A 144,179-nucleotide genomic window follows, 5' to 3' on the forward strand; every position below is an offset into this window, starting at 1 on the left:
CATCAAAATCCTTTAATACTCATCCAAGATAGCCTCATTTAAATCTACAACCTTTTATAAGACAAATCTGTCCTAAAATTCACACCAATCTCTTCCTCCCTCCCAAGCTCCTTGATTCAAATTATCTCTTTGATGATTGAATGTCAAATTAAACTAGGCTTGTTGCTCACTCATCCTTTGAGATCTTCAAATTGATGTTACATTTTTATTTTCCAAATCTACCATCATGACCTGAGAAAGTTGGGTTGATATAAATCTTTATGCTCATTCCATCCAAGCAAGTAGGCAGAGTACTTTCTTTACATGTTCAAGAGATAGATATTTACAAATCTCCTTAGATAATCATTCTCCTAATATTATCAATGAAAAAACTAAACTTAGAAGATGATTAAGAACTATAATAATCCTTGTTCTATTAAAAAATTAAGCCAACATCAAGTCCACTCTAATTAGATAAAATATTGTACTTCTCGGTATATCACAAATTCTAGATACAATTCTCACCAATACTTCACCCTTCACAATATAAGAATAATGATTAAAACTTACTTAAGAGTAATAATAAGATTCTATTGAAGAGTAATGATCATTTAATAAAAAAATATCTTCAAAATGTATCTGTACATGGATAGCTATTTGTGTGGCAAATTACTATAATTTCAGGATGTGTTTCAACTTTATTCCCCAAGCTAAGAGAGTTGATCAATAGGGAAAGGGAGCTTATGATGATATGGGGATAGAAAAAGAATAAAAAAATCGAGGAGTTCTAGGTCCATCATTTGCATTTTGTCTTTTCTTCTTCTGGTTTATGTGCATTTTGTTTGTGCTGGTAATTCAATTAGTTGTATTCAATTAGAGGCTTCATGGACACATGTTGAGAGATATCTTTAGAAGATAAAACTAAGCTCAAGTTGGAGACCAATTTTTGTTGTGCAATCCATTTTTTTCTTATTTTTGATAGATTTTTGAGTTGTAATGCCTAGATGCACTTTGTAAATGGATAAAAATATGTGCAAAGTTATAAACTAGTATAGGAGTAGTTATGCATATAATTTCATACATTTGCACTATAATTTTATTTTTATGCATGGTTAGAACACTAGCTATAGTTTCTTAGTTTAGGAATTGAAGCATTATATAAACAAGTATGTAAAATGTAAATAATATTGACAACTTTTTTGCAATAAAGCTTTTTGCAATTGGTGCTTCACTCATGGTGTGAGAATGCTTATATCTATGTGAGTTTATTGATTAATTATTGTTAATTTATGAATTTCAAAGAGCTTATATCTAAGGAAATAATGACAGACTTTCTTGAGGCAAGACTTTGCATATTATAAAATTTTCTTTCAATCTTTTAAATTGGAGCCTAAGGATTGATGACTTTTCTCTTCTTAGGTACATCAAGTAGATTTAATTGAAAAGTGTATTTGAACCCTAATTGAATATGAACACAAAAAAATTCAACAAAAAATATAAGAATCCTAGGGCTATAGCAGGGTTTGGTATCATCTCTTGAAGTTTTTGCTATTGATTGTGAAGGGTTTTATATTGTTGAATATTATTTCTATATTGTATCAATCAAATATAGAACTTTAAATCAATTTGAAAGTAATATGCTCATCACTGTTTCTAATGTTCATCAATTTTGTGTATGTGATGATCCACTTTTTTATCCAAATGATGGCTTGATATAATGGCCAATCTGATTTTTATCGCTGTTTCTAATATTTAATCTCATTTCTTATGTGATTTTCTTGTTAAGATCATATTTGATGTTCTTATTAAGATCATCCTTTCTAATTGAGGCTATATGCACATGCAATATTTATTTCTTACCAATGGTGGATTACTTCCACCCTCCTTTGTTGTTGTAAGGCTCTTGGAGTCCTCAGTATGGTACTAAAATAAGGTTTGATAACTAAGTCCAAATATTCATGTTACTTTGGGTTTCAATTTAAATGTTTCAAAAAAATTTAAGAATTAATGAAATTTTCTAAAGCCAATTTATTTATGGTCATTTAAACTCATTCTATTTTATGTTAATATTAGGATTAAATGGAATTTATAGAAGCAAAAAGTACTATCTAACTTTGTGTTTCTATGTTTGTTTTGAAGTGTAACTTGCATTTCTTGGAAGTGTTCCACAACATAGATCTCCTTCAACAAAATTATCTAGGCTAGGCAATTGGTAACTTCTTTTATTTCTATGGAAGATTGTAATTGACAAAATTTAAGACATTTATAAATACTGTAATGAAGCTTTTAATGATATGATTTCTCATTAGATAAGTGGATTATTGAAACAAAAAGACCAAAATATTGTGTGTTTTCATTTGGGTGGCTTTGAAGATTAAATGTTATTTTAAAAGTAATAACCTTATTTCTTCACAAGAGCATGTATATAACCATTACAAATATCTGGAACTACATTTTGGATTATAATTAAAATTAACATTCACATCTTCTATTTCAAAATTTTGAATCTATAATATATGATTTTGATATCCTTCACAATCAATGAATACCATAAATTTGTCTTCAACTCAATTTGGACTATTACTATACTTTCGTTCTACTTATTTTTACATCAACTTATTGTGGAAATTATAATCAAATATTGATGGTATTCTTTTTATATAAATTGGATAAGTGGCACTAGTGGAAGTTAAATAATCAACAATTCTTTTCTTTTCAAAATAGAGTTCAAGCTTCATTGCATCAAAGTGTACTTAAATAATAGGAGCTAAGAAACTAAAGATAGTACCTATGCCTTTCAAAGTCAAGTTGCACTATAAAATTTGACATATAATACCAAATTGAGTATATTGATATTTCAACTAGTCACTATAATTATTTGTATCAAAATGTGTCACAAAGCTAGTAAGCATTCTATTTCTTTTAAAAAGTGAAATTCTCTTACCATATGCAACGAGACATCACCTTTGAATTGATTTCTCTAATGAATGGTCTTTAGAACCCTCTTGTTAAATTCAACCAAATCTAAGTTAAGTTTTTTGGGTATTCTACTATCTTCATTACTTTTGAAGAACAAATATTAGTTTTGTTCAAGGTTAAGTGAGCTTTATTTGTCTCCAAGTTTGTAAAATTATCATCCATGCAAAGTATGTGAAAAATACTTTGTTTGTGTTGGATGCATCCCTATAATTTTTGGATTTTTAGGTTCTCTAAGCCATATCAAAGTGGTTTTTTGATGTTACAAGTGATTTTAGATTTCATATATTACTTAAAGCTCTGACTATTCCATACACTCCTTTGGTTCTGACTGTTCCAACATAGTGACCTTCAAAATGACTTAAAAACCATGAGCTTACAAAGAAACTACACTCTATTTGTATCCTTATCACTCCAAATCATCAACAAAGTCATGATCAATCTCATTTATGAAGCATATTAAAAGCTAAGGATTTGGAGTGACTTTGTCATTTCATTTTTTTCCACATCTTTTTCAAACTATATAATGCAATCTCATCTATGAAGTTTATTAAAAGCTAAGGATTTGGAGTGACTCATATACAGTTCATTTTTTGTCATTCATTATATGGTTTGAACAAGTGTGGAAAAAAATCAAATTTTTATTATGAATTTTCTGTTCAACAATCTATGTTAAACTAATCAGCAAAGACTTGGTCCTCTGAGTTGCAAGAATTTTGATAAAAAACCTAAATTTTAATCACCATATCTTAAATGAATCTTCATGTTGAGGTGATCTGAGTTTGATCAATTATTCTTGATACAAGTTGGTGTTGAGTTTCTTTTTTATTATTTTGTAGATTCGTTGCTATTTATTTAATGTGCAATTGTGGAGAACTTTTTAGATTATTGACTTTTGTGTTTCTGCGGTTTTCTTACAAGTAAGAAACATTATTTTATTAAAAAGTTCACAATGTCTTTTAGAATCTTGTGGGGTAGATGTTAGACATCCACACCCTGGAGAAGATTCTAGTCCATCAATAGCAGCAATAGGTTTTCAATATAGATCATTGTTTTTTGTTGTTCTGGTTCACACAATTCATATGAGAAATGCTTATCTTAATATTTTGGGAATTTGGTGCAAATGTTAGGTGGTTGCATCCCAAGACTGGCCTAAAATCACAAAGAATTAACTTGGGGAAAACTTTTACAACTTCACACACCATGGATTAGGGACGTGTTCTAAATTACTAAATGATGAAGAGGAGAAAACCCTCTAGAGCACAATTTCTACCTTGATTATTAGGAAATTTGAATGATTATTTCACTTTGATTCTTTGCAGGGAGCTACTGATTTATTTTTGTAGAGCAACAGGACAAAAGTCTCTGCGAATCATATTTTATAGGAAATTTATTTCATTTTGATTGGTTTTTGTGGTGAGATTTAGTTCTGTATTTCTTATGTTTCCTTACTGACAGGTTTGGTATTTATTCAAAGATGGTGTAAGTGAAGGAAATTTTTACCAAGTTCTACTTTATGAATTGGATGCTATTCACAAGGTCAGTTTCCTAATACTCACTATAGTACTTGCTATTCAATTGAGATAGACATGACTCATTAGTTTGTTTGTATTCTCTTTGGATTTTGTTAAAGAAGATAGTTGAATGCTATATGAACTAAAAGTTCTATGGTGTTAATAGGCTTGTGCATCTCTTGAGCCAAATTACTAGCCCCAGTGACATTTGTTGTTGTTCAAAAGCGGCACCATACTAGACTATTTGCAAACAACCATGTAGATAGGCATTCTATAGATAGACATGGGAACATCTTGCCAAGTCTTTAGTACATAATAAAGCAACTAAATTTCATAAATTAATTTTTTGATAGTGGATTTTATTAAATATTGCCCATCAAAAATTACTTAGTACATCTCATCTTTTATCTGCATAGGAACTTGTAGTTATGAAGAATTTGATAGTGAAGAATCTGAAGAAGATATTGTAGAAAAGGTATATTTGGTGTTCTTTTTAAAGTGAAAATGTGACTAGAAATTTTGTATATTGTCATATTTCACATGCAAAAAGGTAAAATTGTAAATAGAGGTGAAGCTATATGGATTTAAATTTCTTCTTCATAATTTATAATGCTCTCGATTCCTCCTTTGTAGCTATAAAAATACTTGTTTATTTTCACCTTTCCAGATACCCTTTACTAGGTTCTTCAAGATTCCAAAATATCTTGGGCTGACCCCACTCAAGCATGTCCTAACTCCTACTTGGTTCACAAACCCAACTCCTTTTTATAAATGTCTTCCTCTTACTACTCCATCTATAGGTTGCAAACAAATCATCCTTCTTCCACCAATGAGTCATTCCATTCAAGAAAGACCATGTTTGACGATATCAATGGACAAAAAAATAGGGAGACAATTGCTAGACTATGGTCTAACTTTAAAAGAAAAGGTGATGGAAAATTTTATTGTCCTTGCAAAATGTGTAAGGTCTTAAAGACTAGAAGATATCTAATCACAACAGCTGAGAAACATTGTAGGCAACATGGTCACATTGAAGGGGGAAATAAATATCACCCATTGGTATGTATTTTAATAGTTTATAAATTACATAAGACATGATTTGATGATAACATCATGGTCATGGTTAATATAAGGTCATCATTTTCATATAGGTCAATGTCCCTGAGTTTCATGTTATGGACCATGATAATTTGGAGAATGTGGATTTCCAAACGAGGGAACATGGAGGTGTGAATATTGAAGTAGAAGGTAATGATACTAGGGAAGAAGACCAAGATGATGAAGATCACAATGACCAAAATGATCACGATGATCAAGATGATCACGATGATCAAGATGATGATGATGATGATGATGATGATTATTATTATTATTCCATGTTTGCAATGATTATTCAGATACAATAGCTTGGCACAATTTATGGATTACCATGCACGCAATAGAAGTCAAGATGACATTATGAAAATGCCTAAAAATGGTTCGACATTAAAGGAAATAGAGGAAAAATGGCCACACTTTAAAGAAGAACCTCATAATCTCAAGCTTTCATTGGCAACAGATAATGTCAATCTTTTTAGAGAGATGAGATCTACTTACTCGGTGTGGCCTATTTTTGTTATCAACAATAACATACCTCCTTGGTTGTCCATAAAGAGAGAGCACATAATGTTGACATTAATTATTCTAGGTTTTTTTTGATTTAGTGGTCATCTAAATTAATTTAATATTACTAATCCATCAAATGGTCATAATAATTATGTAATATTTTTTTTCATTTAACTAGGTAAGTACCAAGTTAAATATATCAACGCATATATTGAACCCCTTATCAACAAGTTGGTGGTGTTATGGAATGGGGTTACTATGTATGACATCTATAGAACAATAGGACAAAGACAATTTTAATTTCATGCAATGCTTGTATAGACAATGCACGATGCCCCTGGGCTAACACATTTTTGTGGTATGTTCTCTTCTTGACACCTCTTTTTTGGTATGTTAAAGTTAACACATTTAATCCAATTATACATGATCTTGTAGGTCTTCAAACAAAGGGAAAATTTGCATTTCTAGTTTGTGGTCCAAAGATGAAATCTCATCATTCAAAAAGTTTAAGAAAGTAGGTGTTCATTGAGAATAGACACTTTCTGCACAGAAATCATAAGTATCGAATTACTAAAAATTATCTTTTCAATGGAAAAGAAGAGACTACATCAAAGCCACAGAGAATGACACCTTGCCTATGGAAGTTGGCATACAATAAAATAAATCATTGAGGTAATGTCATTCCATTTGATGGTTTTTGTTTCAAATTTATATTTTGATATTGTGTTTTGTTTACTGATGATGTGATTGATGCTTGTGAAGGTCGTCAAGGCATCAATGACCAACTTCCAAAAGGACTAAAAAATTATCCTATGCAATTTACTAGGTTGCTGTACTATGGGCAACTCCCAATTGTGCATTTGTTTGATCTTATGCATATTGGAAAGAATGTAACATAGACATTATGGAAAATATTGGATGGAAGGCATGACAAAGATCAAATTGTCAAAACTTGTAGTGACATTAAAGATTCCAACCATGCTATGAAAAATGGCATTTGATCAAATAACAATGGAGACCAGATTGATACAAGTGCCCTTAGTTGGTTATTATCAGAGCAACAGAGCAATGCTATAAAAGAAGTCATAAAAAAAAATGATTTCCCACAGGATTTGCTACGAACATAAACAATCTCATATTAAAGAAAAGCGAATTCGGGCCAGGGTTGAAAACACATGATTGGCATACATTTATTAAGGTAATTCATGTTATTTTGTATTCACTATATATTTATATACTGCATGTAATTTTAATTGCATTCTTTTATAAAATATTGACAAGATCATTTTACAAATATTGTAGTATGTTCTACTTCTATCTCTCTCACACCACTTTGCCAACAATGTCAAATAGGTTATATATGATCTTGGAAAATACATGAGGTGGTTGTCATCTAATGAAATCAATAAAGAAGATATAAAATATTGGAAGAGAAACATTTCTCTTCTGATGTGTGAAATGAAAAAATGTCTACCTTCAAGTTTTTTCAATGCACAAGAACACTACCTCATACATCAAGTTGAGGAGATTGAATTGTGTGGACCTATACCAATAAGGTCAATGTGGATGGTTGAGAGGCACTTGAAATTTTTGAAAGGCTTGGTTTGATAGAGAGCACATCCTGAGGGTTCTATGGTGGAGGGATATATGGTATACCAGACCATGGTGTACATTAGTGAATATTTTCTTAAGTTTGCAACAAAGATCCATGTAGATCGTATTTGGGATCCCAACTCAATTAACAAATTCAAAGGGGAGTACTTGATGGGAAAAGGTAGATCGAGGAAAGTGAGAGGTAAATTTAAGATGTTATTGTAGTTAATTAATTCTTATAAATCTTCAATATAAGTTATTTTTAATTGGTGTATTTTTTTGAAACAGGTGGTTGAGAGTGGGATGCAATACATTTGTCTATTGCAAACAATCTTGATTGGATGACATAATGGATTGAACGATGTTAGAAAAATGGTTTCTCATTAACATGGGAAGGTGTTGCTTCATTGGTTATAGAAGCTCATCGTAATGCATATTCCAATGTTATGCCGATGGTAGTTGATCTAGTAAAGGGTTTAAGAGGTGGAGAGGTATGTAGAAATTTATTAATGATCATAACTCGACATATGTATCATATCAACTCATAATAAAAATAATTTACACACACTTCAAAAATTGCAGGTCAAGCATCACAAAGCTATGTACTATCATGGCCACAAATTTTGCATATAAAGGTTGGATGGCACAAACAAAACTTGTGATTCTGGGATAACTGCAATTTTTGAGGTCACCAATATATCATCTAGAAATGACATACATCCTCAAAAATCTCAAAATCAATACTATGGCATCTTGGATGATATAATTGAGTGTGAATTTAACACCTTCAAAGTAGTTCTATTCGTTGTCAAATGGTATAGGTTACAAATAAATCAAAATGATCCAGATAGAACGGTTATTCAACATGATAATGGATTTACAATGATCAATACAAGGTTTTTTGAGCCAGTTGGAGATGAGCCCTATGTTCTTCCAAGCCAATGCGAGCAAGTGTTTTACTTAGAGGTTCCACATAAATAGGGTTGGTCATTTTTTGTTAGACATGATCCAAGAGGAAGGCTGATAAAGTATAATGTTATGGAAGAAGAAGATATTGAAGATGATGAAGAAGTAGATGATGAAGATCAAGATAATAGTGATTATGATGGTGATGATGATGATGATGATGATGGTGATGATGGTGATGATGATGGTGATGATGGTGATGATGATGGTGATGATGGCGATGATGATTGCGATGATGATGGTGATGATGATGATGATGATGATGATGATGAATAAGAAGAAGAAGAAGAAGAAGCTAATCAATGACTACAAACATCATCACCCCTTCTGTTGATGATCTTGCATTCCATATATAAGTTAAATTTGTTCATGTTTATGATGTTGCATATTGTTCATGTTGTCTTCTAAGTTATTTGTAGCATACATGTATCATGTAATTTTTAGCTAACTTAAGATAAATGATTAACATATGCAAGAAATTTGATGACATATTTATTATGTTCATTTCTAATGATTACAACATATGTTATTTATAGTTACCAACATTTATGTTGTTTTTAATTATGACCCTTTTTGAAAACAATCAATTGACTATAGGTACATCATCACCCCTTCTGTTGATGATCTTGCATTCCATATATAAGGTAAATTTGTTCATGTTTACGATGTTGCCTATTGTTCATGTTGTCTTCTAAGTTATTTGTAGCAAATGTGTATCATGTAATTTTTAGCTAACTTAAGGTAAATGATTAACATATGCAAGAAATTTGATTAAATATTTATTGTGTTCATTTCTAATGATTACAACATATTTTATTTATAATTACCAATGTTTATATTATGTCTAATTGTCACCCTTTTTGCAAATAGTCAATTGACTATAGGTACATTGTCACCCCTTTTGTTGACAATCTTGCATTCCATATATAAGGTAAATTTGTTCATGTTTATGTGTATCATGTAATTTTTAGCTAACTTAAGACAAATGATTAACATGTGCAAAAAATTTGACCCGTTTGGCATGGATCATGCACAGTGACATGGATCAGCAGGTGTAAGTCAATAAATAGACATAATTTTCTTATATTATTCTTTTTATCATTGAGCACGTATGTTATAAATAGAAATATTATATAATCATATAATGTATATATAGAAAAAGAAGGTCCCGTGTAGAAATATAATTGTATAATCACTTTCAACTTACTACATTTTATATTTTTCACTTTCACTTTCCAATTGATGGATTGCAAGACCCACCAAATAGGTACTTGTTAGATCTATCTACATCGAATGAGGAAAATGAGGAAATGGAAGATGAAAGCTCTACATGTAGTATGGCTAAAATAGAGAGATCAACTAGAGGTCAAAATATTAGAAAAAAATTTGATAAATGCATGCAATTTTTCCTTGCTAATGGGGGGTCATGTTCTTATGATGATGAGACAAAAGGTGACATCAAGGTGCCCTTTCGATACACACACATTGAGAAAGAATGGGTACCCAATGAGATACATCCAATTGACATAGATTTTTGTGTTAATGAGAGGATATATCACATTGCTCCATCCTCATTACATGGTTTGGGCCTATTTTCCATGGATGGGATAAAGGTATGTTACAAAAAAGTTGTCGAATTGTTCAAGTATGTCGGTCCATGTTACAATTACAATGATTGGATGCAGATTGTTCTATATAAAAAATATATGCGTAGGTATGTACTATCAGCTAATTATATACAATGGAAAGAAAATTATCAAAGTAAAAGATTTGCTATGTAAATTGATGGGAGACCAAAAGCAATAGGTAATATTGCAGGTTTTATAAATAGTACACAACTTTCTTCAACTAGTAATCAACCCAATTGCATATTTGAGGCACGTGAGGGGAATGAAGTTTTTTTTTGTGTGATAAAATCAATAAGTGTAGGGGTGCTAATAGATTACCATTTAAATCACATAAATACAAACAAAGATACTATCATGAGGGCTATAAGTACTATTTACTATTTTGTTAATAAGTTATTTTTTGCTGTCTATTTCTTTCAGTTAGATGAATTTTTTTCTGTTTAATCTTTGTGACAAGATGATATGGATCCAATAGATTATAGAGGTCACTAGGATGCTACTCCCACCCCTTCTTCAGCAAGGGTAAACCTTTTTGAAATTGTACAAATTAGATAGTTGAAAAATGTTAAATTATTACATTATTTTATTTATAGTTTTTGAGTTTTTATGATAGTTTTACTAATATTCCTCTCACAATTTGATGTTTAGGATAAGGGTAAAGCACCAATAATAAGTACCAAGCTCGTAGTTATGCCTTATGATGAGGATATTGCTGAAACTCCCAATGTAACAAAAATGTTGAAGAGAAAAATTTAAAAAATTAATTTAGAAATAATGAAAATTTTGGATGAGGCAAATATGGAATTTGAGGAGATGATGAAGAGGCTATTAGATTTGACAGCACAAGCTTGTCGTTATGAAGTAAGTAGTAATGAATCTTTAGTTATAACAAAAGTTCAATAAAGATTTATATTTTATAATCTTTTATGTTGTGAAGTAAAATATGTAATATGTGCAAAAATACTTTATTGATGCAATTTTTTTAAAGAGTTGTAAGAAACTTTAACTACTAAATTCTTGTTATACATGATTTTTTGGCAACTGATCCACAACTTGAATGACAACGCGGTGAGGCCAGTAGTAGCAGAGCTCTGACTACCACTGGTAAAACAATCTTTTAGTTGACAAGTTAGAAGGATTTTTTTATTTTGAACATTCAAAACTTCTTAACTCTTACTTTTATTATTTCAGAATGTCTTTGCTAACAATGTATTGTTCAAGTCATCTAGTGCAGGAGACTCCTACAAGGTTGATGGATGCATGTACGAGATTGCTGATAGCAATGTTGGCAACAAGGGGACAACCAACTGGTAAATCCTTGTTTTGCTATATTTTGTTTTGTGTTAATTATGAGTTGATAATTTGTATTTTAATCTTGGGTGCATCACATAGTGTATTATTTTTTTTGTGGTAGGAGATGCATCATTTGGTACACTACCAAATGCAGATCATAGTGTATGTATCGGTGATAATTCACTGTCATTTCCTGGAGCTACCCATGTTTCTAGCACAGGAGCTACATAGACATCGTTGTTGATTGACGATAATGAATCAATGCCTTTCAAATGTCCCAAGATTTTAGGTACTTTAAATAATTATTTTTTATATTGTAATAAGGATTTTCTTGCAAGACGTAAACAAGATAGGAAGTGGTGAATGCAAGGGATTTTGATGTGGAGAGATGCCTCATGACCTTCTTTAGTATGTCATATTGTGCAAGTTGTTTAATTATTCTGGAATTCCTTTTTATTAGGGGTTTGGAAGGATCATATGAATTATCAATGACCTTTTGTCTATACCAGTAATTCTCTAGTTTAGTAATTTGGTACATTGCAATTTCATGTTTTTAGAAGAAGATACTAACCAATTTTTCTATAGAGAACCAAAAGTGGGAGTCTTCTATCATATTCAATGTTCAGTTTTCAATGATTTCCAAAATCATTGCTATTGCCTATTAAATTTTTAGAGTTCTCACTTTCAACTTCACTATCTATTTTAGAAATATTTGTTTTCCATAATATCCCAGGTATGATCAGTGACAATATCAATTAAGAATGAAAAAAAATGAAGGTCATGGCAAGTTATATGCATTATGAACTATATTTTTTTCAAGGTATACTGATTAATATAGTCACAGTACATTTTTAAGTTTTAGAATATCAGCAACAATACCCTGGTAGAGTTTGACTGGTTTTAGACATATTAAAATTTTTTCCAAACTTCTTTTTTGGTCAATTTTGGTCAAGTTGACCCTCCAACCCTGAAATAGATCACTAAAAAGATGAAATGTATCTCATTTTATGTATTTTTTATTCACTATGAAAAATATTCTTCGCATGATTTATTTTAATGGTTCTTACTATTTCCCATGACATTTTTTGTAGGAAACAATACATTTTATAGGAGGCTTTATGACCTCATGTTGCGAAGATTCAGGTCCACCATACGTAAAAGGTGGAACATCATAACTGAACTAATTTTATCCCACTAATTTTTTTCATATCATTAATTGGTGCAACTTTTTTCCTTTCATTAAGGTCTTTTCTTATACAAGCTATATCTAACAATTTTGTGTTTTTTCTTAAAAGGTAGAACTACCAAGATCAAAAATTAAAAGATGAGCTCATCAAAGATATAGAGCATGAGTTTGGTAGTAATATTTTTGATCATAAGAAATTGTTACAAAAAGCTTCCAGACATCTTAAGGTTGTGAGGGACTCATATAGAAAGAGTCTTGTCCTAAACTTGAAGTACAAGCATCCTCCCTTTGTTTTAGTGAGGGATTAGAATGAGTTCATTTTGGATGCAAAGGAGAAAGGGGAACGTCCAAAAGAAAGTACACCAAAAAATTTGAAAAAGTATGCAATAGTATTAACTGCTAGTACATTAATGAGCAAATTTAGGGTTCAATTTCAGTATCAACAATTTCAACTAGCTCAATTTAATCTATCTATTGATGAAAGGTATGTAATTCATATTCCGACACAATTGATTTCACCCTATTATGAATGCTCTCTAAAATTTGGGCATCTAATAAACTATGGTGGTTGATTGCACATAGAATGCTCGTATACAATTGTATATATCTCAATCTAGGCATAAATCTTACATAAGATATAAATAGTGCACTTATTAATTCACATATAGCTATATTATGTCTTGAAAATATAGTAATGCTCAACTACATGTACCATAGTTGTATGTGTTAGCAGTATAGGTGTTAAATGACATTCAGTCAATGTAATGACAAGTACAATTTTTTTGAAAAACTTTGCAAGAATTTTACTAATGGTCACTCTCCTAAAAGTAATAAGCATCACGTTCAATGATAGAAACACAAGTTAATGACAACTAAGCACTCTCATGATAGTATGGTGTAGTTAAGTTATAGGATGCTAAATTGGTATTGTACCTATAGGTGTCTAAGATGTATTTTTTCCAACTACACTAGTACCTAATGTCTACTAAGATGCATACTATTTGATTGATGGTCTACCAATCATATAGTTATGTGCAACAAAGATAAGTAACGAGTGAGAGTGACTATTAAATTTGTGAAGTTTCCACAGTCCTTATGATTTCAAGATTTTTTTCCCTTTTGTATTAGACCATCTACATTTTTTGTTGCCTACATTTTGGATCAAATTCTACGATGCATCATTAGGGCAGATGGCAAGAGAAGAACTGACATTGTTTGAAATCCATATGGTGGCAAAAATGCTATCAGAAAATAACTGAATATGATTTTGGCATGAATGTTTTGGTTCACTTTTTGTGATCTATCAGATTCATTATCAAGATGAGAAATGATATGTAGATGGTAGTTGTTAATTTTCTATTTATATGTTTGTTTTGTTTAGTTTATGTTCTCATAAACCATACTATAAAAACCCTTTGATGAATATTCCTTAATTCAATCAAAATATGTTTTACTCCCCAAGCTCTTAGCCCAATTATTTCTTGGACAAATGTACCACATACAAACATCTACATGTGGCACTAGCATCTCACAAAAAATCCGCAACTAGGTTGAATGTTGAAACATTTCACTTTCAAGTGTTTTGGCAGTGTAACACCTCTGTCAACCCTCCCAGGCATCACAAATGAATCTAGACCTACTATATTGATGGTAAAACCTCTATTTTTTTGCTATTCAATCATTGATTAAGACTCTCTGAAGCTCCTTCACAGCTGCTCTAGCATTTATTTGCATTGTTGCTCCTCTCCCACATGCAACAGCATATAAGAATTCTTATTGCCACATTGAGATAATTGTTGAAGTTTTGAGATAATCCTTTCTTTCTTGCAAAATTTTTGTGAAGGCAACTCTATCCTTGGACACTTGGTTTTCCTCTTCTAAAGGATTAGTAATTTGCACATTTGAAGCTTTCTTAGGTGATAATACCTTGTGTTTTATTTGGTATCTCTAGCTATCTTTGTTGTCCATGGAGGTGAGAACACCAAAGCGGTGATTTGACTATGGCAAGATCCTATTCAATCATCACAAAATTTCTCTTTGGTCTTTGGTGTGCAGATCTTAAAGGGATCTCTCACTAGGAAAAAAACCACAATCCTCTTTGATTTTGGGTGATTTCTTTTCCCTCATTTCCTTTGTGTCATTTGCTTCCCTTTCATAATTTAATAATCTGTTATTGCACCCTGACACCTTCTCTCCTCAAAAACCATGTAGAATACATATGGATCTTGCGATAGTCCTCATCCATACCACATTGCATTGACATCCAGGACAAAGAGTTTGATTGACTACCCAAAAAGTCTCTGTGATCCATATATTTAGTTTATAAAGACCTTGCAAATTAATTCTTCTCTATGCTCACAATACAAATAAAAACCTCCAAGACTTCCTAAATTAAACCACAATCTTATAATTAATTGAAATCCAATGATTATTTTTCTAAGTGTATTGTAGGATTTTGAGCTCTCAAAAGATACTTATCCTTTGTAGTGGTTCACTTCCCACAATCTACAAGTCATGCAATTGTAAGAGATTGGATCAATTTTTTTAATTTGTTTATTATAGATTGTTCTAAAAATTATCCCCTATATGTCATGAACTCCATGGATAGATAGCATGATTACACATGTCACTAGAAATGAATGTCATGAGAAATGACAGAAAAATTGAAAGAATTGAGACTAGCTCATCAATGTGGCTGATATCTTTAACTTGAAAACTACTAACATACCTAGATTTCCCTATAAATTTAATCTTGAATTGTCTACAATATACATTTCTTGTATTATATATCCCAACTCATATAGGCAGTGAAAAACAATTATTTTTTCATTAATGTCTTCCACCATACTTTGACAGTCGTGTGCTCTCTCTTATTGAAATATGTGCACTACTCCCTGCAAGCTCAACATGATGACATGAGAATATATTTGAATTTGTTATTTTAAATTTTTGAATCTATTGTGAATAATGGGTAATTAAAGATCAATTTAAAAGGCATATATGTGATGTTGTTTAGTTTTAGAAGCTATTTTATAATTAAAGGTTTGATGCTATAATTTCTTCCTTTTTTTCATATTTTTGGTGGAACATGCTACTTTATGCTAAAACCTTCATACCAATATATAATAATCCACTAATTAGTATTGATCGTTATATCTATATCATCTAACATATTTCAAAATTTTCATAGGTTGTAGGACACATCAAAGGCAACAAAGGTGAGGCTGGAAAAGGTTGGGCAACACAGACTTGGCTTTGGGGGATATTCAAAAATCAAAGCATGTGTTGTAAGTAGTAGTAAATGAATTGCAAAGAAAAATTATTTATAAAATGAAAATAATTTTGTTAATTAATAAAAAAATGTAGGGAACTGATTTTAATCTGGAGGCCACAAAAGAACACAAAAAAATTGCCTTCAAGCAAGGCTATGCAGTAGTGGCTGAATGCCTACGGCAAGCTGCCATTGCCCCAACCGAACAGTCTCCTGCATCATGTGTATAGGTAAATATGCCAAAAAAAAAACTTAAAAATTGAATACTTGAGCAACAATTTATTTGATAATAATGTGCATGACATTGCAATGCAGCCTGTTAATTGTGACACAGATCATACACAACATCATGAAGCCCTTGATGTGCATCATACTATCAATGGAGGTGCTCATTTGTTATTTAAAACTAATTATGTAATTATTAATACAATTTTACATCTTTAATTGAAATTGGTGTAACCTTTTTGTGTTGAGGATATATAATCATGTCGTGCTAAATGAGTGTTGGAGGATGTTTAGACTGATCAATAGGTAGATCACGTCCCACATTCAGGTAAAGAAAATCTATGTTTCTTTCTTTTAAATTAATTTTTTGATTTATAGTTCTTTTACTTAAATAAAACCTCATAATTCACTAATATAAAATGGTGTGAATTTAACTCATGGAGTACTTGTTATTGCAGTAGACCCCCCTTTGGTGCAACGGCCTCATGATGTTCCTGAATGGATGAGGAGGAGACATGTGTTAGAACCAGTAGAGAGGGGGATGATGAAGAAATTGATATTCCTCTTAGAAATTTTATGAAAAAAAGAAATGACAAGAAAGCAAAAATGAAATGATTATTTATGAATGACTTACTCTTGAATATTGTTAATGAATATTGTGTTAATGAATATTGTTAATGAATATTACTCATTAATGTTGGGTGTTAATGAATATTGTGTTAATGAATTATTCATGAATGACTCACTCTTGAATGTTGTGTGTTTATGAATTTTATCTATTAATGAATATTATCATGTGATTATAATGATTGAATGTTATATTTCAAAAATGGATGAATGAATGAATGTTATTAAATGTTAATGGGGAATTTAGGGTGATGTTAGGTGGGGGGCGGGGGGTGGGGGTGCCAAATGAGCTTCCACCTTCAAGTGGTTGGCCCTATTTAGTAGAGAATATTTAACTATTCTCGAAACCAAGTGAAGCTCAAACTTTAAAGATAAGCTTATAGTTAATAGTGACAACCAATTAGCAAGTCAAAATGAAGTTCTTCCTTATAGGTACCTTTTAGTTTTTAAAGCATAATGTCATGTTTTAATATTGTATAGTTTTTTCTTAAGTTAAAGTAGTTTTTTACTATAACAACATAATTTATGACCATTTTAGTAACTATTCTAACATCACTTTACGAAAAATCTTGTTTTGGCAAAGATGGTGATAAGTGGTGCTATCTATTCTTTCGGAGATTGGATTGCATAGGTCTATATCTCAAAATAATTTGCATGTGGTAGAAATGCATACTTACAACCATTACATTCTACATTTAAAAACATTGATGATAATATTGCTTGTTTTAATTTATATTTTTGTCTATAGTCATTATAAACGTTGCAACCTTGGTTAGCTTTTATAGGCTATGAAGAGCATAGTTGAATACTACAATAATTTTGTGGTTAGGCAATGATAGTGATTCTTCTAAGCCAAAAGATGAGACAACTATGTTTCATCTTAAGATGGTAGCAGAGTTATTCATGTATGATTCCTTTCTTTAATGGTGATTTGGATGTTATACTAGTTCTATAGTGCCTATTCAACCTTGTCTATGTATACTAATTTTTCTTAGTGTAAAGTATATAATAAACATCTTTTTGCTGCTCAAATGTTCAGACAGGTTGGGAAATACTCTATCCACATGCATATTATATAGCAGACTACCTTTGCTTGTCTTTGGTAACCTTGGTTTCTTTGGCTTTTTGCTATGGTCACGATCATTCAAAAAAAATGGCTATAAAAATATCTTGTGCCAAGATAAGTATTGCAAATATGAAGGTAGTTTGACAATAACTCATAACTACCTCTTGTATTAGACACAACTAGCTATCTCATTTCTAACCTATCAAAAATATGATATGGTTGTAAGAATTCTATAAGGTATAGTTAGAAAGCATACACTTTGATAATCATTACTTATTCCCTTGCTTGAGTCTTCAAAAGTGAAAAAATACTATAAATTTTGAGTAGGTCAACTATCAAACACATAATTAGTAAATGGGCAAAGGGCAACCATTTCAGTTGAGAAAATGCAAGCATGATACAAAATATCTGAGAAGATGGAAAAGAATCAAGCAAGGTGAGATATTAAGGATTAGACTGGAGACACCAAGAGGTGTAAGAGGAAACACATACATGATTGATTGGTTCTCGGAGGAGTGTAGGCCTAGTCGAAGCTACAGAAAACATCAAATTACTATTTTGTATTGCTTAAGGAAATGTTTTATCTTAAAGTTCAAGATTTAGTTATTCAATACCATGGTAGAGATCTTTGCATAGAAGAGCTAGATCTCAATAGTTCAGCTTACTTCATAGTATCAATAACATCATATGGATTTTTTTTTGCCTAGTTGCATTTATTATTATTATTTTTCAATGAGCTCTTTCTATTTGAGTGCATTTTGATTTACCATTCAAAATTCTTTGAGATATTGGGAAGGCTTTCATGTGCATCACGACTTTAGTATTTCAAGACTCATCAAGCTGGTGGCTTTCTTACAATGCGTCATTTAGAATATTGATATAAATATAATATTTTACTTCTGGCCTTTGTTTTTGAATAAGATCAGTTGATTTTGATTTTAACTAAATAAATAACCATCTCTAGCAATTTTGGTCTAAAGCATGCTAATGGTTGTTTCTTTTTTGTCCTATATTTTTAGTTTAGAAATGCTTGTTGGTCTTGATGGTGAGCTTCCTAATAAGCTACATAACTTGGAACCATGTCTAATAGAGCATGTCAACAATGAGATAATGGACCAGGATCCCAATGTTTGATGGGATGATATTGGTAAATTTAATATGGCTGAATGAATTGATGATAATATTAGTCATGTTTATTTCTATGTACCTATTAACATTAATATTTATTTTTCCAAAATTATACTGAAGTTGGGCTAGAGCATGCCAAAAAGTGCGTGACAGAAATGGTCATATGGCCTCTATTGTGACCTAACATCTTTCAAGAATATCTCTCTCCAGGCAAAGGGCTCCTATTATTTGGCCCTCCTATAAGTTAGTCTGATTTATTCTCTATTCTCTATATGTTGGAAATTCATTTTTGTTTACAATAAAGTACATTTAATTTTCTCTTAGGGTACTAGGAAAATGATGATTGGAAAAGCTATTGTAGGAGAAGCCAAAGCTACTTTCTTTTATATTTTTGCTAGTTCATTGACTTGTAAGTGGGTAAGTTCCTAATAAAATCATGCTTTCAAGTTCTTTTATTCTTTTGATTCTTGAATGCAGAAAGCCTTTTATAATTGTTTTTCCAAGGAAGCACTTATGCTTAACGAAAGTCTTACATAATAATGATAACATCAAAAAATATAACAAATGGTTTCTGTTTGTGATAAATTAGACACATATAAGGAGTGCATGTGTAGGTGCAATTTCTAAAACATATACCATGGTTGTTTCTAAGATCCAATAACTATTTTGTCCCCTCTCTCTACCTACTAGCCTCATTCAATGAGGAATTGAACCATTTATTTCCTCAAAGAGATTCTATTTCTCATTATTTTGGTAGGTACCTATTGCACCCCACCAATCCAGTTTGGGGCTTGATTACTAGATTCTATCAAACTTATCTAGCTCATACAGAACAAAGGATAGGTCTGTAGATCAAAACATATGATCTTGGGTACTTCCCACATATATCAAACTAGGTTTTGGCTTGTAGTCAGAAGAGAAAAATTCTACCCAACATATCTCATAGTGATGAATTGCTCAAACCTACATATGAAAATAGATTTGTAAAGAAGCCTAATGTAGTCTGAGTAACCTCTCTAGGTTTTGGGTACTATGAAAGAATCAGAGACTTGTGTTGGGAACACCCTACCGTACGTGGTGTGAGGCCCCGCCTCGACCCATCCTAGCCTCGATGATACTATATATTATTTTTTTTTATGGCTCGATATGTCAGAGCATTATTTGTGGCACTGAACATTATTTTGCTAATTATGATGTATGATGCTTTATTTCAGATATTTGATTTCTGTAGTTTAATGTTTTATAACGTATATGCTGATAAAATGAATGAATGCAAACTAACACTTTGAATCTCCAATTTTAATGAGTAGAATGAGATGAATGAATAGATTATGGAAGAATGGATGTTTTAAATTTCATGAAATTGTTGATGCGTATTTTTATATTTATATATATACATGTGCTTCTCGAATTACTGACGTGTGCAATGAGTGTGCAGGAAATTTAGCCGGGAAATCCAATGGGAAGACAAAAGCTGAACCCCATGTTTATTTTGTGCTATATTCTTTTTTTTTACCTAGTCCATCTTTAAGGTGTATTTCTTTTGGTAGTTTGTTTCCCCTAGTTTTATTGTCCTTATTAAATCCTTAAGCCTTAAAACTTCAAAATTAATTACCCTAAGGGTAAGGGTTTGGGTTGGGAGTGTTTTCCACTCCCCAAGTCTCCTTGGTTGACCTTTATGGTCACTCAAACACTCCATCTTTGCTTGAATTCGAAATTGGTTGTCACTTCATAGGTAGGTGACCTTGACTCCACCAAGGGGTTACCCTAAGCCTAGTTAAGTAGATTCTTATTTAGAGGCACTTGGGAAGTAGTGAATGGGGGGTTTTTTTTACCCAATCTCTAGTTTGGAGAGAGCAAGCTTGAAGATTGAAGGAAGGAGAAAGGAAAGAAGCTCTTCTCAAAAAAAACTTCCATTGTTGCCATAACACTTGTGGAGGTAGGAATTTCTCTCTCATGGGCTTAGTTTTCCTTTTTGTTGATCATGTGTGAATCTTGTTATAGTATTGTGAAGGTTCTTGTCCTTTTATGTTGTGTGTATTGGGAGGATATTGAAGGGAATTTTACCTTGTTTTGGATTTCATTTCTTGCTTTGTTGAGACCTTGTTCTTTGAGTTTTCATGGGGATTGTGATGGCATCACTCACCCTTGGATAGGGAAGAAGTGGCCATGTATGGGGGTAGGGCTTTAGTTGGACCTCATTGGTGAGAGTCTCCTTTCATGGTGAGAGGAAGGAAAAAGGGTAGGGTGTATGGGCCCCTACTTGTCATCACCTTCCTTATTGATGTTGTGAAATCATGTGTATGAAGAGAAAATGAGTATCCTTGTGATTGGAGCCCCGAAAGGGCCTTATATAGAATGGAAATTCTTAAAATTCAAGCCCCGAAAGGGCCATGTAATGGAATGGTGATTGACTTCTCCCATTGGGAAAATCCACCTCCCCCCTTGTTTTGATTCCATGTATAGATCTATTGTGCAAACCGGGTTTGGAGTGTATGTTTGATTTGATGTTGTTGTGATTATCCACCTTGTTTTAGTTTTGTCTTCCCCATTATCCTTTATTGTGATTTTGAAGTTATTTGGAAGGTAGCACATGTTAGAAGTTTGTAGAGATTTATGTGAGTTGTAAAATGATGTAAAATGGATTGGAAACTTGGAAGTATTGGGCAATGACCTTGGGTTTTCTTACTGGTTCTTTCCCGAGTGGAGCCTTTGAACCAGGATGAATAATACAAAAAAAAAGAGATTATGAGAAATTCCTTGCATTGCTCCTATGTTCTTTGGAAAATTTGCGTAATGTAAGTTAAATGGTCTTCTCATTTTGTGAAACTTGTTATAGCCAATTCAACCACCTTTTTGTTCATGCATGTTATTGTGATGGATTGTGAATGGTGAATGTTAATCTTGTATATGAAGGAATTATGTTAGGAAAGGCTGAGTTCCATTAGACATTAGAATGGTATGGAGAAAATATATGCATATGAAATTATAGAGAATTTAAACACCCATGGTGATCTTCCTATTTTCCATTCCCATGGAGTAATTAGTTGCATTATGTATAAAATTGGATTCATATGCAGTTGTTGCATTTGTATGTGAAAGAAAATAGAATTGTATTGATCCAACAACAAAGGAAGAGGAACTAAAGTTAGTTTTAAAAAAAAAAAAAAAAAAAAAAAAAAAGGTTATAAGCATATCATTTGATTAATGTATGGTTGTGTTCATGATGTAATATGCAATGTATAGATTCACCAATCTATTGACACCCATGTCTCAAGATCAATGGAGAAATTTGATAAAAACTTAATCTTCAAAAAAAAAAATAGAGGCCTGTAGGTGCTCAAACTTGCTGGAAAATGTATGGGCAAAAAAAAAAGGGGAGACCCCTCTATTACAGTCAATAAATTATAGTAAATCACCCTCCTATTATAAGGCTTCAAAGGGTGGGCGACCTACCTTATTTAATGCAACCCATCAAAAAAAAAAAATAAAAAAAAAAAAAAACAAAAAAAAATTTTGAATTTCGGGCAGAGCCTGCGGCTCGTACCCGGCGGCCAGTCCACGTACGCGTGGAAGACCCCACGCATACCCATGCGTGAGGACCACGCATTTAAATGCGTGGGATCCCCACGCATGTGTATGCGTGAGGCCCACGCATATATTGCGTGGGATCCCCCACGCATATATATGCGTGGGGCGGCGTTTCATTTTTTATTTATTTATTTTTTTTAAAAATTTTTTTTATATAGTTTAGTTTAAATGAAATTTTCATTTATTTAGTTTAGTTTAAATTAAATTTTCATTTATATAGTTTAGTTTAAATTAAATTTTCATTTATATAGTTTAGTTTAAATTAAATTTTCATTTATATAGTTTAGTTTAAATTAAATTTTCGTTTATATAGATTAGTTAAAAATAGTTGTTAGTAGTTTTTATTTTTATTTTATTTAATTATTAGTTTAAATGATAATGTGTATTAATGAAGTTCATTAACAACTTATAAATTTAGTAATTTTAGCTTAGCGAATTTAATAATTAATGAATATTATTAATTAAAGAATCGTTCTAAAATAGTTTTATCTGTTTATTTATTAATCGTTAATTTGTAACGTTAATTATTAAATTCTGTGAATGCAATATAGTTATTATTTAATATAGTTAAGGATAACTTAATTAAGTTTAATTAGTCAATTAGCAGTTCCTAATGGGAAGTTTTATTTTCGGGATTAGTAAAATGTGGTTTAAATTCATAAGCCTTAAACATTAGAATTTTATAGTTTAAAATTGATCTATGTCTATTGGAGGGTCATGCAATCCAGATTAACTCATAAAATGAATGATAATTTTAGTTTTACTCCTTGTCGAAGTAGACGACAAATTCATATGTAAAATTTAAATAAAATTGTATTTAAGAAATTTACTAATGTTCTTAGAGTGTAAATCTTTTAAAGGGATTTATTAAATCTATCAAATAATTGGGTCTTCTAATTAAATAAGAGGGGTTGTTAACTGAATCAATTGATTGTTAAGAGTTCGTGTAACCGCCTTCTTGGCATCCATGTTTCATGTGAACTTACTGTATCAACTTAGTGCACTTAAGTTTAAATAAATACATTTAAAATATTAAAAAAAAAAAAAAAAAAAAAAAAAAAAAAAAAAATTTGGTGTGTTTTTTGGCCATAATTTTTGGGCATGACACGTGGGTAGATTGTGAGTGTCTTTCAGCCTAGTCATGCAGAATGACAACACACTAAAAATCAATCTCACAGTATGAAGGCATGGGTAGAAATGTATCTTCTTTCTCTTTGTGATGTACTTATAATAAGCCCATGATCCATATTTGGATATGTAGCTCAAGGTTTTGCAGGCATAAAACCTTTGATTATGTTTAAGCCTAAAAATGACACTGTTCTAGATCCACCATGTCATAAAGTCATGTCAATGGAGCCTTGCTTTCATGCACCTCCATTTTATGATTATCAAGAAAAGAAAGGTATAGATACTAGAAAATTCTTTCCATATGTATGACATTGTGAAGATTTTCCTTGGGGTCTCAAAGTGGTAGAAAATGGTGAACTTTAGGTGTTTCTACTTTTGGGATTTGAATGATTTATTGCAGAATCCATTTATAGAGATATGCATATTTAATTTATAATGCTACAATGAAGCTTTATGTACTTTGTTATGTTGCATGCATAAACATGTTTAAAAGGAAAAGAATAAGATTATTGTATCCAGAACACTCTACTATAGATAGGCTACTTGTGAGGATCTTTCAGCCTCGCCATGGAGATTGGTTGCAATCTAAAACCAATAATATTTGTAATCTGGCTTCTCTATCATCTATACCAATGTTCATTTTTTATGATAGAATTCAATGTATATTTCCTGGCTATGAATTTACAATATTTGTATGTCAATATGCTAAAGTTGCAAGTCTTATGGTAATTTTGAATTTTTTGTTGGTTCTTCCTTGAATGAATAAGATATAGGGAATGGGAAGAAAAAATAGTGCGAGTTTTTTAGCTATATGAGGACAAGATATAATGAATGGAAAGTTATAATGTAGCTATTCAACAAAATAGGAATCTCACAAGCATCAATGGATGAATACCAATGAGAGTAAATCTTGGACTTTAGCTTTGAAGCAAAGATTAGGCCATCATTAACTTAACAAAATAGGGATAATAGGAAGGCTTGGATTGGTTAATAGATTATATAAATTAATAATTTGAAGCCTAGCAAGAAAATACTAGATTAGATAAAGTGAACAATCACCAACATGTGCTCATTTCTCTCAAGCGGTTATCTTTGCTAAAATAACACATGCTAATCTCTTACAGAATTTAGATCGTGATGATAAGTACACCCCAATCATCCTAGAAATCTACAAAAAATCTATCAAAGTTTATGGCCTATCATTATTATGAGATTTATAAGTTTATATAGTTCATTTTTTGTTAAAAATTGCTATTACATTTTGGTTTTCTTTGTGTTGTACATAATCAAAATTAAACCCATTTATTTCTTATTATAGGGCCGCATCAACCTTATGCTCAAAAAAAGAAGAGGAAGCCTCATGTTATAAAGAAGAGGAAGCCTCATGTTATAATATTAGAACCACAAGAGCCATAGGAGAATGTTGAAGATAGTCACAATGTGCCTATTAGTAGTAGGCACATCATGACTATCTTTGATTGATAGGCACATCATGACTATCTTCGAAATTCTTCAATCAAGAATTCTCTTTTAGTTGAGAGCTCGCAAGGGAGATCAACTAGCGAAGATGCTCTATTAGCACCTTTAGAATCAGCAAGAAAGTGGGGTATGGGACCTCCTCTAGAAAATGGTACCATTGGATCAAATCCAACATTAAGAAATCAAGGTTTAGAACCAGCTCCAAGGTAGTTCATCATATTAGAACATGGAAAATGGTGCCTTGTACTACCTTTTTATGTTTATTGCTTGCCTATCTACAACACCACAATTGATATTGACAGTCTCTTGCCCTCACTGTACAACTAAACTACTTTACTTTTATTGATGTAGCTAAACTATGAGTGCCTTTTGTGTTCTTGACAAATCGTAAGCTTTCAACTTTTGTGAAGCCATTACAGATGCAAATGAACAACGGTGAGGTGTTAATTTTAAGGCAATTTTTTGATTCTATAACGTAGAGTTCAATAACTAGAAATATTTCATCTAGATTGTTAATTGATAGATTCTTAACTTTTCATGTTATTTTCTACTTTGGTTGGGTAGTTCTCCTTGCATTTGTAAATCTTGCTGTAGTCTTTAGCCTAATAACAGTGTGGTATTACATCTAGGGTGATAACATAGTTGACTTAAAACTTTGCATTAAAGAAAATATCAAAGGATAATTTTTGAATTGTGGATATTTGTAAATTATGTTTCTTTTAGACATAGTTATAGTTATATTTATATATGCACTCTTATGATGATGTGATTGGGACTGTAAGTTTTTTTGTCAAGTTTATCTATTTGAAAAATAGATGAAATTATTCGCTTTCATTCCTAATAAATAATCCTTTCCTAATTTTATTCTTCCCTACAGGAACCAAAATTTAGATGGGTTGTGCCAATTATTGCAAAGGCTTTGCTCTCATAGGAGCCTTTTAAATTGCACAAAATTTGAGTTGTAAAGCATAATTTCTCGGTGGAGACTCAGGATATCATGCACATTTTTTCTTCCTTCCCATTGTTTTGTATGAAATAAATCATGTGATGAACAAAAAAATGGTGTGGAGGTAGAAATTTTCATGATACCTTGACTCTCATGCATCGAGCAATTATGCTTTAGGATCAAATTTTGTGCAATTTAGAAGGCTCCTATGAGAGAAAAGCATTTACAATAATTGGGATAGCTTGTCAAAATTTCTACATATCTTGGTCTCAATTTTGATGCAAATGTCTTCACTTTGACATCGATTCTATGGTGCCAGCATAGAAAAGTAAGGGGGTTTTGTCACAATTTTGACGCCAAATTGGTGTTGGTTTACATCAAAATTTTGACCAGCCATGCCCACAAATGAGAAAATAATAGTTTAGGTTGAACTAAGGAAATCAACGCAATTTTCATTGGTAAATCCACCTTTATGAAGTCAAAATTTTGATACAAAATGTTTGTGTCAAAAAAATTGACCAAAAAGATCGACAACAAGATTAGTCACCTTATCGACCTACTCTGGTCAAAATTTTGACATTTTCACGTCAAAATTTAGGCCTAAATTTACTAGTGCATATTCATCTCATTGTTGCCCTCTTCGATGCATGCAATTGAATTGATGACTTGTTAATCAAGCCATAGTTTTGTTGTTTTGAACTAGAAAACTAATCTAAAAATAAAGGACTCATAAAGGTTCCTAGTTTGAGATCATCCCCGACAATAGCACCAAAAATGTATGTTCCATAATAGATCAAGATAACCACACCATTATTCCTCTCTCAAGGGTACTATGTCAATTTTTTAGAACTATCTACTCCATCATGAAAAATACACTTGAATTGTCAACCCAGGGGCATAGAACTTGAAATGGGTCAACACGATATATGCACTAAGTTCCTTAAAGAGTCTCAACATCTATGCTGCAAGAAAGTAAAATGCATGAAAGGAATCTATACTACTGATATAGATTAGTAAACACACTTATACTAACAATAGATAACTGTAAAAACTTTTAAAAGGGAATTCTAAACTAGTTAACAATTCAAACATCCACTATGATCATTTTCCACAAGTGTTGTAGGAACTTTCATAGTAACTATGCTGTAGGACCAATACAATAAATCTATCTTAAAATAGGAAATTGCAGGAAATGAATCTACTCTACCTAAATCTATTCCACCTCCCAAGTGGTCCCCCTTGGTTGGCTTCAAATAACTAACAACACAATAGGTATTCTAAAATCACTTTCTCATTAGAATTCTTCTTTGATTACATGACTGGATAATTCATGAAAAATAGGAAAGAGCAACTTCATAATCTTAAACTAGTAATGTTCTATTAAGTTTTTCCATCCCCTTCAAGATGATCCCCTCTTCCTTATATATAGGGGATTCAATACTTATTACAAAAATAACATAAAAGCTACAAACAAACATCACCAGAAAAGAAGGTAGAATGTTAACCATGACATAAAACATTGATTAAGTAACATAATAATAGTTCACAAGAAATATAGCAAGTCAAGTCTTCCTAATTTTTCTAAAACAATTACTCTTCTTGCAGACATGACTTATCATCTAGAACTGATTTGCGCTTCTTTTTCCATGAAAAATCTTGATTACTTCCTCCTTTAATATAATGATCACCACTCTTCGTGCCAATTCCCTAAAAATTAGAAACATTCAGAACATATGCACAACAACATTTCTACTCTTACTCAAATATTAGAACATAGCTTAAAATATTTATATGAAATATTGCACATTATGTATAATATTAAGCATGGTATGTCATATCCACTATCCATAAGTTTAATAGGTTCTAGCCATACCTGGCATAAATTCACAAGATATTTAAAACAAATATGTTGGGAATGTTTCTTTTTTTTTTTCACAAGGCTCAAAGAATAAGTTTAAACTATATAAAAACTATATCAAATTTGAGACAATAATATGCCTCATCACTACCCCTAGAGGAGATAGACAAAAATATAGACAAAGTGGTGAAAGATCTACAGAATAGGGTTGATAAGTTAGGGAGAAGTGTTTTGGGTATTGAGAACACAATGAAAAAGATTGCTAAAAATAGCTACTCAACTTTATAGGCCACTGTTGAAAATATAATGATTCTTCTGGAAAAGCTAGAATAGGGGAGAGAGGACCATTGAAATAAGGAGTTAAGGGATGATCAAGGACCTAGTAAACATACTAGGGAAAGTTCAAAGAAATATGAGGCTATGGATGATAAAGAGTTGGATGAGCTAAGGGCTTCTATGATTAAATTGAACATTCTAGCTGATCAGGTAGTAGACCTATTGAAGAATTTCTACCTATTCTTTTTCTATTTTTCTTTGGTTTTTTTGTTTTCTTTATTGTTTGCACTTTTGTTGTGGGTTCTTTGGTTCTTGATGCTACTATTATGGATGTTATTGCATAGTTTCATTTGGAATTTTAATGTTTATATGTTTTACTCTATGTTAATGGTTTCAAGTCTTATCAAAAACTATTTTTACTTAATCAAAAAAAAAATAAAAATGTGTTATTTTTACAAGCTTTTGTGTGATTATGAACCTCATGGCCCTAATGCTTTAGGTGGTTCAAGAAGATCACATATTTTATGTACCACTTGTGTTTTCAATTGCATGTGTGTGTGTGTGTGTGTGTGTGTGTGTGTTCATATATATACATATATATAGAATTGATCATAATAAATGATAATATGTTCAAACATTCTTTTTTTAATTCTCTAACAATCTTGTCCATGCTAGTCCACAATTTTTTATGCTCTAAAAATCTTGTTGTTCAACACCTGTTAATGATCCTATCATGACACCACCTTTGATGAGGAACATAACTCTAGATGTATTTGTTGATATTAGATTGATTTTGACAAGTGAGTGTTAACACACTTAAGCCATTTAATTAGTTCATGCCAAACTAGTTATACATGTTAAGCACAACTATAAATATTAGACCATGCTGAGTTATAGTGAGTGTCAAGCCACTCATGTGCTAAGCAACTCAAGTGTCGAGTAGATAGACCATGTTGAGTGATTTAGGAGTTGAGTAAAAAGTGGATGTTGAGCAATGCAAGTGCTAAGTCATAGTAGGAAGATCAGTGCATGCCAAGTATCAAAGAATTCAGATGTCAAGTAAGACAATTTTTGACATATTTTTTTGTAATGGCACAAACAACTATATAACTATTTTTGAGCCAAATTAAGATTGTATTTTAATATTTTGGAGATAAGGATGACTCTCTAGTTAGATTCCCTAAGTAGTTATATGTAACCAATCAAAAAATGGGAAGGATTAAGTGGAAAAATGGATGAATCTCAACAGTAGATTCATAACTAACACTAAGCCACCAAAGTCTTCTTAAGGAAGATGAAACCCAAAATTTTTTATGAATGAGTGTGTAAGGAATTCAAAGCGTGACGAGAGAAGTTTTCATGCACAAATAGAGCATTCATGGTGACTTAGAAGTTATGAAGAGAGAGTAAATTACAGAATCAGTTAGAGAAGAATAGAGGATAGAGAAAATGATACATCATTGAGACATCTGATTGATAAGGATAAAGAACACATTGTTTAGAGGTGATCTGTTATCAAGCAAGCAAGTGCCAAATGTAGGATCAATGTTGAGACATTCTAATAGGCAATTTTAGTCAAATATCTTAATAGAGTAGTCCTAATAGACTGTATGAAATCCTTTAATAGGGTGCTTGCTTAGTTGTATGTTGAAGTCCTCTAACAAGGCACACTTCTAATAGGGTGTTGAAATCCTCTAACAAGGTGATACCTAACAATCTTTATAAGTTGTTAACAAGGAAAACCTTTCACGAGGTAGATCATGTTTCATGGTCAAAATATTGTAGCCTTCATTGGATACACTTTATTACTGCAATAGTGAAGATTTATGGGTGTCATTTCCACTACGGTTTTACCTTCTCACTTGGAGGGTTTCTAGGTATCATATTTAGTGTTATGTGTGTGAATTCTTACATTTTTACATGATTTATATGTATATTCTTTACATGTTATTTTAGTTTACTCACTGAATGCATGAGATAGATGTGTGGTGAAAGTTTTATGGGTTCAAGTTTAAACTACTAATTCAACCCCCCCCCAGAAGTTTACCTTTCCTATTGTAATTCCAACAATTGGTATCAGAGCTTTGTTCTCTAAAAGAGAATATTTTCAGCTTTGAAAAAATATCTTAAAATAGAATTCAACAAGTTGGGAAAGACTATTTAGAGCTAGGAGATTGAAATACATCTCAAACTACATCTATTGAATCAAGTAAGAGAAGATCTAAATAATTCCTTGAAGAGAAGGAAATAAATTTCTATTGCATAGAATAACACACAATACAAAGTGATAGACACTATTGAGATATTTGCAAATGGAGTCTCCAATGAATTTGATTTAGCAATTGCAAATCTAATGGAAAAGAATAGAGTCCAAGCTAAGGAAATCATAAATCTCATGCTAGAGTAAGAATCACAAGCTATGCTACTATGTGAGGTAACAAAAGAAGAAAGCTATGGAAGAAAAAGCCATGATTGGAGAAGAAAAAAGAATTTTGGTCAATAGACTAGAAGAAAAGTCAATAGAGCTAACCAAGATCTACAACTTGCAATTGGATACTCTAAGTCAAATGATGAATGCCAACAATGAATTGAATGCTAAGGACATTGAGATAACTACATTGAAGTTTTAGAATGAAAAATTGCAGAGTGACCTAAAGAGAAAATGATTTTTTTGAAAATTTCAAGAAACCAACTGAAGCCATCAAATACTTTGAACAATTATTGAGACCCCCCTAGATCTAAGAATGATACATTAGGAATGGGTTACACAAGCACTGAAGAAGGAGAATCATCCAAAAATGCAGAAGAAATAAACAACAAAGGTAATAACTCCAAATATACTTGTTATAATTGTTTTAAGAAAGGACATACTACTAATGTGTGCAAGAGAAAGACTACAAATCAAAATGCCAAGGCTAAGAACATGATTCATTGTCATAAGTGTAACAAGAAAGGTCATCAGGTACATGAATGCAAGACTAGGACCATGCATACACAAAGTTTTGAAAGATATTGCTATGATTCTTAGAAGTATGGACATAGAGCTTTTGAATGCAAATCCAAACTCATGTGGTCATCAAACAAGCTAACAAAGGTAAGGAATAATGGAAACTCTTATAACTAGGATTATAATACAAGATATAGCTATCATTATTGTCAAGAACATGGACATGTTCCTAAGAATTGTATTAGGACACACTTCAATGATAATTACAAAATATGGTTGAATCAAACTACATGTTTCAGCTATTTGAAGACAAGTCACATTGGTAGGTATTGTCCAACTAGATAAAAGGCAATAAGTTGTGAATTTGATAAAGGCAAAGGCAAGGAAGATGTTGAACACATTGGAGATGAGATGAACAAGACATAGAAGAGAAAGGATGTTTGCAACACATAAAATGGAGAAGGCATTAATTCACCCAATGGGTCAAGTGATCACACCTCATCAAACTAGGCAATCAAGAGGTATGTGTGATTGATATTTAAAGGATGTGTCATACATCAGTTTCAAAATGAGATAGTACTAAAAATACCACATTAGCATGAATAAAGATGCAAGATGTTGATATTAATTCAAGATAAATATTTAAGTTTTTCATGTTGTTGCTGAGCATGAAATATTTCTTATGTATGTTGAGTGGAATGTTAGAAGATGCTAAACTATTAGACTAGGTAGTTGATGTTGAGCTTGTAGTGGTTTTTGAGTGATGGAAATGTCAATGAATTCTGAGTGAGCCTAAAATTGGTTGATGCTGAGCTTATAGCTATGTAAGAACTCAACATTAAGTGCAAGGTTTTTCAAGGGTATTTGATCAATTTTTGCTCATTTTTCATCATTTAAAATTTGAGAAAGAGAAAGAAAAGTAGAAGGCAATTTGGAAATCTATTCCAAGCATTTGTAGAAGATTTTAGTAGTGATATCATGCCAATTCATTAGATTTCACAAAGTATTTATCAAGAGCTGAGCTAAGTAGTTTAAATTTTTATAAACCCTAGTTTCACATTATGGCATTGAGTTTAAAGAATGTTGAAGGGGAGGAAGATTTAAAGGTTCAATTAGTGAGTAATGAAGTTAAGTAGCCCATTTTCAAAGCCATTCCTAACATTGCATATAAGAAAGACCCTTTTGGTGCATTGTCATGATTCTACCAAATGTAATAATGGTACAATATGTGAGAAAATGCTATAACTACAAGATTGGTAGCATTGATGACATGGAGATTAGGGAGACATATAACAAACTTTGTGAAAATAGTGTTTTGAAAGAAGAGTTCAAAATCATTGATAGAAAGTGATTAACATGAGCCCTAGATTTTTTAAATGTGTTTAAGATAGAATGGATCAAAATAGTGCTTAGCCAAATCCATGATGGTTCCTAATGGCTAGAGAGAAGACCTATTAAAATTAACTAAGACAATAATTCATAGGGTTACTAGCTACCCAACCCTAGATTGACCTAAGACACTGAGAAGTGATTTCGAGGAAATTATTGGAAAGAATACTAGAGTCGTCTGGAACAAAAGATGTATGACAATAGACACAATCACTGATCCTCTTATTAACTTTGTTGTAAGGGTAATATCACACAAGTTATATCAATCCAGTAGATTGAATAGTGTACCCTATATAGCTATGGATGTTAGATAAAAGATTGTTAAGAAAGATCATACATATGATCTAGCATAAATACAATTCCAACAACTGATGGAGAACCTTAGAGAGTTGAAAAACATTATAATGATGTATATTTTCTTGTGGATGTTGATTATACATTTTTACAAACAACCACACCTAGGGTAAGATGGTTGAGACCCTTAGGCTAAGAGATAAATATAGATGAAGCCTCTATAGCTATAAAAACTCTACTAGTAGAAGAGGTAGATAAAATTGAAAAAGTTTTTGGAAACTATGAGATAGTAAAGTCCAAGATTACCATGGATTTGAAAACTACATTAGTTATTAAGAAGAAGGATAGCCTAGTAAGGAAATTTAAAGCCAAATTTGGAGAGGGTGTCGATGAGGAAGATGAAGAAGAAGAAGAGGATGAAGAGGAAGAAGGAACTCAAGAACACAAACCTTTAGCATTAACATAGGGCATGGGAGAAGATAAAGAAGGGGAAGACAATGAAGGTGTTGAGGGAGAAGAAGCTGATGAAGCACCTACTTCTACCAAGAAAAAGAAGAGGAAGCCCAAGGTACAACCTATGGAAAGGACTAAGAAAATTGGCAAACCAAGTCAGCCAAAGCCCACTACACCTACAAAAAGAGCTAGCACACATGCTACAACACAAAAGACCAAGGAAAATATAAAGAAAATAGAACAAGGAGGTCAAGAGCAAAAGAGACCAAGAAGGAAGTATGTAACACAACTAGAATCTAATGAAGAGAAACTAGAGTGAGATGAAAACAACCAATTTAAGGTGGTGAGTCACAATCCTCTCTCAGATCTTGAAAATTTATGTGAAAATGTTAAGAACAATGTAGATCTATCAGGATTTACTCATGTTGATTTTAACAAATTGGGTAAAGAGGAGAAAAACCAAGTGGAAGAGGCCTTATATACCATGATGGAAAAATTCAAGACAACACCACTAGAATTTTCCAACTCTATACCTAAGAATCTATATGAGATAGTTGAGAAAAAATGGCATTATTGTCTAAATCTAGAAAGAAAAATTAGGGAAACCACACTGACCCAATTAATGCCTAAGTTTACTAAGGGAAAAATTGTTAAAGTTGTAACGAAGTATGTAATTAGGTTCACACCTAAATATAGAGCTTTAGCATTCTACACAATAATATTTAGGATATTGTCAAGAAGTCAAAATAGATATGGAAACTCATTTATGGGTTAACCATAGTAAAGAAAGGATAAACTCAACCTTCTAAGGTTGAGGATGATGTTGAAGATGATGATGACAAAGATAATACTATTGGAGGAGAAATATAAATGAAAGAAGATGACAAGGAAACAATTGAGCCCAAATAGCAAGAAGAACAAAGTGTCCATGACACACAATTGCTAAGTGTCAATCCTCCACATGACACCATTGAGACAATTGAAATGATAACTATCAAGGATGTTTATGATCTATCAGCTTAGAACATCAATCCTCTTACTAGAGAAGATTTGAAGGAAATATTAGATCAGTCCACATTACAGGCCAAACTTTGTGGCAATCCAATTTTGGTAAGTGTAGATGAACTACAAAAGTTAGTGACTGATGTTACAAGGAAAAAGGTGAATCCACAAGAACCACCTTCTATCATCCCTTCAATTACTAATGTGCAACCTTTGGTCCAAATTCTAGAAGCTACATCTACCAAGGTTGATACAATTGTCAAGGTTGGTACTATTGAGAAGAAGATAGTAGAAGAGCAAGACACCACTGTAGGATAACATGAAATAGGTTAGAGAGACTTATTTGCACCTACATCACAAGGACAAGGTACAAGTCAAGTCATAGTGGCAGACCAAGGCAAGCCTAAAGAGACAAAACTAACATCAAAGGTGGAGGAGAAAGTTTCCATCTAAGATTTGGTAGCTTTACTACATTTGGCACTCCTTCCACACAAACTCTTTAGAAGCCAAGCATAGATGCTATTCCATTGCAAATCTTAGTGTTGAGCCCAAATTCATCAAAGGTTGAAAAGGTAATTCATTATGGAAATATAAGCCTTGATGAAGAAAATATTATACCTAAATATGACTATGATACTATGACATTAGAAAAAATAGGCATATTACAATAGGCCTTAGAAAGGAAAAAGCATCAAGAAATGCTTAGGAGAGAACATAGGCAGAAGTAGAAACTTCATGAAATTAAGGACATCTTTCTAGATGCATTTAGTCTACCAACTCTTGAAGAGACCAAGCCACTAATGGAACAACTGATAGATATAGTGGAGAAGGTTAGCAATGAAGACCTTGATACTGATGCCAAACTATTAGAATGGTCAGAAAAGAAGTTCCAAAACAAAGTGAATGAGAAAATATCTGGTGACATAGCACTTACACAAGTTGCATTGGCAACTAAGGTTGAGGATGTGAAGAAGGTAGTTGAGAACATATTCTCATTGTACACAAAATTATGTAATCCAACACTCTTCACCCAAGAGACTAGAAGTCACATCCTGAGTCTAGAGAGCTAAATTTCTATATCAAGTGCAAGACTACCAACAAATCCAACTCAGAGTGAGAAGCATTTTAGGAAATTTCTTCAAAAATAGAGTCAGTTAGCTATATTCATAGTAGATGAGGCTAACATAAGAGCTAAACTAACTAGCATACAAGCAACCCTCACCCCACATATGGAAATTTTGCACAAGGAGCTAGACTATGTTGAAACTCTATTAAATAATGATCCCAATATTTCTACTTTAGATGGTCTAGTTCATCTTACTTTTGAGCTTTCCATCCAGCTCAAGTCATTGGATGTTGCATGTGATAACTGGGATGCAGCCCTCAAGATCATATTGGATGTCCATAAATCCTTTTTAGACAAACACACAATAAGTGTGTAACCCATTTGAGATAAGTGTCAAAAAGGGGGAGAAATATTTTTGGGGAGAATTAAGAAAAAGGGGGAGATATGTATTTTTGAGGGAGAAAGAGAAAAATGGGGGAGATATCAGCTAAGGGAGAGCATGAAAGAAAATAGAGCATGAAGTTAGCGTTGAAGACAAAGTGTATCAACAAAGACACATTTACTTAGAAGGAGCACATAATTTTGGTTATAGAATAGAATTATCAACTCAAGGGGAGTTATCAAATTTTGAGGTATCTAAGTTATTGAAATTTTTTGAAAATTTGAAGTTTTGTATATAAGCCAAGTCATGGATATGTTATCTCATAAGATTAAGAATGATAATGTATACTCGAGTGTTTTTAATTCTCATGTCAAAGGGGGAGATTGTTGATATCAAATTGATATTGACAAGTGAATGTCAACACACTTAAATCATTTACTTAGTTCATGCCGAACTAGTAATACATGCTAAGCACAACATGTAAATACTAAACCATGCTAAGTTATAGTGAGTACCAAGCCACTCATGTGCCGAGTCACTCAAGTACCGAGCAGATAGACCATGCCAAGTGATTCAGGAGTTGATTAAATAGTGGATGCTAAGAAATGTAGGTGTTGAGTCACAATAGTAAGATTAGTGCATGCCGAGCATCAGAGACTTTAGATACCAAGTAAGATAGTTTTTGACATATTTTTTTGTAATGAAACAAACAACTATGTAAACCATTTTTGATCCAACTTAGGATTCTATTTCAATATTTTGGAGATAAGGAGAAATCTCTTTTCGAATTCCCTATGCAATTACATGTAACCAATTAGAAAATGGGAAGGATTAAGCAAAAAAATGGATGAATCTTAACCATAGATTCATAACTAACCCTAAGCCACCAAAGTCTTCTTAAGGATGATAAAACCCAAAACTCTTTATGAATGAGTGTGTAAGGAATTGAAGGAGCAAAGAGAGAATTTTGCATGCATAAATAGAGTATTCATGGTGACTTAGAAGTTGTAAAGAGAGAGTGAATTGTAGAATTAGTTAGAGCAGAATAGAGGATAGATAAAAGGATACAACATTGAGACATTTGATCAAGAAGGATCAAGAACACATTGTTTAGAGGTGATCTATTATCAAAAAAGAAAGTGCCAACCGTATGATCTATGTTGAGACATTCTAACAAGTTATTTTAGTTAAATCTCTTAACAGAGTAGTCCTAACAAATTGTATGAAATCCTTTAATAGGTTACTTACTTAGTTGTAAGTTGAAGTCCTCTAACAAGGTACACTTCTAACAGGGTGTTGAAATCCTCTAACAAGGTGAGACCTAATAGTCTTTTTGATCCTTTAATAGGGAAAACCTTTCATAGGGTAGATCATGTTTCATGGTCAAAACATTTCAACCTTCATTGGATACACTTTATTACTATAGTAGTGAATATTTGTGGATGTCATCCCCACCCTAGTTTTACCTTCTTACTTGGAGGGTTTCTGGGTAATAATATATGGTGTTATGTGTGTGAATGCTTACATATTTATATGATTTAGATGTATATGCTTTACATGTTATTTCAATTTACTCATTTAATGCATGAGATAGACGTGTGGTGAAAGTTTTATGGGTTCAAGTTTAAACTATTGATTCACCCCCCCACCCACCTCTCAAAATTTTACCTTTCCTATTATAAATCCAATAATATTTTCAACTGCAACTTCAGTGGTACTTAGATCCCTCATTTTCTCTCTGATTTTTTAGGTGTTTATATCTCTTGAAGTATTCTTTCTTGGGGGCATTTCTTAATATTGGATTATTTTATGTAGCAGGAGATGCAACACATAATGAATAATTTCCTTGATGTAGCTATATTCATTGTACATGAATGGTGGAGAATTATGTTGATGTAGGAGCATCTTTGGTGTAAGGGCATCTTGCATCACACAAAAATATTTCTATTTCTAGTTTTCTAATTTTTTGCTTTCAATAAGAGTTATTCTTGTGCAAAGTTGCTGTCTTAGGGGTCTTTCTAATTTTAGTAAGTTGATATTATGTCATTAGATTATTCTAATCACATATATAGAGGTTTATCTTAGACATATTATTAATCCAAATGAGTTTCATTCTCTTATCAGATGTATTAGTGTAGTTATTTCAGATTTGGGTAAGAATTATGACTATCCAAACTTTATGTCTAGCGATATAGGCCTAAATGGCTCCAAAACGAGGAAAATGTTTGGTTAATGGATGCTTGCATCATTAAAATTTCTTGATTTCTAGTCGAGGGTTCCAAAATGGGGTTATAATAGACCATTGGTTCAATGGTTTTCTAGTTATGGTCTCTAGAACAGGAACCATCCAAAAATGTACTTTGTAAGTTGTCTTGAGTCAATCCTATATAATAAAGTGTAATGAAATGATATAATATGAGGTTGGTCAATCTCAAGGGTTAAGGCTTAATGTCTAGAACATTATTGGGTAGTTAAAAGTACCTATAAGGAAGGTCTATAGGTTGTCTAGGGTAGTTCTGGGTGATAGTTATGACTCTATGTTATAGACTATTGTAAGGAAGGCGCCCATATTGGTTTGCATATTGTAATTCTATAATTTCACATATTCCATGATGATAAGAATCTTATTTTAAAAAAATATCAATTAGTTTTTTTTCTCTATTTCTAACATTTTTTGTGGTATTTAGGAGAGCATCCCTAATCAAGTGGTATCAGAGTGAGAGTTTCTAAGTGTATAAAAACTCGTTGATTAGGAGGCAATTTGCACCAGGACTATGATTTGAGCTAAGTGTGTGGTCAAATCACTAATTGTGAGGAAGTCTACACTAGGGTTTCAGTTGAAGTATGAAAATGCCTCCATAAAGTGGGCATGGTGGAAGAGCCATAGGTGTTACAACTAAAGGGTTTTAGAGCCCTATAGAGATAGATGCAAGAATTGGAGGAACAAATCCACTAAGGGATAAATCTTTCCATAAGAGATGAAAGTGAGGATGAAGGAGAAGAAGAAGCAAATTTGAAAAAGAGACAATTATGAACCTAGAAGAAGAGACGCTTTTTAGTGCCATCTCCAAGATTGTAAAAAGACCCAAATTTGAGGTTCCCACATTTTTGGGAAATCTTAACCCAAAGGAACTGTTCGGTTGGATCAATGAATTGGAGGAATACTTTGAGTGTGAAGATATTGAAGATCTAGATAGGGTCAAATTTGAAAAGGCCAAATTGAAGGGTCATGCAAAGATCTTGTGGTAGGACATTATATTGGAATGAAATAGAAAAGGCAAAGAAAAAATTGAAAGTTGGGTCCAAATGATAGCCAAAGTGAAGTGATAATTTATTCCCATGGATTATGAGCTTGATGTGCTAAAGAAAATATAGGGGTTGAAGCAAGTGGGAAGACTAATTCAAGAGTATAATATAGAGTATACTATAGAGTTATACCAAGTTCTCATCAAAATACGCTATGTAGAAGATGACAAGGATAAATTTTTTGATTATCTTAATGGGTTGAGGCCAAGTATTTAGGAAGAACTAAGTCTGGTTTGAATGGACAATATTCAAGAGGGATACTAGTGTGGCCTAAGAGTTGAGGAAAAGATGAACAAGAAGTTTGATACTAAGAATAAGGGAAGAGGTCACAATGGAATATTTGGTGGACAGTCTTATAGAGTCTGAAACGATGATTAGAAGAATAAGGATTAGGTGGGAAATAATAGTTAGAACCAAAGGAGAAACAATTCCAATCATTTCCATGATTAGAACAAAGAGATTGAAGAAAAAGGGGAAGAGGGAAAGGATCTAGAAGAGAAGGTTTATGTGGAATTTTTTTTCACTTTAGAGAAAGAGTGTATAGAGAATTTGAGTGTTCCCAATGCCAAGGAAGAAATGATAGAAGAAATAAAGGCCAAACTAAAGTAGAGCATGTTGATTTAGATGTTGAATCATCACTTTTTGAAGATGCTAAAAGATGAGAAGTCCTAATTAATAGAAGAGTCTTGTTGAGTAGTGAGAATGAACGTGATCAAAGGAGAAGTTGATTCTACACAAGGTGCAAATATAAAGATAAGTGTTGTGATGTGATATTTGATGATGGTAGCACTAACAATCTGGTGTCAAAAATGATGGTCACAAAGTTAAATCTCAAGAGGCAGAAATATCTATGTCCATACTATATTTCTTGGGTACAAGATGACCACATGGTCATGGTCAATGAGTAGTTCCTAATGCAAATGAATATTGGAAGCTACTAGGATAAGGTTCTTTGTGATATCATACCTATGGACATATATCGTATGTTTCTTAGTAGACCATGGTACTTTGAAAGGCATGTTGTACATGATGGGAATGCAAATGCCTACACTCTAAAAAGGATGGAGTTTCAACATAAGTTAAAGTCATTGAAGGAGAAAGAAGAAAAGGTATGTGGTGCTACTAGAATATATTTTTTTAATAGAAATGAGTTTCTCAAGGGTATGAGGCATGAGCATATGTGTTTTGTTGTATTCCCAAAAGATGGTAAAGAAGAAGTAGAGGAGGTATTTGTAGAAGTTGCATATTTGTTGGAAGAGTTTTTAGATATTATGTTAGATAATCTAGTTGATGGATTATCCCCAATGAGGAAGATAAATCATAGATGTACTTGATTCCAAAAGTTAAATTTTCAAATAAAGAAATGCATAGAATGACACCAAAAAAAAGTGAAGAGTTGAACAAATAAGTTCATGAGTTGTTAGAGAAGGGGTTGATTCAAGAGAGTCTGAATCCATGATCTATAAAAATAGTATTAGCACCTAAGAATAATGTACATTGGAGGATGTGTATAGATTCTCAAGCTATCAACAAGATCACAATTAGGTACCAATTTTCATTACCATAGATGGATGATATTATGGACTATTTGAGTGGAGTTATGTACTTTACAAAGATAAATCTAAAGAATGGGTACCACTAGATTCACATTAGAGAATGAGATGAGTGGAAGACTACCTTCAAGACAAGGAAGGATTATATGAGTGTCTAGTCATGTCTTTTGAGCTAACTAATGCACCAAACACTTTTATGAGCCTCATGAATGGGGTATTGATGGAGTTTCTAAGTAAATTTGTCATTGTTTACCTAGATGATATTTTTTAATATTTAGAAAGACATTGGAGGAGTATTAGACACACATTCATAAGGTATTTGATAAGTTTAGGGAGGAAAAGTTACTGATAAATTTGAAGAAGTGCAGTTTTGTGAAGAAGAAGTTGGTGTATTTTGGATTTGTAGTATCAACAGAAGGTTTGAATAATGAATGTTGAGAAAGTGAAGGCCATCCTTGAATGTCCTACTCCAAGGAGTGCAATAGAGGTAAGATATTTTCATAGACTGACTAATTTCAAGACAAATTTTTTATTAGAGGTATTATCTATATTTGTGGACCTTTGACTGAAATAGTGATAGGAGATAGAAAATAATTTAAGTTGACTATAGGAGCTGATAAAAAGTTATAGAGTAGTCTATTTTAGCACTTTCAAATTTTAGTAAGGAGTTTCAAGTAGCCTATGATGCTACTGGTACTATAATTGGAGCTATTTTGAGAAAATAAGGTAGACTTGTTGCTTATTTTAGTAAAAAGTTGAATAAGCAAAGAAGTTATAGAGAAACCTATTTTAGCACTTCCAAATTTTAATAAGGATTTCCAAGTAGACTATGATGCTAGTGGTACTATAATAGGAGCTATGAATGACCAAATAAGGGAGACCTATTTCTTATTTTAGTGAAAAGGTATTCTTAAAGGAAAATATTCTTTTTATGATCAGGAATTTTATGGTATAGTTCAGGCATTGAAGAAGTGGAGACACTAAATTCTTCCTAAGGAGTTTTATTTGTATACTAATCATCAAGCTTTGCCATATTTGAATAGTGAAGGAAAGTTGAACCAAAGCAATTTGAAATGGATTGAGTTTTTGCAAAGTTGTGCATTCATTTTCAAACAAAAGAGTGGGAAGTCTAACATAGTTGTAGATGCTCTTGTGGAAGACAAATTTTTCTAATAGAAATGTAGATTGAGGTGGTTGGGTTCAAGGAAATTAATAATTTGTATTTGGAGGATCTTTATTTTGGTGAGGCTTGGAAAGCTTATACAGAACCTATTACACTTGATAGGAAAAAGTGGTTCAATTTCATAATCCAAGATGTTGTTAAAGGGAAGTCAATTGTGCCTTCCCAAAAGTTCTATGGAAGAGAATAAAATCAAGAAGAAGCATAGTGGAGGATTGGCTGAACAATTTGGTAGAGATAAAACCATTTCTTTAGTTTTTGAGAATTATTATTTTTCATAGTTGCAACATAATATCAAGAAGTTTGCACAGAGTTCCTCAGTATGTTAGATGGTGAAAGGAGTAAAGAATAATAAAGGGTTTTATTAGCCATTAAATGTACTAGAGAAGCTATGGGAGGATGTTAGTATGGATTTTATTTTTGGTTTATCAAGGACACACTGAGGGCATGATCCAATATTTGTGCTGGTTGACATATTTTCAAAAATGATACATTTCATTCCCTACAAGAAGACTAGTGATTTTGTTCTTGTGTGGAATTTTTTTCAAAGAAGTGGTGAGACTAAATGGTCTTCCAAAGAGCACAATTTTTGATGAAGATACCAAATTTTTTGGGTATTTTTGACATACATTATGGAAGAAATTAAACACAGATTTGAAGTTTAGTTCATCACATTATCCATAAATTTATTGACAAGTAGAGGTGGTGAATATGAGTTTTGAGAATTCACTAAGATGTTTGGTTGGAGATAAGCCAAAGGGTTGGGATATGATTTTACCATAGGTAGATTTTTCATATAATAATTCTAACAATAGGAGTATTGGTAAATCACCATTCTAGATTGTATATGGGAGTAGTCCCAGAAATGATTATGAATTGAGGCAATTGGATAAAGAAGATATAAATAGATCTAAAGTAGAAGATTTTGATGAATATTTGAAAAACATCCATGAGAATGTGAGGAAGCACATTACAAAGATGAATACATAGTATAAGGATAAGGAATGTGTGAAAAGGAAGTATAAGAAATTTCAAATCGGAGATGAAGTCATTGTTCATTTGAGGAAAGAGATATTTCAATGGGTACATATAATAAGATGAAAATGAGGAAGTTTGGACCATGCAAGATAGTGAAAATGCATGATTTTGGAAATGCCTATGAAGTAGAGTTGCCAACTAAACCAAATATTTCACTAGTATTCAACATTTTAGATTTGATAAAATATAGCGAGGGAGGTGATGTAGATAAAGTTACAAAAGCATAGTGAGTATTTCACCATCCACTTTAGCTACATAGGATATTGAAGAGATATTCGATAGTTGTGAGGTAAGAAGCACAAGGAATAGAACATACAAAGAGTATTTGGTCAAATGAAAAGAAAAGCCAATAAAAGACTCATCATGGCTAGCATGGGAGGAGGTTGACTATCTTACTTTTCCTTTGACTACATAAGATGTGATAGGGTCACTTATCAAAGTACATTAGATGTTTGGTGTAGGAGCATCCTAAGTGTAAGGGAAATCTTGCATCACCCAAAAATATTTCTATTTCCAATTTTATAGTTTTGTATTTTCAATAAGGGCTATTCCTGTATAGAGTTGCTATTTGAGGGAGCTTGCTAATTTTAGTAAGTTGATATTATTTTCTTATATTTTTATAATCTCATATGTGGAGGTTCATCTTAGACATTTCATCCTAGTAGGTGAGTTTCATTATCATATCATATGTATTAGTGGAGTTATTACGAATTTTTGGAACAAATTTTGGCTATCCAAACTCTAGGTCTAGAGATGAAGGACTAAATAGCTTTGAAACAAGGAAAAAAATTGGCTAATGGATGATTACATAATAAATATCCAAATATTTCTAGTTGAGGATTCTAGAATGGGGTTATATAGTCCATCAGGTCAATGGTTTTATAATTATGGTCTCTAGAAGTGGATCCATCCGAAAATGTACTTTGTAAATTGTCTTGAGTTGATCCTATGTAATAAAGTGTAATGAAATGATATAATATGGGGTTGGTCAGCCTCAAGGATTAGGGATTAGTTTCTAGAACCTTCTCAGGTGGTTAAAAGTTCATATATATAAGGAAGGCTTGTAGGTTTTCTAGGGAAGCTCTATCTTGCATACTATTGTAAGGAAGGCATCCATGTGGGTTTGCATATTATAATTTTATAATTCCATATTTGTGGCAATAATAAGAAACCCATATTTTGTTCTCTCAAATTTTTTTATTCTCTATTTCTATTTTTTGTTATGGTACTAAGGGGATTACCCTTCATCATGTGTCTTGATCATGAGCAATGAAGATAGATTCCCTTAAAATTACCCAAGCTTCTAGGTTATTTAAAGATTGGTCCTTTATTTTACCATACAATCTTATACTCATAATATAATGCAATAACTATGCATTCCCTTGGAATAACCAATGATCTGTGAGGCCTCACTTGACTTGCCATAGCATAGATAACATATTTGCATTATGATACTTCTAATTCTATGTTTTGATACACTATTGAGACTGTAGGGTTATTTCATTTTAATATCTGCATTTTGATGATCCACACTTATGTCTGCACATTAGGACCTAGTTGATATATTTAATGATTTCATTCCATGTTCTAAAATATTTCAATTGTTTTAATAGAATCTAAATTGTAGAAATTCTTGACATGTCAAATTGTAATGTTCAAGTGGAAATTAGTGTTAAAGGACAAATTGAGATATGCAAACAAACCCAACTCACATGCTTGGTAACTTAATAGTCATGGATTCAATATTTCATTATTATGATAGAAAATAGATTTTGAGGTTATTCAAAATGTTAATCTGATCATGTTACATAAGTGTCAATGTTGATATGTAGGGATTGATATTTTAATGTCTTATACGATAATGATTAGAAAAGGGAAAGTTAATTGGAAATGATGAAATATGCATGCTTGATGTTGAATGTGAAAGTGATTTATTGCACTTATTTATTTCTTATATGGTTTTCTTAGACTATTGATGCTAGAGTTTAGTGTGCACAATTTTAACCATGGGCTTTAACAGGGAACCGAGGCTCAAGCCCATGTCAACATGACATAGCCAACATTGAATCAGTGGAAAAGATTCAAACCTCATTGTAATGTGTTTCATTTTGTAAATGTGAATTGTATGAGTGTACAATAGTTTACTTCATATATAATTAGATACTTGTCATTATAAATGTAATGTGTTATTTTTATGTGCCACTTGACACTTGCGTTGTCCATGTGTTGATGACTTATCATTTAGATTTTTGGGCAAAAGTCATCTAACCTAAACCTAACCCAATGCAATACCCAAGTTAACCCCTTATGGTAGATTGTTAAGAGAAGTCTCCATCAAGAGAAGTTCGAATTCCAACTTTCCATTAATTTTGAGGGGTCAAAAAGTGGTCCAAGGGGGTCATTTTGGTGAAAAATAAGTACCCTCAAGATAGTAGTATGAGTTAGGGGTCTAAATTTAACCTTTAATGGACCTAGGTGGCCTTGGAGACCTTCCTAACAAGTCACTGTCATAGAATTTTGAAATTGAAGAGTTCAAATGTTTCTCCCACTTGGTCAAGATTACAATTTTAGAAAGGGGCAAGAACGCAAGAAAGGGGAGGCTTCTTGTTAGGGCCAATTTTAACTAGTGGGAAGTTAGAGGCCTTTTTAGAGGGCTTTGGGGAAATTAGTGAGTTGTCTACCCACTCTCTAACTTTAGAGACTCTTAGGTTTTGGAAGCTTGGGAGGGAGCTCCTCTACAACCATTCATTACCATTTTGCAAAAGGATTCAAGGTTGGTTTCTTCTTGCCCATGTAATATTTTTCTTCAAAACTTGCACAGTGGTATTGCATTCATGAGCATGAAGGAGTGTGTGTTCATATTGTAAGTAGATTTCATGGTATTGTATTGTGATGTATTATTCATGTAAATGTTTGAATGGTGTTCCATGTTGTGGGGAGATTGTGATATTGTGGGGTTGAGATGAAATGTGTTGTTGCATTTGATTTTCTCCTTGTTTCTCCATTTTGTTATGTATGTCGTTTATGGGTGCAAGGAGTTCACTCATCCTCTGGGAAGGGAAGAGAAGTCTAGGGTGAAGGGGTTAGTTGGGCTTGAAAATGTATTGTGAACCTTGGAGTATGGGCTCCATTATATTCCATGATCATTCATATCTTGTTGAGGGTGATAAGGGAAGTATGGTGTATAAAGGAAGTTTATGAAGTATGGGCTCCAAGGAAGATATAACTAATGGTAGTGTGTTTGGAGGATGATTGTGAAAGCCTCTAAAGGGCATGGAATTGATGATTTGTGAAAGCACTAAAAGGGCATGAAATTGGTATATTAAAGATATTATTTGATATGGAAAGTCTCCATTTGAAAAGCACACCTTCACCCTATGTTCATGGTTCCATTGGTGAACCATTGTGAAATATCCTTGGGATGGAAATTTTCAAGTGTTTAAATGTGATGTGTATGCATTTTTAGGATTGTATGTGATACCCATTTTTGAGCCTTGATTCCCCTTAACTCGGGGGTGGTCTCTTTGGAGTTCTATGGTTGGGAGGAGAGTACCCATGGTTCTTGTTGTTTTCTTTGTGGTGCATTTATAGATTTTGAGGTCATGGGAGCAATGGAAACAAGCTTGGAATGGTCATCTTGTAGATGTTGCTTGAAGGAAAAAACTTGTCTTATGAATTGTACATGTATTGGAGAATCTTCCTCCATATTTTCATGTTGTTGGTTTCATAGTAGGAGGAAGGGATATGTCATTGTGTAATAAATTTGAAAGGAAGAAATCCTTCTCTATGTTGTGGGATATTGCATTGTAAAGTTGAACCCCTTTAGTTATTTTTTTTTTATTGTATTGTAAAGATGAGATTTTCATGTTATGTACCATATTGAGAAGAATGGGTCCATGAAAGAAATGAAGAAATTTGGATATTAACATGTGTATTTGTATTGTAAAATTCAATGTCATGCATTTAGTTGCATTGAAATGGAAAAGTTGACAATCATAGAGTCATAAATGGAATGTAAAAGAAACTCATTTAAAAAGGTATCTCATTGTTTGATACTCATCTAATGAATATGCATTATTTATATCTTGCTTATTTTAAATCATGATTCAATACATTTCCAAAAGATTGTTCATGTAAAGAAATCTCATGTTGCCTTAGTTCAATAAGAAATATCATTTCAAGTTCCATTATAGATAGAATAGACTAACCTATTAGTTTCATATGTATTCTTGTTTTAAAGGCAATTCATGTATTAAGTACTTAGTCAGGTAAATTCTAACATATCCATTTGGTTTTTACATTGAAGTATCAAACTAATACCATTGCAAGATTCACCACAACATAGTTGAACAGAGGAAATAATTCACATAGATACTAGAGAAAAAAAAATATAAGGGACATACTATTACAACCTAAAATTATAGTGTTGGGGGAGTGTTAATGGATGGGGAGTGGGATTTAATCCCACTATTCAGATCTCAATTATAGACCCATTATAATAATCCTATAGATTTCAAAAAAAGAGGGTCCCATGGGGTTGTCCATTCAAGTCAAAAAAAATAATAAGATGTTCCCTATCTAAAACTCACCTCATTGGTGCATATGGTAATGGGGAAAAATAAAATAAAAATACTATATTATAATTCTTGCATGTAAATGGAGAGGGAAAAGGATGTGGTCCCCACAGATCAAGGACCCCTCCTTGATCCCCTCCTAATTGCTCTATTGGTCACTAGTACATTTGCACTTATTTTTCTACCAAAATTTTGACCAAAGTTATGATTCCATTTTTTTTTCATTCCCTCATTGGTCGAAAATAAAAATTCTATGCTCGATTTGGTCAAAATTTTGACCAACCTATGTTTTCTTAAATTGAATTTTGACCAACTCAATGTTATAACAAAAAAAATGTTTCATTCATTCACGAGTAAAAAAGAAAAAGTTTCATTCATGGCTAATACTGAAGGTATGAGCATGGGTGGTAGAAGAATTGGGACTTCATTCCCATGAGGACAAATTCACCTCTATATTGGGTCTTTTCCCATTTTGGCTTTGTGCAGATCAGTTAGCATTAGTGAAGTCTTGGGTGTGGAGATGAGCTAGAATTCTATTGTTTTAGGTTCTTCACATTATCTTCCTATGTTATTTTCTTGGATGCCCTTGTTCTGAGTGTTGAGATTGAAGAAAATAAAAATGATGCTAAAAGCTTTGAGGGTGGTTTCATGGTTGTTGAGCTTAAACGAGGAGGAGTAGAATCTAGCCCTAATTAGCAAGATTCAAAGGACAATAAGAAAGGATGTTGCCTATGGGGGTAAGAAATGGAAGAAAGAGGATTTAGTGGGAAGGAAGGACTTGAGAGGATTTTGTGGGAGGAAGGACTTGAGCCACATCAAGTGTTAGCTAGAAGTTTGGGCACTTTATTGACTGGCTTCTCAATGTCATGTCCATGGGATCATGTGGAGGCCCAACTGGCTATGAAGCTTAGAAATCATCAAACCAAAAGGATTCCTAAATGTGTCAAAGCTATTATATGGGGTTTTCATCTTGTAGAAATTTTTTATGTCTTTCTCTCTCATTGGGATGTCTACTATGTTTCAAATATTTGAATTATTAATTTTCTTGTGATAGGAGTAGCAGTGTAATCTATACTGCTAATTTTAGTTGTGCTCTTTCATTAGCAATGATTGATTTAACAACTACATAAACTAGATTTGCTAGAGTATATTTAGGGATTTAGTGTTATTCTCTGCTTCAAATATTTAAGCTCCCAATCTTACATGAGGGTGATTTTAACAGTTAAACTGGATTATACACCTATGACATACATCTTCCTAATCAAGCTCTAAAATTGATTTTTATTATAGTTTTTAATATTAATGAAATTTTTACCTAAGGCATTCCTTAGATTAGTAAGGTCATGTGCAATTATCAAAATAATGGCTGACAACTATTTTCAAAAATTGCAATACCATAGAATTCATCTTGGCTAGACATTGTTGCACGAGATAGTCATGAGTGGACTATCAAAACTATTCTTCCCATAGATTTTAAGAATATCAATAGTTCTTAATTCATATTAAAAATTTATTGTACAAATTGAGGGTTTCTTATGTATCTAGCAGATTAACATGGTGACTTCACCCCACCCCACTCAAACCCCCCCGTATATTGGTTGAGGATGTCCTCTCATCAGTGACTCACATTCCCAAGTCCCCCACCAATGCCTTTGTGTTACCATCTCCCTATTGGTGGTTCTACAAGAAAAAGTTGCAACTACAACACTTGTGATATAATTCTAGCTACCATAAATATCATTGCTACACACACACACACACACACAGACACACACACACACACACACACTACATATGCATATTTATGAATGTATGTACATGATTTTGCACATGCTTTCTACCATGCTACTCATTGTAATCATCTTTATATTATTATTGATATTCATGTCACAAGTTTTATAAGTTCCAAGTATTTAGCATTATAATTTTAAATCTATCAGTTCTTATATGATTATGCATCATTTGATAACTAGGCTTTCAAGTACTATATGTAAAGTATATTATGGCACATATATTATAGGTCTGTATGTTGCCTGTATTTTACACATCACATAAATGTACTATTATTCTCTATCTTAGGTATTACTTGTCTATTCATTATTTATTTATTTGTTTCAATGTTAGTACTTTTTGAAACACTGATTTTGGTCATAGGAGAAACATAGGAAAAGAAGAAAGGCATGGGAAGAAAGTGTACAATGCAGAAGAGAGCTCTTTTGCATACCATGGTGGGCCTGATGAGCTTCCATATGATGTCTTTAGGAAGAAAATGGAGGATAGACATGAGGTATACTCATTATTATCTTACTAGAAAGTTCAACTTTTAGTTGTAATCATCACATATTAATCACTAATCATTGATTCTTAAGAAGATTAATGTATGCTACTAATAATTGAATTATCAATTTGTTAGTCCCTATTGCCCATAGGTGGGGACTAATGTTTTCACCTAACTTTTTCATTTAATCATGCCTTAGGAATCATTTAAAAAGGAAATTAATCCCATCAAATAAACATCATTTATCATTTTCTATTAAATATTAGTTTTATTCTTAAATTCATAGCTGTCTCATTGGTCTAAACTTATTTTCTCAGTAGTCTTTTATTTTTTGGAATGCAAAATTTTGCTAAAAATATGTATGCCCAAGTTGTGGAAAGAAAACCACATTTTCTTTGTACAACCCACTACACATGGCTTTGGCATGCACTCATCACAATGGTGTCAATATTATTACTATAGCTATGTTTAATTATTTTTGCAAGCAATTCTACTTTTGAAATGCACAGAATGCAATTCATATCAGCAAGTATGGCCATTGGGCTTTTTATCTTTAACGAGATGGTTCTCATTTCTTTCTTATTTCCATGGTAGATGAAAATCACCCATTCGTCCTCTTTTTCACTTGTGTTGCAAATATTTTTGTGATCAAAACACTAGTTTGAATGTTTCCCCTTCCAACATTCTTCCTTAGCACCTTTCACACTTCTCCCATGTGAACTTTACTTCCCCATGCCATAGTGCACAATAAATTTTTTTGCTAAGGGTTTAAACTAATAAATTACACCTGTTAAATATGTTCACTTATTTTGATAAGCCATTCAAAAAAAATTGTTGTGTGTATTGCATGCAAGTGTCTCTCTTCATAGCAATGTCATTCCATATTTGTTTATCATTTAGAAATGCAAAGGATTCAACATTCCTTTCAAATATCTTCTAGAATTGGTCAAATAGTATTGAAGATTAATTCCTTTCTGAATTAAGGAATTGAAGACATAAGAAGACATTGTCCTAGAGTTGGGGTTGATAGGAGGTCATTGGTTGATACCTCCTTTGAAAATTTGGTCATTTTTATGCAATGAAAATAGAGGGCTAGTCATGGTTAGGTTTATTGATCCAAAACAAGCATATGAAAGTTTTTGATGTTATAGAACTCTGAAAAGAGTGTCTATAAATGTTATCATCTTGTCAAGTGTTTTGTGGGAAGATGAATTTATTACCATCCTAAGTCTATTGTAGGGTTATTGGATAGCCTATTAGGCCTTTGGAATAGTTTGAAAGAAATTTTCTTCCATGAATGATCCTTGTTATGTTGAATGCAATGTTTATCTTCATATCAATATAATACTCAAATAGTTATTCAATATTGATGTGCTAATTGGTTATACACCAATTGGATATTCTATTAATTGTTGAATTAGAAATGGTAATTCCCATAGACCACTTTGAGTAATCTCAAGATTTTGTTGAGAATGATTTCAACTTTGAGCTTGAAGAGTCTACAAATTCTCATAATGAAAAACCATAAACAAGAAGTTAAACTAGAATAAATTGATGAAACATCTCTGCAACATTCATCCATTCATTCTTGTCCTCTATATACTTTAGTGGAAGAACTTGCAGAAGATGTGGGTTAGAAAAAGTAAATCTTAGTTTAAGGCTAGGCATATATCCAAACTCCTAACTCCAAACTCATTGCATCCCCTTCACTCATCTGCATTTGATCGAGTACCAATCCTCTCTATTCAAAATTGCCCCTCATTAATTTTCATGGTTCATATTAATACTCAAGGGCCACCAAAGGATATAGGCACAACATGCCTAATTAGTTGTGTTACCATTTACTCCTACTCCATTACTATGCCTAATAAATGTCCTTGTCCTGTATAGCTCAACTCATTTCATTTTTTCTCTTTTAATAATTTTAGTCATTCTTTCAATATCCCTCTTCTTCAAAAAATTGGTTAAGATCCTTGGCAAATTGAACTAACATGGGGATGTGATAGACCTATTGAGAAAATAGATTACAAGAAGCAATAAACCATATAAGATTTTCACACAGACAAGCTATGGCTATTTCACAATAGATAATAATGATCAACCAAACTTTTGTTTCTTCCAAATCCATTAGTATGGAGGTTGGATTGCAAGTCTTTGAGGATCGGTGAGTGCATGCAAATGAATAAAGAGAAGATATGGGTTTGTCTTTCAATGCTAGACCACTTTTTTTGGACAAGGGTGATTTGATGCTCCAAGATCTTCCTCCCCCTTCAGAAGATTTGGCAAGCTTGGAAGGCCTCTCCTCAATGAAAAATGCTTTCCATTGCAATAAACCAAAAAGTTTAGGACAATTAAAACTAAAGTCAAATATTGCAAACAAAAATATGTGTCATAATAAATTGATAAAAGCTCTTAATCAAACATGAGTCCTCCCCTTCCCACTTGGTTAGGAGTTAGCTTTTGTGAGCTATGTTGGCCTAGGTGTTTATTATGTGTGGCCTAGTTATAGAAAGCAAGAGAAGTTCAATACCAATGTTAGTATGCAATAATTTTGCAAGCCATGTTGGCCTTATTAGTTAAAATGTGTGGCTTAGATTTGTGTAGTGGTGAAGTTTGGCACTAATTTTAGAATATGATAATGTCATTCTTATACCTTAAAGATGAGGACCCTATTAAACAATTAATTGATCTAAAATATAATCAGCAACCATGAAAATCATCAATATTCAACGTAAAACCATAAAAGGCAACAATGAGAATCAAGGCTCTCTCAACAATTTAAAGACTTTGTTGTTTAGTATTTACTACACTAGCAACAATTTACCATTTACTACACTAGCAACAATTTACCCAAAAAAAGAAGAAACAACATAGCTAATAAACTTGAGTTGAATGCTTTTTAGAATGAATTCCAAGATTCAAAATGTCTAAGATGAATCTCAAAATTGTACATATTAATGTCCTATTTCAACAGAAAAATGAATTTCAATATTAATCATGCTTTAAAGCTACATGTTTGGCAACATTATATCCCAAGTCAAAATCATACAACTATCAACTCTTAAAGGATCACATTGATAGCTATGCAATGGTCTAGATAATTACAACTAGGTATATAATTTATTAGAATGGATTACCATCCATACAAAGCATTAAAACTCCATTTTATTACCTCATTTATCACTCGCACAAAGCTATCATACAAAAGAGCATCTCAAAATGGGGAAATGAAGGTATCAAGATAGCAGATCCCCTAGAAAGATCTATCATGCTATGTACTATTTGGGAGAACATTGAGGAAGGTAACTAACATAAAATTGCAAACAAGCTAAAAAAATTGTATATAACTTGACTACTGAAATATAAAAGCTTAGCTATTAATTATGTATTTTCACACTAAAAGCCAACAAGAAGAATATTCATAAAAATACAACTGAGTAGAAACAACACCTTCAAGCATTGCATATTCAAGAGATAGAATGTTCATATATTATATAGTCCATGAGCAATAAATATCTTCAAAAAGTTGCATAAGTTGCATTTCAAGATTGAATATACAAGTGCCACATTTTTTGCATATCAACATAATGAGAAAACTCACATTAGATTTTTCAAATACCTAGATAACTACTACGCTAAAGCTCAAATGCATCAAGCAATGAACAACATCACCATTGAGTGTTCAAATTTAGCCAACCTGAGTTTTAATCCTCCTACATCAACAATAGTTTTCAGTAAAAGGTAATAGTTGTGACCTACTGCTTATGCTCTCCAAAATAATCTAAATGGCATTGGCATCTCTTACCATAACTCTCTCCACATCGAGAACGAGATCCACCACTAAAGATGCCCTATCCCTTTTATTTCAATATGAAGGGCTAGGATCACCATTAGTCAATTTCTCCCTCTCTGGAGGCCTTAGAACTACTTTTCCATCAATAAACCATTCCCCTAAATGAGATCAAAAAGGTTAATTAAAACCAAGCCATCATAAACACTCATAAATCCTATCTTATTTCAAGAAAAAAAGAAATAAAACGCACATTACACCAATCTCCATAATCTTTATTAACTTTATCAACATATGAATCTTGCCATTCATACTAGACTTTAGGTGTATCTGCAAAATATAGACAATAAATAAAATCAATGTTAAGGATGCTGACAAAAATAATTGACAAAAATAAGAATAACCTTTGTAAATAGGATTATTTATTCATAGACACATGCCATGAAATCATCAATAATATGTGAAAAATTAAAATCATAAACCCAAAAATTGACTCGGCATATGAAGGTGTTGAGTGATAGTTTTTCTCGGCACCAATGGATGCCGAGTGATAGGCATAGGGTGCTGAGTGAGCTCAGCACAAGAGGAAGTTGAGTGAACTCAGCACACAAACCAACTCAACAAGTGTATGCCTAGTGAGCTTGGCAGTGTGGATGCCAAGTGAGCTCAATCACCACTGCAGGGTGGAGGTTGGTAATAGAGGATGCTGAGTGAGCTCAACAACAATAGTAAGAAGAGAATTCGGTCAAAGACTAGACCAAGTGGGCAGTATAATAGACTTCCATTAAAACGTAGAGAGCCAAAGGATGAAGCTTTCAAACATGAAATTTTCAAATGCAAAATATTATGCAATAAAGAATAGAAGAAGGTAATACTAAAGATTTGTATGCCTACTTTCTTGCTTTCTTTCTTTCTATTCAAATACTATAAACTATTACAAAATCTAGGAGCATTTGGCTTCAACCAAAAAATCCTAAAATCTTCAAACTAGTAAAACTTTAAACTTATAGCTCTAATGGCTGCATACAACATGCCTGGAGCAATCACTACTTCACAAGACAAATCCAATAAACAACAGACTTACAAAATGACAAGAGAAGAAACACATGCAACTAGAGGCATGAGACAAACTTCCTTCTGTCTTCTATACTTAGATTGATATGTTGATCGACTTTTTTTCTTCCTTCTCTGCTTTTCTTTGCAACTCTCTGATATGCTGAATTCTTCAACTAACTAAATGAAACAGATTCATTCCTTTTGTCTTTCTTCAAAAATAATTTCCCCCTCTTTTCCAAATTTGAAAACTCACCTACTGAGCATTAAAACTTTTGACATGGTCCAGGTGGTAGGTGGGCATTTGGCTTTAGGGGAAAAAGTCTATCTGCATTTAATATTTCAACACTCCCCCTTTGTCTCGAGCCAAAAAAACAAGAATCATTGCTGATCCAAATCAATTATACCTAGACACTCTCTTAGGTGTACAAAAGTTCCAATGCCTAAAGGCTTAGTAAAAATGTGTGCTAGCTGCTATTCAGACTTGCAAAATTCCATTTTGATATCCCCATTCTCCACCAACTCTCTAATGAAGTGATATCTGATATTTGTATGCTTGCTTCTACTATGGAAGACTAGATTCTTGGACAATACAATTGAGGAGATGTTGTCAAAATAAATTGTGTTCCCGTCCTCTTGCATTTCATTCAAATCTTTCAAGATCCTGTTGGAATTATGGTATATTTTTCATTAGTGCAAACACTTATTCAATTTTGAATGCGTATCTAGCTCATCACTTAGTCTACAATGTATACTGAGCATTCAGTGGTTACCTTATAAGTTCAACAGGTAAACAATTCTCACCGAGCATTTTAGAGGATACCGAGTAAATGAAGAACTCAGTGTTTACTAAGCAAAGCAAGGTAAATGAAGAACTCAGTGTTCACCGAGAAAAGCAAGGTATATGAAGAACTCAATGTTCACTGAGCAAAGCAAGGTAAATGAAGAACTTAGTGTTCACCGAGAAAAGAAAGGTAAATGAAGAACTCAGTGTTCACCGATCAAAGTAAGGTAAATGAAGAACTCAGTGTTCACCGAGAAAAGCTAGGTAAATGAAGAACTTAGTGTTTACTGAGTAAAGCAAGGTAAATGAAGAAGTTAGTTTCTATTGAGTGGCACTATATCTACCGAGCCACCAATGGTTACCGAGTTTCAAGTAGTGTTGTGTGGCTAGTATGAACCGAACTTCTACTTCTACCAAGTGCATGACGATGCTAAGTAATGTAGTGGATGTCGAGTATGAGAAGGTCATCGAGTTAGCTTGAGGAACCTGAGTTTTCTACTATCTGGCTGACTCAGTAATGTTTTGTTCACTTATGTTTTGGCCAACCTTGTAGTTGTAAATAATGAAATGGTATATATGTAATGTATGATATCATTTGTAGTATGATACATATGAGGGGTTTGAAAAAGATATAAAAAGGAAGAGATTGATGTTCACATGTAAAGAAGGAATTACAAATTAGAAGCAAAATAAAAGGGACTCGACAAGGTCAACATAGGAGCAGAAAAGTTATATCTATCACATTAGGTGATCAATGCAAAAAGGATCTTATCAGCAAACAGTTGTAAGAAGATCCACTACTTCATCCTAACAGATGAATTAATTTATAAATCCTTTAACAGGGTAGACTTAACAATCTTTCTGTAAATCTCCTAATAGAGTGTATAGTTTACTGTATGTTTGTAAATCCTCTAACAAGGTGGATCTAGTAGTCCTACTTGCTCCTAACAAGGCAGATCACTAGAAGTGATCATTATAAGCCTTCACAGGCTAACTTTATACTGCAGTATTGAAGTTTTGTGGGCATCATCCCCACCCTAGTTTTACTTTCTATTTGGAAGGTTTCTGGGTCACCAAATCTCTGTGTATATGTACAATGAATGTTTGTTCTTTTAGTTATGCAGTAGATTAGATGAATAAATGGTGAATGGTTAAAATACTGAATTACTTGAAAGTTTTATAAGTTACTGATTCACCCCTCCCCTCTTAGTAACTTGTCTTATCCTAAATATTTCCAACAATTGGTATCAAAGCTTTGTGGTTCTCAAGATAAAAGTCTGACAACTTGAGCAAAGATCAAGGACAATGGAGATATTCAGACTTGAAAAATCTATTGAAAATGAAAAGCTAGATTTGGAAATGGCCATGGCTCAACTCAAAGAAAAAAAGGAGCATCTTTCTCAATCTCTAAAAAGAAGGAAGGGACTTGCAAGAAATGAATGATCATCAATATGTTGAAGAAAAGATTGAAGACCTTTTACCATCAAGCAGTTCAAATGAAGCTAAAGAAGCAATCAAGGAACTCCTAGCAAAGAATGCTTCTCTGTAGGAAGAAGTAAGGAAGCTTAAAAGAGAAAAAGAAATCCAATCAATCAAGCTATGTGAAGCTTTGGAACAGAGAAACAAGGAAAATAAAGACTTAGAGGTAAGGAATAATCAATTCCTTCAACATGAAAATCTTGTAGGTCAACTATCTAATGCAAATGAAGAAATTTTGAATCTAAGATCTGAGAATGAAAGTTTGATAAATGATTTAATCACTGAAAGACAAATCAATGCAAGCTTACAATGTGATCTAACATCTGAAAGAAAAATCAATGAAAGTTTGGAAAATGACCTAATCACTGAAAGACAAGTCAATGAAAGAATGATGAAATCTCAAACAGACATGAACCAATTGAATCAACAAAATGAGTAGAATCTTCAGAGACAAAAAGGTAAAACCAGTCTTGGATACAAGGAAGAAGGTGAATTTTCCAAACAAGGTGCTCAAAGGAATCAAAGACCCACTTGCAATCACTATGGCAAGATAGATCATACATCAAACAAATGTTGGAGTAATGGAAAAGGAAAATTCAATGGCAAAGGCTTCAACTACAATCAGCATGGTCACAAAGCTAATGAATGTAAAGTGAAACCAAAATTTGAAGTCAAATGTCACAAATGCAAGAAACAAGGTCACAAGGCATCTGAATGTAAATCAAAAACATTCAATCCAGCAGAACAAATTATCAAAGCAATATTTAGTTGGGACTACAATACTTGGTGTAGGTGTCACTATTTTGGAGAATATGGACACATTGGGATAAACTATGCAAGACATCACCTAAGAAAGAAGGATACAACTATAAGATGCTACACATATACTGAACTTAGTCATATAGCTAAGAATTGCATGAATACTGGAAGAATTGAAGATGAAAAGAAAGCTAAATCTGATAACATTCAAAAGTAGATGAGACAACAATGGATTCCTAAATCTATCGAGCAAGACAGTTCAAATGATGGTCATATCACCCAAGAAATGGGTGACTCCACCATTTCCAATTAGATTTAAGAAGAATCAAGAACTGCATCCTCTAGCCATATCTTAAGTAGTTTCAGTGTAAAAGAGTGCAAATGGTTAAAATCAGTATTTTAGATACAAGGACCAAAGAAAATTTATCATTCACCATGTTGCATTTACCAGGCAAGGTTAGTTAAAGACCTTACCGAGCTAGGTCGGGAGTATCAAAAATTTTGTTTGGACATCGAGTTGGAAGGTTTTACCGAGTAAATCAATGATAGACTGGAAAGCACTATGCCATCTCATCTACCTTTGTACCGAGCATTAATGAAAATATTTCCATCAAAAGGTAGAATTCAATTTCATTTTTCACTATGACTTAAGAATACTCAGAGCTAAAAGATCTCCAGTGAATCCAGAGCAAATTCTAGGCAATTCCAAGCAATTTTCAAGCAGAGAATTTGTTCAAGATTTTCTTATACTTACTGAGAAGCTATGGCATCCGCAAGCACCAGCAGTACCAAGGCAAAAAGAGGTTCAAAAATGTTGATAAAGGGTACAAAATGGAAAGTGCCCAGCTTCAAGATTATTCTGGCCGTTGCAGAATCACTCGACCCAACTAGAACTCAATAAAAAATACCTCCTAAGGTACTTCTTATCAATGATATTCGTACTCATTTCAAATTTTCTATTCAAGAAATTATAAACCTAGAGATGGACAGTGCCCTAGGTGAAATGAGTGTAGATGGCTCTCTGAAACCTAAGTTCAAGCATCTTGAAACCAAAGGCTTGACTCATATCTCGCATATGCCTAGAAACTTCCAAACCAAATGGACTAGGTATATCTTGAGTCGGGTGCATAATGGACAATTATGGTTAGAGCAGCCAATGCTAATCAAAAAGAAGATTATTCATAAAGTCATGGGTCTCCCTATGCTTAATAAAGCAAAAGCCACCAAAACCCTAAGTCAGGAGGAGCTACAGAAGCAAACCCTAGCCAAGTGGGATGGTAGAGGTTTGAAGGTAAACACTATATCTAATGTCAAACTAAGATTTGGCATTTATGTAATTGCATATAAATTATATAGTTCCAGTAGATTAAATAGTGTACCTTGTGAAGCTGTGGATTTGGCCCTCAAGATTGTAAAGAAAAACCTTGAATTTGATCTGTCTGAGGTATTGCTGAAACAATTGAATAAAAATATGGATAGTATAAGGACTTCCAAGAATAACTCTTGTAAATTTTGTTCTCTGTTGATCTATTTATTTTTCTACATTCAAAAATTCTTTCCATCGAAAAAAACTCTCGTATGGAGAAAAGACATTCCAATTTTGTATCAGATGAATGAGTTTGTAGCAGAGATGGGTGAAAAGTTTGATAGCATTATGGACAATTATTTTGAAGACTTCAAGGAGAGGATGAATAATAGGTTCAGGATTCCTCTTAAGCTTTTTGAGGATTACAGAGTTGATGTATGCTTCATGGTTGACTGTGATAAAGTGTACATCCAGGCAGTCAGACCCCAAGTTTCATGGGTAAAACCTCTTCCCTATGAGGTAAATATTGATGAAGCTAGAGACATCATAGAAGCACTAGTAAATGAGCTAGTAGACCCAAGGCAACCTAATTTTGGAACCTATGATGAAGCAAAGGCTAGAATTGAGCTTGAAATCAAGCTACCACAAGCCATAAGCAAAGGCAAGAGGAAGATAGCAAAATTGAAAATTACATCTGGCCCTCTTATGCTAATAGAAGGTAAAGGTGAGGACAAAGGAGATGATGAAGAAGAAGGAGGAGAAGAAGAAAAAGAAGATCAAGAAATTGAAGAAGAACCTCCGAAGAAGAAAGGTAAGGTAATAATTACCAAACCTAAGAAGAAGCCTACTACAGTATTCACAAGAAGAACCAGAAAAGGTAAGTAGGAACCTATACTAGTTAGGCCTGCACCCACATTCGAGCAAAGGCTTAAACAATTGGAAGAAGGAGCAGGCATCACAAATTTCAAAGCATTGAAATTTGAAACTAGAACAGATGATGAGAAAATGCAGATAGAGGAACTGGTACTCAGCAAGATGGGAAAATGAAAATACTCCTTAGACCAGCTTGCCTCCCAAATCTCAAAAGAACTATTGGCGAGATTGCAACTAAGATGGGAATCAGGCACCCAAATGGTAAAAGACATCTATGAGCAATCCCTGAAGAATCTTCAACCAAGTCTCACTGGAGCAGAAGTAAAAACTGCAATGAAAAACCATGAAGGTAAGATGATGATAAGATTTCACACATGTTTGATTTTGATCAAAGACATTGAGCATGTTGTAAATGATGCTACAAACATGTGGAAAATCATCTATCATCTGCATAAGCCCAGTGAAGACCTAGTGAAAATAAAGGATGATGACAGCAATGACAATGATGATATTGATAGCACTCCATCTATCATAGTCTCACTAGGAGAGCTGCATGCATTAATGGAAGAAGACAAGGAGGAAGAAGAAATGAAGGAAGAAGTTGAAGAGGAAGATAAGGAGGAAGATGATCCAATAAAAATTGTAGTAGCAGTGATTGCATCCCTTCCTCACTCTCCACCAAAAACTATTTCATCCACTAAGGAGATAGCTTCTACAAGTGATATTGTAGCACAATTGCCACATCAATCGCTCAATCTTCACCGACCTCCTCCTAGCTCTAGGTATCTAAGACAGATGTGCCAAGCACTTCATCTACCAAGCTGACTATTAATTCTTCAGCTACCAAGCCAATCTCCTCAGCTCCATTGTCACCAATCAGTGTAACAGTAAGTTGTACAATTTTGATTCCAGCTTGTTCTACAATTTTTTCAGCATTATCTACATCTACTTCAAATCCAGTTAGTTTAGATACTGCATTAACAAGTGTATCATCATTTTTGGGAAGTATTCCAATTTTTGATCCAATAAATACTCCTATTGGCACTCAATCCTCAAGTCTTATCCCAGTTTTCACTGCTAGTCCTTCCATCTCTACTATTATGTCTATTCCTAAGGTCAAACCAGTCATCACATAAGTCAAACAAAAGCAACCATTAAGACTTTTGATCACTTGAAAGGAATTTTTTGAAGATATTGACTTAGACACAGAGATAGTGATTCCAAAAAATAACTATGAAAATGCTACCATTGAAGAGATGAGGTATGCTAGTCAACTAATAGAGATGAAGGCTACATAGAAGCAGTTAAGGTCTAAAAGGGATAAGGAGTACAAAATAATTGAGAATGCCAGGAATATAATTACAGAAGCTATAGGTATTGAAGTAGATTCTATTCAACACATTTTGATTCAGTTAGAAGAGACTGTAAATAAATTAAATGAGGACACCTCTGGTCAAGAAAAATTGATTGAAAAGGCTGAAAGAAAATTTGATAATAAGGTGCTTGAGCACATTGCTCAGTACATTGCAATAAAACAGGTAGAATTGTCCACAATTTTGGTCAATCTTGAAAATTCTTTTAATAATGTAACTTCACCTTTTGCCAAACTTTGTGATGTTATCGAGTATACCAAGGAGATCAAACAAAAATTAAGTAAAATTGATGAGGATATGAAGGTCAGTGCCCAAATGCTACAACTTGACCCCAATTCAAGTTCATCCCATCATCTCCAAATCAGATTTTTGTCAGAAAAGCAGGTAGAATTGTTGAGAGAGGAAGCAAGGATCAAATCTACCTTGATTGACATTCAGAATATGATCCTTCTTGTCATGGACACAATGCAGAAACACATTGTATACTCTAAAACATTGATCCATGACAACAATTTTTTAGTTGCAGATCATGTGATTGAACTTTCAACTGAAGTTCATATAGCACTCTCCACCTACAAAATTTTGCAAGAAAATTGGGATAAGACTTTGGCTCTTATTCTCAAGGTACATTTTGAGTTTATCTCTCATTTTGGTGTTTTTGTGTAAATACATATTGTTTATTTTGGCATTATTGTCAAAAAGGGGGAGATAGAGTACCGAAGAAGAGATAGAGAAAAGAGATAAGAGATAGAGAAAAGAGATGGAGATATATGTAAATAAGGAAGCCTTGCATAAAGATAAAAATATTTGTAAATATTCTATGCATATTGTATGGGGGAGATATATGTAAATCAGTATGACAAATTTTGCACATAAGTTTTGGCTCATAAGTATTTTTTTCACTAATGTCAAAGGGGGAGATTGTTGGAATCATGGTATATTTGTCATTAGTGCAAACACTTATTCAATTTTGAATGCTTATGTAGCTCATTACTTAGTATATAATGTATACTGAGCATTCAATGGTTACCTTATAAGTTCAACAGGTAAATAATTCTCACCGAGCATTTCAGAGGATACCGAGTAAATGAAGAACTCAGTGTTCACTGAGCAAAGCAAGGTAAATGAAGAACTCAGTGTTCACAAAGTAAAGGAAGGTAAATGAAGAACTCAATGTTCACCAAGCAAAGAAAGGTAAATGAAGAACTCAATGTTCACCGAGCAAAGCAAGGTAAATGAAGAACTCAATGTTCACCAAGCAAAGCAAGGTAAATGAAGAACTCAGTGTTCACCGAGCAAAGCCAAGTAAATGAAGAACTTAGTGTTCCCTGAGCAAAGCAAGGCAAATGAAGAAGTTAGTTTCTATCAAGTGGCACTATATCTACCGAGTCACCAATGGTTACCAAGTTTCAAGCAGTGTTGTGTGGCTAGTATGAACCGAGCTTCTACTTCTACCGAGTGCATGATGATGCCAAGTAATGTAGTGGATGCCGACTATTAGAAGGTCACCGAGTCAGCTTGAGGAACCTGAATTTTCTACTATCTGCCTAACTCAGTAATGTTTTGTTCACTTATGTTTTGGTTGACCTTGTAGTTGTAAATAATGAAATGGTATATATGTAATGTATGATATCATTTGTAGTATGATACATATGAGGGGTGTGAAAAAGATATAAAAAGGAAGAGATTAATGTTCACATGTAAAGAAGGAATTGCAAATCAGTAGCAAAATAAAAGGGACTTGGCAAGGTCAACATAGGAGTAGAAAAGTTATATCTATCACATCAAGTGATCAATGCAAAAAGGATCTTATCAGCAAATAGTTGTAAGCAAATCCACTGCTTCATCCTAACAGATGAATCAGTTTATAAATCCTTTAACAAGGTAGACTTAACAGTCCCTTTGTAAATCTCCTAACAGAGTGCATACTTTACTGTATGTTTGTAAATCCTCTAACAAGGTGGATCTAGCAGTCCTACTTGCTCCTAATAGGGTAGATCACCAGAAGTGATCATTGTAAGCCTTAACAGGCCAACTTTATACTATAGTATTGAAGTTTTATGGGCATCATCCCCACCCTAGTTTTACTTTCTATTTGGAAGGTTTCTAGGTCACCAAATCTCTGTGTATGTGTGCAATGAATGTTTCTTCTTTCAGTTATGTAGTAGATTAGATGAATAAATGGTGAATGGTTAAAATATTGAATTGTTTGAAAGTTTTATAAGTTACTAATTTACCCCTCCCCTCTCAGTAACCTGTCTTATCGTGAATATTTCCAATAGATCCTCCTTAACCAAATAGTTTGACATGCTATTGCATTCACTACTATATATTTAGCCTCTATTGTAGATTGAGCAACAATAAGTTGCTTCTCAGATGCCCATGAAATTGCACATGATCCCATATGGAACATGTATCCAAAAGTGCTCCTCCTATCATCTAAACTTCCAACCCAATCACTATCTATGTAACCAACCAACTTGAAATAATTTTCTATGGTATACAAAATTCCAAATCCCTTGGTACCATTCATATACCTTAGGATCCTCTTTCCTGCTTGCCAATGGGAATCCTTTGGTGTTTCTATAAATTTGGAAATCAAACTTACTGCATGAATTATGTCTATCCGAGTTGCAATCAAATACATCAAGATTCCAACCATACTCTTATAAAGTGTTGAATTCACACTTTTGCTACAATCTTCCTTGCTCAACTTCATATCTACTACTATTGGTGTTGGGGCTGCCCTACTGTTTTGCATTTGGAATCTCTCCAAGATTTGCCTTGCATGTTTTTCTTGAGAGATGAAAATTCCATCATGCATTTGTTTTATTTCTATGCCTATAAAATACTTCAAGAGACCCAAGTCTATTATTTCAAATTCATTTTTCATAGCCTCTTTGAACTCACTAATTAGGAAATTGTCACTTCTATTGAAAATTAAATCATCTACATATAAGACAACAATCAATACATTACCATTTTCCACCTTGATGTAAATTGTGGGCTCACCATCACTTTTGCTAAAGCCATTGCTCATCAAATATGAGTCAATCATGTTGTACCATGCCCATGGAGCTTGCTTGAGCCTATAAAGAGCTCTCTTAAATATATACACCTTGTGTTTTGTACTTGCAACTTCATAACCAGGTGGCTACTCCACATACACTTCATCCTTTAATACACCATTTAGGAAGGTGGACTTCACAGCCATTTGATATACCTTCCATTTGTGCGGGGCTAAAATTGCTATGATAGCACACATAGTTTCCATTCTTGCAATTGGGGCATATGTCTCATCATAATCTCTGCCATACTACTGCTTGTACCCCTTGACCACTAAACATGCCTTATGTCTATCGATTTTTCCTTCAGCATTGCACTTGGTCTTATAAACTCATTTCACTCCAATTACTTGTTTCTTGAGAGGCAATGTAGTTAACTTCCATGTCTCATTTCTTTCAATAGCATCTATTTTCTCATCCAAGGCATTACACCATTTCTCTTCATTCATAGCTTCCTCAAAATAAATTGGACCACTATGAGAAAATAATGCAAAATTTACACTCTCATCATAGTCTTCTTCATACCTTTCATCTTGGTATATCTCCCTTAGACTCTTGGTCTTTCTTGGAAATAGGGAGGTGAGAGTGGGATTTGAGTTTTGAGTATTGCTACTGCTACTATTTTGCATACTAGCTTGAGGCTATCTTGAAGTGCTTGGAGTTGTTCCTTGGCATGTTAAGGGCTGCTTGCCTTTTAGCCTTTGTCTACAATCCATGTTAGTTGCTCCATCTTCTTGCTGATCACCAATGTCATCTTCTTCCTCTTCAATAGTAGGCACTTCTCTTGAAGTACTTGAGGATTCATCTACCGAGCCATCCCATGACTAATTTTCAAAAAATTTCACATCTCTTGAAATGATGATCTTCTTGTCAACTGGATCATATAGCCTATAGGCCTTTGATTCTAAGCTATACCCTATGAAGATGCACTTCACACCTTTGTCATCTAGCTTTTTCCTTTGTTCCTTAGGCACATGTGCATATGCTACACATCTAAACACTCTCAAGTGCTCAACTACCCATCTATTCCCTGACCAAGCCTCAAGAGGTATCTTGTCATGAACTAATTTTGTATGACACATATTGATCAAGTATACTATTATTGCTACAACTTCTTCCCAATATTCAGTTGTGAGCCCTTTTTCTTTCATCATGCTTCTTGCCATTTCAACAATGGTCCTATTCTTTTTCTTAGCCACTCCATTTTGATGCAAAGTATAACTGGCTATAAGCTCTTCTCTTATGCCATTTTTCCTACAAAAAATTATAAACATATTGGAGGTATACTCCCCTCCTATATCTGATCTAAAGACCTTAATATAGTGTTCACATTCTTTCTCAACTAGGGCTTTGAATTTAAATTTTTTTTCAAAAGCTTTAGATTTATTCTTCAAAAAATACACCCATGTCCTATGATTGAAGTCATCTATGAATGTCATAAAACAAGTAATCCCCCAGTAGAAGTACTTTGCATAGGGCCTACCAAATAAGAAAGTACCAATTCTAATGGTGCTCTAGCCCTTCTAGAATTTATAGAATTAATGGGAAGCCTATGTTACTTATCCAATATGCAAGCCTCAAACATGTCATATGAATCTACAATGCTTGGCAAATCATCCACCATTCTTTTTTTGGACAAAAAATTTAAACCAACAAAGCCAAGATGTCCATACTTGAGATGCCAAAGCTTGGAGGGGTCTTCAATCATGCTCCTAAGAGTTGATTGCTAGTGTATTAATTTACATACATGCTTGGGGGATGTAGCACTAACTTCAAAAGAGAAACATGTATCTATCCTCAATGGGAACATCTGGTTCTTTTTCATTTGGATTGTTGCAAGTAATGTATTACTCCCATACTTCTCATGAATGACACACTTGTCATTTTCCATCAACACCTTGTATATATCCATTTTGGATGAGTTGTCCAACACTAATCGAGCTGTGCTTCATACTAGGGGAAAAATACACATTTTGTATTTCCTTCTTCTCACCTTGCTTGGTGCAGACCATAATAGATCATTTGCCCATTATGGGAATAGTTCCATGATTTCCCATCTTAGTTTCAAACTTAAAAGTCTTATCAATGAAAGCGAATAAACTCTCATTACCACTCATGTTGTTGCTACAACCACTATCTAGGTACCATACCTCAAGGCTTCCTTCTTCACCAATGTTACACATGATGAAGGCTATGGGATTGTTTGCATTTTCCATGTTCATATCAGCCATATTAGCATTTTTCTTTAACTAATCACCCTGCTTCTTCTAGCATTCACTTGCATACTTATGAAATTACTAGCATTCAACATTATTCTTATTGGAGTTGTAATTCTTCTTACCTCCTCTAGATTTTTTTTGAGAGGTTCTTGCTCCCTCTTGGTTGCTTGATCTTCTTGAGCTTTCTGCACCAGCATTCCTTTGACCATTCCTTCCATGACATCTACTTCTTGAGCCTCTATCGGAGCCATTTCTACCTCTCTCCCATCTCATGAATTCTCTTGAGCCTTCAAATATTGCTTTTGGGAAGTAGTAGCTGATCTGGTGCTCATGGGTTTGAAGAGTTCCCATCAACTCATCCATGGTCAATGTGGTTAGCTCCTTTGCTTCTTCTATGGTCATGACAAGATTGTCATATTTCTAAGGCAAACTCCTCAATATCTTTTCTACTATTTTTTGCTCATCATAGTCTTCTCCATTTAATTTGAGTTGGTTTATCAAAGTGAAGATTTGTGAGCTGAAATCTACAATAGGTTCATTGTCCCTTATATGAAGGTTCTCAAACTCTCTTATGATCATCTATAACTTCACTACTTTGACCTTATCAGTTCCCTTGAAGTTCATCTCAAGGATGTCCCATGCTTCCTTTGCATAATTTGTTGCTGCAATTTCAGGAAAAACTATCTCAATCATCGCTTCCTTAATTAGACTTAATGCCTTAGCATCCTTTCTCCTTGACTCTTTCAACTGAGTCTTTTGTGGATTTGTGAGAGAAACATACTAAGTTGGGTCTATCACATCCTTACACCCATTAATTAAAAAATCCCATAAATCATTTGCAACCATTATGGTTTTCATCTTCTTTGCCCATGTATCATAATTTTGTCCATTAAAGGATGTTGGTTGTTGCCATATCTTTCCTGTATCTCCTGCCATGTCAAATATCCTAGAAGAAATGCCCTAACTCACTATGCATGTGGGGCCTCAAAGCTCTAATACCATGTGAAAAATTAAAATCACAAACCTAAAAATTGACTCAACACATGAAGGTGCCCAGTGACAGTTTTTCTTGGCACCAATGGATGCCGAGTGACAGGTAGAGGGTGTCGAGTGAGCTCAACACAAGAGGAAGCTGAGTGAACTTGGCACACAAAGAAACTTAGCAAGTATATGTCGAGTGAGCTTGGTAATGTGTATGCTAAGTGAGCTTAGTCACCACTATAGGGTGGAGCTCGATAATAGAGGATGTCGAGTGAGCTCAAAAACAATAGTAAGAAGAGAGTTTAGTCAAAGACTAGACTGAGTGGGTAATATAATAGATTGCCATTAAAACATAGAGAGTCGAAGGATAAAGCTTTCAAACATGAAAATTTCAAATGCAAAATATTATGCAATGAAGAATAGAAGGTAACACCAAAGATTTGTATGCCTACTTGCTTACTTGCTTTCTATTCAAATATTATAAACTATTACAAAATATAGGAGTTTTTAGCTTCAATCAAAAAACCCTAAAATCTTCAAACTAGTAAAACTTCAAATTTTAAACTTTAAACTTACAACTCTAATGGCTGCATACAACAATGCTTGGAGCAATCACTACTTCATAAGACAAATTCAATAAAAAATAAACTTATAGAATGACAAGGGAAGAAACATGTGCAACTACAGGCATGAGACGAACTTCCTTCTATTTTCTACACTTAGATTGATCTTTTGATCAACTTCTTTTTCTTACTTCTTTTATTTGCTCTACAACTCTCTGATCTGATGAATTCTTCAACTAATTGAATGAATCAAATTCATTCCTTTTGTCTTTCTTCAAAAAATTTTTCCCCCTCTTTTCCAAATTTGAAAACTCACCTACCGAGCATTAAAACTTTTGATGTAGTTGGGGTGGTAGGTTGGCATTTCGCTCTAGGGGCAAACATCTATCTACATTTAATATTTCAACATAATAGTCAATTAGGAAATATGTCAAAATAAAATAGTAAATAATGTGTCGTTGAGATTCACATTCAATAACAAAAAGAGAACTAATTCATTAGTGCTACTTCTACTAATTGAGAGTTTTAATATTCACATCATCCAATTTTTATTGGTTTTAAATGGATATAGATTCTTTAGGAGCCCCAAAATCAAAATAAGGACCATAAACATGATTGGAAAATGTTTCTTCTTTTTTGAATATAGCAGATCCATAAGTTATCACACCATACCAAAAAGCATGACAATTTGTTTAACTTCATATTTTTTTGATCAATAAGCATGTTGCTTAGTAGTATATCATACCCTGATAGAGTATAGCTACTACAGTATAGGTAGTAATAAGGTCACAACTCCCTTTAACTTCTCTTAATAGCAAGTTGTAGTCAAAAGCTCATATATTTTGCTTAAAAAATTAAATTATACATAACTAAATCAATGAAAATGGTCAAACATAAACTACAGAAAATGGGAAATTTGGACAAGTGTAAAAACTTTGCCTCAGTAAAATTATAAAATATGATGCTAAGATATAAGAAGAGAGTAACAATTTAAAGGAGCATAAGAGACTAGAACAAGACCATTTTAGGATTCTCTAGTGCTTATTTAGGAAATATAGAATAGATAAGAAAAGCTGAAAAAGTAATGCTTTCCTCAAAGGGGTGACAATTTTTTAAACATACAACCAGAGCACCTAAAAAAAAGATGATAAAAATTTACACAAAACTACTTGCTCAAAAATTATACCTATTGATGCAAGATTATTTCACACTCTCAGTAATTTCAATTTGTAGAGAACGATAGTTGCGAAGGAAATGTTTTGACAAGATGAGCCTATTACTATACCTTGGAAGTCAAGAGTTCGAACACAATTGATAATGTCAAAGCCAAGATATAGGAAAAAGAGGTTATTCTACTAGACCAGCAGAGGCTAATATTTTCTGGCAAGGAACTAGAAGATGGGTGTACCTTAGCAAATTACAATATCCAAAAGGAGTCCACCCTTCATCTTGTGCTTTGTCTTTGTGGTGGGATGTAGACAGCAATCAGATTGTCCTTTGGGATGAAACTTTTGATTAAAGCTTGCAAAGAAGAAATTTTCATTTCATATTTTAGTATGTAGGCCTATTTATGCATGAGCCAGAATGGTTGATTCAACTATGATGTTTTTAAACAGTATATAATTTGATTATTTTTTGTAGATATTATATAATGCGATACTCACTACTAGATTTTTCATCTTTGATTTTCACTTGATATGGAATTAGTGCATATCATTAATTATTTTTGTTTGATTTTCCTTAGAAGATGTGTTTGACATGATTGTTTTATAATCCTAAAATGTCTTGTCTTGTCTTCTTTTATAATCCTGAAAGTACTTTCCATATAGATCTGCTCTTTATTATTAACATTATTATTTAGTTGGTGCACATATTTAGCCTACATCAATGTCAATACTATAGAATAGTTCTTATTTTTAAACTATATTGTTTTGAGAGATATGGTAGATGTGAAATTATAGCTGGACTCTTATTAGAACTATATTGAGCCATAGCAACCTTTATCAATCACGGGAAATTTTAATGCAAGGCTATGAGAGAAGGCACACCACATAAAAGTGAGGCAATCATTTGAATTTTAAGCTATATAGAGTATGGCCTCACTTATGAGGCCTAAGGAATTTCAAGCTAACCATTAGATTTCTACTTGTTTTTCATTCTACTCCAAACTCATTAGAGCATAATGAAACTGAATCCTAGTATGCACATTTTTGATGGAATCAGTAAACACCAAACTTGCATATGGATGCACATCTTAAGATGTTGAATAAGCTTTTATATATATAATTGATCAACAATTAAGCTGAATGATAATTGTTGAGATTTTAAATTGATTCAAAACATCTGATGATATTTCATATGTGCTTTTGCAAGCTAGATGTTGGAAGGGGATACTTAATCAGGGCAAGCCTAAGAAGAAATAGGCCCAAAATAATGTACAGAGAAACTGTGCAGCTTCAGTTAGAGTCTAGACAACAATGTGCATGGAACCAATATTTTAAATTAGTTCTTCTTAATGGTCATTTTTGGAATTTTATCAGCATCTATAGAAATTTCAAGTTTTCCAGGAGGTGACAATGTGTGTCTGAGGTACTTCTTGAAGGTAACAATTTAGCACAATCAAATAGATTTTTTACTTCATCATTTTTAAAGTTGCCTACATTTCCTACATTGTTAGTCTATGCCTAAAAGAAAATTAAGTGTTGAACTAGACTTAGATGGGGGTAACCACTTTCTAATGAATGCCACAAGTGCCATGGTTAAATGCCACAATCAATTTCATGTTAACTAGTGGCAGAAGTGTCAATTTCCTCTTCCTCAATTACTTCCAAGTTTTCCTTAAATAATTTCTTGGTTTTCTTGGTTGGCACTAATGGTAGGAAATCTTACATTTGATATTTTTTATTAGCCAAACATAGAACAATGTGATAATATTTGCAGAACATGGAGCTTTTGTTAATGTGTATGATGGCAGAGAGAGCAACACCAGTAAGGGTGGCAGTAACCAGAATCAAGTTTTTAATTCTTACCAACAACAATTGTTTCCAATCATATCCAACTAGGTTAATGAAAGATGCTACAGTGACTTAGATCCAAACCCAAGTTGTGCGGTCCATGTAATAGACTCCCACCAATAGCATAGGAAAACTAGAAGCCATTTACTAAAATTCTCCAAAATTATAGATATATCTTTGTTTGAAACATCTTGCCTTTTTGTTATCATAGATGGTAAAGTCCCCTCCATATAGATCTACGTTTTACTATGAGATGTTAGTTTTTGATTTAGATTCTAGTTTAAATTTTGGTTTGACATTTTCTCAAAAGTTTTTTGGTTTGAGTTTTCCATTCAAGATATATATATATATATATATATATACATGTATGTATATATATACATATATATATACATATATATATACATATACATATATGTATATATATATACATATACATATATGTATATATATATATACATATATGTATATATATACATGTATATATACATATATACATATATGTATATGTGTATATATATACATATATGTATATATATATGTATAGATATATATGTATGTATATATGTATATATATATATGTGTATATATATATATGTATATATATATATGTATATATATATGTACATATATATATATATATACATATATATATATATATACATTTATATATATATATATATATATTTGTGTGTGTGTGTGTGTGTAAAAATATGCTACAACAAAGAATTGAAGGTTTTGGTCTGAATTACCTCAACAAATGTATTTTATAATCCTAAAACTTTTTATTTGTCCATTATTGTAGATTTTGAAGCAATCCACAAATAGAACTACTTTGTTACTGTTAAAAGCATTGTCTGTGTTGGAGGTTAGTTATAATGCTTTATACAGTTATTTATTATTTGATAGCTTGCTATCTGCTAATTACCCTCAATACACAATTCTGATGCAATCACAAAATTTCAGTAAATAGTAGCTTAGTAATCTTGAAACTTAGTCTTCCCATTATCATAGATGGCAATGTACTTTTCATATAGATCTTCATTTTATTGTTTGTAGTATTATTCAATTGTTTCAAAGTTTTAGTCTACAACGATGTCATTACTTTATAATAGTTCTTGTTTTTAAACTATAAACAAGAACAAGCTTAGATACAATTTGCAATTTTATCTATAGCATTTTAAGAAATATGCTAGACATGAAATTACAACTAGATTTTAATTAGAAATGTGTTGATTTCTATCAACTTTTCTCAATCATAAGAAATTTTAATGCAACGCTATGAGAGAAGTGCACAACACCTAAAAGTGAGGCACAATATTCTCCTAAAGCTGTTGCAAACATCTAAAACTTGAATAGAGTATAAGCTATCTCAAGGTTATGGATTTTAGACAAATAGAAACCTTGTGGAACTGTATAATTCACATCACAATGTTTAGCTCCTATTTTTATGAATGCAAAACCATGTTTTCTTCACAAGATATATTCTCTCCCTTTTTCCTACACAAGATTTATTCTTTTTTTTCTTCTCCAAGTGTCCACATTATGAAGTATCTATTTGAGGATCTTTCTTGGAAGACTTTATCTACTCTTCCAAGTTGTGCAATATGGCACGATGACATTTCTATTTACATCTCAATGTAGCCACCAATTAGTGGTATGCAAGCATAAAAAGTAGTTTTCATGCAATTTTCTTTAGTAGAAATTTAAGTGATGAAGTATCATTCATGATTAGAAAAATGTAAATTTTCATAGATTGATTTCAAACATGACAACTTTTAATTGACACTAAAATAAAAATATTAGGTAGAGTTATAGAGTATTATCTTACTAATTAGTCTTATGGAATTTCAAGCCAACCATTTGGATTCTACTTTTGTTGCATTATGCTCCACCCAAAAATTGTTAAAACATCACAAACAAAACCAAATCCTAGTACACAAGAGTTTGACATAATCAATAGCACCAAATCAATCAACAATCAAATAGAAGGATAATATTTGAGATTTTAAAATATCTTGAACATTTGATGATATTCCTTACTTGTTTGTGACAATCTAGATGTTGGTAAAGCAATACTTAAGCAGAACAAGCCAAAGATATAGGTCCAAGTGCTATAGAAATTGTTGAGCTACATTTAAAAAATGGTGCAAATGGTACCAATAGTGTAAATCATTTTTCTCAACATTGCTAGAAATTTCAAGATTTCCATGAAGTAACAATGTCTCTGAGGTGCTCTTGAAGGCAATAGTGTAGCCCATTCAAATTATGGTTAAGCATTTAGTTAATCATTTTAAAATTTTCCTGCATTGTTAGTCTATGCTAAATAGAAAATTAAGTGCTTTGAACTAGATTGAGATGGGAGTTACCAGTATCTAATCACAAACAATATATTTTTAATCACTCATGATGCATGATAATAGTTGAATGCCACAATGAGTTTTTTTAAAAATTGGTGGTAGATGTATCAATTTTCCTCTTCCTCTTTTACTTTCAAGTTTGTTTGAAACATTTTCTTCCTTTTCCTAGTTAGAACTAATGGTAGGAAATCTTGTATTTGATAATGTTTGTTAGCCAAACAAAGAACAATGTGATTATACTTGTCACAATGTGTTCCTTTGGGCCTTGTTTGAAGGTAGATACAACAACACCAATAGAGAGTAGCAGTAACTAGAATGAGGGATGAGACTACACCCTTCACTTTGTGCTTATTAGTTTGTCTGCTAATTCTTTAGATAAAGACAATACCTTAGAAGAAAGAAGGGTAGACTTGGTAAGCATAATGGTGGTTTTCAATTTTTGAGAGTAAATTTTTCTATAATATTGTTAGATACATAAGACTGCTCATTTTACTTCAATGATAATTTTTAGTGCTTTTCGTAATTGAACTATTTATTTTAACATATACATTTGGCTGCAACTATCTTGGACAAAAATAATTTAGTGAAATATGATCTAAAAAGTGGATATTTCCAAGTTAATAATCTTGGATAGATAGCTAGTTATTATTACATAACTCATGGGACAATTGCTACTTATAATGAGCTCTTTCATCCACATTCATTGGGGGATTCACCCACTCTTTTTTTTAAAAACAACTTAGTTTTCAACCAATCAATGGTGATATGGTACACTATTTAATATCTCTTTCTCAAACCATAACAAAGATGAAGATCGTCAGTCTCTGGTGCAAGTTAATTAGTGATGAAGTAGATAATGAAGAAGTGCCCTCTCCACAGCCCTTACAACCACAATGTTGACCTCGTGGAGATTAGAAACCTTATATTAATTGGTGGCTTTGATCCCAAAAAATTTGGCTGCAGCTGCATCACTCACATAATTGATGGTGTGCTATGCATAAATGTCAATTTGTTCCATGTTGTATCAAGCAATTGTTTCTTATCCAAGCCATTTAATTTGCAACCTTGTAAATCTTTGCAAAGATAAAGTTGGAGAAGGAGAATTTTTCTTCTCAAAGGTGTCTTTTGATTGTAAAATGTCCATTCCATTATCTGTTGAACTAGATATTTCTTATTTGTTGAATAGATAATGGAATGGATTCTTTACAATCAGAGGACATTATTGAGAAGAAATTTGTTCTTGCTCCAACTGTATCTTTGTAGAGATTTAAAAGGTTGCAAATTAAATGGCTTGGATAAGAAAAAATTGCTTGATACATCATAAAAAATAAAAATTCAACCAAACATTGGTAGAAATTTTGACCAATTCTTGATAGTTTTCTACCAAGACTTGGTCCAAATTTCCACCAATTATTAAAAAAAGTTGACCAAACATTGGTGGAAATTTTGATCAATTCTTGATAGTTTTCTACCAAGACTTGGTCAAAATTTCCACCAATTTTTTTTAAAAATTGACCAAACAGTGGTGGAAATTTTGACCAATTCTTGATAGTTTTTTACCAAGAATTGGTTGAAATTTCCACCCATTCTAAAAAAATTTGACCAAACATTGGTGGAAATTTTGACCAACAATGACAAATCAGAGCTAGCAAAAATTAAAAATTTTCAAAATGTGTATTGGTCAAAATCTTGATGAGAAAAACTCCCACAAACTGCTTGGTCAAAATTTTGACCAACTTGGGTCAAAATTTTGACCAAAATTCATAGAAAATTGAGTTCAAATTTACTAGTGGGTGCACAGAGTCCCACATGACTCCCTAAGTGCATAAGGGGATGTGATCACTAATGTAAAAAGAAAAGAAAAAAAAGGTGGCTTTGGAATGTGTGCACCAGCTCCTCTCATTCTCACATATGCCCCAAAACTACCATACTCTCCTCCATGTTACATGCCCTCCATACTTTCCATCACTCACCTCCATCCCAAGTGTCATTTATGCATAATGCACTCTGACTAAAGTTAGAGATAATCATACATTTCACCCTAGACTCAGTGGCCTCAATTCCTTAGACCTAGAAAATAAAGTTGACTAGATAAGAAGATGCACACAGATAATGTAAAGTGCTTGGGAATGGTTCCTGGAAGAAAGTGCCTAGGTTGAAGGAGTAGAAAGGGGCTTAGGAGGTTTGTAGTTTTAGATAGAATATTTTTTAGTTATAAATTGGATATTAGAAATATTGAATATTTGTAGATGTAAGTTAGTGATCTACGAAATTATGGTAGTTAGGATTGGATGGTAGATAATGTTATTAGATAATAAAGACAATGACTTTAAGAAGAATTATTATAAAAATTGATATTATTTGATTGTATAAGAATTTGGTACTTCATAATTATATTGACTTTAAACACAAGTTATAACAAATTGATTTAAACAATTGGTATAGGATAATTTTATATCACTAAATTTATACAAGGGTTCTTAGTAAGTAAAGGGGTCACGTTGATAGATAGGTTAGAAATTGTTAAATTAAAATGGGATGTTGAGGTTAGTGGTTAGTATGGGTGGTAAAGGATGTTTAGCAAGTTAAGTGAGTTTGTGAGTTTTTGGATAGGAGTTAATATATAAATGATGGGTGAGTATCAATGGGTGGTAGTTAGGAATGTTTTAAGTTGATATAGATTAGTTATGGCATAATTATTTTTAGATGATATTTATTGGATATATATAAGTAATGATATATCTAACCTATGTTAGTTAGTATAGATATATTTACTATTATGATTATATATATATATATATATAATAACATATTTATTAGATGTTATTTATTTGAAATTTGTGAATTGTAATTTTTTTGATATAATATAATAATAGAGTAGAAGGGTCAAGGTGTCGTAGAATTATAGTATCTAAGTTAGTGTGGATATTTCTAATTGTTAATGGGCATATAATAAATATTATTTAATGTTAACATTAGAATGTAAAATGCGATGAAGTGAATTATATAGAACAATATCTTGGATGTTAATATATGTGTGTGTGCATGCAATATTAAGATTAGATTGCATTGTAGATAAAAGTGAAAATTGACTTCAAAATGATTGGTACTAAGGTGGCCATAGATTACTTGAAATACATAGTAGGGGAATTATCATCTTCTTATAAGGACTACGACATTGAAAAATAATCCATTCAAGTCACCATTATGTAGTATAGTTAAATTTGTATGTGTGAAGATGTGATGTTCCTATATACATATAAATTTAATTAGATATTTGATGTAATCAATAGTTGGTTTTATTAATTCAAATCATTTTGTAAATAGATTCCTTAGCTTGATTTGTAATTGTCACATCATCGTATAGACCCCTTAACTTTATGTAGATTATTATTCATCTAGGTGTAGTGATCTTGATGTACATGATGAATATTATGAATACATTACATCATGCAAATGAAACTATATAGTGTCCAATGGTAAATATGGATAATTACTTATCTATATACATCCATTTGAACACACTTCAATTGTGAATCCAGGTTTAGATAGTTCTTGAACAATAATTTATAGATGCAATACTTACCCGAGAGAATACATTTCTAAATTAAATAATTGATATTCTATAATGGTAATTGTACAACAAGGTCTCGTAGGTATACGTCTCTTCTGAAATCCATTATTATCTAGCTCTTGTGTATAACCTGAGACCTAATAAATGTAATTTGATCTCCCATCAAATTATTTATGTTGTGATATTGGAGTAACAAATGAAATGAATCATTAGATGGTGTCATCAAACTAGAAGTGATATTCAATAAAACTACTAATCGGGATGATGAAATCGTAGTCATGAGTCAAATCCAAAGATGTTAGGAACAATATGTCTATGAGTAGATGTATTTGATAACCCTACTAACCAAAACCTTAACTCCAACTTGGCTATATGTGATCAACCTATTTACAACTTATATATTAGTTAGAAAATTCTTAAACTTACCTAAAACAAAACAAAAATAATAATTATTAATTAATTTAAAAAAATAAAAAATAAAAAAAAATTGGAGTTGTGTTTTTGCCTTGAAATTTTGGGCATGACATGATCCCACATTTATTTTGTAGGGAAAATTGTTTTTAATGAAAAACTTAGTGATGATTCCTTGTGTATATTCAGGCCCACCATACATATAGGGTGAAACATTATATCCAAACTAAAACCCCAATCCACTATTTTGATTTCATATCATTTCTATTTTAGATTTCATTTTTATCAATTTTGTTAACAATATTAAAGCTAGCTTCACTTCATTTATGAATCTAAAAGTTTTTTTTGTTCTTAAAAATATGGAACCTGCAAAAGAAGAGTTAAAGGATGCTCTCATTAAGAGTATGAGAAACTATTTTGGAAATCATGCATTTGAGAAACTTAGGTTCCTTGAGAAAGAAGAGATATGCTTGAGGTATATTAGGGACTACTTCAAGGCTAAATTAGAAAAAAAATTTAGTACAAGTGCTCCCTTGTATTCCTGATTTAGAGTGGAAAAATATTATGTTGGATGGGAGGAGAGAAGCCAAATACATAAAGGACATACACCAAAATATGACTAACGATAGTATCTAATACTATTAAGAATGCAATTATGTATTAATTACTCTTTATATTTATATGATCTAACATATTTCAAACTTAGTGTAGATTTCTTGACACATCAAAAGAAATAATGACAAGATTACAAAAGTGTGGGAAACACGAGGTTGACTCTGGTGGTTATTCAAAATATTTTGCCTAAGTTGTTGTTAGAGAAAAAGGTTAATTCAATTTAATTTATTAAATTATCTTTTCTCCCTTCTTAATATTTTTCTTTGTGCACATTTTCATTCATATTTAATAATTAATTAGTAATTATTAAATAGCATTTACCTTTTAGGTTACCCTTTTTGGGTTTCAATCTCCTTCTCTAAGGATAGATCATTTGTAAGTATCTTGTTAGAAATGCTCTAGACTAACTGAGAGGGGGGAGGGGGGGGGGGGGGGGGGGGGGGGGGGGGGGGGGTGGGGGTGGTGTGAATCAATTATTCAAGGTCCAACATGTCCAATTCAAACTTTCTCACTAAGTGTTGTAATCCTAGCCAACCATACATTCATCCAGGCTTTAATATTCCTATTCAACAAGTTACTATAAATCAATATGCAAGCATAACACATAAGAAAATTAACACATAACACAGTGATTTATTAGAAACCCAATTTGGGAAAAACTACCAGTAACATGCTACTCAATTCTCACTCTTCTGAAGTGATGCACTATGAAAGGCTTGCCCTATTGAAGGCTACAACACACTATTAAATGTGACTTGGTTAAAGGATTTAACCACCCCATTAGAAGTGAGCCTAGTTAAAGGACTTTAGAAAATTCACTTGGAATACCACCCAATTAAAGGATTTACAAATGACTATTAGGCCATCCTAAGTCCATAGGATTTTCCTTCTATCCTAACTGATACAATTGCTAGAGAGTAATAATTAGGGAATTTGACCTAATTACAAAATACAATTCAACTTGTAGATCTCAGATCACTTCTTAGCTCTTCTTCATCTGCCTGGCATTCAGTCTCTGCAACTCTTGACAACTTTCCCTCCTTTCAAGCTTAGTCTCCTTGAGTCTCCATGCTCAATGTACCAGTGCAATCATCTCTTCTTGACCACTTGTAGAAGCAAAGTCTCTATGCTCTATTCTTCCTTCTCCTAGATGTCTTCTCCTTGACACCCTTCTAACCACTTTGCAATTTGGCACTCCAACTACTCTTGCTTCTTGGTCTATGGCTTCTTAAATAGTAGTCTTGGAGTTCCTTTCCCACTCGATTCTTCCCTCCATTAATTTCAATTCATATGGATTAGGTAGGATTCATTGTATCTAACCCATATTATGTTTCTTCTAGAAACATCATGAGGAATCCTCTTGAATTTGCTCCAAAATAGTTTACATAGAATTTTGTGCCATCAGCTCATCATCCTTATCCTTCAACTATTTCAAAAAATTATAGGTAACAATTATGTCAGCTCAGATTTGGTGAATCTTCATTTTTTCAATAATGCAACAAATTGGCACTATTGAAATCTTGATGCTCAGCACACACTGTGTTACTCAGCATCAACTATGTTTTTACTGATGCTTGACACCTAAAGTTCACTCGGCACCATCTAAGATTTTCTAATACTTGGCACCTAATACTTTTCTTAGCACTTGAGCTTCACTCAACACCTGAAGATCACTCAACACACACTAGATTTTTTTTTTGCTTGACTCCAACTGAAAATTTTCTCAGCTTCAACTAGCTTTTTTGACACCCACTAATGAACTTAGTTCAAGCTTCACAATCAACCTTGTTACAACTTATCCCTCCAATGTTTCTAAGTGTAACCAACCTCTATATCTTTGAGTATGTTATCAATACATCATTTAACCATTGTCTTAACTAATCCTTGCACTTCGTTAAAACATCATAACTCAACCTTTCCCTTAGGTTCTTTTGTTACATCTTGTTGATCAAATCCTCTTCATCAATCAACTAAGTGATAGTACTTGGATCTTCTAAGAAAATGTCATTCCTACAAATAGTAGGTTTGACATCAATGACAAAACAATGATTGAAAACATTCTTTTAACAACAATCTCCCTCTTTGATCTTCAACAATGAGCTTTTCAATCAGATTTCCAATAATCTCCCTCTTTGGCATTGATGGCAAACCAAAATGATCAACCATTAGACTAAACTATTTAAACAAACAAACTAGGTTAGAACAGTAAGTCAAATGCCAAAAAGTAATTGTGTAACTATTGTCATCAGTTTTCACATCTCCCTCTCTTGATCTACTATCTTGATTGCTTCATTTCTACTTCTCCCTCTTAGCTGATGTATCCTTTCTTTTCTTCTCTCCCTCTATTTTTATCAGCTTCTTCACCTTCTCTTTTTCTTCCTCTAGATTTGACAATCTCCCTCTTGCTCTGGATTTGATTAGTTTCTGCACTTTCTCCCTCATATTGTTGATCAATTTTTGCACTTTACTTCTCCCTCTTTGACAAAAATGCCAAAGACATACTATTTCAACATCTTAATATGCAAGTGTAGCTTTTGCAAGTTCATTCAATTTATCCTTATGTTACCTTGCTTGTGACTGATTTGTAACTTCTGCACTTTGATTACTCCAGGCATGAATCTTAAAGTAAACATCCTTTGCATCAATGTATAAAATCTCCAACAATTAGCTCATTTGAGGTAGGGTAGTCTTGCTTATTCTTAAGTAGCCCTTGCTAGGGGTATCACCCCTAACTTACCTCTAAGGTACTCAAAAGCATCTTTAGGTAGTGCTTTTGTGAAGATGTTAGCAATCTATTCTTTTGAGCTAACATATTTCATCTTCACTTGTTTGTCTTCCACCAATTCTCTTACATAGTGATACTCAATTGCAATGTGCTTGGTTTTAGCATGCATTATAGGGTTTTTTGATATGTTGATAACACTTGTATCATCACAATAAAGTATCGTAGGCTCATTTACTTCTTCTTTCATACCTTGCAATTTTTTTTTGATCCATAGAATATTGCTGCAATTTATAGTAGCTACATCATATTTAGCTTCTATAGTGGACTATGAGGTACAACTTTTCTTTTTTCTGGTCCATGTAATCATTTTTTTCCCAAGAAAAGTGCTCCTCCACTGGTGCTTTTTCTTTCATCAATATTACCTCCCCAATCTACATCAATGTAGGCTTTTAGTTCAAACTTTTCACTCCTCTTATGGTACAAACCATAGTCATCAGTTCCTTTTAGATACCTCAGTATTCTCTTCATTGCCATCATATGATTTTCTCTTGGATTTGTAGAAAATATTACCACTATTCCAACAACTAATGCAATGTCTGGCCTACTATGTACAACATACTGCAACTTTCCAATCATTGATCTATACAATGTCTGATTCACTTCAGCAAACTCATCATTCTTGGATAGCTTATGTCCTGTTGCCATTGGTGTGCTAATTGGTTTTGAGTCTTCTAATCCAAGTTCTTTGAGTATCTCCTTGATGTATTGTGATTGGGTCACAAATATGCCATGCTTCAATTGATGTACTTGCAATCAAACAAAGAATTTGATTTCTCCAAACATTGACATCTCAAACTCATGCTTCATTTGATTAAAAAAATCTTTGAATAGAGCATCTTTTCCTCCAAATATTACATCATCAACAAAAAATTTTAAATCAAAATGTCTTTACCTTTTTCAACCTTGATATAAAAATTGTTGTCATCTGTTCTCTCAAATCCTATCTTTACAAGATATTTGTGCAATCTCTCATACCATGCTCTAGGTACTTGCTTCAAACTATAAAGTGCCTAGTGCAGTTTGTAAACCATATCTTTGTTCTTGTCATCAAAAAATCCCTCTAGTTGTTCTATGTAGACTTCCTCTTCAAGAATACCATTCAAAAAAGTAGACTTTACATCCATTTGGTAGACTTAAAGACCTTTGTATGCAACATATGCAAGTAATATTCTTACTCTTTCCATTCTTGCAATAGGGGCAAATGTTTCCCCATAATCCAGTCCTTCTTCTTGTGCATAGCATTTACAAACTAATCTAACTTTGTTTCTAGTTATCTCACCATTCTCATCAATTTTTTTCCTAAACACCCATTTGGTACCAATTACATTCTTATTAGCTAGTCTAGGAATTAGGGTCCAAGTTTTGTTCTTTTAAATTTGATCTATCTCCTCTTCCATAGCTTTATACTAGTCATCATCTTGTAGTGCATCCTTTACTATTTTGGGCATAACCTTGCTTATCAAACATGATTCATTCCTTCGTCTATTCCTTGTCAATGGTCTGGCATCCTTGTCACCAATGATTTGATCTATAGGATGATGTCTTCTTACATACTTGGCTAATATTGGTTTTTTCCTTCTTTCCATGTTTGATCCTTCAACTTTAGAGTCATTTTTCTCTTCTCCATCTAGTATTTCATCATTTCTTTCATGTGTACTATTCTAAAAATTAGAATGTGCATTTTCTACATTCTACAACTTGGCTTTTGAATGCAGTTTGACATTCATTGGCTGTGACTTGACTGATAATAAAATTTGTTTCTAATTCCCAACTTGATTGGTAGCATTTTCTTTAATAGTCATTCCTTCATAGAAGTATACAAAAGATCTATAATCATCTAATTGTTTAGTCCCATCAATTTGAACTTTTGCATGCCAATCAAAATTTAAATTTTCACTCTACACAATCTTGTTAGTATTAGTGTTCAAACATTTAGGTGCCTTACTTCTAGTGGAATAGCCAAGGAATATGCTTTTATCACTCTTTGCATCAAATTTCCTGTTTCTAGTATCTTTAAGAATATAGCATTTACAAGCAAAGAATTTGAAATGTTTAACATTAGGTGAGTGACCATACCACAATTCAAAAGGTGTTGCATTTGTACCTTTCTTGACTTGGACTCCATTCAATGTGTAGACTACAATGCTTATAGCTTCTCTCCAATACTTCCATCATCAAGGTTCTGGCATAGTCTATCATTGATCTATTCCTTCTTTCAGCAATACCATTCTATGGTGGAGTTCTTTGTGTTGATGTTTGCCTCTTGATACCCTTTTCATTGCAGAATACTTCAAATTCTTTTGATGTAAACTCACCTCCTCTATCTAATCTTACGTACTTTAGACTCTTTCATGTTTCCTTCTCAACACTAGCCAAATACCACTTAAACATTTGAAATACATTAGATTTTGGCTTCAAGAACTTAGCAGTCATCATCTTGGAATAGTCATCTACAAATAGAATTATGTATCTGTCTCCTAGATAACTTTGCACTTCTATTGGACCACATAAGTTTGTATGGACTAACTCTAGTACTTCTTTGGAAGTGTATATTTTTCTTTTGAAACTAGACTTAGTCATCTTCCCTAGTTGACATTGTTTGCACATTATGTATTTAGGTTTCTTCAATTTGGGCAACCCTTTGACCTTCTTCTTTTTGCTAATGTTAATCAGATTGTCAAAGTTCACATGACACAATCTTTAATGCCATAACCACACACCATCAAGTCTAACAACAAGATAGTTGCATCTTCCATATCTAGGTAAAATAAGTTACTCCTAGTTTGTTCACCTTTTCCTATTAGATTTTCATAAGTGTCATAAATTTTGGCAGTTTTGTTTCCAAACCCTACTTTGCAACCTACATTGCCTAACTGGGATACACTCAACAAGTTTTAGTTTAGTACTTCAACATAGTATGCATTATCACATGAAATTTTCTCAGTAAGTTTAATGGAACCTTTCCCCGTGATTTGACATGGAGCATCATTTCCAAATCTAACACTATTTCCATCATACTAAGTAAAGGTAATGGACTTACTTTTATCTCCTATCATGTGATGTGAGCATCCACTATCTATGATCCACTTGTCATTCTTGTTCACATAGGTTACCAATATTGTTGCTTCATCTTCATCTTCATCTGATTCATCCTTCATGGCCACATAGACTACTTCATCATCATTCTCATCAAAATCTTCTTCAACAATGTAGCATCTTTTGCCTTTGTCCTTGTAATCTCTACTATCATCTTCTCTCATGTTCTTGTACTTGTTTCCTTCTTTGCAGTTCTTCTTCTGTGTACACCTTGTAGTAATATGACCTACTTCATTATAACTAAAACATATGATAGGGAGCTTACCCTTGAATTTGCCTTTACCTCTATGGAATCTCCTAGCCAATAATGCTTCCAATTGTTCCACATCTTCCTCATCCATGATGCTATCATTGGATGCATTTTTTTCTTTTCTTCTCTTTTTGCTTGATGTCTTTTCCTTAGTGTCTTTTATCATCTTGGCCTTGAAAGTAGATTCAAGGTTCTCAGTAGTTATCAAATTTGGACAATTCAGATGTAGTAAGTCTTCCCACTATTCCTTCAAAGGTTAGTATGTTTCCTTGGTTCTTGGATGGCTCAAACTCTAATAGCATAGATGGGGAGTAGGGTTCTCAAATATTTTTTGTTGACAGTCTCCTCTTCCAATTGACCACCTAGACTTCTTATTGCACTTACCACTTCTTTCATTCTAGAAGCATATTGGGTAGCATTTTCTCCTTCCTCCAATTTCATGTCATCAAAATTTTCCTTTGAGGCTTTCTCTCTTTGCTCTTTGGACATTGTGATCTCCTCCATAGATATCTATTAGAGCTTTCCACATCTTGAATGTAGTGTCACAATCTTTGATGTCATCATATTCTGCATAGCTGAGTGCAGAGGAAATATCCAACATTGCTTGATTGTGCTCCTTCCTTTTGCTCAAATCATCTACAATAAGAGGTCCAACTGGGTCTACATGTTATGTTCCAATTGAGGTTTTTGAATAATCACCTATTGATCCAAGGTGTAATTTTATCAGACTCTACCATGCAAAAAAATTGTCTTTGTTGAGCTTGGGAACTTCTCTCTTGGACATCTTGATCTTCCTACTTCTAGTACCTTGAAACTAAATCAATAGATGGCTCTAATACCAATTTTTAGAAATTATTTAGAATAACTAAGAGGGGGAGGGGGTTGAATCAATTATTCAAGGTCCAACATGTCCAATTCAAACTTTCTCACAAAGTGTAGGGAGCCTAGTCAACCATACATTCATCCAAGCGTTAATATTCCTATTCAACAAGTTACTGTAAATCAACATGCAAGCATAAAACATAAGAAAATTAACACATAACATAGTGATTTACATGGAAACCCAATTTGGGAAAAACCACCAGTAACATGCTACTCAATTATCACTCTTCTAAAGTGATGCACTATGAAAGGCCTACCCTATTAAAGGCTACAACACACTGTTAAATGTGACCCAATTAAAGGATTTAACCACCCTATTAGAGGACTTTAGAACATTCACTTGGAATGCCATCCTATTAAAGGATTTACAAATGGTTGTTAGGCCAACCTAAGTCCATAAAATTTTCCTTCTATCCTAACTAATACAATTTCTATAGAGTAACAATTAGGGATTTTGACTTGATTACAGAATACAACTCAACTTGTAGATCTCATATCACTTCTCAGCTCTTCTTCATCTACCTAGCATTTAGTCTCTAAAACTCTTCATAGCTTGCCCTCCTTTCAAGCTTAGTCTCCTTGAGTCTCCATGCTCAATATACCAGTGCAATCATCTCTTCTTGACCACTTGTATAAGTAGAGTCTCTATGCTCTATTCTTCCTTCTCCTAGATATCTTCTCCTTGATACCCTTCTAACCACTTCACAATTTGGCACTCTAGCCACTCTTACTTCTTGGGTTGTGACTTTTTAAATAAAAGTCTTAGACTTCCTTTCTCACTCAATTCTTCCCTTCATTAATTTCAATTCATATGGATTAGGTAGGATTCATTATATCCAACCCATATTATGTTTCTTGTAGAAACATCATGAAGAATCCTCTTGAATTCACTCCAAAGAAATTTACATAGAATTTTGTGTCATTAGCTCATCATCCTTATCCTCCAACTATTTCACCAAATTCTAGGTAACAACTATGTCAACTCAGATTTGAAAAATCTTTGATTTTTCAATAATGCAGTAGCTCGACACATACAATGTCAATCAGCATCAACTACATTTTTACTAATGCTTGGCACTTGAAGTTCACTTGACACCATCTAAGATTTTCTAATGCTTAGCACTTGATACTTTTCTTGACACTTGAACTTCACTTGGCACCTAAAGATCACTCAGCACACACTAGATTTTCTTGTTGCTTGTCTCCAACTAAAAATTTGTATAGCTTCAACTAGCTTGCTTGACACCCACCGATGGACTTAGTTCAAGCTTTGCTGTCAACCTTGTTACAACTTATTCCTCCAATGTTTCTAAGTGTGACCAACCTTTGTATCTTTGAGTATGTTATCAATACATCATTTAACCATTATCTTAACCAATCCTTACACTTCATTACAACATCATAACTCAACCTTTCCCTTAGGTTCTTTTGTTACATCTTGTTGATCAAATCCTCTTCATCAATCAAGTAAGTGATAGTGTTTGGATCTTATAAGCAAATATCATTCCTACAAATAACAAGTTTGACATCAATGACAAAACAATGATTGAAAACATTCTTTTAACAACAATCTCCCTCTTTGATCTTCAATAGTGAGCTTTTCAATTAGGTTTCCAACATATCTTGCATCTTTTCATTTTTTAAGAATGTAATTTGCATATTATCAGAGAAAATCCTCACCTCTTCTTGTCTTCTTCTTCTCTATGATAGGTTTATTACATGCAATTTTTTGAGGGCTTTGTGGATTTTCATTGTGTATTGCTCAACTTCTTCATGGTATCAAAGTCAGATCTACTATAGCTTGTTTAGTATTTGGAAAAAAAGGAGAAAGAGGGTTTGATAGAATAGATCTAACATTTTTTGGGCATTTTCCTTGATTTTTGGAGGTGTGATGATGATGATTTAAAAAAAACTAATTACAGAGGTGATTTTCAAACAATGATATCTCACTCATATAGACTTCCTTTTTTGAGCAATTTTTTTTTTTGGGGTAGAATTTCATGATCTACACATTGGTGCAGGGTTTTTTGATCTCTATTTCTAAATTTTTTTGAAAATCACAAATTCCAATATTTGCAACTTTAAATGCTTTTTTCGAGCTCATATGGACACATATTCAAGTGCTATTTTTCTAAAAAGTGCATGTTTTATTGTCTAATTTCTAAAAATGGTATTAGTTTACAATAATATTGAGTGAACATAGTACTTTCAATTTTTGGTCATTTTTTGGCTTACAAAAAGAAAAGGTGTTTGTGATTCATATTTGAATCTTTTTCACTCTTCTCTCATTTACTTCTTCCTTCTAGTAGCTGTGGTTTCATGTTTTGCATTGTGGGGGGTGTTTTGTCATATTATTTCTATTATTTACTTATGTAAACTAGAAATACATTAAAAAACAATTTAAAACCTTCTAAAACAATGGATGAGACCTCTTCTTGTCTATAACTTCTAACCCCTCATAATTATCACACATCTAAGACCTTGATGACACGACTTCTCTAGTGAAAAGGGTTGTGGTCTTGTTTAGATGCAGTGCAACTAGTTTTATAGAGGCCTTTTGAGGTCATGCAACATAGGAACAAGATGGATGAGGCAATATGATTGATTTTTTGACAAGTCTCTAATAGTCTATAGTTTCATCTTGATGGGTGCAATAGCTAGAGAATACCCCTCTAGCTATGTGGACCAAGGTTGAAACCTTATTTGGTATAGTAAATGAGTTTAGGGAACTTTAGATTGAGGTAGAGCTTACCTCACTTATTTGAGATTCTTTTCCCTCCATTAAGGACTTCTTGATGAAATTCAAGCAATTGAGATCTTTATTATAGGGTTGTGGAAAAATAAAGACTAACACTGAGTGTATCTATCTAATTCTTCCTAATCTTCATGGAAAATTTCATATTTTTTCTTCTACCTTCTATTCCACCAAAGATGCTTTGGGTAATAGATTTACCATACCATCCTTTGAGCTATTTTGTGATCAATTGACTCGAGAGAAATCTAAGCTCTCTCAATTGGATTCTCTCACGAGCTCATAGAGTCATGCATTGGTACCTTAGACATCTTTAGGGAAAAAGGAGAAGACTCATGAATCTAATTCTATAGAGTCTTAGATTGATTCCAACACTCATAGTTCATCTAGGCCACCTCATCCTAAAGGGGTATATCAAAGCTAGAAAGAACAAAATGTGTTTAATTTAATAATCCTAATCATGATTAGTCACATTGTTATGAGAGTTAGATGGCTATGCCAAACAGGTTTTAGATTTGAGAACTCTCCTTTAAAAGAACAAAATTGATATTCCTTCTACTTCTCATGGACCTTCTTCATCATCATCATTTTAGTAAGATGGTAAAGATATGGGAAAGGGTCACGCATTATGTGAAACTATTATCCCTCATTCTTCTGGTTAGTTATTGGATTTAGGTGCTTCACACCATATGGCATCTTCTTAGGATTTGTTCTCTTCTTTTGAGGCTTCTCCTACTCCACACATGTTGATGGGGAATAACATTATTATGATTGTATGTGGGAAAGGTTCTATTGACATTGATGATGGCACATTTCATGATGTACTTTGTGTTCCATCTTTGTCCTCTAAACTACTCTCTATTTATTAGATTACACACAATGGGATAGGGAAGACAATTGATTTCGCACAAGATTTAGTGCACATCAAAGATAGTGAGACAGGCAATATTATTGCTACAGGGATTATTGATCATGCTTCCTACCTATATTCCTTCTCATATTTTGGTCCACCATCTCCACTATCAAAGACACTCTTTTTTTTTAAGAGAGTCTACTAAGGTGGAGTTAGGTTGTTTGAACTTGTGTGTTGTTCCTGAGAACAATATTATGACTTCTACACCTCCAACTCCTATTTAAATTCCATCTCTTATACAAGGTAATATTCTTCAACATTTCCTATTAATGCATCTCTAGTCATCAAGCCACCTATTGTAGTTGTTGAGGATATATCAGAGGACACACATCTCTCAGATGATAGATTTAGCACACCTATTATTTCACATTCATTGGAGATTCCATTTCAAGATTCTCATGCTTTCTCCTTTGAGCATCAGCTAGGACTTCTAGCTACACCTTACATAGATGGACTTTGTCATCCTTGTCCACTACCTTTGTTTCCTTTAGATTGGAGCCACATTGGTATGTTTATCAACACAAGAGTTTTGCCATTCTAGGGGGGGTTATGGAGTCTCAAGCTTCTATCATGGAGGCTTTCATTATACTTATGGTCTTGAGATCTTTCATTTGTGCATTCTTTTCTATCTCTTTTTGGAGTAGATTTTTTCCCACTGGGTTTTCTCTATCTCTGTATTTCATAGAGATTTGATTATGATTGGGTACCTCATCAAGCCTTGTTGCTGGGACCCAAGTTTTCTTTCTGCATTCTTTGTATTTTCCTTGCTCTTTCTGCATTGTTTCCCATCTTAAGGGGAGGTGTTAGAGAAAAAGGTTTATTTAATTTCATTTATTAAACTACCCTTTCTCCCTTCTTCAGATTTTTCTTTATGCATATTTCCATTCATATTTAATAATTAATTAGTAATTATTAAATAGCATTTACTTTTTAGGTTACCTTTTTTGGGTTTCAATCTCCTTCTATAAGGATAGATAATTTGTAAGTATCTTGCATCTTTTCATTTTATGAGAATACAATTTGTATATTTTCAGAGCAAACCCTTGCCTCTTCTTGTGTTTTTCTTCTCTGTGTCAAGTTTTTTACATGTAGGTATTCAAGGGCTTTGTGGATTTTTTCTATGTATTGCTTAAATCATTTAGTTGTAAGTATTAGTAAATAAAAAATATGTGTAAATATTTATAAATTACAATCAATTAAATTTTGATGAAACAATGCAATATAAAATTTTTATACCAAGAAAAAATGTAGGCCTTGGAGTTCAAAAGAAATCTCTGAGAAGAGGACAAGAAATTAGCCTTCAAACAAGGACATCGAGTCATGATAGAATCTTTACAAGAAATGAGTGTGCAAGGCTCTATTGATGGATCCATCATAGTAAATAAGCCAAATAATTTTTATTTTAAATTGAATACTTTAATGATAAGTGTATTTGATGTTAAGTTTCAACATAAAGTGAGAATATTTGTTTTACATAAGGAAATAATGATAATAATGCACATGACATTGGAATGTAGCCTGACAATCTCCATACACCACTCATGCATGATGAAGTTGTTGGTTTAGATGTGCATCACAATTGTTGAGGTATATATTTTCTATTCAAAATTTATATGTAATTATTAATACAAGTAAACATCTTAGATTGGTATAGTAATACAAATTTAATTTAAAAAGGTGTTTGGATTAACGTAACATTGTGTATTACAACTGTAGAGGAAAAATATGCCAATGTTCATGCTGAGCACATTGAGGTTGAGACCACCAGATAAAATATTCTTGAAGATGGTGTACATGGATCAAGTAAAGAGCATCATGGTTATGTTCTTTAAAGTATTGAAATGCTTGTAGCAATTACAATAAAATATTTTAAATTAAACCCTTTTATTTGTTATTGTAGAGGATCCCCCTTTGCATCATGAGAAAAGGACTAGACATGCACCATTAATGTCACAAGAAGAGGGAAGAAGAACTAATAAGGGGGGAAATGATCATGATGATGTGGATGTTCCATTTAAAGATTTCTAAAATTTAAGAAAAGGAAAAAAATTGATTGTCATTTATGTAACTTAATTGATAATGACATATTTTAATGTGCCAATGAATTTAATTATGCACTACTAAGTGTTCATGAATTATGAATTATATAATATGTTAATTAATATTGATGAATTTTGAATGCTAATGAATGTCAATGAATGTTATCATATGATAATTAATGAATGTTACATTTTATTAATGGATGAAAGAATTAATAGATGCTAGAGAATTTAGAGTGATGTTGGGGGGTGGGGGGTGGGGGTGGTGGATGAGCTTCCACCTTCACATTGTTGCACTTGTTTACTAGAGAATATTAAACTATTCTTGAAAGAATGTGAAGCTCAATAAGGTTTTTCCTTATCTAGGGTCTGAAATGTACCTTACGTGTTAGCAATTTCATTATAATAGGAATCAATTTCATTATAATGTTATCATTTTCTAGGGTAGAACACCTCATAATTTCATTCAAGGCCTCATAATATGTAGAATTCCTTCCATGGACCTTCTTCTAGGTCCTAGTCTTCTTCCTTCTTTGTTAAAGTTTCCATCAATAAAGACACAAGGGTATGCAACACTTGTATTATGAAATATAAATGAGCAATCTTAAAATCTTGAGTATAATCCCCTCCACATTCCTCTTGGATTTCAATATTTTCATCACAAGTTGGACTCCCTTACATGTATCCAACTCCTGACCTTCAAGGATTTACAAGAAAGTTGAATTTTTATGACACTCAATGGTTTTCCTTCTTAATACATGGATTTGGTTTCCAAGAATGCACTACATAAGATAGAAAATCCTGAACCCTACGAGCACCAATAAGAAAGCTATAATGTTCTAGAATTAAAAAACTCAAGACACATCAAGAAATTGAACCAAAAAATTAACAACACTAGAGGAAAATTAAACAACATATTTAAATTATTTAGTATCTATTATCAATTATAGTTTCTTCTTATAATTGTTGAAATGCTTGCATTCAACCTTTAACTAAAATAATTTTTTTTGCTAGCTAGGTATCATTCTAAAGCACAAGCTAAATGCCAAACACTAATGGAAAATTTCAAAGAAGGAATTCTAAGGTGTTATTATAGACTATTCATATTCCTTGACTTGTGGCATATCATTGACATTTGTTCCTTTGGGTTTTAAGGGACATGAAGCCTCACAATTTTCTTGTGGATAAAGAGAAGGATTTGGTCAAAGTTGAAGATCTTGGATTGGGAAGGGCATTCACCATAAGTAAAATCATGAGGAAAAAATTTGATCTCATTTGATTAAAATGTAATTAGTTATGTTTTAGATGAACAACTAACTCAATTTATATAATTAGTTTTCCAAGAACATAAATTTATGATGCAATTGAATTTTTCAATTTATGTTTCATGGTGAAGCTTAGAAAAATATTTTTGGTGGATAATAACATTGAATCAACTCATTTTTATGATTCTTGAATTATATTTTTTCATCTTTATTTTACATCATGTACTAAATTTCTCTGAGAAAATCAATTCTTTGTTTTGTAGTTGAAAGTCTAGAATGCAAGCTCTCTTTCAGAGAGATTCAGAACTACAAAAACTTCTTCATTAAGGTATATCTTAGATATGTTCCTTTTACAAATAGATCATGATTTTTTTCTTTTTCAATTTCATTTGAAGGTTTGTTGCAATGTCATAGATCTGATAAATCAATCTCATCAAATCTATTTTCTCACTTAAGGCACACCAAACTATTAGTATCAATGAATGTCTTTATTTTCAACCAATGAGTCCTCTTATCATGAGTAAACACATTCAAATAAACTTACATTCATAGTTAGCAAAAAACTCTACTCAAAGATCTTTCACTCCCTCAAGGATCATAAATCTACATTGTCCACTATCACTTTTAAGACTACTCATAATTCCAAAATTTTATAAACTCCCTCAAGTATACTAAGAAAAAATTATTGATCACATGGACATGATTCCAATTCCTAATTTCTCACCATATTCATACCATCTCCAAGCACACTTGGTTCCCCATATAATCATGTCTACCTTAAATGATGTTCCTCTTTGTTCATTTGCTGACCCAACTAGCTTCAAACAATTCCTTCACCAGTTTCAAGTGAAGGGAAGACTTGCATAACAAAGAATCTTAGTCCATAATATATACCCAACAAATAACACATCCTCAAGTAGATACTTGGAGATGTTGATATCCACAATAACACAAAGAAAAGTAGCATGGCCAAAGTCTAACATGAAATCATCCTCTTATTTAAAAAGAACCAAAAGAATTGAAAATATAATTGATAATAGAAACTTCCCAAAGTATATTGGTTACTCTTACCTAAATAGGCATGATACTTGAGGATTTAAAGGGTTGAAGCTAAAAAAATGCATGATTTGAGTGATTATTATCCTCACAACCAAATACCATGCTCTAACACTTATATCCTATCATTTCTTTATTAGAACTAGGATGTAAGGAAAAAAATCCTAGCACAAGGATATGGTTCAATCTTGTCCCCAATCAAAGGCCACCACAAATAAAAATCCCATTTATCCAATTTCCAAAGAGAAGGCTAAAAACACTTGAATCTACAAAAAAATCTTCTCAAAGTTTACAATGTTCATCATCTATAACTTGAGATGAGTGTGACTTAACAAATATATGTTTAAGTATTCCCCCCATTAGGCACATGAGAGGAGGCACAAGTAGCTTAATGGTGGCTAGGAACATTATTTGGTTTGAGGTAAAAGAAATGTACTTGAAACTAGCAACAAGATCACAATCCATTAATGGTAGCATCACAAGCTTGTCATACCCCAACAATTAAAAAATCCACTTCTTCTAGGCATGCAAGTCTTGAACAATTAATGTTCTCAAAGCAGGAAATGTAAGACTTTAGATAAGAATGAGTAATAATTGTTTAAAATAAGTTATTATCATATCATGTTCTAATTTAGGCATGATGCATGGAAAAAAAGGCTATTAATTATTTTTAAATTACATTTGTAGAACAAGCATTTTATCTATACAAAAAAATTGTTTATAGTTGATCTTTCTACTATTGTATCTTGGTGTTTTTAATCCAGTGTTATTGGATCCTATAATATGGAAGGAGAATTATCTTGGGCTTGGACTATTGAAATTTATTTGATTTCTATTATTAATTATTTTCTTGTCATTTTAGAAGAGATTGAATATTTGGAAAAATCCTATTTATGAGACAGGTAGTTTCAATTTGCATATTAATGAGTAGATGGAGAGAATAATATATGTTTTGTGGTTGGGTTTTATATTAGTAGTTCAAGTGTTCTTCTATTCACATTAGGTATATGACACCAACCTTATCGATGTGTGTTATGATTTGAATATTTATACAATCATGGAGTAGAATCATTAATTTCATTGAATTCTTATAAGAGTCAAGACCCACCATAAATGTTTGTGTATTCATGAGATGAAAGGATATGCTAAGGAATAATTCATTTTCAATTGAAATGAATCCTTTGATTTATGTTAATTTTATAGATGAAATTGAGCCTAGAGTCTAAGTCTCCTAGCTACTCTATCACTTGAAAGGGTAATCATAATGAGAAGACCTCATTCCCATATCTTGGATTCCAATGGTTTCATTTTGAGATGGAAAGTAAATTAATTTTATAATTTTATTGTAATATTTTTCTCTCTAGAAAATGAGAATGCATACTAGTGTTTAATCCCTATCATGAATAAAACTCTACCTTTTCTCTATGTATCTATCGAAAGTCTAATGGGAAATTGAGATACTGAGAAGGGGGGTGGGGGGGGTGAATCGGGATCTTTAAAAAAATTATGCTTTGAGACAAATTTCCAATCTTATGTCTTTCACCTTAAACCCTTATCCCAAAAATATCATAAATCACATAAATATTTACTATAATGATGTATTAGATCTAACAACTAATCACATCAATGACATATGTAAGAAAATAAACAACACATAACAAAAATATTTTGGTTACCCATAAATCCTATAAGGTGAAAGTAAAACTACAGTGGGAATGATACCCACAAATCTTCACTACTTCAATAATAAAGTTTTGTTGTTAGGGATACAATTTTGATCACTTCTAATGATCTACCCTATGAGAGGCCTACCATGTTAAGATCTTACAAGACTTATATAGTATACCTTGATTAAAGGATTTATGAATCACTCTATTAGGAGATTTAGAAAGGTCTGTTAGGACAACTCTATTAAGATATTTACCCTAAAACACTTTCTAGAATGTACTAGTACATGATCCTTCAATTTGCACTTCAAATACTAATAATGGATTTTCTCTTTATAATCTCTAATTTGATCTCTAATTGGATATATATGCATTCTACCCTTCGCTACTCTTCTTAGTCTCTATGTCTGGTTTATCTTCACACTTTGCCTCTAACATCCAAACTCACAACCTCTCCTATACATCTTTCTAAAATTAGGGTTTGGATCCTCTTCTTATAACCATATGTAGAGGTTTCCAAATAAAAATCAATGATCTAGGTTCTTCACTTTTTCTGCATAGTCCTTCTACTTTTTTTTATTGTTTGATTACTTGGCATAGGGATTGATGATCATAACAAAATGTGTGATCACCTATGTAGTTGACTCTTTTAAAAAAATACAACTCTCATTTAGAAAAAAATAGTTTAGCTTAATTTTTGTGCCATTCCAAAAACTATGTCAAAATTGGTTTATTGAACATTTGATCATTTTGATGCTTGGTCATAATTATTATGGATACTATCACTCGACATTTACTATCTAGGCTTATACTACATGACTCAATATTTATACACTTGACATGAACTATATTCTAGATGACTCAAGATGTATTAGAGTACTCAATAACCATAGACTTGCTCAGTAGTCACTACTACTCATATCATACATGAAAGATATACAAGTCTAGTTACAATGCCTGACCTATATAGGATGACTCAATCGTAGTGATGACCAACCAACTCTACCAAATATACGACTAAGTGTTTGAAACTAATAGACAACATGATTTAGGGATCACAAATCTCCCCCTTTGAAATTAGTGACAAAAACACCTTGTCATGATCTCAAAATATCAATACAAAAGTACTCCCTCTTAGACTATAATCTAGAAATCTTCTCATAATTTTGACTTCTTATGATTCCAAAAATAATATATACATCAATATAATCTCAAAATTTACAAATATGATTAGATGTCATATATGGATGTTTACACTATCATACCTTTGATCATGCATCACACTAATTCTCCTTGTTTTGGCCATAGATGTTTTGACATGTAATCGGGGTCCAGGAATTACTCCATTTTTCTCCAAAAATGATCTATGGGAGTTAAGAATCATATCCATTGTATTCTACTAATTTTTATTCAATTCATCAAGATTGTGTCTTTGAATTTCCAATGTGGCTACAAGATGAACTATATTGTCTCCAATAGATTATTATTGATTGCTTCGAATTAAATCTTTAGCGATCTTAATGTGCTTTTACAAGACTACCAAATGTGGAGTCAACAAAGCCTAGATTTTTAGTAAGCTCAGTCCACATATTGACCTCTTCATGTAATAATTTAGACTGCTTGGTTTGCAAAAATCTTAGCTTGGAAAAATGAAACGAACTAGTCCTAGCATCAGAGGTCAAGGTAGTTACACTCTACTGTATGTCTACACCGATCTTATCTATTCGTTCTCTTATATCCTTGGTAAATGCTAGTACATAAAAAAGCTTTCCAAATAAAGAATTAATGTTAGATGTTGTCTTCTTGACATTAGTAACTTTGTTAGATAGCACAACCATTTTTACAAATATCTTATTTGAGACTCTCTCAATTAGCTTATGTTGAACATCAATATTTAGATCATTTATTTTATCTATAATATTTACCAATTGGTTAAGAATGGGAGCATTATAATATAAATCATTCATAAAAATGGTATCCAAAAGAAAATATTTTTATCTCAAAAAAAACTTATTTGTTTGATGATCCCCTTTGAGTTTAAATTGTAAATAATTCACTCAAAATTATCATTTTGTCTTCTATTATAGTAGACTTCTCCTAGTTAGGTATAAAAATGTCCTCATCTAAGGTAACCAGTTTGCCTTTGATTCCTTGGGGTGAGTATTTAACCTTTTTCTTCAACTTCTTTTTTTTTGGAATCAAGAGTATTAGAACTCAACAATGCTATCTATATAGTGTGTGATGAGACATCCATATTTGGTCTCTGAATTGTCATAAGAGTGATCTATTCCTCCTTTAAATCTAGTCTCTATTGATCAGTTGTTGTAGCACTTGGTTGAATTCTCTTCTTTATTCCCTCACTAGAATCTATTCTTTCTATTTATCTTCTTCATTAGTAATGTATTCAATTTGATCTACCTTTAGCAAGATATTTTTCTCTTCTCTCTTCAACAACTGACACACTCTATTTCTTGAAATCTATTACAATTATCTTTTGCAGTAATAGTGCATTGTAATATTTAGTAATTGTAGGTTTGTATGTGATAGTAACTATTACCTATTGATTCTGACCTTTGTATCCACTTGTAAGATATTCTTTTATTTGCACAATTACAGGACTGGCCTTAGTCAATATATCCTTGATTGACTTTGTAGCATGTTATTTCTATTGCTTGGTTTTCCTAAAAAAATTTGACTCTTCTTCAAAAGTAGTCACATTTGACTTTGTATATTTAGGCAACTCATCTTTAATTATGATAAATTTAGTTGGCTTCACAAATTCTTATGCCATTTGCTACATAGTTTCTACATTTTTCTCAACACCAGAGTAGATATATTTTGTGTTATCTTGTTCAACTCTATTAGCTTCCTTATCTTCTTCTTCTTCTTCTTCAGTTGTAGCCACCAATCCAAAAAATTTCTTCCAAATTAACTTTCTCTCTTGTAGAAAATCCTCAACTTTGCTCCTCAAAATTTTATATGCCCTTGTCTTTAGAACAATTTTCTTTGTGTAATACCTCAAAGCTATAGTCACATGCAATTTTCTTAAATTAGGTATAGTGTGGACCAATGTAGTTTCCCTTATTTTCCTCTCAGTGGTTAGAGTCCATTTCCACTTTGCATCAATTTTATTTTACAACTCTTCAAGAAATTCTTTTCCTAACTCTATTGGTGTATACTTAAAGTTCACCATCATATCAACTAATTCTTGCTCAATGTTTTATTTACCAACTTTATCTAAAGTTTCATATTTTATATATTTGAAACTAGTTAAGCCAGCTAGATTTCTTATATTTTCACATGGCCTTTCGATTATTTGTAGTACTCTCCATGGTACTATTTGATACTGAATCAAGTCATTTGACTTGGTCCACTCAACCTCATCATCTAGCTTAACAACCAATTTTCTTCTGGGTCTCTTCTTCTCCTAAATTTGACTAGTCTTAGTAGTCTCTAATGTCCTCTTCTTAAGACTCTTACCTCTTCATTTAATATGGTGCTCCTCTCCAATAGATTTTCTATTACTACATGACTTTTACTTGAATTTCCATCATCAAATAGACCTTTAATGTCTTCTTCTTGATGTTACGTATAATTCTATAGGATTTCCATCTCCTTTCTTCTCTTTAAGAATTTCTTTAGTTCCTCTCTTGCTTCTTCAAGTTGTTGTAGTGCAAGTTGTATGTTAAGCTTCTAATTCTCAATAATTTTTCCCAACTTGTAGGCCTCCATCTCCAAGATCTTAACTCTCAAATGGTTAAACTTCTTCTAAGAGAACTTGTGCTCTTATACCAACTATTGGAATTCTAATGGGAAAATGAGATACTGAGAGGGGGTGAGGTGTGAATAAGAATCTTTAAAACTATTATACTTTGAAATAAATTTCCAATCTAATATTTTTTACCTTAAACCCTTATCTCAAAAATATTATAAATCACAAACACTTACTATAATGATATATTAGATCTAAAAACTAAACACATCATTGAAATATGTAAAAAAACAATCAATAGATAACACAAATATTTTGGTTACCCAGAAACCCTCCAAGGTGAAGGTAAAATTGGGGTGGGGATGAAACTAACAATCTTCACTATTGTAGAAATAAAGTTAACCTATTAGAGCTACAATTTTGATCACTTCTAATGATCTACCCTATGAGGGGTGTGCCTTATTAAGAGCTTACAAGATTTATATAATCTACCTTGATTAAAGTATTTAAAGTTTACAACTAAGTAAGAACTTTGTTATGAGATTTAAAAAGGTCTAATAGAACTACTATGTTAACAAATTAACCCTAAGATGCTTGATAGAATGTATCACTATTGGATTCTTTAGTTTTTAATTCAAATGATTATCATGGATCTTCTCTTTACAATCACTGGTTTAATCTCCAATCTAATATATATGTATTCTACCCTTTACTTCTTTGCTTGGTCTCTATATCTAATTTACCTTCACACTTCACATCTAACATCCAAATTTGCAACCTCTCTTACATGCCTTTTTGAAATTAGGGTTTGGATCCTGTTCTTATAACCATCTATAGAAGTTTCCATATCAAAATCAATGATCCATATCCTTCACTTTTGTTGCCTAGTCATTCTATTTTCTTGATTGGTTGATCACCTTGCATAGGCCAAAATGACATTTGATAAAAAAATGTGTGATCACCTCCGTAGTTAACTCTTTGAACAAAAAAATGAATCTCTAGATTAGAAAAAATGATTTACCTCAATGTTTGTGCCATTCCAAACAACTATGTAAAAATTGCTTTAATCTGTACTTGAACATTCTAGTACTCAGTCATAACTATTCTACATGTTGTCACTCAACATTTACTGGATTGACTTATACTATGTGACTCGACATCTATACACTCCAAATGGACTATATTTTCAATGACTCAACATGTATTAGAGTAATTAGTGACCATATACTTTTCTTGATAGTCACTACTTATCAGTTCATACATGAAATATATACAAGTCTCCTTACAATGCTCAGAATATATAGGATGGATTAGTTAGAGTGATGACTGACCAACTTTACCAAATATATGACTAAGTATTTGACACTAATAGAAAACATGACTTAGGGATTGGCAATATCATGATGACTTTACCTACTAGAACAATTTTTTTAAGTCTTGTACTTGTGTTTCCATATTTGGTGCAATGAATTTGCATGTCTTGAATACCTTTTTATTTTTTTCACAACATCTAGAGTACATATTCATGTAGTGTGACTTATTGACATTGCATTTTCATCACCAAATACAAAACATGAGTTTTTATTTAACTATTAATGTCTTACATGAAATATTGATGCATTCCAAATATATAAGAGAAATACTTCCGCCAACACATAAGAGAGTGCAAAAAACTATCTCGGAGTTCAATTAATTTTGTACTTCAAAAATTCTAGTACCATTTGACTAGATGCACTTTATGTGAAATATGTAGAAATAATGAAATGTACTTACTTGATTATTATTTATTTAGAATCATATCGTAGCATGCTTTTAAATTGTCAACAATAATATATAGTATCTTAACCTTGTTGTCATCTTAGAAAATCATTAAGACATTGACATGTTCTCTTTTTGTATTTAGATAGGTGTATATTTATGAGTTACTGAATAAGATCAAGAAATCCACTTTTTGTCATGGAACTTCAAAATGAGAGGAAGGTTAAAAAGATACTAGTTTCAACACTTGGCTAGATGCATCAATGGCTCAAAACATCTTAATCAAAACCTTTCCATCTATTTTAGCAAGAGACACAATATATATTCACTCCCGAATCTTGAATAAATGAATGAATTGAAAAACTAGGTGCGGTCATAAGTTAGAATAAAATTTAGATTGACTCAATCTTTAGATGATCATATAAAATGGAAATGGGCATGTGAGTAGAAAGAAACTAGAAAGACATTCTGTATAGATGAAGTTATGAAGTGGATAATTTTGGAGTACTCAGTATAGACACTCAAAATTTAGTTTGTATAGACACAGAGCCTAGAGACCCTAGGTCTATTGAGAAGCATTAGGAGGAGGTCCAATGCTCATCTACCTTCCATACTTCAAAAAAATATCAACACCCATTGATACTTTGATTCTAGGAAATTTTTGTTGATGGAAATTCTAATGGGGTCTATATAGGATTAATAGAATTTGCAATGACTAACTAAAAACACTATTTGATGGGAGTGTCATCAATAATATAGCATTCCCATTGAAAATGTTGCCACAACCTATAGTTGAGTGACAATAGATGCCATGGAAGCTACTAGGATTTATGAAAATTTTTTTTGTCAATATTCTAATGGCCTACCATAATTTTCAATGGTACATGCATCGTGCATGTTTTCTGACCTACCCATAGTTTGTGATGGGAAGAACTATCACAATTTTGATGGCAACCTTATCTATCACAATTTTTGATGGAACAACTTTGATGACTTTTATTGTCACCTTTATGAAAACTAGGCATTAAAATACCAATGGTCAACCATAAAAACATGGCATTGAATGTACTAGTGGGGAATATATAATTTTATCTGACTAGTTGCTATGGTTAATAATTTTTTCTAATTTTAAATATACACTAGAAAAGAAAAGAAGGAAAAAGGTATTTATTTTATGGTTAGAAAATATAGGGCATGAAACAATAGTAGATAGTTGATCCCTTAAATCAATTATTCTTACAAAATATAATCTAATAGATTCACCCTTGTTAATAATTATATGATGTAGCAGTTTTTTTGGTGTGAGGGTTCTACTGGTATTCTTTATCCAATACATGTTTTCTAAGAAGGTAAACATGGAATATGTGGTGTCCAAATTTGATATAGCTAGAACTATATGATCTTTTATTGCATCTACTAGAATTTTCATAGCTTTTTTGTTGTTATTTTTTCTTTGAAATTTCGCATTCTCTTCATCTAGTATAGGTACACACTTTTCCACAAATGAGTGTAATTATTGTTCTCTAAGTTCCATTATTATCCTAAGTTTTCAAGAGAAAAAATCTATAGCACCTTTAAGTCTATCTTTGTATCTAATTCCACTCACCAATTTCACAAATTTCTTTTGCTAGAATTTTATATTTTCCATTTAATTTTATATAATCTTGATATTAAAATGCTCAGATGCCATGTGAAGGAAATAAGATTAGATTGTAATTCCTTTACACACACACACACACACCTTGATGCGATGACTATGCTCTCTCTTAAATCTCCTTGTTGATATGATTGATTAATTTTTTCTTAAAAAATTATTTAGGTAGTTTTGTTTGTTAACCTGTAAGTATGTTTGTATGTTTTCTTTGAAGATGAAATGAAAATGCATCAAATAGAGACAACTACAACTTATAGTAATAATGTTGTAGTTATGAGTGTTTTAAGTACTTGAAAGTGTTGTAGTTTCACAATGTACACCCCATATTTGAGTTGAAAATAGGGACCCCCCACTTTGCTTAATAGGATAGAGGCACCCACTTCCAAGATGGGGCATCTCTTGACATGCCTCTAGGAACATGATTGCTATAGGTCAATTCTAGGGTTTTGGTTGGTTGACATTGTTCAAAGTTTGGTAGTCAGACAATCACTTTTTTTCTCTAAGAAAAAAGGAAGTGTACTTGTACACCTAGTAGACATGCACACCTATGTAGGTGTACTACCCTAATCTTGTCATCCTTCCCTATACCTTACAAGGAGGCATAGTTGTACACCTCAGCAAGGTTAATAGGGTGTGTTGGCCTAGGGGTCCACACCTCTAAATACGGGGATCCTCCCATACCTATGGTTATTATCACCTTTGAGCTTATAGTTGGCACACTTTTGTACCCCTATATCCATGCAACCTTGACAAACTCTAACATTCTACAAAGGTAATTTTTGGCATGGTAGCACATGTAGCACACATGTGCATGTTCTATAAGTGTGCAACATGCACCCCCATAGACCCAATACACTTTTCTGTGAGACAAACTACTCTATGTAGTTGCATACATTGCACACATGCACAATGTATACAATTGCCTAATGTGCAGACCAAAAAAAATCTCCTATTACACATTCTGTGCACTTCGCACACTTGTGTAGGTTTGTTAGGTGCAATGGTGTAGAGTTTTTATTTTTTGATAAGTTTTCAACTTTCTTGTTAGTTTTTCATTAGTCTTGTCTAGTCATCAGATATCATTTTTCCTTCCTGATAGTAGTATACTAATATTTTTCTATTGGGTAGATAATAATGACACCCTAATCTTCTGTAGAAACAAAGGTCATCCCAATACTGGTGTAGTTCATGTTTCAAGGGGTACTTAAGAAATCTAGATTTATAGATGCACATTTCAAAATCTAAGATATAGAGCTTGACCATATTGACTGGAATGCATTCGTCATGTTCTACAATAAGCTACATGAGAGATCAAATATGATATACTCCCTCATTCTAAGAATTTTGGTAAATGTGACATCCCATGAGATGTTGGTGCAATCTTCCAGGTTGATCATGGCATTGGCTCAACAAATACATGCCTAAAGAGAAAGTGATCAAGAGCATGACAAGAGATATTGTACTAGACATAAGGCCAAAGAATATTGAGAAGGTCTTCTACCTACCTATTATTGATCAATATAAAAAGATGGCATATGACATGGTGGATAGATGGTATAGGGAGCATGATCAAGAAGCAAAGGACCTAGTGCAAGAGAAGTACCTTATTGCAAAGAGACTATCAGTAGAATTTGCAGCTAGGGTAACACATATGGTATGATATTTCATCCAATTCAACACCTTCACCTACATATGGGTATTTGGAAATTTCTTCTGCCCTAAAAAATTACCTTGTTATCCTTCTGATGAGGTGGTGATTTTAGAGAACACTAGGAAATTAGCCTCAACATATGAACAGGTTTGGAAGTTTCACAAGAAAACATGGGTATAGCCAATCACTATAGAGCATTACGAGGTGAAGCAAAAGAAAGACATTGCCACTTATGAGATAGAGTGGGACAAGTATCCTTTAGATGATTACCTGGTACATTACCCCTACTTCAAAAATATAAGGATGATCTAGCGAACTATAAGGAAGGAGTTCATCTTAGATGTTGTCATTGAAGATCATTAAATAAATTGTGTAGATGATTATGAATTTAAAATAAAGAAATATTATAGGATGAGTCTATCCTTAGAAGAAAAGACACAAAATTTGCACATATCTCTCATGGTATGGAACAAGGATAGCCCAAATTTCCTCAATCCATTGTCTAGAAAAGGCAAGATGTTTGATCATCCTATCATGAACGTAAAGGTGGCCAGAGAATAAAATGTTGACATGAAACATCAGGCTAGGCATACCATTAAGATTACAAAAGAATGGGTGAAGAGGCCTTTTTCATTTGGATGTAGTGTTAAACGTTCCAACTGTACAAGTTCCCACAAGGCCCAAAAAAGGTAAATTGACCAATGTCATTGTCCCTACCTATGAAGAGAAGTCCCCAATCTAACCCAAGACCATATAAATACATGATGGGGATATGACGTACATCTAAAAAAAAACTAAGGTTAAGGGTAAGAAGATGAAGTCCATTGAAATTGAATAACAACCTACCAAAGAACTTAGGTCTAAGTTGAAGCCTCCCTATCAACACCCAAGTTAGAGAAAATAGAGATGGTGGTTATAGGGACTAATATGAGGAAATTAAAGAAGAAGACTACTACTTCACCATGGATAATTTAGACTTGCATAGAGGCTAAATAAGAAGTGAAAGAAGAGTATAGGATTAACAATAAATCTCTCAACAAGATAACACATTCAACATGGGAGGTTCAAAATGAGATAATGAGAAGTGCCATCCAAACACCCCTATCCATGCAAGACCAACCCATCTAGATTGATGATGTAAAAGAGCAAGAAATGAGGGATGGATTGAGTCAACATTAGAGAGTGGATCAAATTTGTTTGATTTTTCTAGTTTTGATTTTATCCCTATAGAAGCACACTTCGAGGAAGAAGAGATAAGGGAAACACCATGCTAGGAGTAATTAGGCAATGAATGGAATTAAATACTCCTCTCCCAAAATTTCTAGTTGATATAGCTCCTCTACCTCATAGAAGACTAGAAAAACATCCTCTACCACTATTAGAACAAGAAATAGTGTAGGTGAGTCTCTAGTGCTTGAAGAGCTGAGCCATAATAGTATAGAGAAAGAGTCAAAAATAGCCCACATAGAGGTAGTTCCATATGAGGGTTCAGTGGTTACAATAGAGGAATGATCTCCCTCTATGGTGCAATCATCCTCCTTTATCCCTAGGACAATAATTTTTACATCTAATGTGGAATGGATGGGAGTAGAAGATACCTCAAGTAGTGTGGATAAGGGAAAGGGATTGGCAGTCATGATAGTCTCATTGGCAAGCCAAAATATGTATTTCTTGGGTACAAATCTAATCTAGTTAACATGATAAGTGGAGACTTAGTAGAAAAGGTATGTAAAAATAGAGGCAGAGTGAATATCAATATTGACATAGGCTATGCGAATGACAACATTCCCTATGGGGGAACCACATCAAATGATCTTCATCTCAAATAATAGGAAGGATGACATGGCCACACACATATTCATTCCTTTGTTCCATACCTAACCTAAAGACATTACACCCCAATATTTTGAGATATAAGAGTTCATGTTGGGGAAGCCTACCAAGGACAATGCTAAGGCATTAACAATTCTAGGTCTAAAGAATGTGTTCCAAAAATTAGATAGTGGAGAGGAAGAACTCTAAATTATTAGGAATAAAAATGAAGTTTTGAAGGGTTTTGTGAGAGAGGTGGCAGCTCCCATTGATCCAAAAGTTGCATTAGTGGCTTCCCTCAAAAAATGAGCTCTAGCCCCAAAACCCATTAACACATTTTTGAATGTGTAAGAGATGACGCTATAGTTTTGAGGATCAAAGATTATATACTATAGAAGATAACATGCATATAGTGCATAGTGTTTAGAAGAATGTGAATATCCTATCAACAAAAATCAACCAAGATTTTGGGATGATAGAAAAAATATTCACTTGGATGAATGACTTGGAAGCCTTGAAGACCATAAAGGGTAAAAAACTTTGGATGCTACTGCATGTCTATTCAAGGGAAGGGATAGATAAGATCAATGATTGAATTGATAATATAAAATCAAGAAACAAGGTCATGTTGGCCTTAAATGAGGACATCCAATAGACATAAGCTAGAGCTCAGGTTCAAATCTTGGAAGCCAATAAGTATTATGGGTGACTAGTCTAGAGATTTTCCAAGATGACTCCAAGATATATCTATGTTCAATGGAAATAGTAGTGCAATAGTTTTGGTCACCCTTTGGGGAAGCATCCTATGAAGATGATGTACAAAGGATATTCAAAGCCAATAAGGTACTAAAAGAATTGGATCCAAAGATGGAAGATTTTTTTGAAGTTAGGTAAGAGGTCCGAGATTTTCATAGAGAAGTGAGAAGCAAGTATCAAGCTCTTGAATTACTGGAATCATAAGAGGTTTCCTCCACCATTGAGAATTTCAAGGTGGCACATTTAGATATCATTTTGTTAGAAGGTCAAGAAGACCTAGATGCTAGAAATTGAATTTTTTGGAGTTAGAAAATTATTTCCATTTTTGACCTTGTGACACCTTAAGGTATGCAAGTCCATAGGTGGGAAGGTGTAGAGGTGCACAGGTGTGGTGACAATTTTGGATCTATTGCAATGCTTCTGAAAATTAGCTACCATTTTCTTTTCTTAAGTGTTTCATGCACTAAAAATGCAATTTGGTGGTAGTTTAACTAATAGAGACACATAGTGAACCATGATTTTTCATCTAAAGAAGTGTGAGAGATTCCTAGATCATCCACGGTCTTCTCTCTTCTTATATTCCTCTTCTTTATGAGTTTTAAAGTCATGTAAATGTCCATGCACCATACAATTAATAAAATAAAGAGTGCATGCCTACGTAGCACCTAGGTAGGAGTCTATTTGAATATAATTTCTCAAAATTAGACCCAAAAATGGCATTGAGGATGGGATTTCCTATAAATGAAAAAAAAGAAAGTATTCAAGCCTAGTATTTTGATCCAATAAAGCATTCTATTAGTGCACCTACTCATTGTGTAGTTTTTCTTGTTAAAATGTGTGTTTCCTTTATAAATTTTATTATCATTGAATAATTATGAGGCCAATAGTTTTTAATATTTTAATGCATGTACAATCAATTAGTCCTTATGTTTTTCATATTTTCTAATAAATTCCTTGATTGTGAAAAATTAAAGAAGGGATATCTTCAAGTTCTTGTTGAAAACAAATTGATACAAGTATGATAAATGTGTTTCAATCATTGTTTTGTCTTTGATGTCAAACCTACTATTTTTGTGTAAGACAACTACTTATATGATTTAAGTACTATCACTTATTTGATTTATGCATAGGATTTTATCAAATGATGTAACAATAGCACCTAGAGGAAAAATTGAGTTATGATATGAAAAGGAGTACAAAAAATAGCTAAGACAATGATATCATAGTGCATTGATAATCTATTTGAGGTTTCAAAGGTTGGTTACACTACACAAATTTAGAAGAACAAGTTAAACAAAGTTTGTCTACCAAGCTTGACCAAGTGGACAGTAGGTGTCGAGAAAAGTTAGTGAAAGCTAAGCAAAAAATCAATTAGAGCTAAGAAAAAGTCTATTTTAGTGTAAGCCAAGTGAAATAGTTGATGTTGAGTAAAGTTTAGTTGATGCCAAGAATCAATGAACTTTAGTTTGCGTTGAGTGATTTTAGAAAGGATGTTAAGTAATGTAGTATATGCCAAGCATCAGAAGCAAGTTAATGTTGAGTATTAGAATTATTTGAAAGATTGTGAATTTGATGGATTTGAGCTAACAAGTTTATTTTCTTGAATTATGTGAAACATATGAAATATAAGATTGATAAGCTAGTGGCATAGAATCCATGGTAAACTATTTTGAGGTGAATTCAAAGAGGATTAAAGGAGAAGTTTCTAGAAAGGGATGAAATGAAATAAGGGGTCAATTCATTGAATCCTACCTAATTTTTCCTAACCCTAAATTGGATGATGGAGAATGAATGACAAAATATCTTAATTCTCTATTTGTAGGGATGGATAGTCAGAAGCAAAGGTTGTTATGTGCAAGAACCTAAGGAAGACAAGGAGTCTAGGGTATTTCTTCATTCAGTGACCTAAGTGAAGAGTTTGCATTGGCAATTTAAGAAAGAAGGCTTAATGGTATGGATACTTAAAGGGTGAACAAGCTATTAGAGTTGAAGTGTGTGAAAGCCAAGCATATGGAGGGCTAAAATAGAGATATGTAATATGTAAATGGATTTGTAAGTTGTTATCATATCAAGCCTTAATATTACTCTCTAATAATTGTTGGAATTTATTAGAGATAATTTTCCTGTATGGAAAAGTCTAATGAAACTACACCTTGGAGGACTTGGAGATCATGTACAATCTACTATTGCTATTGAGCATGTTGATCCCCCTAGAACCCTAATTGTTGAGGATCTAAAAAAGAAGAAAGAACACAACCAGGCAATGTTGGAGATTGCATCTACCCTAAGCTATGCTAAGTTTGATGATATCAAAATTCTTGATAGTGTAAAGAAAATGTAGGACGCTTTACACACCATCTATGGAGGAGAAAATAATGTTCTAAGAGCCAAAGCTAAAAGTCTCAAAGGTAAATTTGATGATATGAGAATGCAAGAAGGTGAAAATATTTCTCAATATTGCTCAAGGATAAAAGATGTTGTTAATACAATAAGAGGAGCTACTCGTACAATAGATGATGATACAATACTAAGAAAAGTTTTGAGAACACTACTACCTATATATGCTATTAGAGTTTTTGCTATACAAGAACTAAGATGTGTATCAGGGAATGTTCTAACTCTTGAAGGTCTAGTAGGTAGACTCACTACTTTTGAGCTATCTAAATTTGATAATTACAAACCTAAAAAATATTGAATCTCCTTTCAAAGATAAGTTTTCATTGAAAGAACTAAAGAAGAAAAGGATAAAATATGTGTCCAGTGATAGTGAGATAGATGAGGAGGATGCATATCAACTTGATGCACTACTGGAAAGGAGATTTCACAGAGGTAAAGGAACATTTAAAGGTAAACTACCTATCATTTGTTTCAATTACAATGAGGTTGGTCATATTGTTGCTAGATGTCCAAAGAATAAGAACTACATAGGTGGTGACAAGTACAAAAATAGAAGAGATGAAGACAACACATTACAAAAACAAAGGCAAGAAGTCTTGCTACATTGTTGAAGAGAAAACAAGAGATGAATCTGATGAACAATGAGAACTACAGAGGTGGTGACAAGTACAAAAATAGAAGAGATGAAGACAACACATATTACAAAAACAAAGGCAAGAAGTCTTGCTACATTGCTGAAGAGAAAACAAGAGATGAATCTGATGAACATGATGATGAAATGGTGTATGTTACAATGAAGGAAAAATTTGATGAAGATGAGGAAACTACACTTGTGTCTTTTGTGAACAAGAATGATAGATGGATCATTGACAGTGGGTGTTCGCATCATATGACTGGAGATAAAAGTAAGTTTATTACCTTGAATTTTTATGATAGAAATAGTGTAAGATTTGGTAATGATGCACCACATTTGATAAAAGGAAAAGGTTCTATCAAATTCATAGAATAGATTTTAACAATGCTTACTATGTGGAAGGACTTAACTATAATCTATTGAGTATATCACAACTGAATGATTTAGGATGTAAGGTTGATTTTGAAAACAAGATTGATAAGATATATGATACTAATGGAAAATTGATTGGAAAGGGTGATCATACTAGAAGTAATATATTCTACCTTGATATAGATGATACTACTTGTTTAGTTGTAAAATTTGATGATGTATGGCTTGTTGACATTACAGTCAAGTTTGTTATTAGTGACACACACTTATTTAGATAGTAAATATCTACCAAGCTTATTGTACCATTAATAGTGTTAACCAAGTAATTTAGACTCTACCAAGTTTTACAATTGCTACCAAGTTCAAGGAACTATATTTAATTTTTGCTGAGAAGTTTCCACTAGGATGGTGATTATCAGTGTAAACCTAGTTTCTCAGTGCAAACTAAATTGTACAATGCTTACCAAGTTCACAGTTATAGTAATGTAAATCCAATGTTGACTAAACCAATCAGTGTCAACCAAGTGATTTAGTTTATACCAAGCTCGTAGTAATAGCATTGACTAAGTTATGTAGTGCGAATCAAGTGATTCAGTTTATATGTCAAGTTTTGTAGTATTCACTAAGTCACCAGTGCAGACCAAGTTTCGACTACTTGGAAGTGATCAACATGAACCAAGCTTCTACTTCTACTAAATGCATGATGATGCCAAGTATCATAACCTCACCAAGTTAGTCTTTAGAGCCTAAGTTCCTGCAATTGGGCTAACTTTGTGTATTTTGTTTAAACTTTTATTGTAGCCAACTTTATTAATTTGTAAATTAAATTGGTATATATGTAATGTATTGTATCACATCCAAACAAGATTTTATGACATAAATATGATGCAAATTTGAAGAGTTGAAGTGTGAAGTAAAAGGCTACAATAGTATAAGGAGTAGAAAAGAGTTATCTATCATAGAAAGGTGAACATTACACTCAAAGGAATCTCATTTAGTAAATCAAATTGTAGATCAGAGATCAACCACTATTTCATCCTAATAGGTGGATTAGTTAATTCTTTTCACAAGGTAGACTTAACAATCTTTTGTAAATCTCTTTATTGAGTGCATACTTCATTGAATGTTTACCCTTTTACAAGGTGGGCCTAGTAGTACTTATTGTTCCTAATAGAGCAGATCATTAGAATTAATCATTATAAGCCTTAATAGGCTAACTTTATACTGTAGTAGTAAAGCTTATGGGTATCATCCCCACCCCAATTTTACTTTCTATTTGAAATTTTTTTGGGTCACCATATTTTTTATCAAAGTGTTATGAATGTTTTAATGCTTTTAGTTTTATTTCCATGCATACAACTAGATCAAACTACACATGAAGAATTAATTGGTAACTAAGGATTAAGCTTTATTGGTTACTAGTTCACCCCTCCCCTCTTAGTAACTTAGCATATCATATATATTTCCAAAAATTGGTATCAGAGCTTTGTAGTTCTCAGGAAAGAATTTTAACAACTTGAGAAAAGATCAGAAGCTATGGAGGTATTCAGACTTGATAAGGCTATTGAGAATGAAAAGATAGATTTGGAATTGGCCATTGGGAAACTCAAGAAAGAAAAGGAACAACTCTCTCAATCATTGAAAAGAAGAAAGATCTTTGAATATAGATGAATAATCAACTCTACATTGAAGAAATAATTGAAGACATCCATTTAGCAAGTAGTTCAGATGAAGCCAATGATGTTATCAGAGAACTATTAGAGAAGAATGGTACACTTCAAGAGGAAATAAGAAAGCTTAGAGGAGAGAAATAAATCCAATTAGTAAGATTGTGTGAAGTCATGGAAGAAAAAAACAAGACAAAAGAAGAGTTATAAGGAAAGAATAACAAAATTCAACATGTGTCCCTTTAGCAGGAAAGTGTTGAGATAATGGGTGTTGCACACATTGCATAATATTGTTATATTTTATTATTTTATTTTATTATGTAATGTTGTGCCTAGATAGACGTGCAACATGTAAAGATTCTCATGGAATATTCTTGATGAGTTGTATTGTAACATTGTGATAATATTTCATGTAATTATTTAATATTGGGAAAAAGAATTAAATGCCCAATATTAAATGTAGGGTCAGTGGGTTAGGTAGCATATGGTTTATGTAATACCACTTAGTGGTTTTATGGGACTTGCTACTATATAAGCAGCCACAAGGGTAGTTGTTGTAGAAAGAAAAAGAAGAAGAGTGAGAAAGGCAAGAGTCAAGCGGGACAAGGCTTGATAGGTTAGCCAAGGGAGCATTTGTGAAGGTTGAAAGCATGGCATGGGATGTGTGGATTCATGCTTATTCACATAGTTTTCTCAGTTGTGGCTATGGCCATGAAGGCTTCCATGGTTGTATGGCAAAAGATTTTTTGCTGAATAATACATGGTGATGGATGCTTTTGGAGGCTGGGTTCTTCCCTCAATGAGGGTTTCCCAGGTTATATCTTATGTCACAATTTTGTGGGTATGTTGTCTATTCTCTTGCATGTGGATTTTAATTCTATGTTTATTTTAGATCTATTATGGGTTATGTGGAAATGGTTATATTCTTTATTGCCAAGTTTCCTTACAAGTGGTATCAGAGATATGGTTTTATTATTGTAACCCTAGATTGAATCCATGGAAATGCATGAGAGGATAAAAGAAAGGAAAAGATATATGAGTTTTATTGCAGATCTGAGAGTTTTGGATTTGCTATTATGATGGGATGTTGAAATATTTTGGGCATTTGAAACTGTTGGACAAAAGATTTTTTTCGGATGTTTCATTTAAATGAGGGTTTTGGAGGGGGGGGGGGGGGGGGGGGGGTGGGGTAGCTTGCATGAGAAATGACATCCTTGGTAAAAATAGACCTCACCATTGGATCCAAGTTGACATTTCCATTAATTTTGATATATAATATGCCCTAGTTTGGCCATGTTTAGAGGAAATGAAAGATTTTTTTGATTTCAGCCCATGATAGCCATCAAATTTAATCTCGTCGGAATTTTTGTCACAGAAAAAATTTAAAAATGAAAAATCGCAGTGAATATGGTCAAAAGATTGTCTTAGTAAAATGGTCATAACTTTCTCTCAGAATATTAGATTTTAGAGTTCTTACAAGCGTTGGAAAGCTAATTTAGAGAACTAAAATATGGTATAGGTTTAGTTCTATGATTTTGAAATTTTTTCAAGTTTTAAGAGCCCCAAAGGCAGATGTTATTTATTTTGAGCACAAATTAGGGCATAACTTCGGCATACAGAGTCAAATTTTGGACTTCAAGTAGTCAACGGAAAGCTCTTGGAGAGCTCTACACATTGGTTTAGATTTGGTGCAAGTTTGGCATGATTTATTTGGTGTTATATTGATCTGAATATTTTATGGTATATATTTTGACTATGGTAACATTGTGAGTTTATGGCATTGGAGATTTAAGATCTGATGTTATTGTATACTTAGTTCATATTTCAAATTGGTCTCATGATGATATGATTATTAGTGTTTGATTTGGATATGTATGATTACTTATTTGATTTACAAGTTGTGCAGTGTTGTAAGTGGTCTATACTTACAGGTTGTCTTTATGGCTTAGTTATGGGTTGTCTTTACCCATTAATCTTTCATTATTGATGCATATTAAGATTGGTAGCTTGGATTTGGGTTGTCTATGCCCTAAGTCACATGATTTTATGATTTTATCTTCATGTAGAAGGGATGAGATGTTGTTACCAAGTACAGTCATGGTGGAGAATTGTGGTTGACTATTTTATGCTGACATGGTAGACATATTGAGAGCTAGATGCTCAGTTCATGGATGTGATCATGATGCCATGAATTTTGACATGACATGATTGGATAAATAGGTACATCCTTGATGTTCATTAGCTTGAATTTTTGATTTGGTTATGGTGGTATATCTTTTGGTTGATGATCATGATTATTTGGTTTCTTTTTAGGAGCTCATGATATGCACTTTGATTTCTTTGATAGTTTGATGCCTTGGTTGATTCTGATGGTTAGAGGATGATTGTTCATCATTATGTCATGGATAGCTTGGATACATGGTTTAGTGAGAGCTTTTGACAGTGATGGGGTGATAGTGTAGAATTAGTTCCTGATTTTGGTTTGGATCTTCATGTAGGACATGGACTTTATGATGCCATAGGTGACTTGGTACCATAGTTGAGTGGGAGTTTTTTGGCATTGATATATTTATTGAGTGTTTGTAGATGTTGGAGGTTTGTCTTAGATCTTATTACTGCAGAAGCATCTTTGACATTTGCATGGTGCACTTGTTATCTTCATGGTGTGTGAAGATGGTTAGATCTTAAGGATTCATTGGGTTCTTGGTTATCTTCATGGTGTATGGAAATGGTTCTTTCTAGTATGTGGAGATGGTTTTCTTCATGGTGTATGGAGATGGTTGCATCTTGAGGACTTATGGGCTTCTTGGTAAAGGTATGGTTTATGCTTTTATTTGGCATGTTATCCTTGGTATGAGGATGGTTTCATTATTATGTCATGGTATACTCTTGATACGCATTTAGAGTTGTGACATGTTATAGTATGTTCATGTGGAGCATGTTATCTCTTTGGTTAAGATGGTAAGATCATGTTGTCATGTTTATGTTCCTGAGGCCATGGTTGGAACTTTGACATTGATCTTTGTTTAGTTTCTTGGTATTGAGTACACTGATCATAAGTTGGATACTCCATGATATTTCTATGTTGAATTTGGAGTTGGCATGGATGGATTGGTTACAGGTGCTCATGGATACTTAAAGATGGTGGTGATGTTGATTTCTCTTGGATTAGAGAAGTATTTGTTGGGACGATTGATGGTTTCAGTAGGAAGTCTGAGGGGCAGTCACCTAATATGGACTTGAGAGGAGATTGTTCTTAGATGAGTCTTTCTTGGAGACTTCGGTATCTTGATGATCATTCTTATTCCCCACTCTTGTTCTACTTGGTAGTTTGCTACTTGAGAGGTATAGCCCATTTTTTCTCTCAGTTGCATTATATTTATGCTTTTCTTTCATGGATATGGATCTTGAGCTATGGTACACGAGTTAGCTCTGGAGGGTTCAATTGAGAGATGGTTTAGCATTGGTTTTCTCCATGTGCATATTTTTTTATGCTAGTTGAATTTGAGAGATGGTTTTATATTTGGGCATATTCCTTGGTTTAGGAATGGTTATTCATTGATTTAGGAATAGTTTATGAGTTTGATCTTCTTGTGAGAGGCTTACATCCATGATTAGCTATATGGTATGGTTTGGGTGTTGTCAAGGCTTCTTGTTGGGGTTTTATGGAGGAGATCATACTTACATAGTTTACATCTAGAGGTGTATGTAGAAGAACATGATATAGGTTATGGTTTGCATGGTTGCTCTGGTCTTGGTTATCTTCTTGGATGTTTAGTTTTACCTACATTGGATTTGAGATTGGTTAGAGATTTTGATCACTGGTTTGTGTTCATGTATGTCATGTGAGAGGTGACATGGTTATTACTTTATCTCTTTCCTCTGTTGTTTGTTGAGAATTTGGGAGACTATTGAAGACTTGTTATAAGATTTGTTCTTGTAAGATATCAGTTTATGTATTGCGGATGTCCTTGATACTACATAGATTCACTTCTTTGAGATGTGTTGAGTGGATTGGTTATAGATTTGACATTATCTTTTGTAGTGGGAGCTTCTTGGTATATATGTGGTAGGTATTGCTCTTAAGGCTTGTGATTGTAGGTTATAGATTGGATATGTTGGTGATATGAGATTCACTTGTTATACCTTTGAGGTATGGATAGTTGGATGGGTTTGGCACTTGCTATGGGTGCAATTTCAGCTATAGATATTTTGACAACTACGGATACTTGTGATTACCTTTGGATCAGGTTAGTTGTGCTTGGCATTTCACTTGGTATAGGATTTTATGATCTTCTAATGCGACAGGTTGGGTGGCTTTCTCTTTGGATGGCTTCTATGTATGTCCTATGGCAGTGGCATAATAGGAGGTGAGATCATTCATGTTTGAGATGCTGGATACTTTGATTTTGTTGCAAGTATCAGGATGGAGCACTTGGTGTATTTTGATCCATGATGGTGGATGTACTAAGAGAGATTGTTCCCTTGTTCATTTATGTGGCTACAGATTGACCCTATGCAATGTATACAACAAGTGGGAGATTGTTGAGATAATGGGTGTTGCACACATTGCATAATATTGTTATATTTTATTATGTAATGTTGTGCCTAGATGGACGTGCAACATGTAAAGATTCCCATAGAATATTCTTGATGAGTTGTATTGTAACATTGTGATAATATTTTATGTAATTATTTAATATTAGGGAAAAGAATTAAATGCCCAATATTAAATGTGGGGTAAATGGGTTAGGTAGCACATGGTTTTAGCACATGGTTTATGTAATACCACTTAGTGGTTTTGTGGGACTTGCTACTATATAAGCAGCCACAAGGGTAGTTGTTGTAGAAAGGAAAAGAGGAAGAGTGAGAAAGGCAAGAGTCAAGTGGGACAAGGCTTGACAGGTTAGCCAAGGGAGCATTTGTGAAGGTTGAAAGCATGGCATGGGATTTGTGGATTCATGCTTATTCACATAGTTTTCTCAGTTGTGGCTATGGCCATGAAGGCTTCCATGGTTGTATGGCAAAGGATTTTTTGCTGAATAATACATGGTGATGGATACTTTTGGAGGCTAGGTTTTTTCCTTAATGAGGATTTCCCAGGGTATATCTTGTGTCACAATTTTGTGGGTATGTTGTCTATTCTCTTGCATGTGGATTTTAATTTCGTGTTTATTTTAGATTTGTTATGAGTTATGTGGAAATGGTTATATTCTTTATTGCCAAGTTTCCTTACAGAAAGCTTCATTGATCCACTCACCAATACAAATGAAGAAATCATGAATCTAAGATTAGAGAATAAAGATTGTAGAATGATCTAAACACTAAAAGGAAAAATCAAGCATAAATGAATCAATTGAATGAGAAAATCTAATACAAACAAAAAGGAAAAGTAAGAATTGGATATACACAAGAAGGTGAATCATCTAAGCGAGGAGCTCAAAAGAGTCAAAGACCTACTTGCAAACACTATGGTAAGATAGGTCATACATCAAATTTTTTTTGGAGCAATGACAAAGCTAAGTTAAATGAAAAATACTACAATTGTAATCAACATGGTCATAGAGAAAATGAATGAAAAGAGAAACCTAAATTTGAAGACAAATGTCACAAATGCAAGAAGCATGGGCACAAATCCTTTGAATGCAATACTAAGATATTGAATCTAGTAGAACAAATTGTAAAATCTATATTTGGTTGGGACTACAACACTTGGTGCAGATGTCATTATTGTGGAAAATTTGGACACATTGGAATGAATTGTGTAAAACATCACATGAGGACAAGAGACACTACTAGAAGATGTTTTATTTGTATGAAGCTTGGACACCTTGCCAAAAACTATATGAATACTAGAAGAATTAAAGATGAAAAGAAGGAAAAAGATGAGAGAGCAATGGATTCCAAAATCTTCTGAGACTGAGTGTCTAAGCAATGAAGTACATGTCACTCAAGAATTGGGTGAGTCAAGCATTTCTACTTGATCTCTCACAAGGAGAATTGGAACCAAGATTCTAAAGTAGACATCTTACATCAATTCTAGTAAATAGAATGGAAAGATCCATATTAGGATTCAAGATGCAAAGGGATCACTGAGCATTCAAGATAATGCTAGTCATTACCAAGTGGGGTCAAGCTACAAGACCCTATTGAGAAAGGTCAAGAGTTACTAAATTGTTGTATGGAAACCGAGTCATGAATGTTCCTACCAAGAATTTAATGCAAGCAAAGGGGAAGAAATTTTTTCATCAACCAAACAATTATACTAGGAATTTATCATGATTAAAAGGAAAAATTTGATAAAAAGGGAAAAATCAAATTCATTTGTCACTATAAATTTTCAAAAGCTATTTACAAAGAGCTATTTCTATGCAATTGAGTTATTTATGTGAATTACTATTGAATATTTCCATGTCTTTGAAAACTGTACCAAGCAATGGCATCCACTAGTAGTAAGACAAAGAAAGGGTCAGAGATGTTGGTTTGAGGCATTGAATGAAAAGCACCAAATTTCAAGCTTAGTCCAGCAGTTGCAAAAACCCTAGATCCAAGCGGTGTTCAATCTTAGATTCCATCCAAGGTACTATTGATTAATGATATTCATTCACATTTTTAATGTTCTATCCAAGATATAGGAACCATAGAAATGGATGATTCATTGGAAAAACTATGTGGGAATGGCACGTTAAAACTGGAGCATCAACACCTGGAAGCAAAGTGTTTGACTTGCATTCCACACATGCCCTAAGATTTTCAAATTAAGTGGATAAGATTTATCCTCAGCCATGTGCATAATGCGTAGTTATGGTTGGAGCAACCTATTGTGATAAAAAAGAAAATGATCCATAGGATCATTGGTCTTTCAATGCTAACTAAGGTAAAAATGACTAAAACCCTAAGTTAGGTAGAATTGGAGAGGAAAACCCTTGTTGAATGGGATGGAAGGGGAATGAAGATTAGTTATGTCATGGATATAGAGTTGAAGTTTGGTATACATGTGATTGCACATAAGATATACAACTCAAGTCATTAGAATAAATTATCATGTGAAGCTATGGATCTCATGTTCAAAGTGGTCAAGAAGAATATCTCATTTGACCTTGCCAAGTTGATGTTGAATTAGTTCAATAAGAACATGAAAAGCATAAGAACTTCAAAGAAAAATCCTTGTAAGTTTGATTCACTCTTAACTTGTCTATTTTTCTTTGTGCAAAAGTTCTTCCCATCAAAAGGTACAGTTGTATGGAGAAAAGATGTACCTGTCCTTTACCAAATCAATGAGTATATAGTAAAAATGGAAGAAAACTATGTTAGTATTATGGACAACTATTCTTATGCATTTAAGGACAAGATGAATAATAAATTTAGAATTCTTAAGAAACTTTTAGAAGACTACAAAGATAATATTTTTTATGGTTGATTGTGATAAAGTGTATATAGGAGTCAGACCAAGAATTGTATGGGTCAAGCCTTTAGGTTATGAGGTCAATATTGATTAAACCAAAGATATCTCAAAGCATTTTAAAATGATCCTATTGATCCAAAAGCTACATATTTTGGCACATATGATGAAGCTAAATCAAGAATTAAACTTGAAATAAAACTCCCTTAGGTGGTCAACAAAGCGAAGAAAAGGATAGTTAAATTGAAACAATCTAGCACCACTCTCCTATTGACAAAATGAAAAGGAGATTCCAGAGAAGAAGATGAATTAGAAGATGAAGAGAAGTTAGAAGAAGAAGAGCTAGTAAAGAAGAAAGGTAAGGTTATTATAGCCAAACCTACCAAACCATCTACTATAGTATTTACAAGGAGGGCATCTAGAAAGAAACAAGGAGGAGATGTAATCTTCAAATAGCCACCACCCACATTCCAATAAAAATTGAAGGAAATTGACTCTAGAGCTAGTATGGAAAATTTCAAATCATTGAGGTAGGAGATAAGAACTATAATAGAGTAGAAGTAAATTGAAGACATGGTTATGTCCAAGATGGATAAATGGAAATATTCTCTAGACCAACTTGTACAAAAAATTCTAAGTGATTTAATGGAGAAAATCAATCCAAGATGGGAAACATATATGATTAGACCCTGAGGCAACTCATATCGAGCTTGAATGACAAGGAGGTGAAATAATCCATCAAGAAGAATGAAGAGAAACTTATCTTGAAATCTAACACTTGCTTGATATTGATTAATGATATTGAACATGTGGTAAGGTTCATGCCAACAGCACATGGAAAAACATTTTCAATCTTCATAAGCAAAGTGATTTTGTGGTTCATGTTAGTGATAAGGAAGAAGATGGAAATGATGGAGAAGAAAAACATTATGATAGTATAGATGATGAGGAACAGGAATAGGAAGCTATTGAGGAAGATCTCTATGAGGTTTAGAATATTGAGGAGACTGACCCTAAGAAGATTGCAATAGCGATCATAGCCTCACTTCCTCATTCTCTGAGTAAAGCATTGAAGACATAAAGCTTAGGGAAAACTTCTACAAAATTGGTTATCTCAAACATTGCAAGTTCAAGCACTCAATCAATATTTGCACCTATTCAATGACAGAAGTAACCAACACTTCATCTACCAAGAAGTCAGTACTTCCTCCTTTATCAGCTTTGGTCACATAAGGTATTTCTTCAATAAGTGCACTATGTACTTTTTTACCAGTCCTAATATTTCTAATATTATTTCCATTCCGAGCATACAAATAATAAGTACAATGAAAGTTGAGACCAAGCCTCAACCGAGTAAAAAAGTTTTGACAAAAGGAAAAGATAAGGAAGAATACATTGATCTTGACAAGGAGATAATCTTAATCCTAATCAAATTCACATCATAGGAGAACTTCTTTAGAAGAAAACTAAGAAGTAGAGGCTTAGAGAAGAAAGTAATAAAGAATTTCAAGTGATTGAAGATGAAAATAATATTCTTGTAGAGGCACTTAGCACTGAGGTTGACACTTCTTAACCAATTTTGGCTTAGTTAGTAGAAGTCATCCAAAAATTCAATGAAGATTTGAATGGACAAGAGAAATTATTGTAGAGAGCAAAGAAGAAATTTGAGAATAAGGTATCAGAGCTAATTGTACAAAAGATTGCCATGTACCAAGTAGATTCATCTACTATTCTAGTCTCATTGAAGACCTCTACCATCAATATAACTTCTTTATTCAGTAAAATCTATGACACTTCCATTTTAACCAAGGAAATTAAAGATAAACTTTCAAAGATTGATGAAGATCTAAAGGCAAATGCACAATAGTTGCAACTTGACCTGAGTTACAGCTTTGCCCACTATATAAAGATTAGATTTCTAACTAATATATAGACATAATTACTAAGAGAAGAAGCCATGATAAGAGATACACTTGTAGATATATAGGACATAATTCTCCCAAACATGGATACATTGTAGAAACATATTACACATGTTAAGATCCTCATCCATGATAACAACTTCTCTATTGCTGACCACACGATAGAATTAGAAGAAAAAGTTTAGATTGCATTGTACACAAGAAAGGTATTGTAATAAAATTGGGACAAGAAAATGGCACTAATTCTTAAGGTACATTCTAATTTCTTGTCACATTTTGGTATTACTATATAGATTGTGCCTTTGGCATTTATGTCAAAAACGGAGAGATGATGTATATAAAGCATATTGTAAAAGAGGAGAAGATGTAAACATATATAACATTAAATGCATACTATACAAAGGGGGAGAAGATGAGAAGATGTGAGAAGATGCATAATATATTGAATATATAAGTATGGGGGAACAACATCATATTATATATAAGTACAGATATTTAGATAAACATCTCTTACAAAAGAAATTTTGAAAAATCTCAAAAACTCTACCGAGTTGAAGACACAAGATGGAGAATAAGGATTATTTGAAACTTTTCAAGAATTTAGTTTTGATTGATAAGTGTTTTTTTCACTAATGTAGAAGGGGGAGATTGTTGACATTACAGTCAAGTTTTTTATTAGTGACACACACTTATTCAGATAGTAAGTATCTACCAAGTAATTTAGACTCTACTGAGTTCTATAGTTGCTATTTAGTTCAAGGAATAGTATTTAGTTTTCACCAAGTAGTTTCTACTGTAATCACCTAAAAATGGTCATCTAGACTATTAGCCCCCTTCTCAGCATTTTGGCTAAATTAATTTAATCATTTACCTAGACCAAATTGTTAATAATCAATTTATTTGATTATAACCTATAGTTTGACTATGCTATCTTAAGTTCATTATTTGATTAAAAGAACATGTCCCCTTTTAATTAAATAAAAGACCCCATTCTTCTAACCCACTTAAAGTGCACACATAAAGTCTTTTTTCTATTTTGCAATTAAAAGAAAAGGCTTTGTGACTTTTGTCTTATATGACAAGTCAACTTATATTCTATTGGTTGATTTGTGTGTGCACATGGATCACTCCTCTTTTCAAATTCCACCGTTGATCATCCACCATCTTCATCTTGATCTCTACCGTCCATACATCTTTAAAAGGGAGAGAGCTTTCCCCCTCAATCAATCCTCATCTTTTGAATATTGTTATGCTGCAGGTTTTCTAACAGGTTTCTTTGGAGCTTTGTGGAGAACTTCTATTTCTTGTCTACATTCTCTTATACCATAGCATCTTAGCTTAGCTTTCATTTTTACATGTAGCTTAATCTCACATAGATTAATAATGGTATTGTAACACTCTCATACATGTTTTAGCATAGCTGCATTTGAGATTCTCATTCTAGCTTAATCTTCATTTGCATTGCATTCTTGAGGAACTCCTTGAGACATTTGCATTCTTGCATCTTGTCTTTGGAACCTCCCGTTGCATGGTTTACTAGCAAGAAGAGTATCTCTAAGGCTCATCTGAGAGCTTTCTTATTCTTGAAATATACTCTTTTGCACTCCATGGATAGGGAGCTCTAAGCCGACATTCGAACATTCCAACTCATGGAATCGTTTGGATAGAAGGGTTTAGAGTGGGACACTTTCGAGTGTACATTTTTGGCGCCCACCGTGGGGCTTGAATCAAATTTTTAGCTCCATTTGCTTTCATTTCTTATCTCTGGTTTTTTTACAGCAGCATATTGGGTCTAATCAAATGCTTTTGTAGAATTATCACTTTGGTTTTAAGGCCAAGCCATAAGTAAATTGGTTTGAAGGCCAAAAACTTAGTTGGTTTAAAGATTTGATCATATCTTTTAAACCGCTTGGAGTTTGGTTTTGAAATTTTTTTTGCAAGTTGGATATATGCTCAAAATGTCTCAGTCCGATTTTCAGAGCATTTTGACGTGATTTTCGAGAGTTATGAGTTTTTCTTTGTTTTTCATAAAAAGTCGTTTCTGATCGTAAATCAGCGATTTCTTTTAAAAAACTTACATTTTCAGAAAATTTTTTCAATTCTAAGGGGGGTTCTTTCTTTGTGTTTTGAATTTTGAGATCGTATTAAGGATCAAAAACTCGATTTGATAAATTTGGCCTGTTTTGACAAAATCAATCTCTAGGGAGCAAATGAAGAGATTTTTTAAAATTTCTTGCATTTTTGGAAAGCTCTCTGATTTTTGACAGGGGTCTCTTCTTTTCATTTTCATTTTTGGATACGAAATCATAGCAAAAAAGTCCAATCTTGTTGACTAGGTCAAAACCAAAGAGTAAAAATGAAAGCATTTGTGATTAACTTGCACTTTCTTTGCATGTTCTTGGTTGGAAGATAAATTAGATTTTTGAAGCAACTCACCACTTTTTATTGCAGATTTTTATGTTATTTCACATTAACTTTTGTTGCTAACAAGTTGTGATTTCAGATTGCCATCCTTGTGAAAAAAATTGAAACATTGCATAAAAAGAACGCATGTCAAAGCTTCAAATGCACAAGGGCTACTAACGATTGTTTGCAGGGTTGCCCAAAGCATAAAAACTCAAAATTTCTTACTTTTTTGTTTTCATGTGTGGCATTGAATAATTGTTCATTTTTCATAGGCACATAAAACTTGTGATTGGAGTCTTTTGGTAATAGGAGAGTATGCTCTTCACCCTTGTGGTGAATCAGAAATCTTGACTTGCCATTTGGTTTCAAAAGCAAGGGGTAACTGAATCTTCTTGGCGTGTTTGGGAGAAAATGATTGGAATAGGAGAGTATGCTCTTCACCCTTGTGGTGAATCAGAAATCTTGACTTCCAAAAGTTGATCCACTTTTTGTGTAGTTTAGAATCCTTTAGAGGGCCTGCTCTCGGACAACCTGAGAGGAATGACCCAAGTGGGGACAAGCCGATTACCTGGCTCTTCCAACCCACTATAAACTCAAGGCTACCAAGGACACAAAACTTTGGTAGACGTAGTGTTTTTCTTCGCCTAGTGTGATCGCTTATGGGATTTCGACCATAGGGAGATCACTAGGCAAGAATGCTTAAGGTACTCTTGTGATCGCGAGATCGGTTACTCATTGCAAGGTGAGGTGTCCCGTAATTGGGAGCAAGAGGAACACTATGAACGGAAGCCCTATCTAAACACCTTAAGTTAGTAACTACCCTTTTTAGCCGCTCAACTTCTTGGTGCAAGGACCGATCCTAGTGGACTACCCGGATCACCCCAAGATTTACACTCACCATATGTGTTCCCTTGGTTGTGCTTATGGCACTTCCATGACAAAGCCAATATCTCTTGTGGGAAACCACTCGGTGTGAGGCAAAGGAGCATCAAGCGTGGGCCAAGTTGTTGAGTAATGAACCATAACTTCTAGGTAGATATTGTTTGATGTGTTCTTGAATGTGCTAGACCTATGAAAATCTTTTGAACATACATATGATGATAGTTATACGGCTTTCTTTTGAGACCTCACATATGCTTGTATCATGCAAGGTTGCTTTGTCCCTTGCTTGATTGTTTGAAGAATACTCCATGTGTCACTATCTTGCTTGGAAAGAAATTTCTTTTGAACATCAAACTTGCTATGCTATCAACTATTGTCAAACTTTATCAACCAAGTCAAAACATCAAATGCAAACATTTTCTTGTGTTGCTTGCTAAGAGGAGTCTCATCATTTGACTTTTCTTTTATATGTCTCTAGTGCTTGAACATGCTTAAAGTGAATCTTTGGTCTTAGTGCTCATGGTCTTTCTATCTTCATGGTCTATGCATGCTTGCTAGTTATCCTTTTGCTAAAATGGTTACCTTGATTTCTTGACTACACTCTTGGGTTGGGAAAGTTGTTCACTTGTCACCCTGCTTGCTCTATTTATTTGGCTATTTGGGCATCTTGCCTAGCTATTGACCTGAGTCATTCATGTCGTAAGTTTCTTGGACATATTGTTTGACAAGTCACTTTAATCTCTCTCTACTATCTTGGCAAGTGAACGCTCTACCTCCTATAGTTTCAACATCAAGTTATCTTCTAAGCTCTTTTATGCTTGGCTTTGCATCTAAAACTATGGGATCTAAACCTTGTGCTAGCAAACCTCAACCAAATCTAGATGATCATGATATCCTCCATGTCACTAAAGAGTTTCAAGATCTATATGTGCAATACAAAGAACTAGAAGAGACAAATGATCTTTCTTACCTTCATTTCTCTAAGCGCATGACAAAAATGAAGTCTAAACTTGAGAAAAGGTTAGAGGAGAAGATTGCGTCATTACATGAATCTTCCTTAAGGTCTTTACATGCATGTGAGTCACCTTCTTTGAGGTCATCCTCTTCTTCTAGGTCTACATGCCCTACTTCAAGACATCAAATGTCTTCATCTTCTAGATCTAAAGACCTCTTTAGAGGACAAGCAAGTGATACCTACTTTGAGCCTATTCCAAAATTTCATGATGGACCTATCTTTGACCAAGATAATGATGAAGACATGAATGTATTCTATTCACTTGAGAAACAAAAAGAAGATCCTAGACATACTTCTAATAGAACTTTTGCTCCCTTGGAAGATTCTTATGATGACACTTTGCAAAAACTTCTTAGCAATAAGATCATCATGTTACCAAAGTCTAGCTCATATGGAAACCCATTCTTGGATATCTATTGTGCTTATCATCAACATAATGAGCATAGTACTTCAGATTGCATTGAGCTAAAACATAAAATCCAAGATCTTATTGATAATGGAATTATTGATACCTCTAATGATTCATGCGATGAGGATACTTTTCTTGAGCAAGATTACATTAATGAACCTATGTCTAGTAGCAGCTCTATTACATCTTCCACTTCTTCCAACACTCGTGCATCTCCCAACACTTCAAATCTTTCCAACATGCCTCCATCAAATAAAGAATCTAGTGCTTTCCACATTGACTATGTGTATCCTCAAGGGCTACCTGTAAAAGAAACTCAAGCTAACCTTCACTTGGTTGCAAACCTTTTCCATGCTACTAATCCTAAACATCCTCAACCTTCATGTGCTACTATGCCTAATCCAAGCACTACTCCATTCACTCTTCATTCTCCCTTGTCCGTGGAAGTGGCTCCATGTCAAGAGGACTCTCAAAAAGAAAAAGCTATAAATGTTAAGAAAGATCAAGATCAAGCACCCTTTCATCTCCTTCAAAATGTCACTCCTCCATATCCTATGTCTTATCCACCTCCTAAGTATGATGAAGATACCACTTCCATTATCTCCCTTGAGCTTACTAAAAATTATGAGAAAAGTTCTCTTCATATGCTATCCAAAGCTACTTGTCAAGATCAAAGAATCCCCTCATGTTCTACTTCTCCATATCCACTTCAAAATTGTGCTCAAGCTTCAAATGCTTCTATTAAAAATGTTGTTCCTATGAAAGGTACTCATGAGTCTATTGATGGCTTTGACCATGTTGCTCACTCTAAAGATGTTGATATCCCTTTCCACTATCCCTCTGCATCTTCTAAGTCTATCCTTGGTCCTTATCCATCAAAGCTAAAGCCTTCAAACCTTCCATCCATATTGGGGCCCTATGTTCCTTCATCTCCTACATTCACCCCTAGCTCATTCCCTAGCTCTCCAATAATACCTCAAGATCAACAAAGACACTCATCCTTGATGACTTTTCACCCATCTATACATCTAAACCAGTCATATCAGCCTTATTCATCCACAAACCCCAAGTCCTTTGGAAGTGAGAATAAACATAAGAATCCATTGAAAAAGAAAGATCACTATGTCCCATCTAATCGACATGTGAATGCTAAGAAGGAGAATGCACAAAAGAGACCGCAAAGGTCCACTACTCAAAGAGCTAAACCAAAGAAAATATGGGTTCCTAAACCCATTATTGAAGAAATGTGTTTTGAAGTATCCAAAGCAAAATCTAAAGCTATATGGATTCCCAAGTCTCTTTTAAAAGACTTGAATATTGAAAATACTTCAAAGTTGACATTCAAGCTTCCAAAGGCTTCTATTCCATCTTCTTCCAAAAAACTTCCTAAAATTATTCCAAAGCCTTCCACTCCACTTTTTTCCAAATCTCTTCTACCACCTCATACATCTAAACCTCAAGCTACTTCATCCATGATTCCTCCATCATTCCAATACCCTTCAAGGTGTGTGTCAACGTTGATCTTGTACAATATTTCAACTACCCTCATGAAATCCTCTAAAGCTTACACTAACTTTCTATACATGAACTCTTATCCTCCATATACTCTTCCTACTACCATTTCTCTTTCATCACCCTATCAACATCTTTGAGCATACCTTTCTATGGTCTTGTCTTATGATGGCTTATCTTTCCTATAAGAGCACTATCTAAATTGACAAAGCTTGAGTTCTTTCTAAAAATTCAAAAAAGAAAAAGAAAAAATGAAAATGTGCCTTGGTGAAAACTACTTCTTGTGGCACCTTGGTAGCAAAAGTAAAGACAAATAAATCCATCCTATGGTGAAAACTACTTCTTGTGGCACCTTGGATAAGTACCATGATGAAAACCTGGCAAACAAGCATCATGCATAATTCTTTCATCATCCATCTATCCCCTCTTCTCTCTTTGATCTTGACAATGTTGAGCTATCTTTGCATATTTGCTATGTTATCCATGAGATTTTCTATTGTTCTCTCCCATTCACTCATAGCCTCCATCTTGAGCTTTATTTTTATTGCTCTATCCCATTGCTATCCTATCTAGTTGAACCCTTGGTCTTGATCATAATAAATGAAACATGGTTCTCATAGGTCTCTTGACATGGCTACTCTTTTGGACTACACACTTCATGCTATCTCACTTGTTGGCTTCACCGCTTATCCTACATGTTATCTTGCTCATTTCTTCCATTGCTTATCCAAAACATGCTTCATATGACTATTTCACCTCTTTCTCTAGCTTGGGTACTCTTGAGGAGTCAGTTCTTGAGGATCACTTTCACTTGCTTCACATTCCTTTCTTATGCATCTTTGCTTATCCATCGGCTTGTTTCTCCATCGTGTCTTATACCTTGCTAGACATTGGGAGAAAATGATGTGATCTTGCTTGAGAACTAGTGATATCTAAAACCTTCTAAAAAAATCCAAAAAATCATATATGATCCTGAAAAAAATCTTAAAAATCAGAAAATGTCCTGAAAAAATGATCATGTTAGTGAAAACCTCACTTTGATGTATCACCAAAAAAAATATTCAAAAATTCAAAAATACAAAAAAATTGAAAAAAGTCCTGAAAAAATCTGTCAAAGTGGTGAAAACCTGGAAACAGGCACTACTTGAAACCCTCGCACCTATGTCTATCAATCTCAATCATCCACTTTGCTACACATTTCTTAGCTTGGAATTGTTTCTTGTCCTCATCTTGGGGGCATAGCTACTTAGCCTATTGAGGTATTCTTGTGGATTAGAGTTTCTTTGACAACTCACAAAATAGTGTTTCTCAACACTTCCCCCACTTTGACATCAAGTGTTTTTTAACACTTTACAGATAGTTTACCTACGGTCTCCAATGTCGCGATATCTCACTATCAGAATCAAGTCTGGAAGAAATGGCCAAGTGACTTACACACACACATTTTAACACTTAAACGACTGAGCTATGCTGACATTTATCTACTTTGTGTGCTATCTATGATGATTTCTTTGCCATGTATTCCCTCCCTAATAGTCTTTCAAGGATGTCATTGACTAGAAGACTGGGGGCATGGGACATATTTTCTTGATTTCTGCTTGTGGGTATACTTTTGTTTGTCTATAGTGTTGTAAGCATTCATGCTTGTCCTATTCAACACTTTGACTTATAAATGTATCATCCTTGATTATTTTGCAAGACCGCACTCAGGATTTATCCTGGCGCTTATGCCTTGATACAAGTGTAATCTTGCTAAATTAAACTTAGGGAATCTAATCGTGTAGTTATCTTGACTTACATGTCTCTGATGCTTAGATTGGATTTCCACATACCTATCTAATATCGATCATATTCATATCCTCATAGTTATACTAGTGATGGTTGTATGATCTCATGATGTCCCTAATAAATGCTCAATGATGAAATTAAGAGTCTAAATGTTATGCGCTTCTTGCTGGTAAACCACTTTGCATATTAGCTTGCATTTTAGGTTCATTTTCTAGCTTAGTCTTGCATTATTGCATATGGGGAGAGCTCTCTCTTCATCTTTTTGTGGACATATCAGCTAACTCCTTTCATATATTTCTTTACTTTCTTCTTGTTCATGTCTTTTCACCTTCTTAATCTTTCGCTTCATCTCTTTTCTATCTTGTCATCACATTATCTAAAGTTTTGACCTCTTAAATAATTTTGACGTCCTAGATTTATTTTCGGGATCGAAATCCAAATTCGAGTTCATCTTGATGGTCAAAATTGTCTTTTAAAATTCTACTTTCTTCTGATTAGTTAGCTGACCTTTTGAGGTCTAATCTCTGAATCATCACTGGGGCATCTTCATTTCTTCATGTCTTCATCAATTCCATACTTCATATCTACTTCAATTCACTGTTTCACATCTAAATCATCTTTCTACTAGATTTGACCTAATTTTATGCTATATCCTTCAAGGTCAACTCTAGTCAAACTGGGGCATTTTATCAGTTTCTTATAGTCATTCTTGGGTTCTAATCATCTATCTGTCATCTTGGACATTGCTATATTCTATTTTTCTCATTTCTAGCCAATTTTTGCATCCCCTTACCTCATTTCAATTTCGATCCCGAGGGGGCAGAAATACTCTATCACTACTTAGGAGCATTTGTTTGATCTTCTCACTTGCTCTCACTCTATCTGCTTTTCTAAGTGTTAGTATTCTTCTTGAATTCTAACATCATCTCTTCCTAGTGTTCAGTACTACTGCTATCAGGCTGTGCATTCAGGACTTGCTATCTATTTCTGCATTTCACTCTTCGGAATTAGACATCTATATCTATCATCGCCTACTTGGCTTCGATTTTCTTTGACATAATGTGTTCCCAGATCGATCACGCATTAGTCAAAGAGGGGCAAATGTAATCACCTAAAAATGGTCATCTAGACTATTAGCCCCCTTCTCAGCATTTTGGCTAAATTAATTTAATCATTTACCTAGACCAAATTGCTAATAATCAATTTATTTGATTATAACCTATAGTTTGACTATGCTATCCTAAGTTCATTATTTGATTAAAAGAACATGTCCCCTTTTAATTAAATAAAAGACCCCATTCTTCTAACCCACTTAAAGTGCACACATAAAGTCTTTTTTCTATTTTGCAATTAAAAGAAAAGGCTTTGTGACTTTTGTCTTATATGACAAGTCAACTTATATTCTATTGGTTGATTTGTGTGTGCACATGGATCACTCCTCTTTTCAAATTCCACCGTTGATCATCCACCATCTTCATCTTGATCTCTACCGTCCATACATCTTTAAAAGGGAGAGAGCTTTCCCCCTCAATCAATCCTCATCTTTTGAATATTGTTATGCTGCAGGTTTTCTAACAGGTTTCTTTGGAGCTTTGTGGAGAACTTCTATTTCTTGTCTACATTCTCTCATACCATAGCATCTTAGCTTAGCTTTCATTTTTACATGTAGCTTAATCTCACATAGATTAATAATGGTATTGTAACACTCTCATACATGTTTTAGCATAGCTGCATTTGAGATTCTCATTCTAGCTTAATTTTCATTTGCATTGCATCCTTGAGGAACTCCTTGGGACATTTGCATTCTTGCATCTTGTCTTTGGAACCTCCCATTGCATGGTTTACTAGCAAGAAGAGTATCTCTAAGGCTCATCTGAGAGCCTTCTTATCCTTGAAATACACTCTCTTGCACTCCATGGATAGGGAGCTCTAAGCCGGCATCCAAGCATTCCAAACTCATGGAATCGTTTGGATAGAAGGGTTTAGAGTGGGACACTTTCGAGTGTACATCTACCAAGATGGAAATTGTTAGTGTAAATTGAGCTTCTTAGTGTTTACTGAGTTTCTCAGTACAAACCAAATTGTGCAGTGCTTATTGAGTTCATAGTTACAATAATGTGAATCTAGTGTTAATCGAGCCACTTAGTGTCAATGAAGTGATATAAACTAGTGATTTAGTTTATACCAAACTCATAGCAATAGCATTGACTGAGTTATGTAGTGTAAATCAAGTGATTCAATTTATATGTCAAGTTTTACAGTATTCACTAAGTCACCAGTGCAGACTAAGTTTAGACTACTTGGAAGTAATCGACATGGATTGAGCTTCTATATCTACCAAATGCATGACGATGCGGAGTAGTGACATTGGATGCCAAGTATCAAAACCTCACCGAGTTGGTCTTTAGAACTCAAGTTGCTAAAGTTGGGCTGACTTTGAGTATTTAGTGTAAACTTGTATTGTAGCCAACTTTGTTGATTTGTAAATTGGATTGGTATATATTTAATGTATTGTATCACATCCAAACAATATTTTATGACATAAGTATGATGTAAATTTGAAGAGAAGAAGTGTGAAGAAAAATGTTATAACAGTATAAGGAGCAACAAAGAGTTATCTATCATAGCGAGGTGATCATTACACTCAAAGGAATCTCATTCAACAAATCAAGTTGTAGATCAGAGATCAACCACTATTTAATCCTAATAGATGGATAGTTAAATCCTTTTACAAGGTAGACTTAATAGTCTTTTGTAAATCCCTTTATCGAGTGCATACTTCATTATATGTTTATCCTTTTACAAGGTAGACCTAGTAGTCCTTATTTTTCCTAGTAGGGTAGATCATCATAAGTGATCATTGTAAGCCTTAATAGACCAACTTTATACTACAATACTAAAGCTTGTGGGTATCATCCCCACCCTAGTTTTATTTTCTACTTGGAGGGTTTCTAGGTCACTATATTTTGTGTCAAAGTGTTATGAATGTTTTAATGATTTCATTTTTTTTTTCATGCATGCAATTAGATTGGAATACACATGAGGGATTAATTTGTAAATAAGGATTAAGTTTTATTTATTACTGATTCACCCCTCCCCTCTTAGTAACTTAGCTTATCATATATATTTCCAACATAGCTATGGAATAAGAGGTTATGTCATGTTAATTTTGATAACTTGGTTAGTATTAGTATCATGAGAAAAGTTAGAGCTTTTCCTAAGTTGAAAAAGCCTAACAATATAATGTGCAAATAATGTGAGTTAGGCAAGATGAAAAAGTCAAGTTTTAAGAGTAAAACTCATATCTCTAAAGGAATACTAGAGATTTTTCATATTGACTTGTGTGGACCAATTGAAGTGCAAAGCTACAAAGGAGATAAGTGCATTATGCTACTTATTGATGATTATTCTAGAATGATGATAGTTATGTTTTTGAAATAGAAATCTGATGCTTTCCAAATGTTTAAGTGGTACTTGGCAAGAGTTGAGAAGGAAATAGGTAAAATTTTGAAATGTTTGAGATCTAATAAAGGATGAGAATTTACATCAAATGAGTTTGAGATGTTTTGTAATGACAAAGGAATAAAAAGATAGACATTTTCTCCTAGAAACCCTCCACAAAATGGAATTGCTGAGAGGAGGAATATGTCTATAGAGAAAAATGTTGCTTTGAAATACTGGAGAGAGCTAGATAGGAACAAAGTTTTCCTACCAAGCTTGATCAACTAGATAGTAGGTGCCAAGAAAATTTAGTGCAAGTTGAGTAGTAAATTAGTTGGAGCCAAGAAAAAGTCTATTTTTGTGTAAGCCAAGTGAAACAATTGATGTCGAATAAAGTTTAGTTGATGCCAAGCACTAGTAAACTTTAGTTTGCACCAAGTGATTTGAAAAAGGATGTCAAAAAACTTAGTATGTGTTGAACATCAGAAGCAATTTAATGCCAAGTGTTAGCATTATTTGAAAGATCATGAATTTAATAGATCTGAGTTGACAAGTTTATTTTCTTGGATTATGTGAACCATGTGGAAGATAAGATTGATGAGATGGTGGTACAGAATTTGTGGTAAACCTTTTTGAGGTGAATTCAAAGAGGATTAAAGGAGAAGTTTCTATAAAGGGATGAAATGAAATAAGGGGTAGATTCATTGAATCCTACCTAATCTATCCTAACCTTAAATTGGACTATGGAGAATGAATGAAAAAATATCTTAATTCTCTATTTATAGGGATGATTGGTTAGAGGCAAAGGTTGTCATGTGTGAGAGCCAAAGGAAGACAAGGAGTCTAGGGTATTGCTTCATTTAGTGACCTAAGTAAAGAGTCTAAATTGACAAGTTAAGCAAGAAGGCTTAATGGTATGGATGCTTGAAGGGTGAAAAAGCTATCAAAGCTGAAGTGTGTGAAATCCAAGCATAATGGAGGACTGAAACATAGATCTATAATATGCAAATGGATTTGTGCATTTTTATCAGATCAAGCCTTGCTATTACTCTCTAATAATTGTATCATGTTCTAGGGTAAATGCTTTGGATTAAGGTTGACCTAACAGTCATTGGTAAATCCTTTAACTGGGTGACATTCCAAGTGAATGGTCTAAAGTCCTCTGACAAGGGTCACTCCTAACAAGGTGCTTGAAATCCTTTAACCGAGTCACATTTAATAGTGTGTATTATAACCTTTAAGAGGGTTGGTCTTTCATAGGGCATCATATTAGAAGAGTGAGAAAGAGTAGCATGTTACTAGTGAGTTTTCCTAAATTGGGTTTCCATATAAATAATTAAGTCAAGTGTGTTATTGAATCTGTTATGTTTTATGTTTACATTTTTGCATATTGATTTGACAGTGAACTAAAAGTTTTAAGCAATTGCATAATCTTATAGATATGTGCATGATGATAAATGTTTTATGGGTTCACTAAGCTATGAAAAGTTTTATTTGTACATACAGACCTTGGATAACTAATTCACCCCCCTCTGAAGAATTCCAACACTTATTGCATGGTGATTTATCTCATGTGTACATATTTTCTATGGTTGCATGATTTGATGAAATGTGAAACATCATTTGATTTTAATTGATTCCTTTGATGATTGTATTGGTGGATTTAAGGACATACTACTCCTATTCTCATTGGTTTAAATTGATCCCTTTGAAAATTCAATTTGCAGATGCATTGTGGCTATGCCTTATGTCCATTAGGAATTTTATTTCAAAATTTGCCTTTTAATTTCTTGTTACCCTAACTCTATTATTTTATTTTTAACACATGGTTAGAATAGGAATCCATGTAGTTTCATTATTAGAAACTTACATACATCATAAATCTAAAAATACAAAATTATGTACTACTTGTGGTCACATTTTTTTAACATTTTTTAGTATTTATAGATACCAACAAAGGCCTCCTTGAAAAAATTCATAGTTATCTTCAATTGAGCTACCTAGTATTTTAGAAAACAACCATTCAAAACCTTGGATTTGGTTAACTTGATCAAATTTTCAAGAGAGGAATTTCTAAGGGTTTCTTCCATTGTCATTGTGTAAAATAACTACTCAATAGAAGTGGCACAAGAAGGAGGGCCTTTGTTCTATAGTTTTACAAATCTAAAATTTCAAGCTAAAAATGCATGCAAGTGTGAAGGTGTGCAAGCATGTAGGTGTGTTGGTGCATAGTTCAAGAGCTAGACAAATTAGAAAATATTGATCTGTCATCTCCCTTTCAATAAGCATTGAGGTCTTCACTTTAAAAACATAAATTCTGGGAACTCAACCATTTCCACAAGCCTCATAGTGACAAAGGGATACCTAAGCTCCATCTATTCATGCCACAAATTCCATCATCATCATCACCCATCTCACATTCTATTACTTCCACCCTCATTGTTTCAAAAAACTTTCCACAATAGCAAAGTCAACCATCACTTCTTCCACCCATGAATTTCTTTGTAAATGCATAGGATTCTCTAATAAATTTGTAGGGTCTACATAATGACCTCCCTAAAATCCTAAAAATATTTTTCCAAAGTTAATCTATGGTGAGACATGAATAATAGAAGACCACATCAAGGTTTTTAAAGAAATATGCAACCAAAAACAAATTCAACATGAATGTGTGGCTCTTTATACACTTTAGGAGAAGACACATTCATTTGGTATGTGAGTCTACCATTGGAATCTATCCAAATTTGGGTATCTTTACATACTTTTTCTTGGATCAGTTCAAGACATTCATTAACGTAGCTATCTTGCACCACCAACTTCTATCAATCAAGAGGGATCCTGTGGAAATCATCTTATAATTTAAACATCATTTTAATATGATGTACCAAAGGTTGGAATCCCCTTACACCATACCATTAGAAACCACAATAAAAAAATACTTGAATTATATGGATTAGATCACATCTATCTTCCTAAGAAGACTTCCTACCACAAACATAGATATACTATAAAAGGTCTTTGAGGAAGCAATCACCTTCACCAAACAAGCTAATCCCAATGAAGGATGGAGTATGGTGATTCTAAATAATATCACCATAATGGTCCCACCTTATCCTACAAGAGCACAAATAATGTCTAATCAATTTCCCCCATTGAATTATGTATTGGTACAATAAGTCTCGGCTCTTGCCATAACTTATCTAGGATACAAGCATTCAAAAGTAGCATTTTTTGAAAAAAAAAAGTTACACCAATTGTTGAGGTAGAAAATAGTGTGATAGCTAAAGTGGAGAAGATGGAGAAGATCGTGTCTTAGATAAAAAATTAGCTCACCCATGTTTGGTTATCAAAAGGATAAAATAATAATTTTTAGAGATCTAATGCAACCCTAAACAACAATGATTAAGAGAAACAATAGTAAAAAAACTTCAACTCCTATGGGAATAACTCCACAAGAAATAATTTAAATACATTAGATTGAAAAAATAGACTTCCCATACAAAATTGGTAGTGGAATACTCACCCAAAAAATGGAATTATCTTGATTGATAGCACTAATAATATTCAGTATACCAAAATCAATCACATGGATATGAATCAAAATGTCCCTAATGACAACAACAACATGTTTTTTGGAGGAAATCAGGATATGTTGTGAACCAAAATTTAGAGGATACTAATGAGATATCTTCCCTTTAGTTCAACACAATGTTATTAGAATCCTTCAACACTCCACTACATACCTAAGGAGAGGACCTAGTCAAAAAATAATTTGTGTTCCCTTTTATTTAAGAGGTTGAGTCTAAACTAGCTGAAATTTTTTCCTTCTACAATGATAATCAAAATCATTACTATTTGCATAGCCAAAAGGAAACACTAATTAATGGAATATCTCTAGGATTACAACCTACTCCTAATCCATTAGTAAGTAACAATTATGTACCTACATGTGTTCTTGTCCAAAAATAGTAACCTCAGGTGTAAGGTAATGTCCCTTCATTGCTAAAGAATTCTTCCTAGTTAACAAAGAAGTATAGTGCAATAAAAGTTCTAAAAAGGACTAAGGAAAACATCTCAATGTATGACATTCTATAAAGATGTCCTAGCTAAAGAGAAACATTGTTAAAGACACTTGATCTTTCTAAGGTAGAAATTGACACCAACACTCAAAATGTAGCCACTCCTTAGATGAACATCACTCAAGCCATGTCCACTGCATTTAAAGATAAGATGGATGTGCCTCCTTTTCTACTTGGTATCTGAATATTTGGAAATAATCTTCCTAATTTCTTAAATGATTTAGATGCATCATGCAACATCATGCCACTTTCAATATCACTAAGATTGGGGGTCACTCCACAACCAACTAATCAAGTGGTAATCCAACTTGATAAAATAAAGGTAAAGGTCATCAAAGTGGTGAAAGATGTATGTATCTAGTTAATCATAGACCATAAGATTCAAGATATCATAATAATTCATGTTGTGAACATCCTTGAGACATACGACATGATCTTATGCAGGGAATGGACCAAATACTTGAGAGAACATTTTTTTAATTTTTTTACCTAATTATAGCTTGCATGGAAGGGACTGAACAACCAAATCAAGATAGATGTTGAACCAAATGCTAAGAATATGGTCACATAATAAAATACCCCTAATGAGGTATTATTTCTTTAGTCAAACTTGGGATCCTATAGAGTTATGGTGCTTGATGTGCTTCAAAAAGAGATTCCCAACAACAACCCCACTATAGGATTACTAGAATTCCCTCCATAGGGTGAAATTTTCACTCAATTTATAGACAAAATGATCACTGTTAGAGTTTTAGGTGACTCTACAACACCCCTAGGATCAAATTAAATACCAAGATAACTTCTACAAGAGATTGGCAAGACAATTGCATGAAGATGCAAGAATTCTATTATTGATAATGGACTTGATTGACATCCAATGGATTGATTTGAAATGCACATAATAGGCCTCCTTATATAGGAGAGGCAATAAGAGACAATGATAAGGACAAGATAAGCTATCACCCATACAAGGTGGAATCACATGTCCACCAAAGGTGAATCATCCTCCATTATGCAATGAAGTATGTGTGATAATGAGGATGATGATATGATAAGTACACTAAAGGTGGATTGAGATTACAACTATAACGACCTAGAGTGGAATTCTCCTACACTATGTCTTTAATTGAGGTGCAAACTCCTAAGTGTCTCAATCACAAACTACTATGTAATGCATTATCCTAAGTAAGCTTAAGTAAGTATAATTAGTGAATATTTAACTACACCAACACCCTCCCTAAGTGTAACTTAGGGGAATGTACTTAAACTCACAATGCAGGATGGGTCCCAGCTGCTAGGCCATTTTAGGTACCCATGTACAATATTCAATGCAATAAATAAAATGTAATCTCTGATAAAGTGGAGGAAGAGAGAAAAATTCATGGGAAAAATCCTCCTCCAAAAATAGAGATGAAAATAGGATGCATGGATGGATGGAATACTCAAGACGCCCCAAAAATTGTATACATCATGTATATACAAAGAATGATCCCCCCGTAGGAAGGAAATAAGGAGACATGATATCTCCCCATAATGAAGAAGCTCCAATGTAGATGAAAAGTACCTATAAGAAAAATATAATCCAATGCCTACAAGAAATATGCCTCTCCTTAGGAAGAGCCAAATGCATCAAAAGATGAAGAAGCCACTCCATGTAAAAAGTGAGGAAGGAGGAAGAAGGTCTCCATGTATGCATCTCTAAAGACTGAATAGGTTTCTCCAAGCTCAAAGATTTTGTCACACCATCCAAACGACCTATGAGATGTGAAAAAACAAGAAAGCATGAAGAGTTAGGAAATCCAATCTCCAAAGAAGGTGAAGAAGTATGTCTAAGAGAAACCCCCTCAGATGTATTAACCAAATTTGCATTATGAGACTTTTCTAAAAGAGCATCTAGGAATTCATCCCACATTGCAAGGTTTCAAGCATAAAGATCATCCTACTGAATAGTAGAGATCATATCTAAAGAAGCAAGAGGTGGAGGAGTAGGAAGTTCAACACTTATCTCAAGAACAAAATGATTCAAGTGTCCAATGTTCTCCTCACATGAATTATTCACCCTTTATAAAGGGTTAGGTAAATCATGAATATCATCATCATTATCAACAAAATGTGCAAAAGAATACAAGTGTGATGTATGATCAACAACTTCCAAAGTTATGACATCTCTAGTCTACATGTCCCTAATATAGACATAATGGAGTGAACTCAACAATTTTACCTTATCCCCATGAGTAATTTGGTAAATGGAAAGGATACTAGTGGTCAAGGATAATAAACAAAGAACATCATTAAATGTACCATATCCCATAGGAATAAAACCTTTCCCACAAACCTTCATGTATGTATTATTACCCATCAATATAGGTGGAGAAGTAAAAGGCTCAATAGAAGAAAAAATATCCACAGAAGATGCCATATGATGTGATGCACCTAAATCAAGAAGCCATTTACCTTGCTCAAGATGTGTGGAAGTAATGAGTGCTTGTCCTTTACCTTTGGATGATGATGCATATGTATAAGCTACTTGATATTGAGAAGAAGGAGAATACATTGATGAGGGAAACTCGATATTGTTCTTTTGAAGAATGTGAGTAAGCTCATCAATCTTCTTATAGAAAAATGTATGCTCATCATGTCCTAACTTTTTGAAATAAGCACATTTATCCCTCTTTCTTCTAGATGTTTCCTCTCTTGAAGAGGATTTGGATTCAATATTATGTTTTAAAGGAGATTCATCACCTTTGTCATGTTTCTTAGGATCCTTGAGATGTTTGTTTCCCTTTCCTTTGGCAACCTTTGGAGAGGATTCATTTGCAACCAACACTTGATACTTGGAAGGCTTCATTTGACCCATGTGTGCTAACTTTGCTTGTTTTCTTGTGCTCTGAGCTACAAATTCACCAAGAGAAGGAATTTTGTATGCACTACCAAGAGCATCCAAAGTAGCATAGAATGTGGAAAAAAAGATATAACATTCAAGACCTAGCTTGGAAAGAATAAATAATATCAATTTCTCATCATATTTAGTAATGCCACAATTAGAAAGCTCCAATCTAATACAATTGAACTTAGAGAAAAAGTCTTGAATATTGTCAAAATCACATGGACTTAGACCTATAAGCTCATTCTCCAATTTGAATTTTCTTATTCTATTAGGTTTACCAAAAATTCCTTCCATTGTAGTCTAGGCATTATGAGGATGTGTGTAGGATGCAATATGATATAACAAATCATTGGAGATGGTAGATCCAAGAGAGCCAAGTGCTTTATCCCTTCTATCAAACCATTTCCTTCTTTTAACAACACATGTAGCTAGTTTTAGATCCTATCCAAGAATCATTCCAAGCAATCCAATACTCATCAACTAATTAGAAACTACTTGTTTCCATTCATGATAGTTATATGGAGTGAGTAATGGAACTTTTAAAAAATCCATAATTAAATCAAATGATCACTGAAATCAATTGATAACTCCTTCAAAGTATTGACTCGATTAAGAAAATTTAAATCCAAGTATTGACCAAGTGCAAATATAGCCAAAAAAGACCTATTTTTGAAAGTGATATGTCCACTCCAAATCACTAAAATTTGATTATAGATCTGGAAAGTAGAGGAAAAATCATGCCCTTTCAAAAAAAATTACACCTGAAAATGTTACCAAATGTGCCCAAATAGAGCCTTGAAAGTTACAGGCAATAGGATTTGCAATTTATAGAAAAATTTAGAGATAGAGATCCAAAATCACCTACACCACTATGTAGATTGTGAAATTCTACTCCAAAACAAAAAAAAAACATTCTTGAAAAAAGTAGTTCATATGAGGGAGGTATCATTATTTGAAAGTTGCCTCTAAAATTATTTTTCCTGAATCGTCACCGCCACACCTTCAAAAATCAAATGGCTCTAGATTTGGCCTTAGATATCCAATTTGGATGAAACAAAATTTGATTTAGGGGTTTTTGGACCTCCTCTATGTGATGCCAACATCTGATTTGAACTAGCAAGCTCTAATTTTTTTCTACAATAGAAGGTCACAAAATAGGATTCCTAAAATCTCCTCCGAATTGTGATGTCCAAATTACCAAATGTTGCACCAATAATGAGTCAAGCCAAGATTTCTCTTCTTGAGAATAGTTCTTCATACAATGAGAGCTTTGATACCATGTTAGAGTTTTAGGTGACTCTACAACAACCCCCAGGATCAAATAAAAGACCAAGATAACTTCCACAAGAGATTGGCAAGACAATTGCATGAAGATGCAAGAATGCTATTATTGATAATGGACTTGATTGAAATTCAATAGATTGATTCAAAATGTATATAATAGGCCTCCTTATATAGGAGAGACAATAAGAGACAATGATAAGGAGAAGATAAGCTATCACCCACATAAGGTCGAATCACATGTCCACCAAAGGTGGATCATCCTCCATTATGCAATGAAGTATGTGTAATGATGCAGATGATAATGTGATATGTACACTAAAGGTAGATTGAGATAACAAATATAACCACCTAGAGTGAAATTCTCCTACAACATGTGTTTAATAGAGGTGCAAACTCCTAAGTGTCTCAATCACAAACTACAATGTAATGCATTATCCTAAGTAAGCTTAAGTGTAATTAGTAAATATTTAACTACACCAACAATTAACACCCTAAAATTTATCAAAGAGGACGTAAATCCAAACATCTTGTTACTCCCTAGATTTTATAGGTTACATCATTTTAGCCATTCTAAGTTTCAATGCTCGAGTTGTCAATATGTTGTCACTCAAGTTTTGATTCAGTTGTCTCCACCTAAAGACTTAAAGCTTGATGACCTCCTAGTGATAGGCAATAGGGAAACTAATAATGTCCCTATAATATCACCAAGGGATACAACATCACATACCACAAAAATGAAACCAACATGGAAGATGATGCCCTTGTCAAAGAAACTGACGAAGACCTAAATGCTTTGTAAAGAGATACATCCTCAGATAGTGGAGCCTTATCCTCTCCTCTAGAAGAATATTCATAATTCAAAAAAGATGACACTTTGTAAAAGGACAAGGTTAAGTCTTAGTAGTTGTACATCCTGAATGCCAAACTTCCAAGATCACTAAATTGATTAAAGAAATATAGGATAAACAATAGGAAAAATCTATCCTTGTATTAGAGGTGACTACTAGTAATAGGCCAACATAGGGAAAGATGTAGTGATTCCCCAAGAAAAGGTCCATTACAGACCAAGTGAATGGAAAAGTGAGAAAAAAAAAAACATAAATCCAAAGCACCCAAAGAAGATGGGGTATGGACTCATAGATTCAATAGCTCCAAGTGCAAATAATGGGTTGGATCTAAATTGAGTTATTTAATTAAAGAGGAAAATATCTTTATGTCACCTATCACTTTTAGTTCATATACACCAACAATGTGGTAGAGTGTGAGGCTCTAGTATGAGTAATCCTTTTTGCACTTGAAAATAATGTTAAGGCCCTTGTACTAGAGAGAGATTCCTAGTTGATGATTCAACAAGTCAAAGCAATTTACTCCTACAATGATAAGAGGTTGGTGGCAATATCATAAGAGATTTTATGACTTAAGGGATGATTCAAAAGCACTAAAATTCAACCCAATTCACAAAAGAAGGAATGAGGTTGCTAATGCACTTGATATCTCATCCATTGCATTGAACCTATTAAGAAGACATGAATCAAAAGGTTTTCTCTCAATCTCGTGGCTACTCCATCTATCTTGGATAACATTACCAACTTTAAAGTCTTCCAAGATGACCAAAAAATCTTAGAGTTTATCATGTGCAACTATTTATTTGAAGGAAAAATAATTGATAAAAATCTTGAGGAAGGCCTAGAAGAAGAAGAAGAAGAAGATAAGGATGGCATAATTTTTTTGAAAACTATCACTATCCCAAAGGTGATGGTTGAGTTAGAGTGTATATTTGATTGGGATGCATCAACATGCCATAATAAAACCCTTGAAGAAAAAGGATGTGACGAGTATGATTCTTACAACCTGGGTAGTAAAGATGACCCCTAATTGGTCAAAATTGGAAAATTATATAGCCCCTAGGAAATAGATGAAATATCATCGTCCCTTATAGAGTACAATGATGTTATACCATGCTATTACAAAGAGCTCAATACATATGATCCCAAGATCATCATGCAAAATATTCCTCTAAAGACTGATGCCAAGCCATTTCACCAAAGGAAAAGAACCATGAACCCAATAATTGAGCCATTAGTAATGAAGGAGATCTAGAAATTGTTGGTTTCCAAGATCATTTTCTAATTTCATCACTCTACATGGGTTTCCAATCTGGTACCCATAAGGAAGAAGAGTGTGAAAATTTCTTTCTATGTCAACTTTAGGAACCTTAATCAAGTGTCTCAAAAAGACAATTACTTGCTACGTTCACTATATGAAGTATTGTAGATTATGAATGGATCCAAAATGATGTCTCTAGATGGGTACCCAAGATGCAACTAGGTGATGGTAAATGGGGAGGAAGCATTAAAGACAACATTCACCACCAAGTGGGGTGTTATCCTACTTTTGGAATATGATGGTTAAAAATTCAATGCATGCTTGTTGATCTTAGGAATTATTTTAGGGGAGGGTTTTGGAAGCCCTATTTTGTCCTTGTATGTCTTTCTCCTTTATTGTTTCCTATTTCACAATTTTAATCCTTTATGTTTGCAATTTTTTAGTTGAAGTGGGCTACTGTTATATTTAAGTTACAATATTTTGATTCCTTTCTAGGCACCATATCTCTAGTTTAATGATTCTTAACTATCTTGTGGTCATAATGATGCAACGTGATCTGCTAAAAGGGTACACACAATATCTCTATAGTTAGTAATGATGGGTCATATAGGCCAACTATGCTACTAGAGAGCATCTTAATGTGAGATTGCTAGGGCTATGAAGGTTCATAAGTGTGCCACATGGGATGATCTAAGAAAAGGCACGTAAAAAAAATTCACGGTGAAGATGGTACTCGTCAAATCATGTGGGCCCCTCATTTGTTAACCCTGTGTGCTCATAGCATTATGACATGACTAATTTAAAGGTGGAGAAATAATGATCAATGGAAGAAATTATTATGAAACTTCTTCATGTTTTCAAGTTCTTAGTATTAATATTAAGTGGAAACATAGAGATTAACTATGTTCATGGCATCACATGGCTATGAATGTGGTCTAAGATGACAGTGGTGAGGTAGTAAAAAGGTTATATACTACAAAAAAATTTCTCATGCTAGGTCTCATGACTTAGAGGCATGAGGTTTAAAAAGGGTCATGAAGTAGCAAAAGGGACAATGTAACAATTATTTTCCACTTTTCAAGATGTTCTAAAAGGAATAGAGAAGAAAGGGGAGATGTTGTGATAAACTATAGGAAATAGTTAGTGCTTGATCTATGTTGTAATGACTTCCATTTTTATAACTATTGCAACCTTGCAATAAAGGAATGATATGATTCTCTCTATTTCACGAAGCTAGAATTTAAGTAGAGAAGATGAATGGTGAGGTGGAGATAAAGTCTACATGCAACATCGTGAGAAGTAGGATATGTTGTTATGAAGGACTCATGATGTTGTGAAAGGTCAAGGCTATTGAGTCTTCACACCATCATGGCTTAATCTTTTAAGGTATTGATAAATTTTGAGAAGTAAATATGTGTAAGAAAAGTGGCTACCACTAAATTTCTTCTCTTAAAGTGAAGGTACATTATGAAAAGATTAATTTCCCAAGCACAAGCTGAATGATTATTGGTAGTACGAATGTCATAAAGTGTAAATGCAAGTGTTTTGTTATAAATTTGAAAGATTTCATGCATGTCTCCTTAAACACCATTAAAGAAAATTTTAACTTATATAATTGTTAAAGGGTTGATGTAACACCATTTTTAATCAATAGTCTCAAATCAGTTGATACTACAAAAAAGAGAATTGTGAAAAAATATTGATAAATCATTTGAATTGAAGAGGATGGAATAAGAAGGAAAAATTATTGCTCAAGTAGAAGTTAAGGAGGTCCTTTCCAGTGCTATGCAATCAAAGGCAAAAAGATCCACTCTATTCATAGACAAATGGGTGTATTTCTTTCCTAGATCCTCAAATGTATAGTCTATAAATTCCCATGTTTTGAAGGATCCTTACAATTTTTGTAGATATT

This window comes from Cupressus sempervirens, chromosome 1 (genome assembly GCF_028749045.1).
Source record: "Cupressus sempervirens isolate cs-2001-9-10 chromosome 1, ASM2874904v1, whole genome shotgun sequence".
NCBI classification, from domain to species: Eukaryota; Viridiplantae; Streptophyta; class Pinopsida; order Cupressales; family Cupressaceae; genus Cupressus; species Cupressus sempervirens.